General features: G+C 51.0%; 1 protein-coding gene across 6 annotated transcripts; it reads right to left on the reverse strand.

The window, feature by feature from the left end:
- Window positions 1-17,912: 17,912 nt before the first annotated feature.
- On the reverse strand, window positions 17,913-63,914 carry CMKLR1 (chemerin chemokine-like receptor 1). 6 transcript variants are annotated; one of them, XM_032398015.1, is made up of 5 exons: window positions 63,621-63,914; window positions 61,620-61,709; window positions 42,879-42,997; window positions 21,802-21,877; window positions 17,913-21,263 (listed from the first exon to the last, which is right to left on the reverse strand). In XM_032398015.1, the coding sequence occupies exon 5, from the start codon at window positions 21,258-21,260 to the stop codon at window positions 20,166-20,168; it is 1,095 nt and encodes a 364-aa protein (XP_032253906.1). In that variant the 5' UTR covers window positions 21,261-21,263; window positions 21,802-21,877; window positions 42,879-42,997; window positions 61,620-61,709; window positions 63,621-63,914; the 3' UTR covers window positions 17,913-20,165. The 6 variants fall into 6 exon arrangements, with proteins under 6 accessions (XP_032253906.1, XP_032253908.1, XP_032253907.1 ...); XM_032398017.1 differs by lacking the exon at window positions 61,620-61,709; XM_032398016.1 differs by lacking the exon at window positions 42,879-42,997.
- Window positions 63,915-112,680: the final 48,766 nt, after the last annotated feature.

The raw sequence follows: 112,680 nt of genomic DNA on the forward strand, positions 1-112,680 counted from the left end.
AAAAAAAAAAAAAATAAAATAAAATCAGGAGGATTCTCAGAGACCACATGTGTTACATTATTTAAGATTTCATTTATTAGAGGGGCGCCTGGTGGCTCAGTTGGTTAAGCGACTGCCTTCGGCTCAGGTCATAATCCTCGAGTCCCTGGATCGAGTCCCACATCGGGCTCCCTGCTTGGCAAGGAGTCTGCTTCTCCCTCTGACCCTCCGCCCTCTCATGTGCTCTCTCTCTCTCTCATTCTCTCTCTCTCTCAAATAAATAAAATCTTTTAAAAAAAAAGATATCATTTATTAGAGAGAAAGAGCAAGCAAGCAAGCAAGCTTGCAAGCAGGGGGAGGGGCAGAAGGAGAGGGAGAATCTCAAGCAGACTCCACACTGGGCACAGAGCCTGATGCAGGGCTTGATCCCAGGACCTGAGATCACGACCTGAGCCAAAATTCAAGAGTCAGGACGCTTAACTGACTAAGCTACCTAGGTGCCCCTATATTATTTTTTTAAAGCCATAGTTTTTCATCTCTCCTTATACCTGTCACCATGTGACTTTGAAGCACCCTCCCACTCTGACTCTGGGCTTAGCCACGTAATTTGCTTTGGTCAAAGAGATGTTAGTAAATATGATGTAAACCAGAGGTGGGAAATGTACTTGCATGGCTAGACTTGATCTCCCTCTTGCATGTCTGCCACCCCTGAAGGATGAGAGCAAAGCTTAGTGACCCCAACTGCCCAAGTGTAGGCCATCCCAGATCAACCAGCCATCAGCCATCCCCACGTATCTGAGTGAGCCCAACCAAGATCAGCAGAACTGCCCAGCCAACTAGCTCAGAGGAGTGAGCAACAAACCCTGATTGTTATATGCATTGAAATTTGGGGTTGTTAGACAGCATTATGGTAGCAGTAGGTAACAGATATACTACCCATTCTAAGGGTTTGAAAATAGGGTTCCTTAGAGTTCTAAAGGTCTGTGGAAGTGTCCAGAGGGAGGTGAGTATAAGGGGGTAGTACAAACCCCCAATTTAGTTTTAACTAGAATACTATTAGTTTTCTGTTTTACATATTGAAGTTTTGTGTAGGGTTTCATATGACAAAACAATTCCTTGCCCTATCAGTTTGCAATGCTTTGGACAGTAAGTACTAGACTATATCTAACTCATAGTGTGTGTGCATAGTAATATATAGCTTTATATGCATATCTGTATTATATATTATATATTTAAAAGGCAAGAAAAATCTTGTAGAGCTAACTGCCTCAAGCTGCTAACTAACTTATTTCTACGAATTTGGTGATCCTCATTGGTAATGATGCCTTTTACTATATTTGTCATTCCTCTCTTTAGCTCAGTTATCATAGAATCCTTCTGAGCTTTCCTATTTCCCATATAGTTCACTTCAAATATGCCGAGATATTTGAGGATTCACAGCAGCTCTACAAGGGAAGTGTTATTCTTATCCCATCTTACAGACTGGGAATGAAAAACCTAACGCCCAGGTGGAGGAGGGAGACTTGCCCAAAGTCACACAGCTTAGAGGTACATGGAATTCAGCCTTGTTCTGCCTGACTCCAAAGCCTAGATTTGCAGTACTTTATACAATAACTATTATCCCACTTAACAAGAGGGTTGGAGGTAGAGTGTTCCAGGCCCAATTCAATGTCTCAATAATGACACCAAGGATTTTTTTTTTTTGCCATTCTTAGTGTGTTCATCTTTTGATGAACTCATGTATGTTGCCTCATGGCCTCAAGATGGCTGCCATAGATCAAAGCATAAATGCCTGCATTTGGAGCAAGAAGAAAGTGGAGAGGGACTAGCAGCCAACTCTTCCTACTCTCATGCCTGTCCCTTTTAATTAGAAAACAAACAATCTTTTTCAGAACCACACTGCCCTGTCTCTGCAAACTTCCCCTTATCCTCTATTGGCCAGAACTAGACTCAGGTAAACCACTGCTGGCTGTGAAGGAGGCTGAAAAAAGTAAATATGTGGTATAGGAGAAGAGGAGAGGCATGAGAGTCTTAATAAAGTCAGGAAGCATCCCAGGGGCTGGTCATGTTGCTGCCCCAAACAAAACCAGAGTTCTGTCAGCAAGGAAGAGGTCAAGAACGGCCATGGGGTAGTGAGGACTCTGGAATCTGTTGCCTCCCCTTCAATATACTCTTTCAATAAAGGCCTTGACCTCAGCGGTCAGCCTCTTTAAGGACTGATTCAGCTGCAGAGAGCCACCTCGCCCAAGGCCACACATCCCCTTCCCGGGGCAGCCCACACCCAACAACTGACTGCCATAGGGTTTAAAGGCTTGAACACCTCAGCCCAACTTGGGACAACCCCCAAAGGCCATCTTATTTCTCTATGGGGTCAGCTGGCTGTCATCAAGCCTGGCATTGCAGATCGACTTCTTCCTTCCCCACCTTCCCCAAGTGCACGCCCTAAAGAATGTCCTGCACATTCAGCTCCATCTCAGAGCCTGCTTCTCTGAAAACCCGATGTGCAATGAGAGGCAACTAAAAATGTCCCCTCCATCAGCTAATAAAAGTCTGCAATGCACTGGAGGAGATCAGTAAACATTTTATGTCAACGGTCAGATAGCAAATATTTTAGGCTTTGTAGCCATAAGGTCTCTGTTGAGACTGCTCACCTCAATCTTTGTAGCAGGGAAGCTGCCAGACAGTATGTAAAGAAGGGGCGTGGTCGTGGGCCAACAAAACCGTACAGCTGACCTTGAACAACATGGATTTGAACTGCACGGGTCCACTTAGACGTAGATTTTTTTTTTTTTTTTTTTTTTTTTTACAGCACAGTACTGTAGATTTAATTTCTCTTATGATTTCCCTAGTAACATTTTCTTTTCTCTAGCTTCCTTTATTGTGAGAATACAGGGTATAATGCGTAGAACACACAAATATGTGTGAATCACTGTTTATATTATCACCAAGGGCTCCAATCCTATTAGAAGTTACTTTCTGGGGAGCCAAAAGTTACATGTGGAGTTTCGACCCTGCACCCCAAACCCCTAATGTTTTATATTTGCAAAATTTGCAAAAATAGGCTGTGTGCCAACCCTTGGACTAGATCAATGCTCCTATTTTATAGTTGAGCAAACTGAGCCCCCAGAGAGGAAAGAACTAACATTTGCTGAGTGGCAACCAGGTGCTAGACGGTGGGCTTTTTGGTATAAATTACCTTCTGCATATTGGGCTAAGCACTTCAATGAAAATCACATTTAAGGCACTTAGATACCCTGGACACAGGTATGTTCAAATTGTGATAATATGTTCAATGTGCACTTAAAATGAGCAGGTGTGTGCTCAGTCCTGGATCCCTCTTTTTCACTTAGGCCTCATAGCAGAGCCCCAATTTACAGAGAAGGTCAGAGGCACAGTGGGGCACCTGGGTGGCTCAGTCAGTTAAAGGTCCGACTTTTGATTTCGACTCAGGTCATGATGTCAGGGTCGTGAGGTCCAGTCCCCGCACTGGGCTCCGCACTGGGCATGGAGCCTGCCTAAGATTCCCTCCACCTCTCATTGCTCTCTCTCCCCCTTCTCTAAAATACAAACACATTTTCAACCAGAGGTATGTGCTGGGATTTTCCTATAGAACATCCTCCACGCCGGATTCCTGCATTAACAAAACCCACCACACGTGTCTCAGGACACACACCTCCAGGAGTTAATATAGTCAGGCTGAGACGGGGCCCAGGGCAGACTGTACCGTCCCAGGAAGAGCCAGTAAATGGGTGCCCAGCCCAGCAATCACTCATGACCACCACTCATCGGAGGAAACGAATAGGGGAGTCGCTGCTTCCTGGAGCATCCATTTTACTAGAATATAAGAAGACTCTTCAGGGAGGGGACTGTGATTTTTGGTTCTAGATAGTTTTGCCAAATGCATCTTTGCCATAAACATTTTCATTACGTATCTCCTCAGTGGTAAGGCAATTCAGCTGTAAAAAGTTTAAAAAAAAAATCTGGTTGACAGTTTGTTGATTTCATTTCTCCACCGACACAGTGCTCCCATGTGTATATTCTATAAATCTCAGCCCTCCTAATGGTCTACACACTGGTGCAGAGTTTGGAACCCACATTTCTCACGGAACTTTACAAGGTCTATCAGGGGACATGGGACAATGTGCCAAGAACAAACAACGGTCTAGATGGCTTTCACAACGCAAATGAAGCTCAGTTACAAATACGCATCCTGGTATTTGGAAGGGGATAGATACCTCTCTTAACAAAGGAAGAAATTTTAGTGAAAAAAGAAAAAGTGTGATGTGGAACGAGATGAACCAAGAAAAAAAAAAGTATAATACTATGAAAGACTTAAGTCAAGGGCTTAAGTACAGCCCCCCAAATAAAATCCACTGTTTCCATAGCATTGCCGTGAATCTACACCCACTTAAAATGCACTCACATATTTTGTTATTTCGCAATAGAGCCGTTTTAATTTTGTTATTCATTTTTTATGTTTTATGATGTCCTTCTTAATGAATGCCCTTTTATTTCTCGTGATTTTATCTTTTACGTCAAAATTGAGCTACGGCCAATTAGTTACATGGCAAAATATATATATACATGCTTGCAGTGAAAACACAGGACACGGTTCTTTTTTATATCATAAAAGGCTCGAACGCAGCGCAGAGTCAAATGCAAATCAGCCATAGAGGTTCAAGATAAAATAAAGCAATGCCAAACTACAAGCATCCCTGGCCCACCTCCCCTGCCAGACGCCCCCACATACCTGCACCCCGTCCTCCTGGTGGGCTCACGAGAAGGCAGGTTTTGAGGTCAGACTGGCCCCAGAGCTGGGCCCCATCAACCCTCTGGCCTCTTGCTATTCAAGGCGTGGTCCTCTAAACAGCCTCCTAGCATCACCTGGGAGCCGATCAGAAACGTGAACTCAGTCTCAGGCTCCACCTCCGACCCATGGAATCAGAATCTACATTCTAACAAGAAAATTGCCCGGGATTTGCACGTGCAGTCAAGTCTGAGATGCGAGACTGCAGGCGACTCCTATTCATTCCTCAAGACCCACCTGGAAGCCGTGAAAAGTGAAATAAAGTGGGGTCACTTATGTCAAGGGATTTTAAAACAGAGCTGGGAGGCCATAAGGAGGTGGGCCTCATGCACGTCCTCCCCCGGTGGAACCATGAACCAGGCCAAACCACAACACCTGCAACTTGCTACAGCTTAAGAGACTTTGCTTTAAAACCGATTATATTCAGCCAAGATGAGTTTTCCAAAACCCAAGATGACTCTTGTCAAAACCCATCATCTCCCACACCAACACCAATCAGAATTCTTTGTGAACAACATACACAAAAACCAGTGTTCTCTTTTATCTTTAAAAAGCCTTGACTTGTTCTGGAGGTGGGTGGAGAGAAACACTATTTGGGTTCCTGCCCAAATCTGCGCTCCCCGAATCCCAACTGTGAGACCCCAAATAAATGCTTTTTTGCTTCAGCTCTGTCTCTTCTCTCGGTCCACAAAGCTGTCCCCTGGATCCCCTAGGCTGGGTTAGGTGGCCCTCTATTTAGCAAGTGTCATACCCTCGGGCAGCCGCTTCTTTCCTTGGCTGGGACCCCGGTGACAGCAGGGACTGTGATCCCTCCCTCATTCTGACTCTGGTTATCAGAGGCTACCACTTTGGTGAACCTTTTCAGTAGCAGGTCATCTACCAGCGTGTAATTCTCACACTAACCCTGCAGGATAGAAACCACCACGATCCCCTCTTACAACTGAGGAAATGGGGCTGACAGGATTCAATGCATTGCTCAAGATGAACATGGAACAGGCAGGGCAGGACTTGAACTTCAGGGCGTCTGAGACCAAGCCGGAGGGTGGCGCCACCTGTCACAGGGCACACAGCAGGTGGGGAAGGATGGGTGGCGGAGGGGAGGCCCTGTGCAACGTATGGAACAAGGCATGGACGGACGCAAACACGCCAGCCCACAGTTCCTGAGAAGGAAATCAGCGCCTTGTGCAGAGTGCTCGGGAGGTCCAAGGAAGCAGAAAATCTGAAATCTGAGTCCTTTTTTCTCTAGCTCCTCCATGGTTTAGCAGTCCCCAAGCCAAGGCTTCCCTTAATCCAATTAAAACGGACTTGTTTATGCTTATCAGCTCTTTATTTGGTTTGTTAGAAACGTGCAAATTACCCAGAAGCCTCTTTGTCCCCTGAACCAAAAGGCATCAATAAAACTATTAAGTTAAATCCAATTAAATGCAGCTGCTGGAGCTGGAGCGTGGCAGAGCAGAACAGAAATGAGGGAGGGGCGGCCGGGATTTTGCTGGGAGAGAAGAACTCTTCTGGCCTCCTGGCTTATGTGGCTCCTCTCAAGCATCCCCTCAAATGTGGGCAGGGAAAGGGCAGAAAGAGCCACCACCTAACTGTGAACCTGAGAGTGGACTTGTAGCAGATCATATAATTATCCCAGTAACTCTGCAAGGTGGACCCAATGGACCCATTTTGCAGATGAACGAACTGAGGCTCAGAGAGGCAATTTGTCCGGAACGTCACACAGCTGGGAAGTGGCAGAGGCAGGATTTGAACCTTGATCTGTCTAAACCCTCTGCCTGGAATCTCGGAAAGCCAGATCTTATGGGGTCCTCAGAGGCTGTCCTGTCCGAGAGCCAGGCTCTGCAAACACACAGACCTGAGTTTCTGCACCTGTAAAATGTGCAGAACCATGCCGGCCGGCCGACCAGGGCTTTGGGAGGGGGTCTGTGAAATGTTGTGTCTTAAGCACCTTAGGCACTTAGTAGGTACTTGTTACATGCTAACTTCTGATAACCGCACTCTTGTCAAAACCCATCATCTCCCACTCTTCCAAAGGGAAGGCGGAGACCCAGAAAGGGAAGGAGACCTCAAGGTTACACAGAGACCCCGTAACAGAGCTGGGACTCAAACACGAGTCTCTTGCCCCCCGATTTGGCATCTCATTTCAGATCCTGAACTGCCTCTCCATTTTGCAGATGAGACAACTGAGGCACACAGAGCAGTGGGCACTCAGTGGCCAAGGTCACCCAGTAGGGTGCTGAGCACAGGAGCTCCACAGCCACCGGGCCCCGGACTCAGGTCTTGGCACCCACTGTTCTTCAGCATTGCTTGGGCACATACCTTGACCTCCCTGAGCCTCTGGTTCCTCCTCTTTAAAAGCGGGGCCCATCAGGCCGTCCCAGTGGACCTCCGGGGTGGTGTGAGGTCAAGAGATGGTGTGAAAGCCCCGTGGTAGACAACGCAACTGCCTGTAGGCAGCTCTGCACACGGAACGTTTAGAGGACGGCTTGCGCATCTGTTCTTGTAGCTGCAACGGCCCCGGGTGGGTTCCTCATTCCTGGCAACCCTCAGACCCAGGGGCCACAGGCCGCTCAGGAAGGGAGGGCAGACGCCCAGGATTCCAGGCAACCCTAATCTTATTACAGATACATTATGAACCTTAGGGGATCGCACGAAGCACCACCCTCCCCACGGAGCTTTTCCAACCCCGTTGCTGGCCCATCCCCAGCTTCCCAGAAGTCTGGTGAGCAACTCGACATCAGCGAGCAGGAACAGGGCACAGGAGCTGCTCACAGCCGGGCCGACGCCCCGCCGGGCTGCCACGGCACAGCCTTCGATGTGCAAAGAGAAGCCCTCTGAAGTCAAAGGTGGCTTCCACGCCCGTCTCCACCGCAGGTCCCAGCCGGGTCACCTTAGGCGGGTGACTCACCTCCTCCCCATCTGCGAGGCATGGAATCCTCATCAGTAACCACTGAAGGGTTGTTAATCCTCATCGTAATAGTATCATTCTGACTTTCTCATTCCAATTTTTTTTTTTAAAGATTTTATTTATTTATTTGACAGAGAGAGAGAGAGAGAGAGACAGCGAGAGAGGGAACACAAGCAGGGGGAGTGGGAGAGGGAGAAGCAGGCTTCCCGCTGAGCAGGGAGCCCGACGTGGGGCTCGATCCCAGGACTCCAGCTCCAGCAGCTGCATAACCTGAGCCGAAGGCAGACGCTTAACAACTGAGCCACCCAGGGGTCCCTCTCATTCCAATTTTTAAGCCCCAAAGCCTCTTGGGAACAGCAGAAGGTATCGAGAAGTAATGGTAATGGGTGGCTTTTCTGGAAATTACGAAGAAGCTGTTCTTGTTAGTGTTCTGATGAGCCCGTGTGCAGGGGAGGAGGGCAGGCTCTGTTACAGAAGAGGGAGGATGGGGGAGGGGGATGCTCTGCGCTGGGGGGCTACAAGGGGTCATGCCGCAAAGCTATGGACTGAAGTCAGGCCACTGTCTCGAGGGAGGATTTTCCAATTTCCTTTATTCCCCTTCTCTGACACACAAAAGCCGTGCCTGGAAGCCCAGCTCCCGGATTCTGCCCAGGCAAGCAGCTGACCCCCTTCCCTGTACAACTCAGAGGCTGACCACCGGATGATGGGAACGCAGAGCGCAGGCAGAGGAGAAGAAAAGCTGCTTCTTTCCCAGAACCAGGATTTGTAGAAGGGGAGAGGGATTCTGGAGAGAGGATTGGCCAGGCGTTTGCTTTGCTCCTGGTACACGGAGGATGCTCATCCCCATCCCAGCTGGGAGGATGGCAGAGCCCCGGGGCATCAGGGGTGGGGCGTTTGCATGGGCAGGGGTAGAGGGGATCCAAGGGGAAACTAGTCAGCCACGCCCAGAGCCAGATCCTCTTTCCACGAGTTTCCACCTGCATGTGCGGGACACCTTTCTGCACCAGGAGGCAGAGGACCCTGGGGACCTCTATGCTCTGCCAGGCTCCAGAGACATCAGAGCAAACCCTGCCCGCCACGTGCCCCAACAAGCCCAGGAGAAAGGCAGGCGAGGGTGGCGCCTGGGAGAGAATGACTATGTTTATCCAAGGGAGACTTCGCTCAGGAACCTGTAAAACTAACATTTGAACTAAAATGCTAAAACTGGCTATTTTCGTTTGCTAGGGCAGCTATAGCAAAGCACCACAGACCGGAGGGCACCGGAGGGCTCAAACAACAGGAACGTAAGGTCTCACAGTTCTGGAGGCTGGGAGTCCAAGGTCAAGGTGCCAGCAGGGTTGGCTCCTTCTCAGGCTCCTCTCCTTGGCTTGTCGATGGCCTTCTTCTGCCAGTATCTCTTCATATCACCTCCCTCTACGTGTCTGCACTCAAATATCCCCCTTTTCTAAGGACACCCGTCATACTGGATTAGGACCCACTCTAATGACCCGATTTTAACTCGATGACGTCTGTAAAGGGTCTGTCTCCAAAGCAGGTCACATTCTGAGGTGCTGGGAGTGAGGACATCAACACATGAATTTTAGGGGGGCCCAATTCGACCCATACCATGGGTGAAGCTTAATTTTTTGTTTTCTGGTTTTTGTTTTGTTTTCTGCCAATGTGGGGTGGGGGGTGGGAGGGGCTGGGAGAGACATCATAAGTCAGACCACGAGGGCTACAAAGAAATTACATTTTCTTCACACAGCCAAATTGTAGCAAGCATTCAATGTGCAACCCCAATATATAATTTAGGCAGATTTGCACAGTCTCCCGAATCACTGGCCTGGATTAAGCATGGCCCCCCGAGATAACAAAACAAATGCAGTCTTGTAGCCCTGGTAAGAGGGAAAACTGGAATCGAACATTACAAAAGCGAGCTCTAGCAACTTTTTAAGCACATAATATTTTCCAGGTGCCGTGATAAGCTCTTTAAATGGATTATTTTATTGAATCCTCCTGCAGCCCTACAAGGCTTTTTCTATTACACTCCTGATCTCACAGATGGGTGAACGGGGGCTCAGAGAGCAACAGTTATTTGTCCCGATCAACCTGGCCCGAGTCCAGAGCCTGTATGTGAGGTCACTGCCCACCCCGCCGACCCCTCTTTCCTGAGCCAGCTGACCGCTTCTTAAAGCCTCAAGAACTCTTCCCTCCACTCTGAGGGGAGATGAGAGTGCAGGGACCCCAGAGGCTGGGCTGGTGGGCAGAAAGCTCAGCTTAGATCTGGGGGCCACCCAGGGCTTGGGTTCTATAGTAGCTTCTCCTGGGAAAACCCATCAGGGGATGACAAAAACAACAAAAATCATACTTCTAAAAAGGAAACCACCTAAATGTCCATCAAGAGGAGGTTGGCTAAATTAACTGTGGGACTACCAGATCTGCCTGGCGACTTGAATAAGCAATGCTAGGGAACATTGGATGACCTGATTTAAAAAAAAAAAAAAGAAAAAAAAGGACAAAAATGTTATAGAAGAGAATATATATACAAATCTTTTTTTGCTAGACTGATAGATATTGTAAGATAAAGAAAAACAGACTAGACTGTAGATGCTAGTAATGATGATACCTGGGTGATCTCTGGGATCGTAAGTGATTTTCCTTTGATTTTTGCTCGTTCATATATTTTAAGTTTTTTTTGCCAAAGATTATGCTTTACTTAATATAAAGAACAGGAAGGAATCATTACTCTCAAGGGATAAAGCATGCTCTTTCCTAAGAAATAAGTTCTTAATTTCTAAGAGCTGTCCCCCCCCCCCCCCCCCCCGCCCAGGCCCCTCTGTAGTTTTAAAACGCTCCAATCTGAGAATTTCTGTTTCCCCAGGACAAGAAGGCAAATCTGCAGGCTGATCAACTTACATCTCCGGCCTCCTCTGTAGGAGACACCACGGGATGCCTGTCCCTAACCCCCACCCCTTCTTCGGGGTAGAGCCCTGGTTGTGTCTGAATGTCCACTCCTCGCGCTGGTGGTTCCTGGGTGGATCCTGATTGGTCTAAGCCATCTCCTTTGCCTGCCAGCGATTGGTTCAGCGGTAGCATGTGACCCAGTTCTGGCCAATGAGATGCGGGGGGAGCATGCTGGGGGCTCTTGCAACATTCTGAAACCATCTCTCCCTTCCGCTTGATTCACATACGTGGAAACTATCTTATGACCAGGAGGGATGCCGTCCCGGGGACAAACCCTAACCTCTGAAGATGACAGAGCAGAGAGAAGAGAACACTCTGGGCCCTTGACGTCATCACCCAGCTGCTGAATTCCCAACCTACAGGTTTTCATCGCGTGAAGGAATGCGCTTTCCTTGTTGCGTCAGACATTTTGAGTTGTGGTTTCTGTCACTTGCAGCCAAATGCATCCTGATTGCTGTAATCTTACTTCTTTCAGCCTTCACCTGGTTTATTTCACATGGTGAGTCCGAAGATGAATGCCAGCCAGCATGGATTATTAGGACTTTTATTTGTGTTATTTATATTGCCGGCCTTGGAAGATACACTGATTGTCTGTTTCTCTGCTTCTCAAGTTTACACGGATTGATGTGTCTGAACCAGACTGTGACAAAAGACCGAGCCATTGAAGGGCACCAATGATCACATGCAAGAGCTGGGAACAAGATCACTGGGCATGGGGACCTCTGGGTTCCTGTCCTGGCTCACCCTGATGGATTGTGGGACTAACCTCCCTCCCCTGGACGGGGCTCTGACTCGACTGACCATAAGGACCTGGTCATCTGACATATTAAGATTGAACAAGCCATTTCCATCGATCTATCTGCATCCTTGACGATGCTGCGGCCAGGGGATCAGGACGAGGCTTACAATCCGGGATCTAGAAAAGGTGACATTTCAGGTGAAAACCCTATTGATCCTATAGTGAGTCTGGAAGGGGACCGTGGAAGCCATTCCATTCCCAATTTCATGTTCTGTCGGTCTGCCCCAGCTCCTGCAAGTCCAGCTCAAGCATGCCATTCTCTTGGGTTAAGCGGTGCCATCTCCCTGCTGGTCTTTCAAAGGAGGGAAAGAGCTGGGGGATCAATCACTGTCCTATTCTGAGGAGTCAGGGAGTGGAGAGCAGTTGCTGACAGCGGCTTCCTGGTTCCCAGAATCGATCTCAGTTCCCAGCCAAGATGTGAGTTTTCTCTCTCTAACTCCCGAGAGGTTTGAGGCGTTGCAACAGGAAGCTTTTCTCTCCATTCCGTACCGATTCCTCTGTACCTAGGTTCTGTAACTCAAGAAGCAGCATGCCTAGTGGAGGAGTAGAAGAAGCCACAAAGCTCTCCAGACGTGGGTTCAAATCCCAGCTTTTGTACATACTAACGCGAGATTCACGAACGTTAGGGCGGTGCCTGCTGAGGTGTCCCCAGAGCCCAGCACAGTCCGGGGCACATAGTAGGTGCTCAACAAAAAATCAGTGGGTGGCTATCAGTGTGGTTCTGGGAAATGTCCTTGACCCCTTTGAACTTCAGCATCTTCATCTCTGAAGGGAAGGTGGTTTTTGCCAGCAGGTTTTTAATGAGGATGAGACGAGATGATGGATGTGGCGTTGCGTCTGGCTGCTTGTCACAGTGCCTGAAATGCCATCACAAGTCAGTCCTTCCCAGTCAAGCACTAGGGTCTCGGCCGTGGCCTGGGCATCATAGTAAGCTGCCTGCCATCAACCAGGGGCTCGCCAGCTATTACCACCCACCAGCCACAGCGGAGAGCCCCCTTTCCCACCTCCCCGTGTGTGTGTGTGTCCTTCCTCCACAGCTCCAACGTCTGGGCGCCAACCAGAAACTCAGTCAATCATCCCGATATTTGCTGCACGGGCACCAAACAGCTGCATGGTGGAAACCGGGGAAAAGAAAATCCTGGGGTCCACCTCTGGGCTCCAAGGGTCCTCGAGCATCAGGTGTCTAGCTGGACTTTCTGCTGTGGCTTCGCCCAGTGCCCACCACAGACCTGGCGCCCGGCTGATTGCTCCATCCATGATTTCTAAGTGGAAGGATAAACACAGGAAGTTTGTGGTCGCGGTTGTACCAGCCAAATCCTTAACAGAGTCCTGGTCCGGAAAAGAACTACAAAACAATGCGGGGGGCGGGGTGTGGTGGGTGGGACGGGAGGCATCTGGTTCCTTTATTCTCAGGCTGCAATTAATCAGACAAAGGGGAAAGGAAAAGGCCAGGGGAGATAAAAGCACTGAATGGAAACCTCCTCGGTTTGGGAGCGCTCCTGATGGTACAGGGGCAAGACCTCCGCGCTGTCGGTCTTCCCCAGCTCCTGCAAGTCCAGCTCAAGCATGCCATTCTCTTGGGTTAAGCGGTGCCATCTCCCTGCTGGTCTTTCAAAGGAGGGAAAGAGCTGGGGGATCAATCACTGTCCTATTCTGAGGAGTCAGGGAGTGGAGAGCAGTTGCTGACAGCGGCTTCCTGGTTCCCAGGTTGGGGCGGGGAGGGCTCAGTATCCACGTCTGTGAAATGGGCGATAGTCCCCTCCTGCAAGTTTCCTCAGGATAGGAAAAAAAAAAAAAAAAGTGAAAACACTTTGGAAACCGTGTATTGTAATAGCGATCGTCTTGAAACTCGATGATGGTGATGATTCAATCAAAGGAACGTCCGTTTATGGTTATTTCTCCATTTGTACAGCAAAGGATTGTGAGCACGTTTCCTGGGCTGAGCTCCGCTCTGGGTGCCGAGGATTCAGAGGTGCACCAGACAGACGAGGGCTCCTCCGCCCAGCAGAGGGACAGACTGAAGGCAGCTAAACACAAATACACAAACTTCTTCCAGATGGCAGGAAGTAGTGTCAGGGATGGAAAACAGGAGATCTGATAGACAGTGAATAGGGATGGGGCTGCTTTATCTGCAGGGAGGGGTCAGAGGGGTCAGGAAGGGCCTCACTCAGGAGAGGCTGGGACTGGAAAGAGGAGGGGGGCCCGGTCATGCCATCAGCGGTCTGGGAACAGCAAATACAAAGGCAGGGAGGGACGCCTGGATGGGGAGCAGCACGAGCTGAAGATGGAGGAGGCAGTGCCGATCCTCTAGGACTTCGCAAGCCCCATCCTACACATCTCAACTCAAGCGTCTCTTCCCCAAGGATGTTTCCCTGGTCTTTGGACAGGCTCAAGGGGTTTGGATTGCTGGGCTCCGTGATGGAAGCTCACTCCCGCTGCTTCATGGAGGGTGGATTGTGGGGGGCAAGGCTGGGAGCACGGAGACCAGGGAGGAGGCTGACGTACTTCCAGATGAAAGTGGGTGGTGTATGCGAGCCCGGCACCTGCTAAGTGCTTATGTGTGACATCTTGAATCCTCACGGCAACCCCGTGAGCTGCAGATTCTTCTTATACCCATTTTACAGATGAGAAAACTGAAGCTCTGGAGATGATGAACTGCTTGTCCAAGTCATAGAGCCTTAACTGAAGCCCTAACCCTAGCCGATGTCCATGGTGGAACTGGGATTCAAGCCCAAGCCTTCTGACACCTGAGCCCACATGACCCTGTCGTAGCCATCAAAGGCTACGAGGACAGGGCTGGGGTGACCCCTGGTAAGGCTCAGTCCTTCCTGAGATGCTGCCTCCCTGGATGGACCCTGCTGAGACTACGTAATCTCCCCCTGACTTGCTCTCTTGAATCTGATTCTGTTCAGAGTGCCAAAGGGAGTGGGGAGTCCCTCCTGCAAGCACCATGAATTAGTTCATAAATTTTACATTTTAAAATTTATTTTTCAAAATACTTTTATTGAGGCCTAACTTACTACAGTATAAAGTGCAATAATCATATACGTATAGACAAATGATGGATGGTTTGATGAAGATAGCCGCGTACCTACCACCTAGATCCAGATAGAGCGCATCGTCTCCCCTACGCAGGACAACTGTGAGGGATAACAAACACGGCCTGTCTCTGCCCTGTACCAGGGTTTCCCAAGGTCCCCTGCTTTCCCTTTATAGGATTCCGCTGGAAATGCCCCAATGACGACCCCCCCCCCCAGATCCCGGACAGGGGTCCTTCGGGGCAGCTCAGTACCAAAGCCCTTACTGACAAACTGGCAGCTCGGTGAACGCCCAGGTCTGTTCTAGAACAGCGATGCTCAGAAAAGTCGCTCACATGGGCATTTTCCCATGCATCTCATGTCCCAACAGTCAGGGAGGTGGGAGGTCCCATTCTGATCTGCAAAGAACCTCAGTTTCACCGTCTGTAAAAGGAGGGGGGGGATGGGAAGGGATGTGGTTTTTAAGATTCCTAGGGCTGTGAGGAAATGACAAGCCCATCCAGACACTGTTTCCTTCCTCCGAGAGGAAAAAGCAATCCGTCAGATCCCCCCCACCCCTGGTTCCCACCTCCTTAAAATCTGACACCGGACAGAGAGCGTATGCTTGCCTCTCTCCAGGGAGGAGTCTCGTTAGAGGACAGTCTGTGTTTCCAAGTTGCTTTCGAGTCAAACACACTTGGGTTGGAATCCTAGCTCTGTCACTTATTAGCTGTGTGACACCGGGCAAGACACTGAACCTCTCTGAACCTTCATTTCCTCATGGGGAATGGGGACAGGGATGGCTGCTACCACAAAGTTCGTCCTAAGGATTCAACGAGATAATGAAACCAAAGCACATGGAGGGTACCCAAGCCCCGGGCATGCTCAATTAATACCATCTACTATTATTATGGGTCGTGCTTTCTTGAGGCTTTGGGCCCAAGATAAGCGTCCAGTGCACCTGTGCTTCCTCCACCCTTGACTACCTGTCTCCTTGCCCACACCTGCCCGTTGACCAGGCCTTTGGGCAGTAACTGGCTGCCCCCCAGGGGGAGAGACTTCTGGAAGCTCCCCGGGACAGAGCTCAGGTGACCTCCAAAGTCAAACCCTAGTCCAGGCACTTAGCGTCTTGTCTGCATAAATTCCCCCCGCCGCCGCCCACAAGTGCACATTAATATGCCTCAGTTCCTCTTAGGTTAATATATGTATTATTTATAGGGCTTTATTATGTGCTCAGAGGGCTCCCCTGAGAAATGTAATTGTGCACTGGGAGGTAAATTTGAATAATATTTACAATTAATTTCCATCAATAAAGCAACGCACCGAGGCCTCTGTGCAGCTGAAATGGGCCCTGGGTTGGCTTCCCGCTAACCGCTCCCCTGAGAAAGCTTGGGTAGCTTTTAAGTATCTCTTGAATAGTCCACTTCTCTCGAGCTCTACCTCTGCTCCCATCCTCCCGGCTTCCCCTTCGGCCCTTCCCATCCTGCCCTGCCCAGAGCAGCCCCGGGCATTGGGCATCACGGCAAGATGCCGATCGGAGCGTGGCCTGCCCTGCCCATGGCCCCCCCTGCTCTCCTCTCCATCCTATCTGTTGTGGGCTCATTCTACTCCCTCGGCCGCAGCCCTCATCCCCTTCTGTCCCTCGCCATCACTCTCTCCTCCCACGCTGTTCCCACCACCTGGAGCACCCTCTCCCGCTCCCCCCCTCCCTCCTGCCACAGAATCAGCACCTACCCATCCTACACATCTCAACTCAAGCGTCTCTTCCCCGAGGAGGTTTCCCTGGTCTTTGGACAGGCTCAGATCTCTCTATAATAGGTGTGTAGCGCTTAGTGCGGCAGTTTTCTATTGAGGGTGTGGTTTTTAAAAAACTATTGGCTGTGTCTCCCAGTAACCAATGGAGGAGCTCCCGAGGACAGAGGCCGTGTATGCCCTGCTCACCCTTGCATTCCCGGCGCCGACCACAGCAGTGGCAAAGAAAAGGTAGTAAATAGATTTTTATGGAATGGATGAATGGGTGGGCATAGAAATGGTTATGTAAATGGCTGGATGGGCGGGTGGGTAGATGGATGTTGGGGTGGATGGGTGGGTTCTATCTTTTTTTTTTTAATTTTATTTATTTATTTGACAGAGACAGCAAGAGCAGGAACACAAGCAGGGGGAGTGGGAGAGGGAGAAGCAGGCTTCCCGCTGAGCAGGGAGCCCGATGTGGGACTCGATCCCAGGACTCTGAGATCATGACCTGAGCCGAAGGCAGCCGCTTAACGACTGAGCCACCCAGGCACCCAAGGGTGGGGTCTATCTTGAGTCAGTTACTAACAACCTACTGTCCTTGGCTGCTAAGAAATTGAAGTAAGTGGAGGGAGTGCTTTTCAAAATGCAGATTCTTTGAAGTCCTAAATTTGGGGACTGGTAGGGAGTTTCGGGCTTCCTCCTGCTGCTGCCTCCCAGCACTGCTGTGTGACTTTGGACAGCACACTGCACTTCTCTGAGCCTGGCCTGCTGTTCTGTGAGGTGGAGGAAGGCAAAGGGGTTTTGGGGGGCAGGAACGTCCAGCTCAGCGCCCCACTCTCACCTCAGTCTCTTTATTCAAAAGCAACTTTGTCCTTAAAGGGAGAAAGCAAGCAAGCCCCCCTCCTGAATTATTTCGTGGTTGGACAGGCGGCTTCCCGGTTCCTCCTGGTCCTGGATACCATGCCCCAGCAGCAATTTTCCAAATTCAGCGTTTGGCAACCACAAGCCCCAGGCACCCCAGCTCCCCCAGAGCACCACATGCTAGGGAGGAATAGGAGAGAGGAGGGCCAGGGAACCACGGATCACTTCCATCCAAGCAAATACCGAGTCCGTTTGCCCCGAAGGGCCGCTCTCAGCTCCCTCATCTGTAAAATGGGAATGGCCCTCATGGCTCTCACTGTTGGGTTCTCTCCTCTCCCACCCAGCCTGGCCCCTAACCCTGCCAGAGCCAACTCTGGGGGCAGGCTTAAGCCACTCCTTCCTCATTCCTCATCTGGGTCACTGTCCCCTCCTGAGCCCCTCCCCCTTGTCCCCTTGCTGCCCCCCTCCCCCTTTCCCCTACCTCTCTCTCTCTCTCCTTCCTCCCATAGGCTGAAGAAGCTAGGAGATCGGGCAGCAGACCAGGTTCAAAGCCCAGCTCCACCATTTACTGGCTGTGTGACCCAGAGCAGGTGGGGTCTGCAATCAGAACCTCCTTCATCACCCGTGCAGCTCTGATGGTCCTCTTCTCATTTTGAGGGTCTGATGGGATCGTGAGCCTGACACATAGCACTTGCTTAATAAATGCCAGACCCCTTTGCTTTATCTCTATTCTGCATTTCCTCTGTGCTTCCCTCCCCCCTCCCTCTCAAACCCCACCTTCTCTGCTTGTCCCTGGGCCCGCTTCCCCGTCCGCCCTCGGCCCACCCACCCCACCCAGGAAGCAGCACTTGGACGCCCCACCGGCCAGGTCCTGGCCCCGAAGGGGGGGGGGTGGGCCTCTCAGGCACAAAGCACATTGGCTGCCTGTGGAGTAATGCAGGTGCACACTCTTTGTGAACCACGGGAACTTTGTATGTGTGACCTGGGAGATCCTCTAAAGAAGCTGCAGGGACAAGATTCAGGAGGATGTCATGTTTGCATTTCAGTATTTAATGAGAAACTCCTGGTGGGGCAGCCAGGAAGAGGCCTGACCCTAAGGAGGAAACAGCTGGTTTGAATTTTACTCCTGTTCATCAGCTTTTCCAAGGACAAAATGATTTCCTGGCTCCCCGGCCCGACCCGGCCGGCACGCAGCCCAGGAGGAGCGAGGGCCCGAGCCCGAGCGAGCAGCACCTGGGGGTCAGAGCCCGGGTGGCTGAGGACCGTCTCTGGGGCCTGACGTCCCACGCAGTCTCGTGCCTTAGCCACTTCACCTGTGCCGCTGTGGTGGGAGGTGACAAGGCGCACTGGGCAATCTTTCAAGCTCCGTTTCTTGCTCTCCGACGGCCCAAGTTTAGATTTCCTGAAGCCACTGGACGCCCAGACTTGGGGTCAATTCCGAGCTGCCTCATCATAAGCACAATGACCCACGGAGGGAAGGAACAGTCTGTCTCTTAATGAGGTGTGATTTCCAAACAGCCCATGGCCTCGGGAACGTGCCCAGCGCTGTGTAGACATTACATCTGTTCATTGCATCTTGTCACGGAATTGGCTTCACAACAACACTTGGAAGACAAGAGAATGTGGACGCTTGGAGGCCAGAGGGCCTCGGGCCCACCAGTGACGGCCTCTGTCCCCCCACCACCTTCCCTGGAGGCCTTGGGGGGGGGGCAGCAGATGGGAAACATGGTGGGCACGAGTGGACGGGCATCAGGGGACTGGAGGCCAAGTGTACTTTCTCTGCCATGTTGGGTCATTTTGGAAAACTATTTGCAAGGCTGACTTATGGGCTAGTAAGAGGTTTATATTAATCTGCCGAGGAATCAATATTTATGGTGAAAACCCCAAGCCTCTCTCGAAACCCTGATTCTGCAGCTTTCTCTGAGCCAGGCAGACCTAGTTTCAAATCCAGGTTCTGGCAGAGGCCTGCTGGACGCCCTCAGGGAGGTTACTTAACCTCTCTGAGCTTCAGCTATCCCTCATATGTAGAAGGGCAGTACTAACTGTGCCGAACTCAGGCCTGCCAGGGGGAATACACGAGATAATACATGGGCAGTGTTTAGGGTAGGGGGTGCTAATAAATGCAGGCTATCATGAGAGTCTAGAATATTCTCAATGGATACATTCGTCATTAAAAAAACAGAGGATCTGGCGCCAGACAGAGCGGGGGTTCACATCTTAACTCTGCTTCTGGCTAGCCGCGCGGCGCTGGGTGACTTACTCCCCGCCCCACCCCCACGGAGCCCCGGCTTTGTCATCTCTAAGTGGGACAATGACACTGCAGCCCAGGAAGGTGTCAGTCCTCGTCGAGAAAAGGCAACAGGGCTGCACGTGGAGGGGCTCCACGCCTGTGGCGTCCCCACGGCCCGCATCTCAGCGGCACGCGACAAGGGCCCAGGCTGCAGGCTCTGCTGAGCTCAGTGACCGAGCCCTTGGACCTTCTCTTCAACCTGCAGGCCGCTCCCAGGTTGCTTCCTGAAGCTGATTTTGGCAAGGCTTTGAGGAAGCTGAGGAGGAGGACAGGCCCTCCTTCCCTGGCCCCCTGACCTGGCGTGCTTAATTCTGAGCACTGGCAGTCAGAGCCGGTGGACCAGGGAAGGAAGGGACAGTCCCCGGGGACGGGGTGGAGGCTGTGGGTGACGCTGCCCGCCATGACCCAGACCCCAGGCAACAAAGGCAAGGGGAGAGCGGGGGCGTGGGGCGAGGGGCTGGCACCACCCCCATCCCCCAAATAGCCGCCGCCCCCAAAGCACCGTCACCCTGGGAAGTTCGAGGGTGAGCACCTTCAGGCTGCCTCCCTTGAGGGCCTTAGCTCTCCTCCCTCCCCCGCCTCTCCCAGGCCCCAGGTCCTCACAGAGAGAGTCCAAGGTTGAGAGGACACAGCATGCCCTGTCCACCGGGCCACTCGAAGAAAGGAGTTCCAGGCCCTGGACTCCCAGCTCAAAACACGGGTCAGCCCCGGGCAGACTACAGCGGGCATCAGTGGGTCCTGAAGAGGTTTCTGCCGTGGTCTTGAGAAGGCAGAGCTCGGGGCCTCCAAGGCCGGAGTGTCTGTCCATCGGGCTTCCCAGATGAGCCTCAAAGCATGCTGGTCTCCCTCTCGTTCATCGACGACATCTTGGTAAAGCTCCTGTGGCTGGGGTAGGAGGAGTGGCCCGTGTCCTCGCTCAGAGCGTTGACCAGGCGGGAAAAGAGGGCCACCTTGAACTTTCTGAAGTCCTGGCCCATGAAGACGTACAGAATGGGGTTCATGCAGCTGTTGGCGATGGCGATGGCAGTGGCCAGGGGCAGACCCAGGCTGAAGACGGAGCCGGGCACGGCGGCGTGGTGGAGCTCCAGCAGGTAGAGCGTGTGGTAGGGGCACCAGCAGAGGAAGAAGGTGATGATGATGGTCACGATGATCTTGAAGGGCTTCTTGGTCTTGGCCAGGCGGTTGCGCCGCAGCTTGCAGACAATGGTGAAATAGCAGGCCGTGATGATGAGCACGGGGACCAGGAATCCACAGAGGAAGCGGGTGACGGTCACCACCACGTGCCGGCCGAAGCCCACGGGGTCCAGGCGGGTGTGAGCGGGCCACGGGGCAGAGGCGGCCGCGGACAGGCTGAAGTTGTTAAAGCAGGATATTTTCCCATGCACGCGGGCCGTGTCCCGGAAGACCAGGGACGGAGAGCTCAAGAAGAAAGCCAGGACCCAGATGACCACACAGGCCACGTAGGCCAGCCGCACACTGCGGTGGTTCTGCGACCAGACGGGGAGGAGCACAGAGATGCAGCGGTCGAAGCTGATGACAGTGAGCAGGAAGACGCTGGTGTACATGTTGTGGATGAGCAGGAAGTTGCTGATCTTGCACATGGCCGTCCCGAAGACCCAGTGGTAGTCCATGGCGGCGTAGGCGATGTGGATCGGGAGGAAGACGTTGAACAGGAAGTCCGCCACGGCCAGGTTGAGGAACCAGACAGTGTTCACCGTCTTCTTCATCTTGAAGGTGGCGATGATGATCACCAGCCCGTTGCCCAGGATCCCGAGGAAGCAGACGATGCTGTAGACCACCACCAGGAAGATCCTGGCCACCTTGCCTTCCAGGGGAGAAGACTCCTCCAAGACCATGATGGGGTCAAAATCATCCGAGTAGTCATCGTAGGCGAGGGAGGAGTTGTAATCCTCATCGCCCATTCTCTGCGAAGGGAGACAGGGGTCAGTAGGGGAAGCGTGAGGGGACTGGCTCTAAGAGCTTGGCCAACACCAGCAAGGCCGACAGGGTTCTGCCGGACTCTGAGCCAGGCCAGTTTGGTATCTTGATGGCTTAAGTACTTACTTAACTACAAACCCCATTTTACAGACGGGGAAGCTGAGGTGGAGAGAGCCTAAGTCACTTGCCCGAGGTTATACAACGGAGAAGAGGCGGAGCCGGGAGCCACAGCCCTCCTTCAGAGTCTGTTCTCCTGACAACCCTGTTTTGCTAACTCTCTGGGACCCCCCCCCCCTTCCCCTTATAGTCTAGTGAGGGAAACGAACATTCGTCAGATTCCTCAACTCGTGGTAAAATCGCAGTGATGCTCGGTGCAATGAAGGAGGGGTGCGGTAGTGCTGGGAACTTGGTTCCGGCCATGTTTCCCAAACCCCGTGCTGGCATTCTCCAAGTGCTCCCACCTCGTCATGGGTCCCCCACCAGTGCCCTTTGGAGACATTTGTTCAGACCACAGAAGCCCCTCACCGTTCACTGTTAGGGTGTCCAAGGCTCTCCGATGGGGGTCCTTGGCCAGTCAGTCCCTGGGCACAGCTAGAAACACCTGCAGGAAAGGATAGAGAGGTAGCGGTTGGATCCAGGGATAGAGCCAGAGATCGGATCTGTTGTCACCGCTCCCAGTTTACAGAGGAGGAAGCAGAGGCTCAGAAAGGCTCAGTGATGCCCAAGGGCGGAGGCTGGGGAGTGGTGGAGCCCCTCGAACCCAGATGAACTGCCGGCGCCTTCATCCCAACCCCCGCCCCACCCAAGCACATCCACAAAGGGCCTGCAGGGGCAGGGGCAGAGGAAGGCACAGGGGGAGGGGGGTGCGGGTGGGGGGCAGTGTGTGGATAGCTCCATGCGAGTCTGCTGCCAGGACAGCCCCAGAAAGCACCATTCCAGTTACTGGGAAGACAGAAGAGGAATGGCCCTGAACACCCACCACGCCCCTCGTTTTGTCTTCCCAGGGCCTCTTTGAGGCAGGCGTGGTGACTCCCGTTTTGGATCTGGGGAACCGAGGCCCAGAGAGAGAAGCCTCCTTCCCCCTGGGCGTTGCCCGGGCCCCGTGGGGGCTGTGGATCACATGCAGACCCGCCGGCGCGACCGCCTGGGGAGGAGACGGACACGAATACATTCACTGAGCACCTACCATGTGCCAGGCAACTTAAGTGGTACTTGGGCCAATTCCCAGAACCACCTTGTTGGGGATTTTCCCAGTCTAAGGAGGAACGCACTGAGATTCCGGGGAGTTGGCAAGCTTGGGAGGTCTTGGAGGCACGCCCGCGGGCATGGTTCAAACCCAACCTCGACCATCTGCCAGCTATATGGCTTTGGATCAATGACTCCTTCTGAGCCTTTGCTTCCTCATCAATAAAATGGGGATACTCACTCCTTCGCAGAATGGATGTAAAAATCGCAGGCCCTGACAATATGGCGCATCGGTTCCGTGCTGGCGCATAATAAATCCTCAAAAAGTATTAGTGATTCCGTTAGGGCCCGGGTTGGGGGGGGGCGGAAACCACTGAATTCCAAGATGGGATTTGAACACGGGGCTCTGACAGCCCTACGCCCAGGCACCTTCCACCACCCAAGCTCTTCCCATCCTGACACATGGGCTCCAAACCAGATGTTCAGCTCTCGAGACTGCCAATCAATGCTTCATTATAAATAACTCAACTTCCACTGTGGAAATGCACTGCTGGTCCTTAATGGGCTTGAGGTTGTATTTTATGGCAGAAAAGACATCTTTCGCTTTTATTAAATAAAAGCCTCTTGGACAAGCCCCTTGAGCATCATTCTGGGTTCAAGGGACTCAGAATTCAAGTGTCACCCCACTTGGGTATCATCCTACTTCTGCAGGCTGGGAAGATAGTCCCAACGTGCCCAGTGAGGGGTCCCCCGGGGCTTCCTGTGGCCCCTGGAATGCAGAGAGCACATGGGAACAGCATGCCCCACCCCCATAACTGGGGGGGAATATGACTGGTGGTCATGACCAGGTCTGCTGAACAAGGGCTCTCACCATCCCTACGTGCTGCCCCTGAAATCATGGTCCGATGACAGGCACCAAGCATCTCCTTGAGAACAAAATGACCATGTCCTTATTCCCTACACTGGGCCGTGCTGGCCGCAGGGATGAGGAAATGGCTTCCCTAGGGTCCCTTCCCACAGGAGCTCACAGCCAGTCACAAGGCACAGGACAGAGGTGTGCTGGGGCCGGAGCAAGGCCAGGAAGCCCGAAGCAGGCTGGAGGGGGGTGTCCCCCAGCCTGGGCATCAGTCCTACACTTCTTGGGGCAGGCAGGATAGTCTCCCTGGGCCCAGCATGCCTCCTTCATTGGCCGTCGGCGGCGGGGTGGGGGGGTGTCTGAGCCCCAAGAGGAGAGTGAAGAGGAGTGGGGATCCAGCACTTTGCACAGCGTCTGCAGAGATGCCCTGGACACAGATAACGTCACGTCTGGCTCTCTGGCTGGGCCGGGAGCAGCTCGGGGTCAGAGGCCATGTCTTCTCATCTGTGAGCAGGGTGGGGGGTGGGCAGGGTGAGGCGGCACAAGGTGGCCCTGACATCCTCTGGGCGTGTCCATCCATCCACCCCCTCAGCCGACTAGGAATCAAGTGAGTCAGTGTCCCCAGTTGGCTTGTGCCCTCCCCCTGAGCCCCTCGGCCCTCCCGGGAGAGCGTTTCATCACACGCCCGCCCTCGGCCTGTCCCGACCCACATCCCTCCCGCCTGAGCCCGTTTCTGCGCAGTACAGCGGAGGGGTAGAGGACACAGACGCTGGGGCCTGGCCAGGCTGCCAGCTCCCAAATCCTGGGTCTGCACGAACCTCCTGTGAGCACGGGCAAGTCAGTTAGCTTCTCTGCACCTCAGTTGTCTTATCTGTAAAATGGGTGTGATCCTCACAGTCTCTAACTCATGGGATGGCTGTGAGGCTTGAAAGTCACGTGTAAAGTTCTTAGAACAGGGCAAGCACTATGCTGTTCCCGTTTTTGCTATGCCCCAGGATTCTACTCTTAAGGCCCTCCTAAAATGAACTTGGGAAGGGAGGAGGGGCCGGGAAGGCCACAGGACCAGGGAGTCCTGCCCACTTATCTCCCCATTTCTGGGTTCAAGAGCGGATCAAGGGTGACACAGGCAAGGATTTTGCTTCTCTAAGCTCCTCTAATCTCTTCGCCTCTCAAATAGGGGTAAGAATGCCTCCCTCGTGTTGTTGGGAAGGTCAGGTGAAGCGACAACGAACCCTTGGCCAACTGTAAATTAAAAAGAGCTATAAAGTTCTAGTTATTTGTGTTCCTTAAACAAGTAATCAGGAAGCTCCTGAAGAAAGTGTAACTATAGATCCATTGTATGTGTATATACACATAGCCAATATTTATTTGAGCGCTCACTATATGCCCAACGCTGCTCGGCCAGGCTCCATGCAATGCTCCCGACAGCCCTGAAGGGGTAACTTTAACTTGCAGGTGCAAAAAATGGAGGTTCAGAGAGGTGAAGCAACTTGCCCAAGGCCACACAGGTGGGAAGTTCGGACCTCCAAGGACCCCAAGTGAGCAGTGTCTTGGGCTCCCCCTGCTTCCCTGAGGGATTAAGCTGTCCCCAGTCCCGCCACTCACCCCTTGGAGCTCTTTAAGCCTTAGCTTTGAAGCCTGAGAGCTCAGACCTTCGTCACATTCTTGATCCTCCTACAGAGCTGCCTTCCCTGAGCCACCTTGCCAGGTTCCCCTTCGTCTTTCCTTCAAGATGCTTAGACTCGGCTCCATGTGAAAATCATACCTGCAATGCCATGTGTATCCCGGTCCGTGAGCCATGGCCCACCCACTGCCTCTCTCGGGTGCCCTTTGTGAAGGCCCCTGCTCAGTGGGAAATGCCCAGGAGAATTCAGGGTAAAGAACAACATTGCTTCCCCTGAGGCACTGGGCTGTTTCCTCATTCTTAATAATTCAAGTTCAACAACTGATCACATTTCCCTTTTTGACGTGGCCACAAGGAAGCTCAGAGTCACATTTGCAGGTCAAAGGCAGCAACGGCGTCCACCCTGCTGCCCCCCCTCAGCCTTCTGCACTGGTTCCGGCTGCTTCTTAGGTCTGCAGCGAGTTATACTTTCCACTGGTTTCCGGGTGATAAATAATGATTGATTGGGTGCACACAAGAGCCCAAACGCTATATAAATACTTTCACTGCACTAGCTCACACGTCCCCAGGAAGCCCCGGGAGTGGTGCTGCTGTGACCGCCCCCCATGTGAAGGCGAGGGAGCGAGGCTATTGTCGAGGCTGGTGACCAATTCACACCCAGGATGATCAGACCTTGAGCCCTGCTCTTAACCACTGTGCTTTCCAGAAGGCGGAGCACCTCTTGCTACATCTGTTCTCACCCCTCCTCATGCGCTAGGGCGTCCAGCTCCATCTTCCCGGGCACCTACGCATTGCTCTCCTTTTCCTAGCCCCTCAAGGAGTCCACCTTCCCCAGTTCTCAGGACCAGTGACCCTGAGCTTACACCCATTTGGAACGGGGCCTTGAGCTGGGCTGCTCTGAGGCCGCTAGGACAGACTGCCCAGGCCACGGAGACAGCGCCCTGCCTCGGCGCCCCCTCCTCCCTGGCGTCCCCTCCCGGAGACCTAGAGGAAGCGCACGAAGGAAAGGATGGCTTTCTTTTCCTTTATGGCCTCAGCTCACCCTCCCAGCAGCCCTGAGAAGCAGGCAGGACAAGTGTTCTTATCATCCCCATTTGGCAGGTCCCAAAACAGAGGCCCAGAGAGGAGAAGCAACTTGTTCGGGTGTGGGCTTGGACCTCGCAGCCTCCAGGACTGTGAGAATGAAGGTTTGTTGCTTCAGCCCCACAGTCTCGGGCATCCTGCTACAGCAGCCTGGACGGGGGCTGAGCCCTCTCGGGGGCTCCACTGCGATCCCAGCGCAGCGGGGCCGATCCGAGGACTAACCCCCAGGCTGCTGCGAGGCTTGAGTAGGTGGGGTGTGTTTGGGGGCACTTGGGCGCTGCCTGGGGCACGAAAGCTCACCACTGTAACTAACAGAGCACCTCCCGTGTGCTGGACAGCAGGCCACACACTTCACACCCCCCCTTACGACAGCCCTCTGGGGCCGGGACATGAGTGTACCCATTTACAGATGGGGACACGGAGGCACAGGGAGGCAAAGTAAGGTCTGTGAAGCACTGTACCCACACCCTGTAGAGCCTAAGGCCACTGTAGTCTTTGTCACTGTTGCTGGTGTTTGTGGGGTGGGGGTGGGGTGGCCAGAATCAGCATCCTCTAGAGTTTTCTATCGGTACCCGCTTCTGACCCCACTGGTCCCTTCATCTCCACTCTGGCCAACGCCCAGTCCTCTCCCTGCGATGCTGACCACGTCCTACCCGCTGCCCCCCCAGCACCCCGAAAAGGCCTGCCGGACGGCAGACGCTCATTCTTCACCAGTGCCCAGCTCAGTGCCTGGCACAGCCCAAGTGCTGAAGAGGTACGTGTGGTATTCATTCCCGGCTTCGCCATTTACCGGACACTTCTGTGTGGCAGGGGCCAAGCCCGTTAGAAATGCTGTCACGGGCAACAGTCCTGCAAGGAGGCAGGTGCCCTTCTCCCCCGAGGCTTTGGGAACATGGCACGTCTTGCCTACCGTAGCAGTCAGCTCGGGCTGCTGTAACGAAGGACCCCAGGCTGGACGGTTCAAACAAGAGATGTTGATTTTCTTACAGTTCTGGGGGCCCTAAGCCCGGGATCGAGGTGTTGGCAGGATTGGTTTCTCCGAGGGTCCCTCTCCCTGGCTCATACACAGCTACCTCCTCCCTGCGTCCTGTATGGTCTTCGCTCTGTGTGGGTCTGCATCCCGATCTCTTCTTATAAGGAGCCCAGTCAGGAGGGATTGGGGTCCACCCTAATGACCTCATTTTACCCTAACCACCTCTTCAGAGGCCCTGTCTCCAAATACAGTCACATGCTGAGATATTGGAGGTTAGGACGTCAAGATACAAATTTGGTGGGGGGGATACAATTCAGTCTATAACACCTACACGTTGGCATTATTGTTATAACCTAGCGCTGCTATTTGTGGTTCCTCCAGATGGCTCACACTGAGTGTGGGGGGTCTTATCCCCAGCTCTCTGCCCCATGGCCTCACCCATGCTGGGGCCTAAGTCCCATCCTTACAATGGGTTACACACACACACACACACACACACACACACACACACACACACAGAGGCCCTGCCTCCAGGGCTGCCGGCCTCCCAGATATTTATAATCTCCAAACCCATCAACGGATTGTCATCTACAATGTACAAGAAACTCCTTCCTTCAAATCCAAAAAGAGAGCAATCCCAACAGAACAAAGGTCAAATGATATGAACAGGTAATTTACCAGAGGGAAACCTCCAAATGTCAGCATATGACAAATTCTTGCTCGAAGACATGCAAATGAGAACCACAGCCAGATAACACTTTGTGCCCACTGGACTATGGCACGAATACAAAGCTGGCATGTCTACCCCTCAGGCTGGCAGGGTGGGGGCGCACGGGCTCTCATGCCACACTGTGGGTACCCGTGAACCCCTGTGCACCTTCCAGCCCCGGGAGGCACCAAACACCAGGATGCTCATGTGCAGTATTTGTGTGTGTGTGTGGGGGGGGGCATGACTTAGCTTTAGCTCTCCAGAAGCAAACCTCAAGTGAGGATCCCTGCAAAAGTGATTTATCAAGGAAATGTTCCAGGAAAAATCAGTAAGGGAGTGGAGAAATAGGATCCGGAAGGGGAGGAGGCTGGGCAAGGGTGCAGAAGGTGCTCTTGGCTCTTGCTTGTGCTCAGGGAACAATGGAGGTCACGGTCCAGGAGGCTGAGTATTTGTATCCCTCTGCCCTGCCCATGTGCATTCCCAGGCACTCCCAGCCCCTGAGGTCAATCCTCCAACAAAGAGTGAAGGTCTGGCTGTCAGGGGCAAGAGACCACGGGGAGACTGTGTGCACAAAAACAATCAAGATTCCGGGGGGCTGGGAGGGGGGGCAAGCACACAGAGGCGTCCACTGATGGCTGGAAGCTGGAGGCCCCTGAATGTCCATTGTGGGAGAGGGAACCAGTGAATGCTGTGCAGCTGGTAAAAGCAACAGATCATCCAGTGTATACACAGCAGCGGTATTCGGAGCGTCTTAAAACCACCTAACCAAAACAGCACTTAAGTGCATTGAAAACACACACGCAAAAGCAGCGATGCACACAAAACAGTAACAAACGTTTTGCAAGAACACCGCCAAATAACAAGATGCACACTGAACAGATTACAATGGCCCCGTGGGAGCAGCGGTGGGAGGGAGAAGGACAGAAAATGCGGCTAAGAGGAAATGAGCACCGTGAAGAAAGAGAGGTCAAGTGTGGGGGCTTCCGGAGGCCGGCGATGTGAATGAGGATGGATGCAGGGGTGTCATTGTGTCAGCCCCCTCTCATCTCCTGAGGTCCAGGAAAACCCAGAGCAAACAGACAGACACCCCGAATCCTTGGCTGGTGTTCATGTTCGGGCAGGGCTCAGTCCACGCCTGCATCCCTGAATCCCCGATGAAGCCACGCTTGGCCGGCTGAGGACCAACCGAGCAGCCTTGGCCCTGCCCAGGGCCCTTTGGTGCCCCACCCCGAAGCCTCCTCTCAGACTGGGAATGAACTTGGATGCGCCACTGGAAGCCCTGGCCCAGAGTAAGCTGGCTCCGTGGCACCCGAGGCCTCGTACCTCCTTGGTGAGCCCAGCTCCTGCCCAGGACGGATGCGGGCTCAAGTTCACATCTGATTCCTCCTGCCACAGAGAGCAAAAACCTCAGGCGGATGTTACTGGCTTCATTTTTATTCAACAAACACGTATTTAGCCCTCACTACATTCTAGGCACCATTCTAGGCACTATTACGAAGAGGAAACTGAGGCCCAGAGAGGGTGAGTAACTTGCCCAAGGTCACACAGATCGCTCAGGTAAGCAAGGTAGGTCAAATCAGGCACTGTGGATGGAGGAGGAAGCTCCAGGCAGGTAGGTGTCATGTTGGGCTTCAAACTCAGCCTGCCGAACTGCCAAACCCACTCTCTTTCCTTGTCTACCACCTCGCCCGCCCAGAACATTCTGGAATTCTCTGGTCTTTGCTCCAGTGGAACCACCTAAGAGCCCCCACCAGGGTCAATCTGGCAGGGTTCATGGTGTGCATTTTATAGATGGGGCAAAACGAGGTTCCAGGTTCCCCGCGAGTTTTGTGCTGGGCCCCCCTTCCTCTAGTGAATGGTCCGAACGGGAATGTGTCATGATCCCAGGTGCTGCAGGAAAAGTCTTTTGGAGATGGGGGCGCATTCGTGCATCCATCCTGCAGGCATGCGTGGAGCCTGCTGCCCCCGGCCCGGGCTTGGAGGCTGGGATGCACCACGGGGGCCTTTCCCCACCCGGACCTCCCCCTAACACTGCGAGGGTGGCTGTCACCAATCCTGCTTTCTCAAGGGGACGGCTGAGGCCAGAGGGGGTGGGGGTGGGGTTGCTTGCCTGAAGTCACACATCTGGCGAGCAGCAGTGCAGGGATTTGAGTCTGGTCCGTCTGCGTCCAAGGCCCCACCTTCCCCAGCTACTGCCTGCTGGCCTGTGTCCCCACGGGCTCGGGACAGCAGGGCTGGGAGGCATCTGGGCAGCAGCCGTGTGCCTCCGGCTTCCCCTCTGTGTCTTTGTTCATGCCCCTCGGCTAAACGGGTGCCCTAAGGCTGCAAAGAACTCAGCTCCCTTTCCGTCTGTGTCTGTCGGTTGGGGCCTCTCCCTGCTTCTCGTCCTTCGGCCCCTCTCTCTCTTTCTCCTCAGCTCTGCGTGTGCGTCTCCGTGTCTCTCTCTCCTCTGTGTAGTCTCCCTGTCTTCTGTCTCCCCGCCCCCAGTCCCCGTCCTCCCCCATGAGAGGCTCAGCCGGCCCCTCGCCTGCCCTCACTCACCTCTGCGCCGACCCAGCCCCCTGCTACCAGTGGCCCCTCGCTCTCCCACCCCGCTGCCTCTCCAGCCACGGCCGGCCTGCCACTAACCTCCTGGCCACGGGCCCAAGGCAGTAAGCGCTTCCCTTCAAGGGGGAGGTCTGGCCTGGCTGACGTCCTCCTCTGCCACCTCCCCCACGGCCCACACTGACGGGCCAGACGGCAGCCCCGGAGGCCTCTCCTCCAGCTCCCTGCAACCTCGGGAAGGGGGATGCCTCTCCCTCAGCGGGCACCCCGTTTTGTGGCTGGAGAAACTGGGGTCCAGACGGAGCAAGTGACCCTCCCTAAGCCACAGAGAAGAAGAGGGGCTCAGTCTGTCCTGTGTGTAGTGTGTCCCCGGAGCCCAGACCTCTGCCTGGCCCGTCACACCCCCCTCCCGCCTCACCCCTCTGGAGCCTCCCTGCAGAGATCTGCGAACGGAGGCTCACTCAGAGAGGTGAAGTGGCCCAGCAGGGCTCCCGTGGCCTTTAAGCCTCAGCCTAGGATTTGAACCGAGGATGCTCTGACCCCCAAATCTGTGCTATTTCTCCTTGCCCAAGATCACAGCCTTGGCCCGCAATTGAAGTGTAAAGAGGCCTTCCACGCACCACTCCTCCTTCACAAAAGGCCCTCCTCAGCCGCATGCTCGCCTCCCACCGGCCCCGACAGCCTCTGTAGGTTCTGACGTCTGTCTGCCGCAGAGTTCCCTGGCTGCCCCCGCCTGCCAGTTGCCCACCGCCCGACAGATCGCTCTCCGAGAGACACCTTAGGGGTTACAATCCCTGGATCCCCAGCTCGGAGGGACTCAGGAACCTCGAAACCACACTGCACTGCAGATATTCCCACCGCAGGCTGGCCGCCAGCCCCGGGACAGAATTAGCTCTGTGTCGGGAGAGAATTTCCTCCCTAGTCCCACGCCCACACTTAGGAGCTCACACTGAGTCACTGCAATGAAGCTAGAAAGTGCTGGCTGCCTAACAGCCTGTCCCATTTTCTTTTGGTTTGGATGGGGCCCTGTTTGAGCTTAGGAACCTGTAGGAGCGGGCCACAGCGTGGAGCTTACAGCCCTGGACCTGGACGAGCCCCTTACTCAGAGACCAGAGGCCCCGGGAAACCTCCAACAGTGATGAGGGCCCAGAAGCAGGAGACCCCCAAAATATCCACCCCGCTGCCTGGTATCCCCCTCATTGGAGTGCCCCCCTTTCCTCCCCAGCGTGCTCTGTCTGTCCCCAGATCCACTCCCCTCCCTGCTCTGTGTCCTAGGGTCCCCCTCGACATCACAAGGCTCTTTGCCCTCGGACCTCTAGTTGAGTTTGAGCCACGAGAGACCCAGCTGGGGGAAGAGGGAAGAGAGGGGGGTCAAGCTCCCTCCCTGCAGCGTCTCCTGAGTAAGCCACAGCTATGCAACGTGGATGGAAGTACAGATCCCTCCTCTGACCCCCGGCCTGGGGTAACGAGGTCCCCTGGCAGGGCTGCACCTTGGTCTGCTGCGAGTCCCTTATACTGTCCCCCACCCCCACCCCCCGAAGCCCTCCCTGCCCAGGCTGTCCTCAGTCTCCCTGTTTGAGCTGGTCATCCGTTTCCTGCTACGACCCTAACCAGACTCTCCTCCCTGCCTGCCTCCCACGTCTGTCAGATCTTACCCATTTTGTTCCCAAACAGCTCCTGCATCTGCCCAGGGCTTCTGCCCACCAGACGCTGCCCTGGCCGGATGAAGTGTGGTCACTGCCTCAACAGCCTCCTGTCTCAGCTGTGATTTCATTTTCCACCTGGTAGCCAGAGAGAGCTCTTCAAAACTCAAACCATATCGCAACACTCTCTGCTTAAAAGCCCTCCTTAAAAGCAGCACCAAGTCCTTCCCGGAAGTCCCCCAGTCCCCTGCCTACCCTGGGACTGAGCCTGGGCTGGATCCCCAGCCCCAGATGAGAGCCTGGCTTGGTATCAGGTTCTGGGGCCCAGGGAGAGCATGGACACTTCCTTGCAAACCCAGCCCCACTCTTGTATGGCAGACCCAGCGGCGGTGCCCGGCCGCATAAGGCCCCTAGTGAGAGCGTTTGGGTGGACGTCCTTCTTTCCAAGCTCAGAAGCCACTCTGGCCCCATTAGTGTGTCCGATGCACAAACACTGCGTGTCCTCCCAAGCACTCAGCTCGTGTCCAAAGCCCCCAGGCAGATAGCCTGTGCCTCTTCCCATAAACACTGCCCCAGCCCCTGGAGGTGGCCTGTACACAAATTCTCCCCTGCTTAGGGCCCCCGAGACTCCGAGGCCCAGCACCCGACCTGCCTAATCCCCTAAAGTCAGCCTTGAGTCTGCTCACGCAAGCAATCCCCGAGTTATGTACATAGCTTATCCGGAAGGCGGCAGCTCTGGGGGCGTTGACGTGAGCTGCTCAGGATGTGGTCTGAGAGGGCTGCCAACGGTGGTCGCCGTCTCCCCAGGCCAGGCGCCGGCCGGTGACATATGCTCAGGGTCCTGCTCACAGTGTGGGCTTGGAGCCTAGACTCCCAGGGGCTCCTGGGTGCTCCTCAAGAAGTCATCGTCTCAGCCCCTGCCCCCTCAACCCCTGCCCCTAGTCCAGGCCAGCACAGCTCACCTTCAGCCCCGAGGGCCAGGCTGCATCAGCCCCAAGCATAGCTTCTCCCCTGCCTCCTTGAGACCCCTGGGAGCTGGCAGCCAAAGGAACTTTCTCCATCAGCAGGGCCCCAACCTGCTGTGGGAGAGAAGAACAAGCAAGCTGAGCCCCAGGCTCCTGCTTCTGGAGCCCTTGTTTTCAACCCCCAGGCTCTGGTCCCTCCTTCCTTCTTTATAGCTCCATTGGATGCATGAGAACTGGACCTTACCAGGCCCCTGAAACTCACACCAGAGCCCCAGGCCAGATATTTGAGACCAGCAGACCATCCTGGTAAGGAGCTCTGGAGCCCAGAACGTCAGGGCTATTATTATTATTATTTTTTTTTTAAAGATTTTTATTTATTTATTTGACAGAGACACAGCGAGAGAGGGAACACAAGCAGGGGGAGTGGGAGAGGGAGAAGCAGGCTTCCCATAGAGCAGGGAGCCTGACGTGGGGCTCGATCCCAGGACCCTGGGATCATGACCTGAGCCGAAGGCAGACGCTTAACGACTGAGCCACCCAGGTGCCCCCGTCAGGGCTATTATTAAATAGTATTAATAATCATCATCAAAACAATGATATTTTATTGAGCACCTATGTGTGCCAGGATGCTGAGAAGCACTTACGTACATCCCCTCACACAAACCCCAGGGGATGGCGGGCATTATTATGGCCATTTTAGAGTTGAAGAAGCAGAGGCCCATCGAGGTTGAGTCTTACCCAAGGTCACAGGGCTACTGAGAGGCAGAGGTCTTTATGCTTTCACAGGCTCTGCTTGGCACATGTCCTTAGATAAATCCCGGACACTTTGGGGGCCTTAGTTTCCCCGTCTGTAAAAACAAGGAGGTTGGAGTTGATGGTGTCAAAGCCTCCCTTCCAACTTAAAAAAAATGCCATAGTTGAACGGGCCATGTGTCTATTGCCAGTCTTGTACCAGCAAAAAGACAGTGTGGCTCAGCTCCATGCTGTGTGACCATGAGCAAATCGCTTTACCTCTCTGAGGAGCCGTGGTTGAGGTGCCTATGAAAGGGCAATACTAAAACCTTCCCTTCAGGAGCGCCTGGGTGGTGCAGTCGGTTAAGTGTGTGAGTTCGTTTCGGTTCAGGCCCTGATCTCAGGGTTGTGGGATCGAGCCCCGCGTCCAGCTCTGCGCTCAGCACGGAGTCTGCTTAAGACTCTCTCCCTCTCCCTCTGCCCCTCCCCACCACATTCTCTCTCTTTCTCTCTCTCAAATAAATAAATCTTAAAAACAAAAATAAAATAAAACCTTCCCTTCAGAAAATCAGGGAGTCTGGATAAAGTGATCTCTTGGGACCCCTTGCAGTTCTAAGATTTCTGGCCCAGGGATTGAAGGTTGATGTAGAGGCCTCTCACCCCACAACCCGTGAGCAAGTCTGGGGTCCTTCTTGACTGTGATAAGGTGGTCTCAGGCTTGTTGCCCCACTCCAAGCCACCCAGCGGCTAAGCCACCGGGTTCAAAGGCCCTTCCTAGTTAAGCAACCAGGAACAAATTCTCTCTTTTCCAAGGCTCAGTGTTCCCATCTGTAAAATGGGGCTGTTATTATGACCTCCCTCCTAGAGTTCTCATGAGCAGGTCACGAAGCAATGACGTGGGAGGACACAGTGCCCCCTGCACAGTAGGTGCTCAGCAAACGTTGATGGTGACTTATCTGGGAGAACCAGCAGCATCCCTGTCCCGGGTGAGGAGAAAGCTGGGTGGCATCCAGCTAGCAGATTCTGTACCAAAGCAAAGAGCCGCGCTTCCAGAAACCAACGGAACTCGAAGACGAGCCTGGAATGTGTCTGGGGGCAGAGGAGGGATGGAAGCCAGGCTGCAGCCAGGGGTTCCTCGGAGCCTCCTCCTCCCAGACCAGACGCTGCCCTGGCCACTGCCATGCCTGCCCTCAGCTCGGCCCCATCTCCCTTCCCGCATCCCCACATCCTCCGTAGGAGCCTTTGCAAAGCAGTTTTCCACTTAGTGAAATCCCTCAGCTGAACTCAGGCTGTGGTCCCGCCTCCGTCCACACAGAGCCGCACGGGGTCACCAGGAGGTGGCCCCGGCTGTGAGGGCTCGGACCCACTCCCCACATCTCTGACCCTCCATTTCTGCTTCTGGGACGTGGGGATTGCCCAGCAGGCTATGAAGATCAAGAAGGACCGACCGGATGCACCTAGCAAAACAGCCAGCCCCTCGAAGGGTCTCACACGATGCCAATTCCCCCTTATTCCCACTTGACAGATGGGAAAACTGAAATTCAAACCAGTTTCATGATCTTTCCCCAGGTTACCCCCACAAGTGAGCCAAGGGTAGAATTCGGCTTCTCTTCTGATTTTTCCCGGAACCCGGTTCCCTACCACTTAGAGCTAGGATTGAATCCCAGCTCCCACACTTGCAGGCTGTGGGACCTGGTACGGGTTACTTCACCTCTCTGAGCCTCAGGCTCCTCATCCCTAGCATCCGCCTCCAGGGGCTGTGAGCGTTCAGTGAAACACGGTTGGCGAGGCCCTGGGCAGAGTGCCTGTCCCAATCACGGCGACTTACGAATATTACCGGCAAGGGAGAGCCTAGGAAATGCATTCCCACTGCTCCCTCGGCAGAGCTACTATCTGAGGGTCCACGGAGAAGTTGGCAGGGCGCGGGCCTTCTCTGGACCCCTCAGGACAGGATCAGATGACGGGGAGTGCTGGCTACTTCGCAGGCACGGGCAGGCCGCAGCGTCGGAAGCCGGGCCCCTCTCCAGCCTGCTCCTCATGTCCTGTCTGCTTGTCCCCCTGAGCCGCACTGAGGCTCTCAGCACATCTGGCCGAGGACAGCCCTGCCCGGCCCCTCCCTGGCCGCCCAACAGCCCCGTCCGCTCCAGGCCACCTTGTTTCCGAGACTTCCTGCCTCCGGCCTGGAACGTTCTCCTCCGTGGTCCTGTCACAGGAGGAAGTGTGCTCAGCATGGGCCTGGGGTTCCAGGAGTGCGGTTTTGGCACCTTTGCCTGGGAGAGGTCAGTAGACAGAGGCCCTATTGGAGGGTGAGGGAGGGCGAGGGAGGGTGAGAGAGGCTGGGCGGGGGCCTCTCCCAGACAGGCTGACTCAAACCCTCAGGGAGGCTGAGAAACTTCCGGCAAGATGGCCTGGACATGGGGCTAACGGAAAGCCCTGAAGGCCAGGGATTCTTCCCTCCAGTTCTCCGATCCTCCCATCTCCTTTGCTCTATCCTTCCAAGAAATATTTATTACACATCTATTAGGCCCCAGGCCTGGATCTGGGAACTGAGGGGGCTGGCATTCTCCAGGGCTGGGGGGAGATAGGAACAAACAGATAAAGAAAGGCGGGACGAATAAGGCCATCACCCCTGGAGCCAGACAGCCTGAGTCTGAGTCTCTGCGCTGCCACTCACCAGCTATGTGACCTCAGGCAAGTCACCACACCTCTCTGTGCTTCAGCTTCCTCATCTGAAAACCAGCAGGGACAGGAGCTCCTCCCTCACAGGGTTGTTCGAAGGATTAAATGAGTTCACATTGCTGATGTTTTAGGAGCATGCCCGGTTCATTGGAAGCACTATGTAAATGCCGGGAAAATAGAATGATTACAGTGGCAGGTGGTGGGATGTGCTACAGATAAAATATAAAGAGGAACGGGGCATAAAGATGGGGGAGAGGGTATTAGTTTAGGTTGAGTGCTCAGAGAAGGGCTCTCTAAGAAGGTGACCTTTCAGCAGAAACTTGAATATAGGAAGAGGGAGACATGTGACTATCTGATTGAAGGCAGTATGGACAGCAAGTGCAAAGGCCCTGTGGCAGGAGCATGTTTGACAGGTTCAGGAAACAGCACAGATCTGTGCATTCAAACATCTATTCAGAACGCTGCTAGCAAACACCTTCTAAGTGCCACACTCCCTGCTAGAAGCTGTGGGTGTGAGATGGCCCAGTCTCTGCCCTCATGTAGGGGAGGTGGGTGCAGGGGCACCCAGGAGGGGCACCTCCTCAGAGCACCTAAAGTCCAGACTTCCAGCGAACCAGCCATATTGGCCTGCATTACAAACAGGATGGGGTTATCTGCCGTCTCCACCTCTCCCTAATACTCCCTTGACTGTGGGGCCATGAGTCAGTGGCAGTTCACCACAGAACGTGCCCTGGGTCCTGCTGGTGTAGAAATCAGAGCGATCTGGTAAGAAAGATGGGCCAAGTCATTCTCACTTTTAGCTGTAATGAGAGAGTGCAGATCTCTTTGCAGAAGTGACGACATAATCCCTACATTACTCACTGTGTCCCCTTCCTGGTCACTGGCAGCCGAGTTTGTGACCCTGGCTCTGTACAAAGCAAAGAGAAGCTGGTTGGCGATATCAGGGGAAACTTCTTGGTGGAGGTGACATTTGGGCTGAGCCTTGGAGGGTGCAAAGCCTTTGCTAAGTGGAGCCATGGAAGGAGGAGGCATCCATGCAGAGAGAACTGTGTGCAAAGGCACAGAGCTTGATCAAGTGTGGTGAGAGAGTGTGTGGAATGGGATGGCAGGAGACAGGGCTGTTAAGAAGACCCCTGCAAGGTACCGACTTTCCTCTGGGGGCAATAGGGAGCCATGGATGGTTTTTGAGCAGAGGGGTGTCCATCTTTCTGAAATGACCCCAGTTCTAACTCATACGACTGAGAGAGAGAGGGGCAATGCCAAGTGGCAGCCAGAACCAGCAACTTATAAAATATGCACATCCTAGGACAGGTGTGCGAGGCAGTTAAGTCTGAAGACCCCCAGGAGATGAGCAGGGATGCAGCTCAAGGAGCAGCCTCTGGGTCTGATTTTTGGATTCCAGAAAGGCATCCCCTACCTCCCCAAACTGATGCCTGGTAAACCCTGCTGCTATGCCTTGAATTCCACCATAAGAGTTCTACTTTCTATCCCCTTCCCCCAATTAATTGCAGTAAAAGTAGTAATGATAACGAGTGGCGCAAACTGTGTCCCCCCTCAAATTCATATGTTGGAGCCTCATTCCTAATGTGAGTGTATGAGAAAGCAGGGCCTTTGGGAAGTGATTAGGTCTTGAGGGTGGAGCCCCATGAATGGGATGAGTACTTTCATAAGAGACCCCACAGAGAGATCCCCAGCTCCACCGTCTGCAGAAACATGACGAGAAGACAGCCGTCGGTGAACCAGGCAGCAGGCCCTCACCAGCACATCTGCCAGCACCCTGATCTTGGACTTCCCAGCCTCCAGAACTGCGAGAAGTCCATTTCTGTTGTTTATAAGCCACCCAGTTTATATTTTTGTTAGAGCTACCAGGACAGACTAAAACAATGACTAACATTCACTGGAAGTTTACAATGCACCAGACGTTGTTCGAAATACTTCAACCCATTAGCTCATATAATCTAGACCGTAACAGCACAGTGGGTATTACTGCTCCCATTTTAAGATGAAGAAGCTGAGGCACAGAGAGGTCAAGCAAGCTGCCTGAGGCCATGTAGTTAGGAAGGGGCGGAACAGGATTGGAATGTGGGCATCCACTCTCTTCCTCCTTGCTTACCTCTCTGGAGTTTCCTTCCAAAACCCATGCTTGCTTTTGGCGTTATGAAGCACACAGAGCTTAGTCCAGTGTGTGGCACAGAATAGGGGCCCAGCAACGTCTGTTCCCTTCTTCCTTCCGGGTGTATGATCCCAGAAAGGAATCCAAATATAAATCACTCCCTTAACAACAGAAATGCTGGCCTTCTCTCCAGAAGCACCCCTTCCTGGTAGCCTTCCGCAAACCCCAAGCTTTCCATGAGCAGCCCCTGGAATCCAGAGACACCTTCTGGACTTCCACTTGCTCCCAGGTGGGGCGCGTTCATGTGTCCCTCTGAGGAGTGGCCTGAACATCTCTTCTTTGTGGAAAGCCAACCCTCCCCACCCTCGTCAGGCTGCGGGGCTTAGAAGGAGATGACCTCGCCCCTGCTCTGAGCCTGGCCAATGAAAATACCCCATCCCCCTGGCCACCAATGACCGCTTCAGGAATTGGGCACAGGGGCCTGAAGTGGGCCAATGAGAGCCTTCCCTGAGACTCTTGCCACCACTTGGGCAGATTCTAACAGAGAACGAGACCAACAGGAAGGCAGCAGACCTCAAAGATGGAGCGAGACCAACCATGCCTGAAACCCTTGCTGGACAGATGAGTCCCCCCCAGCCAATGAATTTCCTTTCCTGCTTTAGCCAGTTTGAGTAGGGATCCTGTCCCCTGCAACCGAGGGAACCCTGCCTCACACGCAGCTGTTCCAGCTCTGATATCCCAACGTTGAGGAGGGACCTCACTGCAACAGTGCTCGGGGCCATCCAAACTGGCAGCAGCTTGGGGGAGAGAGAGGGAGGCTGAGGCCTCACAGACTTGCTTGCCTGACCCTACAAGGTCCACTGCTGAAGGAAGGGGCTCCCTCAGGTGCAATAAACTCTCCAGGGAAATCAGGAACGCCAAGGGAATCCCCAAATCGGAGAGCTGCCCTTCCCTTCACCAGCAAGACCAGGCCCTGAGCTGGGTGCGTGACGCGCAGAGAATTAGACACCATCCCCATCCTTGCGGGGAGGTGGGCAAAGCAGTCATGCAAATAGATCCCTAAATCAGAGCTGACATTTACCGAGGGCGGAGGCTGTGGCCTGTTCTGGTCACTGCTGCACCCCAACCCCTTGAATCGTGTGCGACACATGGTGGGCGCTCCATAAAAATTTTGTTCAATAAATTTGAAGGCTTCTTAACGTGTGTGGCATTTACCTGTTCCTAGCTCAGTCTCCACATCAGTCTCGGGAGGTTAGAACTATGATTAGCCCCATTTACAGATGAAGAAGGAGAAGCTCAGTGAGGTTAAGTGACTTGCCTGAGGCTGCCCAGCCAGGAAGCTGCAGAAGTGGGATTAGAATGGGGGCAGTTTGGACCTTACAGGGCTTGCGGCAGACATCTGTAAGGGGCACTTCCAGCGGAGGGGGAAATCACAGAAGGCTGTCCAGGGGACAGCAGGAGGGAAGGCAGGGAGGCGGGACCCAGGGAGACGTGGGAGCTCCGCCGGCAGGGAGTGCCGACCTTACAAAGCTCCAGGGAGGGGCTGCCGAGGGGGCCTGGCAGCACAGGACCGGAGACGAGGTGCAGCAAAGCCACAAAGAGAGGAAGAGAGGGCCCCTGAATGTGAGACTGGCATCTGTTCCCCTTGGCCAGCCTGGGCAATGTCAGCAACCTAGGGTCACTGACCCAGGACAGGGCTGCAGGGCCCAGGGTCAAGGAGGGCTACCGGGGGAGCGGGGAGGGATCGCGGAGCCCAAGTCCTTCCAAACCCACCCGCTCCCTTGTACACCAGGAGCCCAGTGCCCCCTGGCATGGTGTTCAAGGCCTCTGGGGCCCTTACCCAGGCGGATCCCTCTGCCTGGGGTGGCCCTGTCTCGTTCCCTCTGCTCCTCCCAGCCCCACTGGGCACTCTGTAGGAATCCGGGCAGAACAGCCAGCAGTGATAACGAGAAGAGAAGAAAGAGAACACTCATGCTGGGACAGCCAGGCGTCTGGCTGGGCCTGGCCTTCCTTATCTCCCCGTCTCCATACAAGGCCCCCGGGGTGGGGGTGGGGGCGCGGGGATTACTATCCCCACTTAACAGGTGTTGAAACTGGGACTCTGAAAGGAACCGGATCAGGATCACCAGCCGCACCTGAAACTCGGGTCTGTTCTAACGGACCCCGGCAGCAATCCACAAGGCTGGTTAACATGTCCCTCTGTCCTGTCACAGCATGTCCAAGCATCCGGAGGGGCAGACGGCCCTTCCACTGCAGGGCTTCCTGTCCATCCGACTTCCCTCACATCTCACTAGCAAGCTTCTCCGCGGGGACTCAGAAGCCCTCTCCTGTCTCCGGGTCTCGGGGCGCAGCCCTGGGCCAAGAGTAACAGAAACCGAGAGGATGGCGTGACATCATTAACTCCCACGTCTCAGGTGCCGACCGGGTACCCAGTACCTCCACTCAGAACAACCCGTCCAGGTGGGCTTTTTCATTCCCATCTTGCAGATACGGAAAACTGAGGTAATAAGAAGCAAGACCACTCGCCCAAGATCCCATAGCGAGGAAGGGACAGAGATGGGATTTGAACTTGGGCTGCCCTGACACGAGGCTCACATTTTGGGTCCCTGTGACTGTCCCTGCCGTTGTATGACTTGCCTGTTGGAGACTCCTCTGGGCACAGAACCCTGTGTTCTTATGCCTGCTGACCGCCCCCCCCCCCGACCCCGGGCCCAGGGCTGGCAGGGTCACCGCATCTCACACGTCCCCAATCCCACCTCCAAGAGCCCTCGGTGACAGGACTCACCCACCTCTGGACAACAGTTGCCACTCACCAGGTTCCTGGGCAGGCAGGGGCTGAAGAGGCCCGTCCAGCCGGGTGGCGCCCTGCGAGATCCCGGAGCCCTGAGCCGCCCAGTGGCACCCTGCCCAGGCTGCCAGCCCCGGACACAGGGGCCCTGGGGCATCTAGGCAGGTTCTGGCCCCTTGGAATTCCCTGGCTCCAGCCCAGGCATGGCTGCCAGCGGCCAGGACGGTGGAGTATGAGATCCCACCCTGTTCCCAGGCGTGGGGGGAGGAGGAACGGGCTGCCCTCCCCCTCGACCCCGTCACTGCGCTGTCACCTTTCCCAAGGCAAAGCTCAAGCCTTGCCCTAAGGAAGGGTCTTGCTGGGAAAACTGCCCCTCCACCCTCAACGGAAAAAACAGCTGGTTGAAGCCCAGAGGAAATTCCAGGCTCTCCAAAGCCGTTGCTGGAGAGGCTTTAGGATGGAGGGGTCTGCCACCCTCAGGTTATGGCTTAAGCCCCACCGGGGGGCAGCAAAGCCAGATGCCCAGGCCAGCCTGGCCCCGCGCCTGCCCTGCAACCTTGGGCCATGGAGCCATCTCCTCATCTGCAAGGTCTGTCGATGTAAAAACTACGTGGGATCTCCAGTGCAGGGTGTAGAGGGGACTTCCAAAACATTCCAGGCAAATCGGGATGGGTCGGTCCGCCTCCGTAGGTAGAGATCCTCGCTCCAACACACGTGCCCCTGGGCTGTTCTGTTTACAGAGAGCTACTTCTGGAGGCAGATAATACTGAGTTGGAATTCTAGCCCCACCACCAGAAGCTGTTTTCTTCATTCGATTACTGTGACAAATCTGCGGTGTGCCGGGCGCCGGGCTAGGTGTGGGAATGGCGCAGAGAGCAAGGGGCGCAAAGACTCGTGTCTGGCAGAGCTCACCTCGCGGGGCGACAAGAGGGGCAGAAGGAACCAGCACGCAGGCAACGTCGTGAAGGGGTGCCCTGCGGCCGGTCACATTGCCTAAGTCTTAGCATTGCCCAGAAATGGGGAGAGCCTGCCCCTGAGACCTCCCCTCAGGCATCCCCTGGGCCCTCAGGTCCACGCTCAGGAATAAAAGAATCAGAAATAAACCCGCCCTGGGTTCTGCCATGTTCCAGAGCTGGTCACTCCTCTTTCTCCTCCCCACCCCCACCCCCACCCCCTGGCAGACCTTCTAGAAAAACCCATCAAGTCATTAGAAAACTCTGCCTTTTTTGACTAAACTGAACTCTGAACAACCTGCCATATTCACCTCAAGCCTGGTTCAGCCCCCCAGGGTCACACAGGATAAGCTGGCCACCTCCTTCCCACCACTTCCCCAACAAGGGCCACTTCCTCACTTATAATGTGGGCCAGTACTTCCTCTGCATCGTTCTTAACCCCTTGCCTTCTGGCCCCCGCCAGCTGGGACCGTTCTCTCTCCAGGCAGAAGGAGGAGTGCCGCAGGATGTTTTCGCTCGCAGGTTTGTCTGTTTGTTTGCTTATATTTTGACTTGGTCCAGAAGGGAGGGAAAAAAAAACATCTCAGAAGACTCACGTATACAGGGGAACATAAATTAAAAGTGAGAGTGTAAGGAGGAAGGGAACGTGGGTGGAGACAGAAAGCAGAGCCAGGGCTGAGGGGAAAAATGCAGACGATAAGTAATGTCCTACATGCTTAGCTTGGGTGGGCCATACCGCGGGCTCCCAGACTTACAGTCTCGGAAAGGAAAACCGGTCCCAGCGGTCACGTGCGCCTGGCTAAAAACAAATCCACTCCAGGGGATGGCAAGCCTTCCTGCGGCCAGGGGGCAGAAGGACTTTCTCCAGAGGTACCTGCAGAGAGGACAAGGTGTGATATGGTGATCACTGTCCTCATGGACACCCTGACCGTGGACACAGCCTCGAGGTTCTGCGCATTTTAGGATAGGCATCCAAATGCTTACGGCCTGAATACGGCGCCCTCCCTCTAAGCTGGTGGCCCTGCCCCAAAGTGCAGTTCGGTAAGAGCCCCTTTCCCCGGCCGGGCCTGGGAAGGAGTGTCTAGACATCCAGGTTTACGCATTGCTGGCTTCCTCTGAAGACATTTCTAGAATATTTGGGAGGAGGCCTGACCTCTGTGGCCTTCAAGGCATCCTCCCTGATCCTGTTTCTCCCAGGGAGAAAATGCTAGACCCCAGCCATGCTCCCTACCAGCTGGAGGCAGGCCCGGGGTGTGATTCTGCTCACTCCCCGATGCTTGCTTGCCTGTTACCATGCCCAGGATGCTGACAAAGACACTCGCGAAGCCTACGTAGTGTCCCTACATCCTGGCTTGTGCCTCTTATCTCAACAGGCTTATTAAGAGTGCTACTTTTACTCTCAAAGTGTCCCAGTTTGGACAATGTGGATTTCCTACTCACAAATCACCCCCCGCCCCAGAGAGAGGAGGACCAGAAGCTTCTGAATGCTGACCTTGCCCGCCCACCTGTGCTGGGCCCTGTGCACTTACCTGGGTCCTCACATTCCCATGATCCCCACTTGGCAGAGGAGAAAACAGAGGTTCGAAGAGGCTGGGGCTACCATGTAAAAAGGTACGTGCCAGGCACCTGTATCCAGAATATTCCGGGGTTTAGGTACCCATTGGCTCTGCACAGGGACGGCTACTCACACCACCTCCACAGATGTAGAGACTGAGGCTTGGCTCAGAGACAGAAGGGGGCCTGCCGGGGGCCCTGCAGTCTCAGCCTGAAAGCCTGGATTTGACAGGCAGCTCTCTTCAGTGCAGGCTCTCAAGCTGTGGGCCCCGGGGCAAGGAACTTGGCCTCTCTGAGCCCTGGCTTATCTCCTCTGCAAAATGGAAATGAATCTGGCAACTACCTTCCATTGTTGCAGGGCAACCGCTTGAGGGGAGCGCCTTGGAAGCTGTGGGCACATCTGGGTGTGGTTACTAGCGGGCAGATAAGGAGCAGCGGCGCCACGCCCAGAAACTGGACCCTCCCAGGAAGGCCACGCCCCTCAGCACAGGCCAGGTACCTTGCGGGGGCCCTGTGCAAAGTGAGCACACAGGCCCCTTATTCAGAAAGGACTAAGGATTTTAAGATGGCAACTTCGGGGTGTTAAACCAAGCTCAGGCCCTTCTGAGGCCTCTGTGGCTGCCCTGGTGGCCCACCCATGAAGCTGGCCCTGCCCTTCTGCTCTGGGGGCAGGGGTGCGAGAAGAGTCCTCTCCACTGCAGGCCCAGCAGGGCAGGGGTTTGGTGGGGTGGGCAATCTCAGTGGGGAGGAGGGAGCAGGGGATGATACGTCGTGGACACAGAAGGAGATGGGAGGAGGGCAGGGCAGCCAAGTATACCCAGAGGGAAGAGGACACAGAGGAACAGGGAGGCGGCAGACAGGGAGAGACAGGAATGGGGAGACAGAGAATTGACAGAGAGGGTAATGGAAGCAGCTAAAAGGTGAGAGCAGGGAGAAAGACTAAGACAGAGCAAATACAGAGATTCAGAGTCAGACAGAAGGGGAATAGGCTGAAAGCCACCTCTCTGCCCAACTTCTGAGAAGGTCCAGGAAGGCCCTACAGGCAGCCCCCCCCCGACCCAGAGTGGGCCGAGGAGGGGTCCCACGAACAGCCATCCTTCTGGGGGGTGGTCCAAAGCAGCTTGGAGAGTAGAGGGCATGCGGGTGTTTTCTGTTGTATTTAGGCACCTGCTTAAGAGTATAATAAGGGCAGCCTTGGGCTATTTCCAAAATTCCCAAAGATCGGAGAGCTAGGAGCAAGGTGTTAGCCCCATAGAAACATGAGGGGCCTCTGCTCTGGGATGGAAAGCTGGAGCCACTTGGCAACTGGGGACCACATGCTGATCAGAATATGCAATGGGAGCTCGTCCGTGTCTTTGGCCAATTTTACCAGGAAACAGCAAGTATCATTTAACACACAGGCTGTTTGGTGGTGGGGTGGGAGCGGTGTTTGGGGAGGTCCTGGCAGAGAAAAGACTGGCTAAAAGCCCTATCAGGTTGTTTTCTCAACTGAGTATAGGGGTTTTCAGTCATTATCTTCTCTAGAGAGTCTCTCTGTCCATTGGATATTAGCATCAGGGAGAGCCCACAAGGACACATTTTTTCCTATAAACATTTCACCAAGGGTTTTAAGAGTTCAAGGGTTCTCTTGGCATGAGACAAGCAAGTCTCCTGACTCGACCACCCACGGCCACAGGGGGCCACCAAGATGACGTGGATGTTAGAGGGAAGGGTGGGCCCTGCATAAAACCCAAATAGGACCCTCTCAGGCTAGGTTCAAAGTGAGCCAGAAGAACCCTCTCCCTGTGACACTGAGGAAGCTGGAGTCCGTAAAGCTAGGTTTAAAACCCCAAATGTGTTCATATGATGGTCAAGGGGATAATGGTGGTAAAGAGTCACCAGCATTACAGTTTAAATAATACTTCATAATAACTCATTATTAGTCTAATGGGCATTTGTGCACGATTCCCACTGGATTTTGTAACTTAAATTTTTGACTTGTCAACACAACTCCCATCTAATTGGTGACATTCAAAACCATCTAAAATTATTAAAAAGTTAGGATGCAAATCCTTGCTCCCACCCTGCCACCATCTGCCCAGTCCCCTCTGTACCTATCAGCTTTTCTTTGTTTCTCATATCCCCTTCCAGGGTTTCTTTGGGTAAATACGAACGTATATTCTAATTTCTCTCCCGTTTTGCATAAAAGGTAGTAAACTACACACACTACTTTGCAATTTGTCTTTCTTACCTGACAATACGCCTTGGAGATCATTTCACATCAGTATGTAGAAAAAGCACCTATCCTTTTTGATGGCTGCGTAGTATTCCATTTTGGGATATATATATATATATATATATATATATGTGTGTGTGTGTGTGTGTGTGTGTGTATATATATATATATATATTTTTTTTTTTTTTTTTTTTTTACCATCATTTACTGATCCAGTCTCCCGGGCTTGAGCATTTGACTTGTTTCTAGTCTCTTACTACTATAGTTCATTATTGTATACATGTTATAATATTATAATCAATCACGTTGTGTGTGTATCATTTCCTACTTATTCCTAATACTGTCTGGGGCTCTCCAGCCCTTGTCTTTTATGATGAGCAAACAAGTCTTCAGCCCTCCCTTTGCACTGGCTGGGCTGTGTTTTAATCCATCAGGAAAATGCTTCAGAGCCACTTAGACTGTCAGTCTGCAGAGAGCCCAAGCCATGTCTGCGGTATGAGGTGTCACAGGAAGTCGGGAAGTCTTGGTTTTTATCCCAACCGTCCCAGCTGTTCCAGCTTCTGGTCCTCAGTTTCCAGATATATCAGAGGGAGAGAGCAATCATGCACAGGGCCATCATAGGGGTCAGGGGTCGGGAACGGTTCTGCAGATGTATGAAACTCTCCATGGTATGAGAGAGACAGATGTGTGCCCAAAGCCCCCTTGCCAACTCCAGAGGGTAGATCTGGACCCTGTGGGTTCCCAGAGAAGGAGCCAGTCAGGCTGGAGGAGGCAGGTTCCACAGAGAACCGGGCAGTGACAAGCCAACTGGCACTTTTTCCAGAGCTGTCTCCATCTCAGAGACTAGAGCCTGAGCTCCTGAGGAGTCATGTTCTGGACCTGGCTGGGCAGCCATGAGCAGCCCCAAGCCACAATCTACTGAAAGTGGTTTTCTGTTTTTATTCCATTTTAAAATAAATCAGTGATCACATTCCTGGGGTGTGGAGAAACCTCTCCCCTCCATGGACTGGCCCTAGCCTTCCTGTCCCCTCAGGAAAGAATCCAAGGTAATTTTCCACCCATTGCTCATGAAGAACAAACCCTGGCAGGCAACATGGTACCCGTCCCACTTACAGGCTGGAGTCCTCATCTCCCTCTGTGGAGCTCTCACTTCTTCCCAACTTACCTCCCAGAGGGAGGGCCCCAAGTGGCTGACAGAGGGGTCTTGGTCTCCCTGCTCCTTGCTTCCTCACCCGTCGACCAAGAACCCTGGCAACGTCTCCACCAGTGCCGGTTTCCAAGGGCCCCGCAGTGCATAGCCACAAGCAAGCCGTGGGAACCACCAGTCAGCCCTCAGGATCCTTCCCATCCTTTCCTTTGTTCCCGCCTTCCAACGGCCCTGATTCCCACCCCCATCTCACAGCTGAGGGAACAGAAGCTCAGAGGGGCCAAGCAACTTGCCTAAGGTCACACAGCTACAATATGGAGGAGCCAGGACTTGAACCCAAACCCATGCTCCACACGCCATGGGGAAGGGAGCAGGCTCTGGAGTTCAAATTCCAGCTCTGCCACTCACCACACATGAGAACTCTTCGTGGCTTAAATGGCCCGTGCCTCACTTTCCCTACCTGTAAAATGGAGCAGTAATAGTACATACCTCATAGTGGCGGTATGAGGATTAAATAAGAGAAGGAGTATGTTATTGAATAGGATTATGATCTTATGATTACATGACATATGATTATACTGCCCCAGATCTGAACGTGGTATAGTCATAAGGGAGTCTGATGATAAAAAAACAAAACAAAACAAAACTCCTCCCAGAGCTTCTTTCACGCTAAGGTATAAATATCGAGGACAGATGACACATTTCTCTTTTATACATTCAGTAAACCTTACTGAGCACGCTTGATCTGCCAGGCACCAGGCAAAGAGCTGGGGATACAAAGATACAGTTCCCACTCCTAAGAAACCCCGAGCAGCCAGGCAGGGGAGGCACACAGTGAGGAAAGCACAAGGCAGCGAGCCCCGCGTGCTGGGAGAACACGCGGGCATGTTTCCCACTGCAGCTGCCAAGTCAGGCAAGGCTACCTGGGAGAAGAGAACCTGGAAGGATGAGTGAGGTTGGCCGGAGCAGAGCAGATGTCAAGGCTCAGCGGGACAGAGTTCTGCACGTTCAAGGAACACAGCTGGAGTAGGCGGGTGCAGATTGAGTTCAGATTTAAAACTTTGACGGTGTACATGCAGGCCTTGTGTGCAGCAGAAGCCGAATTTGAGCAAGAACATATGGACCCTGGTGTCACCTTAAAATCCCAAAGGGAAGGTGTGGTCAGGGAGCCAACCCCGTGCCTCTCGCCCTGAGCCCTGGGATGCATGTCACACTTGGTTGGTGGTACTTTCTCCTGAGTTCCACCAAGAAGCCCAGCCATCTCCAGGGCCCTGGGACTCAGGACTAAATATCCCAGGCCTCAAGAGCTTACCATGCCTTCAGCTTTCCAGTTTAGGAAGAGCCAGGCCACCTCCCAGGACCGTCACTACATGCCTGGCTATCCGGGGGCAAAGCCCTCTCCTTCCTCCTTTCTTCTTCCTCCTCCCTCTGCTTTTCCTTCCTTGGCCAGAATCACAGAGACTTAACCCACTTGGCCTTTCCTGTCCCCTGCTCCCACCCTCCCAGGAAAGGAGCCAGCAGCTGAGATGGGCCATGCCCACATCCACACCAGCTCCACCCACCTTCCCATCCCCAACCCAGGACACACTCCCTGCTCCAGAGCATTCACACATTCATCCAGTCTATAACAGGAATAGAACTGGGTCCTGGAAGCTTCAGCATACTCATAGCCAAAGAAACACAGTCCAACAGCCAAAAGCACTTATAAATGATTCAATTTTTTTACTGCCATCCCTCAAAGAAAAACAGAGTATTGTGGTGGATGTTGGTGCCCAGCTCAGATCCCCTTTCCTGGCTGAGGGCACCCGTCCCACAGCTACAGAGAATACCAGATGCTCACAGCTCACAGCTCACAGCTGGTCCTTTCTGAGAACTGCCCCGAGCTAAGCAGGGGCTGCCTCTCCCCAGCTGACATGGAGTACAGTTCAGGCTCCAGAGTCCCCCATGGGACCAGGCTGAAACTAGTCTCCACCTGAGACCACCTCCTTGCTGAGTTCCTCCCCTGCTCTGTCCTTGAATGCAAATTTAAGATTGTGCTCCCAAATTCACTAATCAAAATAAATAATATTTTAGTTCCATATTTTAAAAATTTATTTGTTTGTTTGTTTGTTTTAGAGGGAGAGAGAGAGTGCATGCAAGTGGTGGGGGGCGGGCAAAGGGAGAGGAGAGAGAAAATCCCAAGCAGGCTCCACGCCCAGATCAGCTCAGAGCCCGACGCAGGGCTCCATCTCACAATCCCAAGATCATGACCTGAGCCAAAACCAAAGGTCAGACGCTTAACAGACTGAGCCACCCAGGCGTGCCTAATTCCATATTTTTTTAAAAATTGAAACTAATGCATAAAATGCATGATGAACAAAATATCACAATTTCAAACAAAGATGGACCCCAACTTTGAACTTGCATGACCTGCCTCACTCACCTCCCCCTAATCTCAACCCTGCCTGAGAGAACTTACTCAGTACCTCACATTTACCTAAATCCTTGCCTCAGGCTCTGCTTTGGGGAAACAGATATCCAACTCAGAACCCAGTCTTCTCTCTCCCCTCCCGCTGCCCTGACTCTGAGTTGTGTGCTGAGTAATCATGGGCAACTACAATGTGCCAGGTACATTCCCTGCTCTGCAGTCCCGCTCTGGCTCTAGCTGCTGGAACTTTCCCCTCCATGCCCAGGGCCCAGTGTTTTCCAACCGTGTGACCTCCTCAGCCCCACCTGTGCCTACCTCTCTCTCTCAAATAAATCTTTAAAAACAAAAACAAAAACAAAAATCTTGACCACATACAGGTTCCAGGGGGCTAGGGTTGTCAATCTCTCTGTTGGACATCAGGGGAAACTGAGACCTTTCAAAGAGCCGCTCTGTCCTTCCCGTCCAAACCCTGAGCCTTGAATGTTGCCTTGGGGAAACTGAGGAATGAACAAGGTGCTGGGGGAGGTAGGCGACATGGCTTCCAGACCCACTCTGCTCCTAAATTTCTGAGAACCTACACAAATCTCTTTCTCTCTCCGAGCCACGAGCATGTGGATCTTCCAGGCGACCCTGAGCTAGAAGGCACCCTCTGGCCCAGCCGGGAAGACTCAGCCCAAGCTGGGTTCAGGGCATAGGTCCTGCCTGAGCAAATGAGCCAACACGGCTGGAGAAACAGGACCGGACACCAGGCTTCTTTCTCTGACACCATGTTTGGGCCTCAGTTTCCTCTTCTGGAAATGAGTTCTCAGATCCTTGCCAACTCACAGTTGGCTCACAGAGAGGGGCACCAGAGCCAAGGGCTGGACACTTGGCAAAAGCCAAACCACCTGGAGAGAGAGGCTGGCCAAGTGCCTCAGACGAAAGGCACACAGGCTATTTCCTCTAGAGGGACCCAGCCCAGGCCAGAGGTCCAGGACTCCAGCTGGGGAATCCTAAAGTTTGCATCTTTGTGCAAAACCTTCCCTGTGCCCGGTGGGAGGGTCCTCGCGGCCCAGGTGCTAGCTGGGTTCTTAGTGGTTCTTCCGTCTGGGAGCTTAGTGTGACCAGAGGTGAGCTTAGTGTGACCAGAGGTGATGCCCTGGAAGGAAGTGGGTCTCAGTTGTCCAGGAAACTGCCCCAGCTGCCCAGCCCCAGCTGCAGCAGGGTAGAGGGGAACAGGACTCACCCAAGTGGCATCTTTGCAAGTGTTGCAGTTAAAGCTGTATGGCTTCTGGCTTCGAACTCCAGCTCTGCTGCTTACCAGCTGTGTGACTCTGAGCAGGTCACTTAACCTCTCTGTGCCTTTTTCTTCAATACACAGGGGAGAGATGGGGGGGTGGGGAAGAAGACTCAATTGTCTGTCAGTGTCCCCCTCAAACCTGACAGTCCATGCATTTCCTACCCCAAATTTCTCTGAATGAGCCACAGAGACAGAAAACCAGAGCACAGATTGAAGGTCCCCTCCGCGGAACTGACCCAAAGATTTCTGAGGGCCGCAATTTCTGTCTTTAAATGCAGGGGAATATTACGGCACTGAATGCAAAAATTCCCATGCTTTTTTTCTTTTTTAAACAAAGCATACGCCCTCAAAATAATTTTACGTTTTAAAAATAGGCACACAACCTCAAAATAACTTCAGTGAGGGTTCAGTTTTCCCTAAGGGAAGGAAGGGGTCTTCAGGACATGCTCCAGATCCTGGTCCTCAGAGTGTGCGGGCGTGCCCCTCTGCTCTTGGGGCTCGCCTGGGCATCCCCTCACTAACAGCTGTGGGGTGCCCACGATGTGCAGGGTGCAGGGCTGCGGGGTGCCCGGGGCAGGTTTCCTGGACAACTGAGGCCCACACCTTTTTTTCATGGCATCTTATCTCAGCCAACTCCCAGAGAGAAGAAGCCACCGAGAGCCCAGCGGGCACCCGGAACCTCGGGGACCCTCCCTCACCTCGAGGTAAGTGCTTGCTTTTGCTCAAAGATGCTCCACTCAACCTCTGGAAGACTTAGAACACCGGCTACAGAAGAAAGGAGAGAGGAGAGGGGAGGAGGGGGGAGGAGGGGAAGGGGAGGGGAGGAGGGGAGGAAGAAGGGAAGAGGGCAGGGGGAGGGGAAGAGAAGAGGGGAGGAGGGAGAGCGAGAAGGAATGTACACTGAGAAGACAGGAGCCAGCCAGACTTTGACCCAGCTCCTTACAGTAGCCTGGCTCTGCACCGCACGTCTGGGGACAGAGCCCAGAACCCCAAGAGTTTCAGAGCCCCCTCAGGAACTTGAATGTCCCGAGATGCCTGCAGCATTTCCATATGACATCGAGGGGAGAAAGTAGCCGGCCCCCACCACCCCGGAGGAGCCAGATGATGCCCAGAGAGATGGTTTCAGATGGTTCCAGAAGCATATCGCTGCCCTGGAGCCAGGAGCTCTTTCGACTTCACCCCTGCACCCTCGCAACGCCCCTTGCAACGCACCCCGAGTTTTTGAGAACATGGCTTTCAACGAGGTGAAGCAACTTGCCCAAAGCCCCTCCGCAAGAAAGCAGAAAGGGGCAGAGCTTCTTACCAAAGCCCCCCATCACTAGGGACACAGACTGGACCGGACCGGATCGCTAGTGGCAAAATTGCAAATACTATGCATGTAATGAGCACCGGGCCCCAGAGCTGCGTGCACCCAGTGTGTGGACGCCCCATTCCAGATTCTTGCCTTTAAACAGCTGACTGTGGCAAATAGCAAAAAAAAAAAAAAAAAAAAAAGATAAAACACAAAAGTGTCCTCCCCTACATCCATCTCCCCACCCCAAAAACCCTATGAGGCAGTGTCATCCTCGCCCCCATTTTACAGATAAGGAAAGGATTCCAGAAATGCCACCGGCCAGGCCCCTCTGCCTCTCCAGACACACGTGGACCACACGGGCTTCGCCCTACACCGGCCCAGCCGGCACCACCCGGCCTCTCCCCGCTCCCCACCAATGCCCGCACAGGGGAAGACAGTTTTCCTAGTTCAGTGAAGGGTGACAGGGACACCAGGCTCCTCATCCAGGACCCAGGACACGGCCGTGGCAAGCACCTCTGCCCCCAGGCTCTGGTAGATACGGGGTGTGCCAAGATTGCGACGCTTGTCCCCACGGCTCCCAGGCCGGTCCTGTTTCTCCAAGCTATGCTAAAGTGCAGCGTCGTCACATTAAAAGAAAAAAAAAAAATCAACTCAATTCCAACCACTCCATCTACAAGAAAAAGAAGAACGGAGAAGCCCTCTCTGGTGGAGGTGTGAGGAAGTTGGAAATACACACTTCTATGGAATTGACTCTAACCGCCTGTCCTCGGGTCTCTGGAGCAGGACGGGCCCGCCGCTGGCTTGCCTCCGGGAAAACCCCTGGCCGAGAAGCTCCCCTCACCTGGTGTGCACAGCGCCTGGGTGTCCAGCAGCACAGACATTCTCTGCTGATTTAAGCCATCGTGCTCACAAAGCCCCACTCCCGCCAGCTGTCATCAGTTGCAAATATCTCAGTGTGAAAGAGTTGATTGCTTTGGTTTTCAACTGGGCATCTGGACGAAAACCGGCTTCTGATGGAACAGGGCATTTGATTTAAAAAAAAAAAAAAAAGGAAGAAGAGAGAAGAGACAGGCCTAATTGGAATAGGGAGGGTCTGCGGCAGAGGTAAGGCAGAAAGGCCTAGAAATCACAGACGAGGAGGGTATGTAGACTGGACAAAGGGGCCAGGAAAATAGGAAGAGCCATGTGGGGTGCAGTCACGGGTACAGGCAGGCAGAGGAGGTGGCGTCAGGGGCCCGTCTCCCTTGGCTAGCAGCTCTGTGACCTCAGGCAGCCGACCAACCTCACTGAGCCTCACCCTGGACGGGAAAGTATGGCTGCAAACAGGCTGGGGGTTGCCTACTGGCCCCAGAAGACACTCTGAAAGACAGGAAGTGGGACAGGGCAGAAGCCCAGCAGGGACTCAGCCAGTGGAAGCCACCTGTCCCCTAGGGCAGGGGACACAGCCCAGGAAACTCTTAGAAGGAGGAACTTTGGGTGATGTTGGCTTCCCCAGAAATGGGAGATGCCGGCTCTGGGAGAGGGCCGAGAATGTGGAGCGAACAGAGAGCGTGGAGCCGGGGCCGGCCGGGCTGGACGGGGAGGAGGCCCAGGGCCCCAGCCGTGCGGCGGCCTCACCACCAGGCCCGCCAGGAATCGTTGAGGGCGAGGTGAGGGGCATCGCCCAGCCAGGCTCCGGGCAGCCGCACTGCCCTTCCCCAGAGCCCTGTTCCTGATTTCCTTCATGGCTGAGGTTTTTCACAGGTGGGGGAGGGGGAACCAGAAAAAGAAAGGCCCATTGAGGCCAGACAGGCCCCACATCCCCCGGGAGAAGAGAGGCTGACGATTCAAGGTCCCCACCCAGTGTTGCCATGTTTTCGGGCCAAGGCAGGAAGCGGAGGGGAAAGTGTGGGGCAAAGCATGACCCTGGCACAGTCCGCACCGGCCCCTCCTGGCTCGGGACTTCCGGTCCCCCCCACCCCACACCATTCTGCGCCACTGGAGCCAGGCCCCCTCACGCAGAGGCCACAGTGCTTTTCAGCCCCACCTCTGGGCCACACATGATCTCACGTAAGCCGCATAACACCCCGGTGATCCCCAATTTACAGTGGGGGAAACTGAGGCACGGAGCAGTTAAGTGATCTTTTCTGGGTTTCATGGCCAACGAGCAGCAGAAATGGGTTTCAAAACAGGTCTGTGAGCGGGCAGAGTTCCTGCTTCTACCCATCAGGTGGCCATCCCATTCTGACTCAAGGGACGCCCTTTTTCTTCATGACCCAAATCCCTGACAGTTGGAGAAGCCCCCTGTGAGTCAATTCTGCCATAAAAGAGACTGCAAATTGCCGGCACTCCCCGAAGACTCTCTCTTGACGCCAGTCAGCTCCACCTCCCCTGCCACTGGGAGGCCCGTGGACCCTTCAGTGCCCAGCCCGGCTCAGTCTGGCTCCAACAGGGCATTGGCAAAGTCTCCCTGCGGTAAACAAGTCCCAGGCTGACCACAGGTGCCAGGCTAAATCAACTTTCTTCAGCCCTGGAGGAAACACCTCGTTTTCCCCCAAGCTCCGTGCCTACATCTGTCAGCAAGTCCTAGGCACGGGAGGAGAGGGGACCCATCATTCAGTCACAAAAGCTACCAGTGCAAAGAAATATTCTCTTCTCCGAGCTGGTTTCTGGATCAGACAACCCAGGAGATTAGAGCCACAAACCGACAGGCCCTCTGCCAAGTTGGAATCTCAAACTCAATTAGTTTGGGATTGTCTGGAATTTTCAATTGTTCTAACGTTTGAGCTTAAAGCAACTGAGTTTGGAGAGAGTGAGCCTCAGGACAACAGGATGCTGCTCTGGTGAAATAGGGCAGCCTTGGACCACCCAGAAAATTGGGTGGGATCTTCAAGACCCTGCAGAGCGTCCAGACTACCTCCGGCCACTCCCTGCTTCTGCCCACCACACCAGACACCCCTGGCTCATCAAGCCTCCAAATCTCTGCTCATGCTGCTCTCCCCACCTGAAATATCTTTTATTTCTGGCCAACTTCTGCTCCAGCCAACTAGAGGCCTCGTCCAAAGCCAACTCATCCTTGGAGCCAGCTCAAATCCGCACTTCTTCTCGAGGTGCTATTTCCGGACTTCCCCAGCAAAGATACCCCCAGCAAAGCTCTTTGCCCCTGTAGTACTTTGCACACTGAATGTATTTAACGATACACTTTCAGGGCGCCTGGGTGGCTCAGTTGGTTGAGTGCTCAACTCTTGGTATCGGCTCAGGTTGTGGGATCGAGCCCCAAGTCAGGCTCCGTGCTCAGCACAGAATCTGCTTGTCCCTCTCCCTCTGTTCCTCTCCCCGTTAGTGCTCTCTCTCAAAAAGATACATAAAATTTGTAAAAACACAAAAAACAGAAAACCCCCGACAATATGCTTTCAATCAAATGGCCAGGGTTCACCTACTGTATTGAACGGATGATGGAGGAAAATGTCATGGGTGATCATGACCCAGAAGCAATTGGCCCCGTGTGTCCGGCCATTAAAGCCAACCTTCCAGCTAGAGGGACCCCACTCTGTTGACATACTTGTCTTCCCGCGTGACTGGGAGCTCCCTGAGGGCAGGGCTGGTCTCTCCCTGGATCCCACGCTCCTGGCACACAGTAGGTGCTCAGTAAATCCTGGTGGGGGGGGCACGGAGGCTCTGTCTTGACTCTTTCACTACCTTCATGGGCTCCTTTAGACAAGTCCCTCTCCTTTTCTCAAGCTTGTTTCTCTATCTGAGAAGTGAAAGGGTGGACTAACCCATACTCAGGGCTATGGTCTGAATGTTTGTGCCCCCCGCACACCCCAATTCATATGTTGATGTCCTAACCCCCAATGTGACAGTGTTGGGAGGCAGGGTCTTTGGGAGGTGAGGTCATGAGGGTGGAGCCTTCACGAGTGGGATTAGTGCTCTTATAAAAGAGATCCCAGAGAGCTCCCTAACCTCTTCTACTGTTGTGAAGACACAGCGAGAGGTCAGCCATCTGCAGCCTGGAAGAACCTGACCATGTCTGCACCCTGACCCTGGACTTCCAGCCTCCAGAACTATGAATGATGAGTTTCTGCCGTTTACAAGCCACCCAGTCTCTGGTAGTTTGTGAGAGCAGCCCCAACAGACTAAGACACTCAGGAATGACACATGATTATCTCAGATGACCATTGTCATCCATCGAACTTTAAGGTCAAATGTGGTTGATAGCTTGTCATCACCGATGGGCCCTAATATCACCCCCTTCCCACAGATGCATGTCACTCCCCCCATCAAGAGGTGGACTCTCTTGCTTTTCCCTTTGAGTCTGGGCCGGGCTGGTGACGTGCTGTGACCAACGGGATGTGGCAGAAGTGATGCTTGCTAACCCCAGGCCTAGATCTCAAGAGGCCTGGTCACTCTCCCAGAGCCCTGGGCCTCCAGGTAGAGAAGTCCAGGGAGTGCTGCCATGCGGGGAGAGGCAGCATGCGTCCCAGCAGGACATGAGGCCATCTTAACTGGCCCCGCCCTGGTCAAGCTCCCTGCTGAATGCAGCCCACGAGGGATCCGACGGATACCATGTGGAACAAACATGGACCATCCCTGCAGAACTCTGCCCAGCTACAGAAATGTGAACAAAGAAGTCATTTCAAGCCACCACATTTTGGAGTGGTTTGAACCACAGAGATAAATATTTGAAACAGATTCCTGTCTGCCGTGGCTTGTGAGTGAGAAGTGTAGAGCTCCATCCCTGGACTAGACAATGTCAAGTTCAATGTCAATTCGATTCAATGTCAATTCAAGATTTTTCTTGGGTCTACTGGATAGGAAGGTACCAGACTGAGAGGGGATTAATCTATCAGAAGAAAGCAGAACCCCACTAGGACTAAATGAATCCAGTGGGCCCACTTGGGCTGTTTCAAAAGACAATTCAGAGAGGGTGGAGCAATCAGGAGCAGAGCTAGAAAAAGAAACTCAGAAAGAGACAGAATTGGAGGGAACAGCCCCATGGGTAGAACAACAGAACAGGGAGCTGCAGGGTCTTGCAGTGAGGGGATGAGATAGCCCCTCCCTGGAGCCATCTCAGAGCCTGAGAACCTTCTAGTTGAACACAAGCCTGGCTGGTCATCTGGTACCACCCTCCCACAACTCAAGTGTGAGTTGGCACACACATTCCCAACAATGAACCCCCTTTCTTTGAGGGTACCCACAGCCCATGAGCCAGGCTAGCACTTCTCCCCAGCACGGGGCAGAAACAGAAGGGTTCTCCTGTCTAGAAATCACCAGGGCCTGATGTAGAGGCCCAATCACCAGGAAGATCACTACTAGTTCATGTTGAGTCCTTTACCAGGTTCTAGACACCATGCTCTACACTCAACTTGGGCACCTTCATTTCTTCCTAACCACCACCCTTATCAAAGGCAGAGTGCCATCCCATTTCACAGATGAGAAGACTCACTTGCTCAGAGCCACAGGGTTTGTAGGTAGTGGAGCAGGAATTTGAATGCAGCCCGAATGACGCCAAAGCCCGGAGACTCGGTCAGGCTTGATGGTCACCCATATACCCCAGGACATCCTCGTGAGCGGCTCACGCTCATATTGGTTCTGACTGGTCAGTGCCCTGCTGAGCCAGCTGTCACTACAACGGCGGCCATCTCAACTCTCAATTTTCAAATTCAGGAAACAGACATAGATCAGTGTTCGAGATGTCCCCTACTGTGGTAGGCAGAATAATGCCTGCCCATGTCCTAACCCCCAGAACCTGAGAATACGTTACCTGACATGGCAAAAGGGACTCTGCAGCTGGGATTGAGTCAAGGGTCTTGAGATGGGGGATATTATTGCAGATTATCCAGGTGGGCCCAGCGTCCTCACATGGGTCCTTGTCAATGAAAGAGGAAGCCAGGAAAAGTCAGAGCGATCCCATGTGAGAAGGACTCATCACACTGCTGCTGGCTTTGGAGATGGAGAAAGGGACCGTGGATCCAGCAGTGTGAACAGCCTTTTTTTTTTTTTAAAGATTTTATTTATTTATTTGACAGAGAGAGACACAGCGAGAGAGGGAACACAAGCAGGGGGAGTGGGAGAGGGAGAAGCAGGCTTCCTGTTGAGCAGGGAGCCCGATGCGGGGCTCGATCCCAGGACCCTGGGATTATGACCTGAGCCGAAGGCAGACACTTAACGACTGAGCCACCCAGGTGCCCCTGAACAGCCTTTTGAAGCTGGAAAAGGCGAGGGGGTGGATTCTCCCCTGGAGCCTCTGAAAGGAGGCTCATACTCAAGAATTCATAGATTCTGACAACCGTTCAAACAAATCCAGATAACAAGGGATGGGTGTGTGTTGAACGTTCCCCCGCCCTTCATCGTCACCCCTGATCATTTCCTGAGCGCTGCAGATGGGCTCTCCACAACGCTGAGACAGGGAGCAACTGAGGCTCAAGAGGTATGGGCTGACCTGAGCTCACCCAGGTGGCTGGCGCCAAACCCAGCTCTCTTGTCTTCCGGCCCCAGGCTCCCAGAGGGAAAACCTGAACATGCTAGCCATGGTCTCTTGCCCCAATTGCCCTGCCCAACCATCTCCTTGCATAAGAGCCGCCTTCAGGGCTAGGATCAGAGGACCCGAGTCATGAACCTCAAGAAAGCAGAACTGATTCTGACATGCTGCTTGCATAGCCACTAACCCCCCTGCTGAGTCAGCTGCTGGTACTTCCAAGCTTGCAGAGTGGCCATGAGGGATGGGACAAGGCCTGAGCCTCCCCCACCACCCCCAGCCCAGGACTCTCCATGGGGCAAAGCATGAAGCCAAGAGACGCGCCAAAATGACCTTTCCCCGCCTGGGGACCCCAAAATCATGAGGTGCCAGACTGCCATAGGGACCCAGATGTGCAAAGGCAGACTTCCATGCCTGCTTTCCTAAGAATAAAAATAGAAATGTCTTCACTGAGCTGACCACGTGCCGTGCCATGCTTTATGTATATTAACTCATGTTATTCCCTAATGATGCCGTGAAGGAGGCATTAAGAGTACACCCACCTTACAGAAGAGGACACGAGGTGACAGGAGATTAGGGGGCAGAGATGGGCTCTAAACTCTAGAGCAACTGGCTGTGGAGTCTGTGACCACGTATTCTTTCCTTCTTGGACAGCACTGGGTAGAATTACCACCTCTCCATTCCACCCAGCAGGGCAAGAAATTCTACTTTCTCAATCCTGTTGTGCCCATCACTGCAAAACTCCAGAAGTTCCAAAAGAGAAGTAAATTAACGGGTTTCCTAATTTTGCCGGAAACCAGCCTGTCCTGATGTCCACAGGCAGCACAAAGTGACTGCCAACCCAGAGGGCGCCTTCCCTGCATCCCAGACCTGGCCCAGGGGAACAAGGATGAGTTCTGGACTGAGAACTAGGAGCCCAGGTCCTACTCCCCTTCCCTTTTTTCTGGTCAGTGGCTGTCATACTTAGATATACTGAGCTCCCCCAGGCTAGGACAACCACCCAGCTGCCTTATGACCGGCAAGCTCGGCCCATGCTAAGGGTATGGACAATGATTCCTGCACCTCTACTTCCTCATGCCCAGCCCTGGGGGAATACAGCCCAAGGAAATCCCCTACCCTAACCACACACATGCACACGCATACACGCATGCACGCATGCACACACATGCACACATATGGGCTTGCACACACACATCCAACGTGCGATGCCACCCTAGGACAGGAGTAGGATTTTCTGAGTTCAAATCCCAGCTCTTTTGCTTATGAGATATGTGACCTTGGGCAAGTCCCTTTACCTCTCTGATCCTCATTCTCTTCACCTATGAAATGGGGATGATAATCATGGAGCCTTTCTAGGTAGGGCTGTAGGGCTGTAGGGCGATACTGGATATGAAAGCCTTGGGCTCCAGGAAGTGTGCCGTGCTCAATAAAATTGTTATGCTTGTTCCAGGAGGGAAAGAGAATGGCAGTTGCCTAAGTTCCAGGGAAACCCACGGTGATGGGTCTGGAGCATGGGCATTTACTCAGTATATCTGATGGGAATTATCTTGAGGATAGGAAAGTATTTGTGGATCCAACATCACCTTGTTAACACCATGTTAATGAAAATTTAGACTTAAAATCAAGAGAAGGGGAGAGACCCAAGAGGATACCAAATTTGTGGCAGAGACAACTAGCTGTCCACAAAAATCCATTCTCCCCTTCCACAGCATATAGCAGACATTGGGAAAGAGCCACCCGGCCAAGAACTCCATTTCCCAGCCTCCTTTGTGACTAGCCTGGCCACAGGACTAGTTCTCCCATGTGGCAGAGGGCAGTGAAGAAGCAAACGTGCCACACTTCCATTCTTTCTTTCATTAGGAGCGATGTCCAAGGGGACAGTAGGGACACGCATGGAAGAGGACCTCCCCCCATGCAGAAACACCTGCCTTCCCCTAAACGTCTGTTTTGTTTGAGCCATTATACATGTTTGGGGCTATTTGTTACTGCAGCTACTACCCTGACTAATACAACCTTCAATCTCCTTGTTCACAAATGAGATGTTTATGGCCACAGAGTGAGAACACCTTGCCTAAGCTCACGTAGCAAACTCCACAAAGCTCCAAAAGTTTGGTCTCTTATCAGTCTGGAGTAGATCTGCCATTTTCAACTTGCCCCACCGAGCTCTAAGAGTGACGTTCCATGAACGGCGGCCCAGAGTCCTCCACCTCTGTTTCAACTAGAATAACATGCCTTATATCCGTTTTCCAATCACCATTCTCCCTATATTTTCATTGGACAAAAGAGTTCTGCTTCTTAAAATAATTCCAAAGCCCACACACTGGGTGACGGCTAGCGCACTCTGACTTTCTGTGGTGCTACAAGATAAAGTTTCACTTCTGCACCAGACCTCCTGGCCTCAACTGCTGACACAGGACATGCAGACTGACAGAAGTACATAGATATTTGCTTAGAAAGGAAAAAAATCAACCTCTGTGTGCAATAAGCAACCCAGAAACCTGGACAAAAGGCAAACAGAAAAGATGTTCACATCCTCTAGCTCAGCGGCCCTCAAGTTTTGGGGTGCATCCGAATCATCTGGGGAGCTGGCGCCACATGCAGACTCGCACACCTCGCCCTCAGGGATTCTCATGGCACAAACTGAAGCCTTAGGAAATACTCATGATTATTCGGCATGAATGATATTATTCATGATCGTTCCGATGCCAGCATTCCCACGATCGCACTTTGAGAAGCCCCAAGTCTACTCTGCAGCCTTGAAACTGGCAGGGATTACTGGCAGTGATAACCACGCTCATGCAGTGTAGCTCAAAGCGAGTGAGACAGGCGCTGAGGGTTTTTTTGTACCCTGATGGGAACCTGAGCATTAATAACCCACTGGTAAAGAAATTAATAATAATTTCTATTTGGCTCGGATGGGTGTCAATGGTATAGATGGCAGGTGGTATAGAAATGATCATAGAATCACAGCTAATGTTTCTGGAGCTCCTTACGACATGACAGGCCCTCTGCTAAGTGTTCCACGTGCGAGATCTCATTTAGTCTTTATGATATTCCCATTTTACAGATGAGGAAACTGGAGCATACAGATACCTTGTTCCATGTCACTCAGCTGGCAGGGGGCAGACCGGGTTCAAACTTACCTAAACGAACTCACTCTGCAGCCACGATGGTCTAGTGCCTCTTGTGGACGTCTAACTTCAGAACCCCTCCCCGGGCCTCAGTCTCCTCATCTGTAAAATGGGCATGTTAATAATATCTTTATCATGCAGCCATGGTGAGGATTCAAGAAAATCATGGCAGTAAAGTGGTTTGCCAACTGAGAGGAGTTAATTAAGGAAACATCGAAGGGATGAGACTTTGCCCGACTCACCCATCCCATTTTACAGATGGCAAAACCGAGGCCTGATTATTTATTCAATGAATATTTACCGAGCACCCACTGAGGATACAGAGAGGAGAGTAAGTACCCCAAGTCTAGCCTCAAGGAGCTCCCAGGCCAGCAGGAGAGACAGACGAGACTGGGCACGGAGACAGGGACCTCTCAGAAGGGGTCAAGCCAGAGAGGGGAGTGACTTGCCCAAAGTCAACTTTACCTATTCCCTGAAGTTTTGGCAGAGTCCAGAGAAGGTCCCTGGGTACCAAGAAAGAACTCTTCCCGTGGGCTTCTCAGTGCCTGACACCCCACCGCCTGAGCATCCCTGGTTTAAGTTAAGCCTTCTTTCTTGAGAAAATGCCAAGTAGCCCTCCTCCCACCACCGGAGTTTGGAGGAAGGAAGAGAGACAGCAAGAACCACAGGGAAGATCGCTCTTCGAAAGGAAGCAGGGGCTGCCAATAGGGAGGCTGGGGATCAGGCCTCTTACTGGAAAAAGAAGACAGACCCCAAACCTGGCCACCTCCTCACTGGCCTATCTGAACCACAGGCTGGTCTGAGTGATCAGACTTATCTCAAGCAGCAGTTACTGGATTATGATGTGCTGTGTATAACTTCGCTCAAGGCTAGCCTTTACGGTGTACTCATTTAAACCGTAGCACAGCGCCCAGGTGCTAGCCGGAAGCAGAGGGGAGCGCGGGGTAGGTTCAACAGCTAGCACTGCCAAAGGGTTCCCATCCTTCCTATATAAAGAACTCTTAAAAATCAACAAAAGATAAACATGCCGACAGAAAAAACGTGGGAGTGGATTTGAACAGTAGAATCATAAAAGAAAAACGAACAACGAGCTTGCAAGGGATGATCAGCATTAATAAAGAAATGCAGAGGGAAGCAGCCAGAAGCCTCACAAACCTTAAGAACAGGCACACTTTTGACCCCGCGATTTGGCCTTTGGAAAAGTATCCATAGGTCGGACATGTGAAGATAATGTACAAGAGTGGGTCATCACAGCACATTTGTAATCATGGGGGAGAAAAGAAGAAGAGGAAGAAGGAAGCAACCACAATGAGGAATGGTTACATAAATCCCAAGATGGCCTTTCCATGCAGCCATTAAAATGTATCCTGGAGGAACATAGATGGGAGTTCACAGTCTGCAGTGCAAGACAAGGGAGGCTGCCAAACAAGATGCTGGAAGCGTGAGTCCACACCTACATACTTAGATGTGTCTTCTCCATCTGTAGGCACTCAAGAAACATCAGAGATAAACTGGTGGGCGAGCAAGTGTGGGGGCGATGGAGAGAGCCCCCCGAAAGGCCACCTCTGGGTGAGGACCTCCTCCTGAGTCTCTGTACAGAGATACAGCCCAGGGGCCAAAGCAGTGGGCTGTGGGCTTCGTTCCAATCTCAGCCTCCCCTCACCGCCCCCCCCAACCCCCGGCTCACTGTCTCTGCAGCTCTGAGCACTGCCTTCCCCTCTCTGAGCCCTGGTTCACTCCCCTGTAAAACGAGGACACCTGTGAGAGGGCAACACCTGCCTCGTAGCTGTGAGCGCGGGTGGAGTCATGAAGGAAAACACGGAGCTCGCTGCTTTTTAAAAATAGGGTGACCCTGCTGTTTTTTACAATTAGCATGCATTACTTCGGAAATCTGAAAAATCATGTTTTCATTATGACCAACATTAAATGTTACGCAGAACCACAGGCCTCCTCTCTCTACGAGTATCCCCCTTTCCTGGCCCCTCCAGACGATGTCAAAGCCAAGCGTGATACCTTGTGGCTGGTCTCCGCCTGGGTCTTCCCAAGGGTTCCCCTGGACTTCAGGCCACTGGAGGCTGTGCAGGGGACCCGTGTGGCCCCGCTTCTTTCTCTCGGCCACACTGTGCTCTGGCTGTGTGCCCAGAAGGCAGTCTGTCCATTCGTTCAAGATGCTCCGGAACCCCCCGGATTGCAGCCTCCCCCGCAGAACAGCCTCAGCCCTCAGGAGGCTCTCCGGGAGACCTCGTGCTGTCCTGAGCTCCTCGCTCGCTGGGGCTGCTGTCCTGAATGGGACAGAACTCTGCCAGAGAAACAGCTGGAGGGAGGAGAGAGCATGAGGGAGGAGAGAGAGAGAGAGGGCGGGGGGGAGGGAGGGGCAGGAAACTGGGCTGGCCAAGGGCGGGGGCGGCCAGCTGCGTGGAGTGGGGGCCGCCAGAGGAGGCTGCCCCTGCCTGCCAGCCGGGGACCCGGCTTGTGGGTGGTGGCTGGTGGCAAGGCCCGCCGGGGACGACCCGCCCCTCTGGCAGCCAGAGCCCAGCTGGGAGCTGTGCCCACCCTCTGAGCGCAAACCAGGAGCACGTGCGAGCCCCAGGCAGCTGTGGCAAGGGCGGCCGCTCCCTGCAAGGGCCTCAGGAGCTGCCGGGTATCCCACCAGCCTGGGCCACCTCTCTCCACCGGGGTGCCCTTCCTGGCCCCCTAGTTGTGCTCCCTTTTCCTGATTTTATCTTATTTTTTTGCAAATTAAAACAGCAATGAGATTTTTTTAATAAAGTATCAAATGAACAAAGATGAAAATGTTTCATAATGTTTGGTTTTAGTAAATGTCACCGGGAAGCAAAAATCTTCTGCATAATTGGAATATACATTGATAGACCATTTCTGGAGAGCTGACAAAATACATCAAAACCTTTAACTACATTCAGGCCCTGTGTTGTTTAAATATAAATCCTGCTTTCATCCCAAACCCTGCTCCCCAGAGAGAAATATCATTAACACTTTGGTATGAACATACACACACATATATATTCTATATCTAGATGGAAAATGGCTCAGTCATACTCCGCACGCGTCCCATACTGTAACCTGCTTTTTCATTCAGTGATAGGTGTGTGTGTGTGTGTGTGTGTGTGTGTATACACACACCCTACCCTGTTTTAACAGCTGCTCATTATTTCATTGAATTGATGCAGTGGTTTGTTTGTTTATTTATTTATTGAACTTTTGTTTCCCTAATGGATGCAGTTTATTACTTACATAGGCAGCAAGGACTGGTTTATTGAATCGACACTTTCTGGGTGACTTGTTGGGTTCTTTTCAAATTTTTGACTATAATAAACACCCCATTTCACGCTCGTCCAATTATTTTTTTTTTCTGTCCAACTATTTTCTTATACAAAATTCCTATGAACATATGTTTTATTATTCAGAGGGTCGCCTGCTCCCTTTTCAAGTCTCAGCTTGGGGACCACCTCTCCAGAAGCCTTCCCCCCCCGCCCCGCCGCTGGAGGGGGGACTGCTCTCGGATCGCCCCAGGGTTCCCCTACCATCATAGCGGCAGGGGCGTCCCTTCCTGTTAAGAGTCTCTCTCTCTCCCTTACCCTGGAAACTCAGCTGGGGAAGGGACTGTATTCTGTCCCCTGCTCTGGCCCCGGGGCGAAGCACGGTGCCTGGCTCGTCCGCGCGATTGCATCACCGGCAGAATAAACACAAAAGCAGACACCCAGACAGGGTGCCAGCCGGCCACTCGCTCCTTCACCCTCAGGAGGTACAATTTCTGCGAAGTCAGTACTATTTCTGCCCTCATTGTACCAATAAGGAAATTGGGACCCAGAAAGGTCAAGTCACTTGCCGTGGGCCACACAGCCCATAGGCAGGAGGGCTGGGATTCCACCCAGACTATCTGGCTCCAGAGCCCAGCCCTCGGCCTCCAGACAGAAGAACTAACAGAAGGGCCCACTGTGTGCATCGCCCTGTGCCCGGGGTGGGGGGGCTTCCCACGGAATGAGTCACGTGACCCTCCCCCCACACCGGAGGAGGTGTCCTTCACCTGTTCTACAGATGAGGGGAGAAGTTCTTTTGCCGAGGGCACCCAGATGGGGCCGACAGAGGCCTGACTGAACCCACGTCTGGCTCATTCCAAAGCTAAGGCTGCCAACACTAACTTGTGTAGAAAGGAAGAAGGGGGGATGAAGAAGGTGAGAGCAAGAGAGAGGAGAGAGGGAGGGAGGGGGAGAGAGGGGATAGGAAAGAGAGAGAGAGAGAGAGAGAGAGACGAGGGTGGGCAAAGAAGGGAGAAGGGCAAATGGTGAGGGAATGGGAGGGAGGGTCACTTGCTCTTCTTTAGACCTAAGGGCTTGGGTGGGTGTGGGAACATGTCCTTCACCATCTGACCAGCCTTAGAGCCTCTCCTTCTTTTCCCCACCATCCTCAACTCTTAGTCCAGTGAGATGGACACTTAGAAACTATCATCTCTTTCATTTCCTAGATACTAACTGGAAGCACAGAGAGGTTAAGTCACTGTCCAAGGTCACACAGCTCCCTAGAGTCAGAAGTCAGACCAGCCTGACTCTAAACCCCTCTCCTCCCCGCTCTGGCAGGCTTGCCCAGGGGACCAAGAGCATCTCATCCATGCCCTTACTGTACAGACGGGAACACTGGACCCAGAGAAGGCAAGGGACATCCCAGGGTACCGTTAGCAGCCGGGCAGCAGCCCCAGAGCATCCTGGTCCAAAGGTGAGGATATTTCCACAATGCGATAGAAACCCTGTGCATCATGAACATCACCATCTAGATGTCTGTCATTAATTGAGACTAGTGGTTCTCAAAGTGCGGGTTCTGGACCAGCCGCTGACATCTTGCTGGGGAGCTTGTTAGAAATTCAAGCTCTTAAGCCAGGTCCGTCTGCAGACCTTGGGAACCAGACCTCTGTAGGCGGGGCCCAGTGAGCTGTGTGTTCAAAAGTCGCCAGGGGATTCTGATGCTCGCTCAAGTTTGAAAACCACAGATACAGACATTTCCATTAGGAATAAATCCTGGATCCTGGAACAAGTTACCTTGTCAGTCCACGGAATAGTGGTCAAGAGCTGGGGGCTCTGACATCAGACAGAGTAGATTTGACTGAATCCCTGTTTCCCCTACTGTGAGCTGTGTGACTGAGCAAGTCCTCTCACCTCTCTGAGCCAGTTTCCTTATCTGCTGGAGACTGAGGGGGACTGTAGTGGGGAGGGGAAAGAGAAGAGGGAGGGAGGAGGGGGGAGGGGATGAGGGGGAAGGAAGAGGAGGGGAGGAGGGGGGAAGGAGAACGAGATGGAGGGGGAGGGGAAGAGGAGGAGGTGGGAGAGGAGACAAGAGAGGTAAGCTCTGAGGAAGATCTTGCACACTCAGGATATCCTGCAAGGGGAGCCTAGCAGGGTAAATCCAGCGTCTAGATGGATTTATGGAAATTTCCTCTTCCTCCTTCATTGACTGTTGGATACCATTAATGCAGGTCTCCTGGAGGCCCCCCACCCCACTCCCAGCCTCCAAAGCCAACCCAAGACTGTAATGATTGTTGGGTTTTATCGGCTAGGAGATCTGACAGAGTGAGGACTCCAGGCCCAGGCCAGCAGGGCCCCTGGATGCCCAAGGTAGAGGTCAGAGCACACAACCCCACCTGGACCCCCAGTGAGGAAGAGCAAGAATCCGGCTGCCCTGGCCAATCAAAAGCCAGAGGTCTTTGGTCACCATTCTGAACATGGCTGAGAAGTTTGGCTTTTTCTTCCTTGGAATAAAAAGGGTTGCAGGTGGGGTGGGGGAGTTGTTTGTTGTTGTTTTCAAATAGGATTCTGAAACCCGAGGCCTAACATTGGGGTATTGGGACCCGCAAGAGAGGTGGTGGCAAAGAAGACTCTGTTTATTCCCTCGAGAATGCTATGTAGTTTCAAGATGGCGGATCAAGCTTTCTCTTATACCCAAATCTAGTTGGTTGGCTCTGGAACCCTGGAGCTCTGTGTTAAAGGAAATCTGAGGCCACATCCAGGTCAGGCTGGAAAGAGCACAGTGACCCATGAGCAATGCCTGCCTTGGACCTAAAGGAGGAGCCTTGCCTCTCTCATCCCACTCTGTCCTCCAACAAAAGTCCAACCCATTGGCCTAGGAGGCTGGGGGGCCGGCTCTGCTTCATCCTGTCCCATGGATTGGCCAACCCTAGTGTAGATAAACTTATATCTTAACTCCCACACCCCTTGGTATATGTCTGGATATATATGGTATATGTATATTAGTGTTCATGGATCCCCAACACTCTAGTTAAAGCAAATGGTTTCCTCGTTCTCCCTGATTATCAGTTGCGAAACTAGGTTCACCAGAGAGGCTCTCAAACCACAGGAAGCCTGGGAAGATACTTTCTGTGACATGAAGGATTCCCTATAAATCCAAACTGCGCCCACTTCGGACTTTGTTTAAGATGTGGACAGACCGCACTGGAATGAGAGCTTCATGTCAGCCGCTGACTGGCTGTGTGGCCTTGGCAAGTCATTTCTCATCTCTGGTTCATTTGATGCTCGTGTGATTAAGTTATGGATGTGATGAAATTGTGCCTCTTGAGATGGGGAAATTATCCCGGATTATCCAGGTGAGCCCAGGGTAATCCAAGGGTCCTCAGAAGGGGAAGGCAAGGACTCGGGGGCGTTGTGGGGAGAAGGCAGTAGGATGAGGAAGGAAGCAGACATTTGTGATGTGGCCACAAGTCAAGGAAGACAAACAGCCCCCACCCTTGGAAAGTGCAAGGAGTGGATTCTCCCTGAAGCCTCCAACAGGAACCAGCCCTGCCGACGACATCCTGATGTTAGCCCCTTCAGACTCATTTTGGACTTCTCAGCTCCAGAACTGTAGGACTGTAAGTATGTATTGTTTTAAGCCACAATATTTGTGATTTGTAGAGCAGAAGTAGGAAATTAACACAAGGGCTGTTCTAGAGACCAGAACACTGACCTTGGTGGCGGACACATCTGGGTTTGAGTCCCTGCTTCCCCTGCTAGCTGTGTGACCTTGCACAATTTCCTAACCTCTCTGAGTCTCAGAGAGGGAGACTTTCTTTCTCCTCCACACACAGCAGTAATAAAAGACCTACCTCAGACCGTTGGAAAGATGAAAGAAGTTGATACCCACGACGTGCTCAGAACAGAGTCTGACACACTGCACTCAATGAATGTTGGATCACTTTCCTGTCCTGTTGGGCATTAGAAGGTTGGCATTCCCCAATGCAGGCCCTCTAACCATCCCCGGGGCATTACTTGAGGCACCTTCCTGATGTTCCATTTTGTTCAAGGTCACACCACTGCTCAACAACATTCCATGGCTCCCTAGTACATAACCTCATCTCCCAGGAAGGAAAAAATTAAAGGGATGGCAAAGCTGAAAGAGGGCTGGAGGACCCAAACCTTCCCAGGTTGATTGAAATGTCACTCTCTTTGCACTCCCAAGCTAGGTCAGTGCCCCTGTCATTCATCCCCATGGCACCCCTTCCTGCGCTACAGCACCGACCTCAATTGTAATGCAATGATCATTCGTATTGTGAATATACCATCCATTCCGTATCCACAGATAAAGCTCCCTGGGGGTTGGAACTGCTGCTAGGCCCATAGTACCTGTTCCATAAATATTTGTTAAATGAATGAACAGATGGATGACCAACCTCCTCGGACCAGCTGGGCCATGTTCCCAAAGACTTCTTCCTGACGGCCAAGTTCTCGCTCTTCACCACGGAGAGGCCTGCGGGGTTACCAAGATGGGAGAATGGAACACTGTGCCAAGCGTCATCAGACATTTGTAACTCCTGCAGCCAAAAATGTTATTGGAAACGATGTGTGTCTGTGCAGTATGTGTTCAGGTAGCGGGGGGACTTAATTCCACCCCCCCACCATCCTGCAGACCAGGCTCAGGGAGGGAGGGGAAGGAGGATTCCTTGTGCTCCTGGAGGTCCAAGGTGGAGGGAAGGAGTACAGAGGTGAGAAGTCAACTTTTGGGGACTGAGAAGGAAGAGGTAGGAGGTAGGAGGGTGCTGACAGCCCAGTCAATTTTGTCTGCTTGGCAAGAATCCAGGCCCCTGGCCTCTGGTCCCGGCTGGGAAGGGTTAACAGCACTGAGAGGGAGTGTTGGGAGGGTGCGACCAGGAGTGAGGAAGCCCAAACAGGGGATGGGGCTTCCTGGTGGGGGTGGATGAGGCCCATTGATTACCACCCCCTCCCGTGAGCAGGACCCTGCCCATCCAGCCCAGCTCCTCCCACTGGAACAGAGATTTGCAGGGGTAGGGGGAGACCACCCTGGATGCCTGAGAGGAGTGGGGGGTACCAGCAGGGTTGTTCCAGCCCATTGTTCCAGGATGGGGATGGGAGGAGCTTGGAGCATGTTTGAGACCCCTTCTCAAACCCAAGCTAGCTGTTCCTGGGTCTGGGAAAGCTTCCATGTTCCAGAACAGAGGCCCAGAGAGGGTTAGCAGCTGCTCAAAGCCACACAGCAAGTCCTGAGCAGCCAATCCTTCCAGTTCTCAGAGAACTCCTCCACTCCTGCTACACACACACACACACACACACACACAGATGTATTCAGTGGCCTTGCCCTGCCCATCTCTCCAGCTACATGGCCCACCCCTTCCCCTCCTTCTACTCTGACCCCATCATGTGGTTTCAAATCTCTGCGCCTTTGCTCGAGCTGCCCTCTCTGCCAGGAATACCCTGTCTCGCCACCGTGCATCCAGCCACAGTAACCTGGTCATCTTTCAAATGCAGACGTCCTCTCCTCCAGTCAGTCTCCCAGGGCTGCCCGTCCTCTTCCCACCTTCCTGGGAAGGTTGATCTGCCTGGGGTGGGGGTCTGTACTTGGCCAACACATTCATCCTTTCTCAAATCACACTGCCTCTTCATTTTGTCACGCACACATCTGTCTCCACCCCTGGACTGCTGTTGTACCAGTTACCAGCACTGGACCTGCCCCATACTGGAAAAGTTGGACGAACTGAGCCAGGCTTCATGCCTGCATCTCCCTTCCCAGGGCCAACTGTTACTGTGAACTCCTGGAAACAGATCAGAAGCACCAAAGCCATTGCATTTTAGGGCAGTGTAGCCTAATGGTCAAGAACACAGATGTTTACATCTGCCTTTGGCTCAGGTCATGATCCCTGGGTCCTGGGATCGAGCCCCGCATTGGGCTCCCTGCTCAGCGGGGAGTCTGCTTCTCCCTCTCCCTCTGCCCATTTTTCCTGGCTCGTGTGTGCTCTCTCTCTCTCTCTCTCTCTCTCTCTCTCAAATAAATAAATAAAATCTTAAAACAACAACAACAACAACACAGACTTTCAAGGTCAGAAAAACCTGGGTTTGAATCCCAGCCCTGCCACTTCCTTGCTGTGTGACCTTGAGTAAGATACTTGCCCTCTCTGGGCTTCCCTTACCCTTTCTGCAAAATGGAGATGCTAATTTCAACCTTGCAGAGCTGCTTTGCAGGATTCTCTGAGATGATGCATGTGGGGTGTATGACACAAGGCTCAGAGTAAGTGCTTTATATACGGTGTTGCCCTAACTCTGTGAGTCATTTCTGAAAGCCCATCGCTCCCCACCCTGCCTCCTGGCTCTGGCCCTGCATCATTCACCGAAGTCCCTGTTCTGGCTGCGTTGTTAACACGGAGTAAGTTAAGCCCCACTAACCAGGTGCCCAGATGGGCATCCCAGCTCTGCCACCGCGCTGGCTGTGTGACCTCGAGAAAGCGACTTCACTTCTCTGAGTTTCCGTTTCTTCCTCTGTAGCATGCCGATAGCAACAGCACCTGCCCGGCAGGGTATCATAGAATTAGCGTTCGTGCTTGTAAAGCTCCGAGGGCAGCAGGGGGCAAATGCTGAGTGCTGGCTTGCAAGGTGCTCATCGGAAGACTCGAATTCGCCATCTGGGCCACTTCTTCCTCCGCCCTCTTTCTCCTCCCACTGCCCCACCCACCAATTTACAACCAGGGACTTGGCCTCTTTTGCCTTCGCTGTTAGAAAAACCCAAGGCCTCCAAGATCAATGGACTCAGAGTCTTCAGATTCCATGGCCACAGGTCTTTAGCTTCCTTTTTAGAAGCCCCCTTTCTTCCAGAAGGATCTGTAGGGATCCCCCAAATATAAAGGCATATGAAAAAGCACCTGCTCATCTAGAGAGGACAAGGGAACACGGTGCCACACCCCTTAAGCCCCTGGTGCCCCTGCTGCCCCTCCCAGGCTCGGCAAACTTCCCATTAATCCACTGACCCCTCACCCACCACCACTACCTTAGATGGAGGGAGAACGTTTTCTTTTTTCATTTTGATATCATTTTAAACTCACAGAAAGGTAGCAACCATAGGACAAGGAACTTCTTAAACCTTCGCCCAAAGTCACTGATTATTGCTATTTTGTCCCATTTGCTCTATCATCCTCTTCCTCTCCGCCCCTCCCCTTTCTGCACGCCTCTTCCTAAACCGCTCCCATTTTGCATACAGGAAAACTGAGGCCCAGAACCTGTAGTCCACAAGTTCGTCAAAGGCCTCTGGAGATATTTGGAACCTGAAATCGCAAGCAAACCGACCCCAGAACATGGAAAGGCAGCTGAAAACTCAAAATAAATAAATGTCTGATGAACTGTCTACAGTACACTGGTGAGTCAGCTGCTAGTCCACAGTGCTCGTGTGTTTAGAAATAGAAAAGCCCAAATCACAAGAACACGCTGAATAATTTATTCTTCAAAAAAAAAAAAAAACCCTGGTTGTATGAATTCTTTTAAAACCTTTTCAGATATTTTTATAAGAAATGCATATATGTAATGGGATCTGTAGGGACATTTTGAGGTTTGCCACGATGTGGGGTGGGGTCCCCCAAATGTCAGAGATCCCGGAGCCTTCAAAGGCTTTACGACAAGCTCTCTTGGCCCCAAAGCCCCTTGAATCTCACTCAGATCAGGCATAAGATGGAGATTTTTCCATGTATTTTTATAAGGAGGCTGTATGTACCTTTTTATGTGGGTCATAAAAAAAATGTAAAAAAATTTCAAAAACACGGAGCAACACAAGAAATTCGTCATAGCAACAGAGCTGCCTCTCCTATTTTTGAAAAGTGAGCTGGTCTCTCCTCATCTTAGTACAGAAAGTTTATTTTCCTGCTGGGGCCTCTGACTCAGAGGCGAGCCCAGAACTCAGTCAGCCGCCCCTGAGGAGAGACAGGAGGCATGGGGGTCATGGCCCCAGATGAGGGCAGGTGATGCCCAAGGGCCCCAAGCTTCTGATTCCCCTCAACTGAAATGTCCTCCAGGCACCCTGGTGCCCCTGGCGTTTCTGGTCACCACGCGGGCCACCCACTCTGTGCTCACCCACATATTCCCACCCGACGTGCCTCTGCAGAACAGCCCCACCTTATAGGGGCCCCGCTGGGGCACTCAGACCAGCTCTGTAAATATCTAACCAGCTGGTAAACCCCAGCTAAACAAGACTCTCTCCTAGGACCATGCCATGATCCAGGGGCTAATGGAGTAACAACCGACAAGTAGGGGGCCCAGGAGTCTGACTCAGGACTGCTTCCTAATCGGGGACGTCCTGTCAGATGGTAAAGGGGATGTTACCGCAGCCCGTGGGCTTCAACATAGCAGCTGGAGGTGGCTGTGGTGGGGGTGGTTTTGAGAGCACAGTGTGGGTTCGAATCCTGCCCCACCACTTACCAGCTGTATGACCTAAGGCAAGCGCCTTAACCTCTCTGTGCCTCAGCTCCCTCTCATAAGTATTATTAGTAACCATGAGTTGTGGTGGGCATGACGAGTGTTAACCCATATGAGGCACTTCTGATAGCCCCTGGCCCAGAGCAGAATCTCAATAAAGGTTTATTTATTTATTTATTTATTTATTTATTTATTTATTTATTTTTAAAGATTTTATTTATTAATTTGAAACAGAGAGATACAGAGAGAGAGCGAGAGCATGAGCAGGGGAGAGGCAGAGGGCGAGGGAGAAGCAGGCTCCCCGCCGAGTCAGGAGCCAGATGTGAAGCTCGATCCCGGGACCCTGGGATCATGACCTGAGCCGAAGGCAGATGCTTAACCATCTGAGCCACCCAGGCGCCCCTCAATAAAGGTTTATCATCATCTCCTATCTCCAATCCTTCGTAACACTTTTGGTGACCATCTTATGCAATCAAAACAATGAAATCAGAATCCAGGTTCCATCAATTACCAGCTGAGTGACCTTGGGCAAGTTACAAAACGTCCCTCATGCTGATTTCTCATCTGTAAAATGAGGATAATAATACAAACACATAGCTCAGCTCAGGGCTCGTGGTAAGTGTTCCTAAACACTGACTGTTATTATTACCAGGGGTCGGAAAACGATAGCCCATGAGCCAAATCTGGCCCACTGCTTGTTTTTGTAAATAAAGTTTTATTGGAACACAGCCATGCCCATTCATTTACGTATTGGCCATGACTGCTTTCTTGCAACAACAGCAGGGCTGAGGAGTTTTGATGAGTCACTGTGTGGCGCGCAAAGCCTAAAATATTGACTATCTGGCCTTTGAAGAGAAAGTTTGCCTGGTTTTTATCATTTTGACCTTTAATGGCAATAATTGCAGTACAGGGACATTTCATCTCCCTCAGGAGACCACACAAGTTAAGATTTGCTTTCCAGGAAGCCCTAGCAACCCACAGTTGAGCTCCAATGGTCCCAAAGCTTCCTCAAATGATTCACAACAGTAGTGTGCGGAGAGGGGGTCTGTAGCCTTCCTTGGCTTCCCAGAGGCACCCGTGACCCACGAGAAGTCCACAAGCGCAGGAGCATAAACCCTGGAGGAGCAGGCCTGCATCCAAATCAGTGCCCTCCACCGTTTTCCTGGGCTTGCTGGTTCTCTCAGACAGTCGCACTCCAGGGCCCCCAGACACCGAGGGGTCATTGATGAGCTTTCTCTCCGTGCTGCTTTAGCACCCACGCCCAGCACCTGGCTGCCTCCTGGTGCGGGACGCTTCACATTCTTTTTGTGTGATGTTGGGGCAAGAGAAAGGCCATGGGCGTGGGGGTGTGCCCAAGAGCTTATCGGGAATTCAGCAAAGGAAACCTGTGAATTATCCACCCCAGAAAGATGTCTTCCCATCTGGTTCTCTCCCTCCTTCGGCAGGAGAATCTGCCCTGGCTTATTGGCCTAATGGGATTTGGGTTGTGGGGATGCAACACAGCACAAAAAGGTATTTGTGGACCTCCCAGATCCTAAGGATCCTGGTGGCCATGCTCCTTGGCTTTGTCCCATGGTTTCCACTATTCCAGGAGTATTGGTTCCCAAAACCCGAATTGGGTCTTGACGTCCCCTGAAAGACCAGGCTGGACTCAGCCACCCGCAGTCCCTGTCTTGACTGGTGACGTCCAGGGACCCTGACATCACCACCGCCTGCCCTGTCTCTTCAGTTCTTTCACTCTTGTTTCTTCCCGACACGCCGTCAGGGAGATCCAGGCCGGATCAGGTGAGAACAGCAGTTCCTCCCTGGATTGCGAGCTCCGTGAGGGCTGAGACCAGGCCTGTCAGGGTCTCTGCTGAAGCTGCAAATCTCCAAACAGCCCACACATAGGAAGTGATGCGCAAACGTCTAAGTCTACAAATGCGGCTGTGGGAGGAAGGAAATCCTGTTAGGAGTCGAGCTCCAAGGTGTTATGCAATTGTAATGACGCGAACATGAGGATGGCATCTTTCTTTCATTTGTTAGAATATGCAATGATTCTGAGCCCCCCGCCCCCGGGAAATCCACTGATGGTTTGTGAGGAGGCTATAAACACAGGACATTATAGATGTGAGCGCACAAGGTTTTCTGGGGAGGGGGTCCAACATTTTCATCAGATGACCTCCAGAACCGCAAATGGTTTATAAACATGAGACCCCAAATCTGAACCCTATCTGCGTCCCCAATGCCTAATACAATGGTGGGTGCGTGAGAGGTTCTCAAGAAAGGTTTGCTGGATGAATCGATCACTGAATTTGAAGCTACAAACCACCAAGCTGCCTGATGATCAGCTTTCCTGGACGGCTGAAACGCACTCATCTGGAATTTGGGGATAACGTGAATGGATTCTTTTTTTTTTGTCAGCAGGAAGGGAGTGGTACATGAATGGTACAAACAAGAATGAGCGGCCGCCGGCCGTGGAGGGTGTCCACACTGGCCAGCAGTGGCCTTTCCTGCTGTGGGCACTGAAGCAGCCTCCCCAAGGAACCGCACAGAGGAGAGGTTTTCTTCTCCCATACCGCTGTTGTCTGTACCCAAAAGGACTGAAACTGCTTTTCCTGGAAGATATTCTGGGATTCCTTCTACCTGGACTTCCTGCTCACAGACCTTAAAATGCTCTCCCCAGACAAGCATAGCAGAGCCCAGACCAGCTAGAAAACACACACATCTCACAATTCAGTGACATTCGTTGACTTCAGTAAAGGAGTTTTCCTTCGTAAATAATAGCACCAGAGGACACAGTGAACAGGCACTTAAATGCACTATAGGGGAGGGTAGTGGGGAGAGGAGGGCACGAGGGGGCAGGAGTTTTTGGAAAGCAAACTGCCCAAGAGTCATAAAAGCACTCACTTGTGCAGAGTAGTTACACTTCTAGAAGTCTGTTCTAAGGAGACCATAAGAATTATGCACAAAGATTTATTCCTACAGATATATAGCTTCACATGATGGATAATAGCAAAGAAGCTGAAAACATTTCGAGGGTTCAACAACAGGTATTAGGTAAGAAATTCATGGCACACCCATATGAAACATTAAATCATACCATAAAATCATTCCTTGAAGATAGTCTTCATAAAAAAAAAAAGACTTCATAAACATTTAAAAACGTTTGTGCTTCAAAGGGTATCATCAAGAAAGTGAAAAGACACCCATAGAATGGGAGAAAAGATTTGCAAGTCACATATCTGATGAGGGGCTTGTATCTAGAATATAAAAAGAACTTTTGTAACTCAATATAAAAAAAGCAATTCAATAACTCATTTAAAAGTAGGCAAATGACAAAAAAAAAAAAAGTGGGCAAATGAGGGGCACCTCGGTGGCTCAGTTGGTTAAGCATCTGACTCGATTTCAGCTCAGGTCATGATCTCAGAGTCCTGGGATCGAGCCCCATGTTGGGCTCCATGCTCAATGGGGAGTCTGCTTGAGTATTCTCTCTCTCCCTCTCCCTCTCCCTCTCCCTCTGCCCCTCCCCCTGCTCATGCTCTCTTTCTCTCTCTCTCAAATAAATAAATAAATCTTTAAAAAAATTAAAAAAAATTTTTTAAAGCAGGCAAATGATCTAAACAGACATTTCTCCAAAGAAGATATACACATGGCCAATAAGCACATGAAAAGATGCTCAACATCATTTGTCATTAGGGAAATGCAAATCAAAACCACAGTGAAATACACTTCACACCTACTAGGACAGCTGTAATAGCAAGTGTCGGAGAGAATGTGGAGCAATAAGAGCCCTTATACACTGCTGGCGGGAATGTAAAATGACGCAGTCACTCTGGAAAAACAGTCTGGCAGTTCCTCAAAAGAAGCAAACAGAGTTACCATATGACCCAGCATTCCACTCTGAGTACACACCCGAGAGAAATGAAAATACACGTCCACGCAAAAACGTATACGCCAATGTTCACAGCACCATTACTCATAATGGCCGAGAAGTAGAATAAACAAAATTTGGTACAGTCATGTAACAGATTATTTGGCTATAGAAAAGAAAAGAAGGGCGCCTGGGTGGCTCAGTCAGTTAAGCATTTGCCTTCGGCTCAGGTCATGATCTCGGGGTCGTGGAATCGAGCCCCGCATCAGGCTCCCTGCTCAGTGGGAAGCCTGCTTCTCCCTCTCCCTCCGCCTCTCCCCCAGCTTGTGCTCTCTCTCTCTCTCGCTCTCTCACTCTCTCTCAAATAAATACATAAAATCTTAAAAAAAAAAAAAGAAAAGAAGTACTGACACAAACTACAAGGATGAACCTTGAAAACATGATGCTAAGTGAGAGAAGCCAGACACAAAAGACCACATATTGTGTAATTCTATTTATATGGAAGATCAAGAAGCAGCAAATCTACAGAGACAGAAAATAGATTCGTGCTTGTCCGGGGTTGGAAGGAAACAAAGAGTGGCTGCTGATGCATACAGGATTTATTTTTGAGGCAAAGAAAATGCTCTAAAATTGGTTGTGCTGATAGTTGCACACTTTTGAGAACATACTAAAAGCCAGGGAAATGTACACTTTAAATAGGTGAATTGTATGGTGTAAATTATATGTCAATAAAGCTATTATATATATATTATTATAAAACAGATGTTACATATTAAGTATATTATATATAAATACATTATATAATATAAATATATGTATATATTAAGTATAGATATATGTAACATGTTATATACATTATGTATATATACTATCATATATGTTATATAGAATAGATCTATATAATAAATGATGCCCAATGAGTATTATATTTTAAAAATCTCTCAAAACAGACTAATACTTCTCATACCTACCCACTAAATGGTAAAGAATGAATGCGTAACTCTGAGGGTCTGGGATGGAGCCTAAATCATGAGCAACATTTTTCTTTGAAGCTTCATGCTTTAGTTATAAAACTCAGGCACATTTTGCCTTCCATTTCAAAATACGGCCATGTTAATTTTAATATAAAAAAATTTATTTTCTCCAAATCCATGAATTAAATTGATACTCTAAGAAAAAAGAAGAAAAAAGAAAAAAAATATTTACTAACTAGGGGAAATGGCCATAACATAATAGTAAGTGGATATAACATAATGATAAGCAGTATAAAGCTCTGTTTGCAGGATGTGAGTCTACCAGGGGGTGGGTGGGGGCAAGGAAAGGAAATTACATATATACCCAGAGCAAAAAGACTAAAGAGATATATGCCAAGAGATTATCAATAGTTATCTTTAGGTTGTGGGATTGTGATTTTTTTTTAATTTCTGATGCTTTTTTTCCTTTTCCATATTTTTAAAGAATGTTGCATAATATTAAAGAATAAACATTTTTTGGTCCAAAAGAGGAGAGCCAGGAGGGAAGACATCGGGCAATGTTTTTCTGGAGATGACTTAGCGCGGCCCTCCCTGTGGTGTGAGCATGCTCACGCCCCTGGGATCACAGCTGGGCCCTAAGTGGAAGGACATGTGTGCACACGGAGGCTCCCAGCATCCCCTGCTTTCTGTGGGTGCTGGTGGAGAATGTAGATTTATCCCCAGAGGGGCGATGAGGCCAGAGGCTTTGCAAAGTTGCAGGAAGAAAGACAAGCAGATCATCACTATATGACAACAGCGAATAAGGGCTGGATATGACATGGGGGATAGGGCTCTGGACTGGGTGGGCATCAGGAGACGTGGGCTCAAGCCTCTGCTTTGCTCCCAGCCAGCAGGATGACCTTAGTCAAATCACACCCTTTCTCAGGCCTTAGTTTCCCCCTCCGAAATGAGGGCACTCGGTCCTTCTATTTCTGATGGTTTTTGATTCTGTGATCTCACATCTGCTGCTTTTGTTTCCACCATCCATGTAACAGTTTGTAGCTCTTCATACTGACCGCCAACACAGCCCCGGCCCCCAGAATCTCAAGAGCCATTCTGCCCAAAAGTAATGTCTAAATTGACATGTGACACTTTTCGACCCACCTAATCAGAGAAGACTTTCTGAAGAAGGCAGCGTGAGCAAACAGCATTCCCCAACCTCTGCACCCCTGAACCTGGTTGAGCGTGAGGATATTTACTGAGCATTGACCAGGGACCAGCCACTCATATTGTGGTACAAGTAAGACACCGTCTTGCTTTCTCGGAGCTTACGGGATCAACAATAACTACTAATACAGACCACCTGTCCTGTTTGACAGGGGGAATTCACATACACTACTTTTTAAAAAAAAAAGATTTTGTTTATTTGAGAGAGAGAGAGAGAGAGAGCACGCACGAGTGGGGGTATGTGGCAGTGGGAGAGGGAGAAGCAGGCTCCCCACTGAGTAGGGAGCCTGACACGGGGCTTGATCCCAGGACCCTGGGATCATGACCTGAGCCGAACGAAGGCAGATGCTTAACCGACTGAGCCACCCAGGCGCCCCTACGTTACTTTTTTATAAGCCACACATCAGTACTTTAAGGCTGATGCCATTATTCACATTTTACAGCTGAGAAATTGTAGACTAAGAGAAGTAGGTACCCAAGGTCACAGAGCAAACAAGTGGTAAAATCGGGATTCCAGACCTCATCAGTGACTCTTCCAAGTCACCTGTGATTTGTCAGTGGTTCTTAACTTTACAGTTTAGACATAACAAAAGACCTCAAGATCCACCCAATTTCTACCCTTTTTGATTTGTCTGTAAGAAAGAACTGTAGAAAAACAAAATTAAGTTGTTGTAAACTTGATACTGAAACATCAAACTTGACATTGACTTTATAAGAGCAAACTATGAGCTCATACAAATGAATTTATATGATAAAACAATACCCTTTAATATGGACAAGACACTATTATGTAATGAGTCATAACATGAGAAAATTATTCTCTTTTCAATTTTTTTCCCAATCCTTATAATTACACCCAAGAAAAGGTCTTGATTTGGTGCTAACAGATCTTTACCACGTTCTCCAATACTTGCAGATCTTCCTTTATAACAAAGAAAGAGCAAGCATCAGGCTCAGAGCCTTGGTATCTAGCTAACAGCATCCGGCTAATATTTAGTAACATTGTTTATTTTCATTGTTTATTGAGAGTGGTGTTTGGTGGGTATATTCTATTTGAGGAAAGTGAAAATTGATTTCCTATTTACTGTGGTCATGTAGATTTCCCTTCTGAGCTACATTTACTGATATTTAAGGAGTACATTTACTGACACTTTTAATGAGTAGATTTCAAGAAAAATGTTAAATTCATGACACCATAGAGGTGGTATATAAGCAGGGCAAAAAAAAAAAAAAAAAGTGGCGCTGGAATGACCAAGCCTTGAGAAATGCTGCCCGATGAAATTAAAAATAACCCAGCCATGTAATTATATTGTCCTGGAAGTATATTGCAAGTTACCTAAATAGCACACATTCACAGTAGACCATCGCTATTAAAGCACATTTTTGAGGGTTTACGTATGCAGTTACTTTAGCAACAGAGATATAACTGAATCATATTTGAACCGCAAGACATACGTGCCTGAAGATCTAATTATTGGAAAATTACAGACCTAAGAAATACAGCTATGCTTCACTGCGCACTATAGGGCTGACAGAACACCTCACGGTAATTGGATAAACCACGTCTACACAGAAGACGTGTGGAAAGGAAGAACCTTTCCCCACCTGTGGCACCCTCAACCACATGTGAATGCAGAATTGCATATATTCATCCGTTCACTCATTCAATCATTCCTCACGATGTTTATTTTATTGAGCACGGTCACGTGCACTGGAAATACAATGGACTCCGGCGGGCCTCCAGTCCAGAAGGGGGCGCCAGACATCATGCCCAACCTCATGGCCAATTGCCTGCCAACTGGGCTCTGGAAAGAGCACCATTCTTTGAAAACTCCTAACAAAGCAACCTGCCTACCTGGGGGTGGTCAGAGAAAGCTTCCCGGAGGAAGTGACCATCAAGTTTGAGAGCTAAAGAAATAAAAGGAATTAAGCAGAGGAGGTGGGAGAGGAGGAAGTAAAAAGGCAGGGACATCCACCTAGGTAGATGGGCTCTCATGTCTCGTGCACCTCTCATAAAGTGAGCCACCCTGGTGCCATCCCCCAAGTGTGATCTTTGCATTCAAAACTACGTATTTCATATGTCTTGGTCCCTAAATGCAAGCCAGCACGGGTATCCATTCTTCAATGGGTATATAGCTATCCAATCCCAACACTGAGGGAAAACAGATGGTGGGGGGTCTCCAACATCAGCCTCCCGTGGGATTTGAAAGACTGATTTTGACCATTAGCTTTTGTCATAGGCACCAACGTAGAGGTCCTCAGCCAGGGACCACACTTAGGACTCTGGGGAGCTTTCGAGCCTCAGTGTCCAGGCTGCACCAAGACCACAACCAACCATTAAGTTAGGCTCTCTGGAGGTGGGGCCGGTGACTAGTAATGTTTAAAGCTCCTCAGAGGAGTGCAATGTATGGCCAAGGCTGGGAACTACATAGGGACTCTAACCTTGATGGTAGAGTCAAGTCTACAAAAACTTACTGAGCACCTACTCTGTGCCAGGCAGCAGGCTGGGGGCAGGGGTGGTGAGCATAAGATCCCACCATCATTTAAGAATCACTGCAGAAGGCTGCACCTGCTCTCAGTGAATGTATTGGAGCCCAGGTAAAGATGAAAAGTGCTTCGGTCCCATGAATTGCCTGGGGGATCTCAGCAGGTCTGCATGGATACTAAAGAGTCTGCATTTCTAACAAGCTCCCAGTGTCAATGCAGGGCCAAGATTTGCATGGGATGGCAAGGTTCTGCAGGAAACCTCTCAGACCAGGGCTGCTTCTTCCCACCATTTCCCCACCCCTCTGACAGTCCCGAGCATCGCCTGGACGTGATAACAAAGTGTAAGGAAAGAACAAAATGCACCCTGGCAGCCAGCCAGGTGTGCACCTGTGTTTCCTCCAGGCTCCAAAGCCCCAGGGCAGCGCTCCGTTCCCACCCTACACACACCCATAGAGCATGGAGCAGATCTCAGGAAGAAAGCGAAGGGGCTGGGATGGAAGATGGGGTGCTGAGTAGGTGGTTGTCATAAATAGCAAACCATCTGCACGCCCCCGCTGCCTAAGGAGTCCCCCATCTGGGGCCAGAACAAAGGCAGCAAAATTCAAGAGGCATCAGAGATCAAAAAGGCCTCTGAGGCTCTCCTGCAGCGAGTCTTCACTTCTAATTAATCACTCATCCTTGGCAAATCAATTGCGCCTGTGTTAAAATCTGTGCTCCCAGGGCAAGGGATAGGGTGGCAGCTGGAAGCAAGAAAGTCTTTGGAGCTGACGCTCAGGGCGGTGAATTCTTGGGGAGGGGACGCTTAGGTCAGCCCTGACCTGTTCAGCAGGGTCAGGAAGAGAACAGATCAGGAGACACGAACGCTTGCAGAGGCCAGGCTGCTCACAGGAACTGATGAGCGGGGTGGGGGTTAGCAGAGGAAGCCCGGGGGACTGGGGCCAAACGGAGACTGTGTGCTCTGACCCCACAGGGTGGCGACTGGTCACTCCTACTCCCTCACTGCCCAGCAGAAATGCAGACCCGTTTCTGCATTTCTGGAAGATTTGCCAGATCTTCCTTTTTGTTTTGCCTGAAAAGGGGGTGCCTCGATGGCACAGTTGGTTGGGCATCCAAATCTTGGTTTCGGCTCAGGTGGTGATCTTGGGATAGTGACCTCAGGGTGGTGAGATTGAGCTCTATGCTCAGCAGAGAGTCCGCTTGAGATTCTCTCCCCATCTCCCTCTGCCCCTCCAACTTGTGCTCTAAACAAACAAACAAAGCTTGGAAATGCCTGCAGATATGAGTTCTTTAAATATGAAATCTCCTGGCTTACAGAAGTCAGCTCAAATTGTTTTGAAACGCCATGCCATCCATTAAAATCTGTCTGAGAACCACGTATGCAGCACAGGCTGCCAATCTGTGAGGTCTGAAATAGAGACTGGACTGGAGGAATGACCTGGAAAATTAAATGGCCTGTGGGCAGGGACTTCCTCAGGGGCCTAGAGGAGGAGAACATGGGTAGACAACTTCCTGAACACAAGGGAGGTGTCCCTGAAGCCCTCTGGAAATCCCAGGGGAAGATATTAAAAGGGGAGTAGGTCCTACAAGTAGGGGCTGACAGCCTTTGTAATTAGGGCAAGAGCGTGTCCCTGCAGCCCCATTTATATAATGCCAGAGGCATTCACTCCCATTACATCTTAATAGCACTTACTGAGCATGTATTATATGCTGGTACTGTGCTAAGTGCTTTATGTGTATTAACTCATTTCATCCTTGCAACAACCCTGTGGGGTGTTACTATTACCCTGTTACCCCAGCTTTACAGATGAGGAAACTGACCTGGGCAGTCTGGCTCCAGAACCCATTCTCTTCATTGCATGCAGCCCTGCCTCTCTTAATTCCCACAATGCCTTTCACAGAGCTCGGCACAGAGCAGGTGCTCTGGAAATGTCTGCTATGTTGAAACAAAGCCTCTGTGAATTAGATCCACCAGAATCTGATGCTATGATTTCAACCGATTTGGGGTGCTCTTTCAAGAACTGACTCATGGTTTCTGCTGGGGCTGCGTCCTCACCCAGGTAATGTCCTCATCATCGTGTTCAACGCTAAATCACCCAGGCACTGTCTACAAAGAGGAGGAGCCCCCAGCCCCTGCTCCCCTTCCTCCCGGGACTCTGCAGCTTCCGGCTTTTGTCTGTCTGGTTGCCTTCCGTCCTCGCCCAGCTCTCCGGCTCATGCGTCCCTCCTGGGACCTATTTCAGAACCTGTCTTAGTGTTACAGTCCTCAGAGGACCATCTCATGCAATGCGGTGCACCTGGAAGGGGAGGACAGGGTTATCCCCCCAAAGCTAAGCCCTGTGGGGGACTGTTTAACCTTTCCCTGTCCTGGGACTTGTAAAGCCCCTAGAAGAAAATTCCCACTGTCTGGAAGGCAGAACTCGTTACCCTGTGGGAATTCCAGTTCCCACCAGCTCCTTGTTACCCTGTGGGAAGCTCACGAAACGGGACAGGCTCAGCAGACAGATCTGGTAACAGCGGACACTGGCAGCTGAGCCGAATGCCGGCTTGAAGTCACCTGGTTTAAGTTCCGGATCTGCTGATAAACATTCATTCATTCATTCGACAAATATGTATTGCATGTGTTATGTTCTCAACATTGACGTGGGTGCTAGAGAATCAGCGCAAAGCTGAGGGGTCCCTGTGAAATCCCTGTGAGACCGTCAGGAGGTCAGGTGTCCTCTCTGAACCTCAACCTCTTTCTCTTGTATGAAGATGCAAGATCTCCTGCAAAGTCCTAATCCCCACCTCTAGCTGAAAGGCATCCTGGATGGGGCTCCTGGGTGGCTCAGTTGGTTAAGCGTCTGCCTTCAGCTCAGGTCTTGATCCCAGAGTCCTGGGATCGAGCCCCGCGTCAGGTTCCCTGCTCAGCGGAGAGTCTGCTTCTCCCTCTCCTTCTGCTCCTCCCCCTCTTTGTGCTCTCTCCCCCCCCGGCCCCACTCTCTCTCTCAAATAAATAAATAAAATCTTAAAAAAAAAAGAGAGAGAGAGAAAGAAAGGCATCCTGGAGCCACAAAATGAGCACTGGAAAGAGAGTCAGGATGTGGCCTTGGGCTGAGTGCCCCTGATGAGGTCATTTCTCTGGGCCTAATTTCTCGGTCGGGAGGTTGAGAGGGCTGCTCTGCAGGATTTCAAGAACCCGTCTAACTCTGTGACTCTCCAGTTCACATATTCTATGATTCCAGCATGAGAATAGCCTGTGACTCCAGGAATGGACATCCTCCCGTTCCGGGGGCAAATCTCCTCATTCTGGGATGCTTTCCATGGCGCAAAGCAGCAGAGAGGAGCTCGCTTCTTGCCAGGTGAGAGCATGGAAGGGTATGGGGCACCTCCCGGGAGCTGCTCCCCCAGGATTTCCAGAATCACTCCATTTACCTTCCCCATCATGCTCTTAATCTCTGCAAATTTAGTGGCATGACCAGAAGCTGCCTAGAGAACATAGCTGACCCATCACCAATAAATCAGAAGCTCTCAGTGATGCTTCTGAATAAATGGTAGTCCCTCAGATCGGTGGGCAGGCGGGCTGAGGATGTTTAAGGTGTCTTGGGAGAGATTTAAACCCACATCCTGCTTGGGTGGGGAGACATTGCAGAGAAGACAGGGAGCGTGGTGAGATCAAGAAGCCCCCAGAGTCACCCCTGGGTGTTTGGGCAGAACCAGACCTTAGCCATTCCAGTCAGGGCTGGCTCTGTCTTGCCTGAAAGGAAAATGTCCTCCAGAGAGAGGGGAGAAAAGATGTCCCAGGGTTAAAGAGATGCCAAACCTCAATTAGAATCCCTGCTCTTTTAGGGGCTCCTGGGTGACTCTGTGGTTAAGCATCTGCCTTTGGCTCAGGTCATGATCCCGGGGTCCTGGGATCGAGCCCCACATCGGTCTCTCTGTGGGCTCTCTGCTTGGCAGGAAGCCTGCTTCTCCCTCTCCCTCTGTTTATGTTCCCTCTCTCACTGTGTCTCTCTCTCTGTGTCAAGTAGAAAAAAAAAAAATCTTTAAAAAAGAATCCCTGCTCTTTTGAAAATCCCCTGCTTGGCCAGTTTTCCCATCTATAAAATGGGGATCCCAGTAAATCGGGACATGTCCTACTCCTTTTTTTTTTTTTTTTTAAGTAAGCTCTATGTCCAGCGTGGAGCTCAGTAATGCAGGGCTTGAACTCATGACCCTGAGATCAAGACCTGAGCTGAGGTCAAGAGTCAGACACTTAACCAACGGGGCCAGCCAGGTGCCCCAACATGTCCTACTCTTGACCTTGCACTTTTTGGACCCTATTTCCTTTTCTGGCCCCATTTCATACAGAAAAGGAAATAGGCTCAAAACAGTGAAGTGACTTGCCTGAGAGGTCTTGTAGAGAATAGGGGTTCAGTCCAAGGCCTCACCCCCCAACTCTGGGCCTTCTTTCCTGCAGTGGGAACCCTGGGTCCTATCTGGCTGCCTTTCCACTTTGGGGAGCTGAAACCCACAAGGAGAGCCCAGCTGCACCCTGCATCCGGGTGCCTCTGAGAGCCAGCGGCAGTGGGACGGTGTGAGGCCCGTGGTCTTCCTACACACCCCCAGGCTCTGCATTCCATCCCCTTTGGCAACTCCGAGAAACAGGCAGGTGGGCAGCCCCAGGCCAGGCTGAAAATCCTTTGGAGTCAGTTTCTAGTGGGTACCATATCCAAGGACAACCCACGCCCTGCCAGGAGCTGTTGGGAAATTCTAGCCGACCCTGGGTCATGGGAAGCAGGCTCTGCTTGGACAGAGGTGAGGAATTGCAGTTAGGGACTACTTATACTAGGCCTTTCACTGACGTGGGGTCTCTGAGAGCTTCTAAGCATATTAGGCTCCCGACCGCTCTGCCTCAGAAGTCAGGGGTCCCATGTCCTAGGAGACACAGATAGCCACCTCTGAGCTTTCACAACACTCTGCCCAGAGCCCAGGGTCTCCTTCATGCCTCCCATAAGGGCAAAATCATTGGTCCTTAGAGCTAAAAAGATGACCCAGTGTGATGGATTTTCAATATTTAAAAATGGTTTTTAAGACATCAAAGCCTTTCTTCAAACAAAATCTTACTCAAATTCCCAATTATGCAGAATAGATAAAGGGAGAACACAGTTGATGACTATCCCAGTCCCCACCCACCTGTCTCCCTCCTGCCTCCCAAGGCAGCCCCAGGGCCTGCCACAGAACCCTGGGCCTCAAGGAACCCAGTTTGTAAACCACTGCTTAGTCAGATGGGGAAATGGGCCCAGAAGGGAAAATGCATGGCCAGGGTTACACAAGGACATAGTGCAAGGGTGAGGCCCTTCCAGGAGGGCTGCTGAAAGCCCAAACAGGAGGCAGACAGCCCTTTCCCTCAGCCAAGTCAGAATCTGCTTCTGTGGATTTGCCCCCAAACCAGTATATTTCGGTTGCTTTGTTAGTTCGTGGTTATTTGATTGGTTAGTTGGTCTGTGTTTTGGTTGGGTGATTTATTAGTTGCTCACTGAATGGTTGAGTAGTTATTTGGCTGGTTGACTGGGTAGTAGATTAGCTGGCTAGTTGGATTATTAGTTGGTTAGTCGGTTGGTTCATGGTTAGTTGGTATTCAGTTACTTGATTGAGCGGTTAGTTGGCTAGTTGGATGGTCAGTTCACTGACTGGCTAGCTAGTCAATTACATGGTTCATTGTTTCTTAACTGTCTGGTTGAACAAATGAGTGAGTGGTTGCATTAGTGATCGCCTACAGTAGTGTTTTGGAGAAGGCTCTGAGACATGAGGCGCATATCTGATGGAAAAGGCACCAAGCAGATGGCGAGACATGGAGGGAAGAGTGAGATGCACTCACAGACCTCAGTAAAAGTAGCGAAGTTGCTGTCTCCAGAGCTGGTTTGTCCACTTCTTGACCTGGGAGGTGATCGGCTGAGCCAATGAATATGAGTGCCCTATATAAACTGTAAAGCCCAGTACACAGGTCAGCGGGCCCCTTCCACTCTCTCAGGGCTCCCAGGGCCCCCCGGTTTCCTCCACCCCCTCCACCTCTTTACCCCCAAGCAACCCTGCTCTTCAATCCTTTACTACCCTGTGGGGTCGGTGATGGGTAACAGCTCAGTGTGTTTGAATATATATATTTTTGAGAGAAGGAGCATTCATGGGAGTATTTCAGCCATCCTACAGCAGATGGCATTGGGATTGGAAGGAAAGATTCTTCTAGGACTCGGTGGTCACATCTCATGAACAGCACTTACTCAGATGAAAGATAATGGTATAGGTCATGTAACCCTCATGGTAAACTTCCATACTAAGCATCACTATAATCTCCATTTCAAAGATGAAGAACCTGAGACTCAGAGAGGGGCAGTGACCTAAGTTCCAACAGGTGGACAGTGGGGGGCCCAGACTTGAACCCTGCCTCCCAAGGACAAGCACCACACTCTTTCACAGCCCCAAGATCGCCTGGGTATTGGAACCATAATGGGTCCTCCACAGCCTGCCCTTCTCCACCCCCACGGCTCCTTCTCCCTCCCCTTGGGGTTCTGGATGCCCATCCAGGTGCCAGTGGGGAGCCCCGAGCATCCCCCATCATCAGGCCAGGCGCAGCAGGCTACACGTGCCACAAGATGACCACCACCACAAAACCAGCACAGTGGGTCCATGGCTCCCAGCCCTGTCTAATGAGCTCTCAACTCAGTTCTGAGGCCTCTATCACTTAATAGGAAAACTCCCAGCTGGGGCCACTCTGTGCATTTATTTGCAAGATTAATGGCAAATACAAAATTGCTTCTTCACTTTGGGACAGTCAGGGAAATCTGGAGACACCTGTGTGACAGTCCTATAAATATTCCTCGAGGTCACTCCTGCCTTGTGCTACACCTTTTGTGATCAGAATGCATTATTTTCCTGCCCGTGCTTTGCAAGGCTAAGGGGAACAGGCCAGTGGATAGGCCCGATTGTATAGTTAAGAGGAATTTCAGTCTCCTCCCTCCTCCCCTCTCCATTTGTCCTTCCCAGGGATGTGGGAAGAGAAGATACTTCAGGGGGGCCACAGGTCAATTTCTTCTGATACCAGCTTTAAAGATTTAATAAATTAATAATAATAATACATTAAGTCACCTATATTGGGGGCTCCCTAAGAGCCAAGCCCTTCATTCATCTCACTTCATCTTGGCATCAGCCCTATGAGAATGAAACGGTTATTATCCCCATTTTGCAGATGAGAAAGCTGAGGCACAAGATCCCATAGCAATTTAGTGGAGGAGCCTGGACTTGAACCAGCACTGTCTGACACCAGAGCCTGAACTCTTCACCACAGTCCCCATAATAGGTGCTCCACGAACCTGACTGACCCTTCCTTAGGGGAGGTACAAGATGTTCTGTGGTCAGGACTAAATGAGGGAAGTAAGCCTTGGTAGTCTCCAGGGCCTGAACCCTTTGAAACATACCCTGCCTTTGGGGCTCCCCATTCCCATTTGAGCCCCTGTCTCAGCTGCCCGGTGGTGGAGAGCTCAAACTCCGGGTCAGGCAGGAGGTTTCAGCCTCAGGCCCCCCCAGTTTCCAGCACTATGACCTTGGAACTTCTCTGAGCCTGTTCTCCTCTATAAAAATGTCAAGCAAGGTGTGCTTGTTTTCATGTTCTGCTAAGTCATAAATGCTCATGATTTAAAAAAAAAAAAAAGTTCCAAACATACAGAAGAGGAAAGCCTTTCTCAAACCCCTGTCCTCACCATCTTCCACATTCTCCTCCCCAGATGTAACCACCCTTACCAGTTTCTTATGCATCCCTCTCCAGCAGCCCAAATGGAACTTCCCAGTGATGGAGACGTTCCACACCTGTGATCTCCAAAACCCTGGCTACTGAGCATTTGAAATGTGGTTAATGGGATGAAGAACTAAATTCTGGGTTTTGCTGGATTTGAGTTCATTTACATTTACATAGTGGCACGTGGCTAGTTGGCTGCCACATTGGAGATCACAAGTCTAGAGACCCTGATAACTAACGTTCATGGAGCAACGACTATGTGGCAGACCCTATCCTAAGCACATCCATGTATTGTTAACTCCTAGTTTTGTGTAAGAACCCCATGAGTAGGTACTATATCACCTTTTTTCTCTCTGGAGACACTGAGGCACAACGAGATTAAGTTCTCAAGAGGTCACTCTCCCAGGACTTGGAAGAGCTAGGATCTGAGCCCAGGCTGTCTGACTCCAGAGCCGAGGATCTTAGCTACGGTGACTCGGGAGCCGTTACAACCACATGAGCAGCTTAAATGAGACTGTGTGCAACCTGCTTACCACATTGCCAGGCACAGAACAGGTCTTAGGAACCTACCCCAGCCTACCCTAAATCAGGTTCATTTTCTCCCTGCTCTCTGTTTAGGCCCGACTCCCCCCCACCCCTGGGCCCTCGCTCATGCTGTGCCCCCTTTCTAGAATGCTCCCTTCAATCTTTCCACTTAGCCAAATCCCGCCCAGTGATCAGGCACCAAGGATGGAATAAACGGAATCAGAGGCGTGAGTTGGCCTGGGCAAGACCTGAAGAAGTCGGGGGTGTGGGGGAACTGGTCACAGAACTCAGAGCGGACTGTGGAACAGCCCTGCTGCTGGCCAAGCCACCACCCAGCAGAACAGCAAGCAGACAGACATCAGTAGGGTGTAAGCTGCATCTTGGAGAGCAGTGGGAAAGGAGATTAGGTGAGCAGGGCTGGGACAGGACGTAAGAGTTTTGACTACCAAATATTAATTTAGATCTGATTTAATAAGTGGTAAGAGGCTGATGTTGATATAGTCATGCGTTTAACAAACATTTGTTAAGTACCTACTTAATTGGTCAATAATCACTGGGGGCCACCCATGGGACTGTCCTAAAGACAAACTGGACTTTCTGGTCCACCTCCTCAGTGTCGCCTTTTCTGAGCAGGAGAACACACAAGGGGCAAATCTTTAAGTTTTTTACCTTTGTCCTGTTAACAGGTTCTTTGTACATGAATCTACTCAACACCCCATAAAAAAAGTTAAAAAACAGTATCAGAATCCCATTTCACAGATGGCCAAGCAGAGGCTGGGGACATGGAGACAATTTGTCCAAGGCCACTTGACCTGTTAGTGGATGCACTGGAATGAGCACGCAGGCCCCAGTCTGGATCTCTTTATCCTGTGTTAACTGTTCCCTTGCAGGGCACAGAGGTCTGTAAATTCCATCTGCCAGGAGGGGGCTTGCCAGCCAGAGGCATCTGGCATCTCTGGCACCAGCTCAAAGGGCTGCCTTCCCACTATGGTGGGAAGGAATCCTTTTGCTTGGCATTCCACCTGCCATTTTCCACCTGGGTGGGTTTTAATCTTGCAGACAACAGATATCTAAGCATCCCACCACCCTGGGGAAAACAAAAGCTCAAAGTGGCCCAGGAAGAAGGGGCTGAGGGCTATGCTCTGTGCCTGGGCACAAAGGGGCTGTCATGCTCAGGATCCAAGTGACTGAGAGACAGAGCATCCCACACAGAGCCTCTGGGGGGTGGGGAGAAGCAGAAGCAGAGAGGGCAGTTCCTGGATCCCGTCTGTCTGCCCACTGGAGGAGGAGGGTGGGTCATCCCTAGGTACCTGGGAAGAACCTCCTGCTGTCTTGCTTCCCACTGGGCCTGTCTGTCCTCATAACAGTGCCTCTTCCTTCCCTGCCTCAGCTCTGCGCCTCAGGGGCTATGTTTCCCAGGCTTCTGGGTCAGCTGGATTCTGTCTGGATTCCACCAATGAGAGCTTGGGCAGGAGATTTGCAGATGTGGGGGAAAGGGAGGAGCCAGGGCATTTCTCCCCGGTCCTCTGATCTGGGTGTGAGTTTGACAGTGTTGGACTCCTTGGTGGCATCAGTTTCTCCTGGATAAGCCCACTGTAATTCCAACTTCTGCCAGGTGCCCCCAGGCCCCAGGGTGCTCGTAACACCACACCCTCCCTTGTTTCTCCAGCCCCAGGGGGGGAGATAGCAGCTTCCTGCTCTTGCTAATCTCTGGGGTGTCTCCTGTCTTTGTTTGGGTTACCCTCAAGGCAGATCCTGAAACAAAGACTGGGGTGTATGCAGTTTATTTGGGAGGTGGTTCCGGAAAACAAGTAGGGGAGGGAGTGGGGAAGTGAGATGGGGAAGGGATACAAGCTAAGAAAGGGTGTGTGAGTGACCTTGACGGGCAACTAGGCTCAGTCCCACTGGAGCTTTTCTGAGAATCCTTGGGAAACTTACCTCAGCGTCAACGCACTGGAGGAATGAATAAGAAGCTATGTCATTTATCTACTCAATTCCATCTCCCTTGTTTGAGGGGTGCCCCTGGGGTGTTAACTCTCTCACACCTCCAGACTGCACCTGCAAGCTCCCAAGTCTGGGAGGAAGATCTCACTCAGGAGAGCAGAGTTGCATGGGCTGCAGGTGGAATGGAAAAGATACCACAAAAGAGGATAGACAAAGGGCCAACGAACACGTGAAAGATGCTCAACAGCATTAGCCACACACCAATAAAACCACAATGAGAGAACACGGCCTACCCGCCAGAATGGCTAAAGCGAAGCAGGCTGATAATGCCAAGTGTTAGTGAGGACGTGGGATGACTGGAACTCTTATCCACTCCTGCTGGGAGTTGTGAGAATGGTACAACCACTTTGCGAAAATATCGGTCTGTTTCTTATCAAACTAATCAAGCAGTTCCTCTAAGGTGCAGCCGTCGCTCTCTTAGGTATATACTCAAGAAATATAAAAACACGTCCACACGAAGACTGGTACGCAAACGTTTGTTGCGGCTCTGTTTATACTAGACAGAGACTGGAGACATCCCAGATGTCCCTCAGCAGGGGAATGGATAAAGAAATGGTGGCATATTCATATTCAACGGGACACTACTCAACCATAAAAATGAACAAATGATTAACACATGCGACAACGCGGATGAATCTCAAAAAACGAAGAATGCTCCTGGAAGAAGCCAGACACCAACTGGATGATTCCATCTATGGGAAACTCTGGGGAAGACACAACTAATCCACGATGCTGGAGGTCAGGATAGGCATTGACTGGGAGCAGAGATGGTACTGGCTGGAAAGGGAAATGAAGGGGAAAACTTCCAGATTAGGAATGTTTCATATCTTGATCTGAGTGATTGGTCACACCATGCTCACAAAGGTAAAAATTCATACACTTAAGATTTTGTGCCTTTTATGTAAAGTACACACCTTCTAAAAATATAAAATAATACGAATGAGGAGCTCGATTCTTAAAAGCTCTGCTTCAAGCCCTGAGCTGGCCGCCAAGGATGACTGCAGCTGGGGTCTCCGGCCTCATTAGGGGAAGGGGAGGGAAGGCTCAGGCCGGGCTGAGCCTCTGGAGTGCCAGTGCAGAAAAAAACACTCGCTCCCGTCAGTGACTTATGATTAAGAATTTTCCTCCTGGCCTCTGAGTGTTTTACTGGCTCATCCATCAATCTGTCAGGGCGGCCGTCAAGGCAAGAACAGCAGAAAACTAATAGCTCACACCCAAACAGCCTGAATAATTCAACGCCTCTGGACACTGGGAGCGTGAAGCTAAATTTTTTTATTTCTCAGGCTCTGCAGTTTATTTTCATGCTCCTGGAGGCTCAGAGAGTGGGCATGGGACTTCCGTGGATCAAGAGAGGATGGGCCAAAGCCATAGAGCTGGGGTATCCCACCCTGATGTCTGGGGCAGGACAATAGACCCAAAGCAGGGGTGAGGCCAAGTGGGGGGCCTCTAAACAGTGGGGAGAAAGAGTGGGCACTGGAGTCGCAAGGCTTAAGATCTGGGTGAGCCACTTCTCAGCTGGGTGGTCCTGAGCAAGTCATTCACGTCTGTGAGCCTCAGTTTCTCTGGCTACAAGATGTCATGAGGATAGGACATTTACATGGTACTTACTTTGTGCCCAGTCCTGTCCTGATCACTTACATATATTAACTCATTTAATACTCAAACATCCCTATGTAGTACGACATCGCCCCCATCATACAGATGAAAGAACTGAGGCCCAGAGCTTTTCCCAAGAAATCAAAGCACCTATCTCATAGGATGAGGATTTGAGGAGATAGATCTCACAGATCCCTGGCATGCAGGAGGTGCTCAGGAAAACATATCTTCTGCTATTGTTATTATTAAAATATCTCTCAGGGTCATTATCTGATTTGAGTAAGACAACAAACACATGGGGTTGATGGCACTGTGTAATCATAGTTGAGGAGACTGAGGCACAGACAGGTAAAGTGGCTTGCCCAAGGCCATACACATTAACCCGAAAGACACTGCTCAGGGGGCGTCTGGGTGGCTCAGCTGGGTCAACACCCGACTCTGAGTTCAGGTCATGATCTTAAGGTCATGCGATCGAGCCCCACATTGGGCTCTGTGCTCAACGGGGAGTCTGTTTAAGATTCTCTCTCCCTCTGCCCCTCCCCACCCCGCTCTCTCTCTCTCTTTTTCAGATAAATAAATTAATTCATTAATATCTTAAAAAAAAAAAAAGACACTAGGGCGCCTGGGTGGTTCAGTTGATTAATCGTCTGTCTTTGGCTCAGGTCATGATCCCAGGGCCCTGGGATCGAGCCCCATGTCAGGCTCCCTGCTCAGCGGCGAGCCTGCTACTCCTTCTCCCTCTGTCCCTGCTCATGCTCTCTCTCTCAAATAAATAAATAAAATCTTTAAAATAAATAAATAAAAATAATAAATAAATAAATTTTAAAAAATAAAAAGGAGATTAAAAAAAAGACACTGCTCTGTCCTCAGACCCACCTCTGCTCCCTTTATGAAGCTGTTGAGACTGAGTCCCATAGCCTATAGGCCAAACAGAACCCCCAAATACAGACTTTCCTTTCAAAAGAATGACCTGGATTCAAATCCCCCATCTGCCACTCCCCAGTTGTGTGACTGGAACAGGGTCCTTCACCTCAGCTTTCTGGGCTGTGAAATAGGATGAAATGATCAATTACATGGGGATCAAGAGCAAATTTGGGTGACAGAGAGTGACCCTAGACTGCCACTTACCAGCTGCAGAACCTTGGACATGCTGACTTCTCTGAGCCTCAGTTTCCCCATCTGTAAAATGGGGGACTCATAGTCCCAACCTCATAGGGTGGTGCTGAGGATCCCATGAGGTAATATAGGAAAGGGCCTGAGCCCAGGGCCAGGCACCTGAATAAGGGCTGCCATTAGCATCACTCCCAGAAATTCCTGTCTGCCACCATCATGTTTGCAAAGGATCTTGGAAGATGAAGAGCTGGCCTGAGAAATAGGGAGGTCCGCCCAGCTCCCTTCTCCCCAACCTAGAAAAGATTTGTGACCTCCAGGAAGGGGTGAGCTACCAACACCAACCCTCTGGGCTCTTTGCAGGTGGAAAACAGTAGGGAACTTCTTGATTTATGCAACACTGCAAGGGCCTGAGGGATGCTCACCCAGTCCTGGCAATGGGTCACATGAGTGGATAATGCACTGGGTGGCACTTTCAGGATTTCTGAGTCAGAAGCTATTCTGATAGGGGACAAATATCCTTGTGGTTGCAGCCCCCTGAGCCCCCAGGGCTGGTCTATTCCCCCTGTATCCATTAGCTACTTATTGAACATTGAGGGTGAGCCAGACCCAGGACAAGTTAGACAAGGAAGTTCCCAGCCACCACGGGGCTCAGGCATGGGTTTCTTTTGTTCAGAAGCTAATCACTTTGGGGTGCCTGAGTGGCTCAGAAGGTTAAGTGTCTGACTTGATTTTGGCTCAGGTCATGATCCATGATCTCAGGGTCCTGGGAATGAGCCCCGTATTGGGCTCTGCGCTCAGCGAGAAGTCTGCTTGTCCCTCTCCTTCTGCTCCTCCCCACCCCCTGCTCATGCTCTCTCTCTAAAATAAATAAAGTAAATCTTTAAAAAAAGAAGAAGCTAATCACTTTGGGGAAACCAAGGCAGCTCAGTGACTCTAAGGCTTCTCTCTCAGGACAAGGTGGAGAAAGCTAAGACTCCCAATGATCTCCTGGGAAGAAAGAGTCCAGAATGATCAAACCCTCCCTCCTCGGGAAATACCAGATAATTCCTCATTACTAGCTCCTCCTCTCCCTAGCAGAAAGTTCTGGTGAGGAGTAAAAGGAAGGAAGCTCTAGATCAATGGTTCTCAAACTTAAATAAACATCAGAATCGCATGGAGGGCTTTGTAAAACACAGATTGCTGGGTCCACCTCAGAGTTTCTGATTCAATAAGTGTGGGGAAGTACCTGAAAATGTGCATTTCCAACAAGTTCCTAGTCATGTTGCTGCTCTGGTGACCCCACTTTGAGAACAACAAATGTGGATGAAAGACAAGAAAAACGGAGTTAAAATTATAGCCTTGCCATTTCCTGGCAGTGTGACCCCACACGATCTCCTGGGCCTCTCTGAGACCCAGTTTCTTCATTTTAAAATGGGGTAAATAATGTCCACTTGGCAGAGTTAAGATCAGGGGCAATAAACACTGATACTTAGTAGGCCCTCAATAGAAGGACACCCCAGGTGACAGTTTCCTCAAGATAGATTTTTTTTTTTTAGAGAGAGCACGAATCGGGGGTGGGGGGAGGGGTAGAGGGAGAGAGAGAATCTTAAGCAGATTTCACACTCCAGCGCAGAGCCGGACACGGGGTTCAATCTCACAACCCTGAGAGCATGACCCGCGCTGAAATCAAGAGTTGGACGTTCAATCGACTGAGCCACCCAGGCGCCCCCTCCAAGATAGATTAAAAATAATGCTTTCAATGAAGACCACCACCAACAAAATACCCTCCTGGAATCCATTTTTCTGAACCAATGGTTTCACAGAGCAATGTTCCATGAAGTCAGAAGTGAGAGCCAGGGACTGCAGAACTCACAGGAAACTCTCCGACATCACACTAAGCAGAACGGATGCCCAGATTTGTCTGTGCACACAAAATAGTGTTAACCTAAAGAATCAATTAACTCCCTGGCAGACAGGCCGTCTAACCCCAGGGCACCCAGCGAGGGCCTGCCCACCCCAATTGCCCTGAGCGCCGTGGGAGCAAATCTTCTAAGTCCTTCTCTTTCTAGTGCCGGCGTGATTAAGGACAAGATGCGTCACAGAGCTTCTCAATCAGGGGGCAACTCCATTAACAATCCTCAGATGGCAAAACGTCATTGGCCATGTTTTCCTGGGCAGGGAGGGCCCCAGGTAAATAACACCTGCACCTCATAAGTTGCAGGTAAATGATGTTCTGTTGCAAGGTCATCTTTTATTACAACGGCAAACCTGAGCTCTGGGCCTCAGTTTGATCTTCCCACTCTGATGTTGTATAATGCTAATTACAACAGTCTGAGGTGAAATCAGGAACAGGGCTCAAAATGGGATCAAGAAAGGCTGGAATTTGGACAAGCTGTAGGACCGAGCTAGGAGGGCAGGTCCACTTCAGCACCACAGACAGCGCCAAGCAGCAGTGCTTCTCTGGGGTAAAATTATTTGAATCTGTGTGAGGACCAAGGTATATATAATAGTAACATTCACATTGTAGTCTAAGTCAGGCTTCCCCAACCTTGGCACTATTGACATTTTGGGCCAGATAATTGTGGAGGGCTGTCCTGCACAATGTAGGGTGTTTAGAAGCATCCCTGGGCTCTACCCACTCCACCCCCAAGTTGTGACAATAAAAAATATCACCAGCCATTGCCTGATGTCCGCAAGGGGACAAACTCATCCCTTCTTGAGAACCACTGATCTAAGTGAATAGCACTCCCTGGAGTTGTACAGTGTACATCCATGTACATCTGAGACTACACTCATAGTCCCAATCCTCAAACTGCCTCAAACAGGACTTAAAGAGCCCTCTTCTCTCTTCTGGTAGGAAGCGGTAAATGGGTTAAAAAACAGGTAAGCGAGTAAAATAAGTAAATAAAATAAAGACTGTAATAAGTGCCATGAAAAAAAAAAAAAACAGGGGGATGTGATCAAAAGATAATGAGAGAACATGTGCATTAGACAAGGGAAGCCTCTTACACTGTCGGTGGGAAAGCAACCTGGTGCAGCCACTGCGGAAAACAGTCTGGAGGTTCCTCAAAAAAATTAAAAAGAGCTACCATATGACCCAGCAATTCCACTTCTGGGTATTTATCCGAAGAAAGTGAAAACACTAACTTGAAAAGATATACACACCCCCATGTTCATTGCAGCATTATTTACAAGAGCCAAGACATGGAAATAACCTAAGGGTCCATCAATGGATGAATAGATAATAAAGTGTGGATAAGAAAATTTTTTATGTATAAATAAAATAAATTATTATTCAGCCATTAAAAGAATGAAATCTTGCCATTTGCGACAGCATGATGGACCTTGGGGGTATAATACTAAGTGAGGGTATAATACTAAGAGACACAGAATGACAAACATTGTGTGGTCTCACTTATATATGGAGTCTAAAAACAAAATAAAAAATAAGTTCATGGATACAGAGAAAGATGGGTGATTGCCAGAGATGGGGGGTGGAGGGTGGTAGGAGAAATGAGTGAATACAGGGGGTCAAAATGTACAAACTCCCAGTCATGAAATAAAGTCATGGGGATGTAATATACAGCATAGTGACTATAGTTAATAAAACTGTATTGTGTGTTCAAAAGTTGCTAAGAGAGTAGATCCTTAAAGTTATCATGAGAAAGAAAAAGATAATGGGAGAACATGTATCACTTTATTTATTTTTTTTTTAAAGATTTTATTTATTTATTTGAGAGACAGAGAACGAGAGACAGAGAGCATGAGAGGGAGGAGGGTCAGAGGGAGAAGCAGACTCCCCGCCGAGCAGGGAGCCCGATGTGGGACTCGATCCCGGGACTCCAGGACCATGACCTGAGCCGAAGGCAGTCGCTTAACCAACTGAGCCACCCAGGCGCCCCACATGTATCACTTTAAATAAGGTGGTTGGGAGGGGCTTCTCTGAGGAGGTGACACCTGAACTGACATCTGAAGGATGAGAAGGAACCACCTGTAGGACTATGTGGAGAAGTGCATTCCAGGCAGAGGAAACAGAAAAACCAACAGCTCAGATGTTGGAAAGAGCCTACCCTGTTTGAGAAATTGTAAGGAGGCCAGTGTGGTTGGAGCAGTGTGAGGTGAGGGGAATAGGAGGTAATGAGGCATGAGCAGGAGACAAGGATCTGACCATTCAGAGTCTTGGCAAGCAGGTTGTATTTTAAACTAAATCCTTGGGAAAAACCCTAAGTTTCTAATGAAAGGCTCCCCCACCTGCCCCTGTGTCCTAAAACTCATAGACATAAACCTCAGGCTTTCTCCACTGTGGACAGCCACAAGAGCTGTAGGCCCAGCCCACATTTGCAGCTGAAGGTGAGGCCGATATCTGTTGGACTGCTCTTCAGGCTTTTATTCCCCCTCTTCTCTTCCGAAAACTAGCAGTGTTTCTTTTTTTCTTTTAAAAGATTTTATTTATTTATTTGACAGAGAGAGAGAGAACACAAGCAGGGGGAGCAGGAAAGGGAGAAGCAGACTCCCCACTGAGCAGGGAGCCTGACACAGGGCTTGATCCCAGGACCCTGAGATCATGACCTGAGCCGAAAGCAGACATTTAACTGACTGAGCCACCCAGATGCCCCACTAGTAGTGTTTCTACCACTTATGAAAGGTCCCCATATTTCTAGATCAAGGAGATGCAGCACATTCCACAACATCCGGGGAACAAGGTTTGCCCACCCTTAAGCATATATCTTGCCGTAGATCCTAAGTTGTTAGTAAGCGTTTGAGAGCATCTTGTAACTTAGTAAGATGGTAGGGTGTGGGGAAGGAAAGGCAAAATAATAATTTCCTGAGGATTTATGACCACATAATTTAGTTTTCCTGCCTGGATCTTTGTCTCTTCCCCCAGTGGCAAACTGTGCTAGCCACTCTCCAAGATGGCTCTTGTGTAGTCCTCTCCTGTGCTGAATAGGGCTGACCTGTGTAACCACCAGGATACTGCAGAAATGACAATGTGTGAGTTCTAAGGTTAGGCCATTTTAAAAAATGCAGTTTCCACCTTGCTCTCTCCTAGATCACTCTTGGGGGAAGGCAAGCTATTCTGTGGTAAGGGTCCTGAGGCAATCCTGTGGAGAAGTACAGATGGCAAGGAGCTGAGGTCTTCTGCAAACTGCCAACACCAACTTGCCAGGGACATGAATGAGCCATTTTGGAACTAAACCCTCCTGCCCCAGTCAAGCCTTCAGATGACTGCCAGCCCCAGCTGACATCATGACTGCAACTTCATGAGAGACCCCAATCCAGAACCACCCAGCTAAACTGCTCCTAAATTTCCAACCCACAGAAGCTGCAAGATAATAAATGTTTATCATCATTTTTTAAAAGATTTTATTTATTTTTTTGAGTGAGAGAGCATGAGTGGGGGAGGGGCAGAGGGAGAGGGAGACAAGCAGATTCCCCACTAAGCAGGGAGTCCAACATGGGGCTCAATCTCAGGACCCTGAGATCATGACCTGAGCCAAAGTCAGACACTTAACCTACTGACCCACCCAGGTGCCCCAATGTTTATCATCATTTTAAGGCTAAGTTTTGGGATAATTTATGGAGTGACAATAGAGAACTAATACAAATTTCCCAAAGCATGTAACTCATTTCTTGGAACAAACTGAGGCTTAATAAAATAAATACCCAATGTTATTATTACTAGAAAGGAGCTTTGCCCTCGAACAATACAAGACGAATCATTCTCCTCTTGCACATCACTATAAGCGTCAAGAAGAAATAGATGTCATCTGCAACATTCTGCCTGGAAATCTCCTTATCTAGATCACCCAGTAGATTACATACATTATCCAATTTCTGTGTTACCCCAGGGGAAAGCATCATACTAAACTCTCTGCTACTATATAAGAAGCACCCCCTTCCCTCTGACTTATCATTTATTCTTGCATGCACTCACTCATCAAATCATTAACACTGTTCCTGGCAGAGGGAACAGCATGTGCAAAAACCTTGAGGTGACAGTGGGCAAAGCTTAGTGAAAGTGAAGACACTCTGCCTGAATCAGAGAGCATAAGGGGCTGCACAGAGGTGGAGAGAGGAGGAGCCAGATCCTGAAGGGCCTCGTAGACCTTTAGCAGAAGTCTGGGCTTTATCCAGGGCAGTGGGGAGCCATGGAAAAGACTAAACAGAGGAGAGATAGATGCGCATCTAGGGAAGGCCACACTGGTGGCAGTGTGGAGCATGGTTGGGGGCGGGGGAGAACAGTATAGACCCAGCATGACCAGGTAAATGTGGTCAGCTTGGAAGGGTGAATGGCTGGAATGGTATGGCAAGGTGGACAGAGGATCCTGCCTTCAACAGCCATAGAGGGAGAATCAATTAAATTCTTGGCTGTAGGGGCACCTGGGTGGCTCAGTCATTAAGCATCTGCCTTCAGCTCAGGTCATGATCCCAGGGTCCTGGGATCGAGCCCCGCATCAGGCTCCCTGCTCCGCGGGAAGCCTGCTTCTCCCTCTACCACTCCCCCTGCTTGTGTTCCCTCTCTGGTTGTCTTTCTCTCTGTCAAATAAATAAAACCTTTAAAAAAAAAAATTCTTCACTGTAATTGTTTTTATAAATGAAAGCATAAGTAAAGGGGAGGTTGGAATTGGGGACTTTGGCCTTATGTCGATTTTCTTGTGTTCCCCCTCCTCCCAGGGCTCTACCTGGAGAGGCCCAGGGGACAGGCTGGCCTGGGTCACCCAACTCTCTCCAGCCACATGGCCAGGAAATAATTGCATTCATTTGCTCCCCAAGGCAGCCGACCCAGATGAGGAAGACCCAGAGGCGGGGCAGCCCCAGCGGCTGGAGGTGCTCCTGAGTTAATTGAGAGCACATGGGATGAGCTGCTGCTCTGTTTTCATCTCGATGGATCTAATTAGACAAGCAGCAATTGTGCTAAATGGACTGGCCCGGCAGACCGAGGCCACAGCTGGATGCCTGGGTACCCAAGCACGAGGCAGACCAACCTCTGCCAAGATAATTGTCTTTCTTGAAAGAGGCAGGGGTAGGGTGGCTGGGGTTTGTTGGGCACATGCAACAGAGAGAAATCAGATTTCCACGGACTCAGTTACAAAGTCATACCATAGTTCACCAAGATCTACGGAGTCTTTCCAGAGCTCCCACTAGGGGCCAGGCACTATGCCTGGCCCTGGGGACACAGCTGTAAGACAGACTTGTCTCTGCCCTCCTGGAGATTACATTCTAGCAGAGTGACAGACGTCACAGCCAAAGGATCACACACGAGATGAAATAATCATGGCCAAGCGGCAAGGGAGATTTCCCAGGGCCGTGAGGAGGAGACCGAGTGCCTAGTATGCACACATTTTAACTCATTTAATCATTACAACAACCCCATGTGGCAGGTTTTATTATTGGCAGTTCCATTTTGCAGATGAGGAAATTGAGGCCCAGAGAGAGGAAGTGACTTCCTCAAGGTCACCTAGCAGGGAAGTGGCAGAGCTAGGATTTGAAGCCGATGCTCCGGCTCTAGTATCCAGATGCCTAGTCACCACCTGGCAGAGGGCTGTACAAAGGCCCTACGGTGGGAAGGAGGGTGAGTGGTAGAAGAACTGCCAGGAGGCAGGGGACTGGAGGGCAGAGATGGGGGGAGGGGCAGGATACAAGCTGATGCTAGGAGGAGAGCTGGTGGAAGTTGGGGCCAGACCACTCAGGATGTGTGGGTTGTGTCAGGGACATATGTCTTTATTTTGAGAGCAATAGGGAGCCACAGAAGGGTTTTCAGCAAGGGAGGGATGTAACCAACTTTGATTCTTACCCAACCCAGCAGAAACAGAAGGTCCGGAGCAGGACACACATTTGACAGATGAGGAACCTGAGGCCAAAGAGATAGGCTGACTCAGGATGGGAGGATTTGGAGGGGCCACACCAACTGGGTGGCCTTGGGCAAGCTCCTTGACCCCTCTGGGCCTCCACTTCCCTATCTGTAAAATGCGGACATAGGGTGATCATCAAAGACCATTTTAGCTCTGACCTGCTAAAATCACTTGGCTTCTTTCTTTTTCTTTGTGTTCTTCCTTCCATCTAATGGCATACAAAATCCCCACTAAGCGCTAGGCACTGTGCCGATTCCAGCCCCATCACTGGAGGAAGATCACTGAACATCACCTGCTTCTTTCATGTCCCTGCATTGTGCCCCGAATACAGGGGGTACCCTGCACCTGCCAAACTCACCCAGGACTCCCACCTAATGCCAGCCCCGTGCCACCCGCTCCAACAGCTGTGGCCACAGCAGGCCTTCCGTCTCCACTCTGGGATCATTTTTCCCTCTGATGAAAACAGATGGAGAGACTTGGAAGGAAACATAGCCCAGCCCCCACCCTGGAGCTCATGGCTCTGGGATGGGAGGAGAGCCAGAGCTAATTCCAACACCAGCTGCCTCACTTGGGCTCCAGGTTCCAAGGCCAGCTCCCTGGAGACTTTTCCTGCCTCTCTGCAGGCCATGGGAGCTCAGATTTCATTTCCTTGAGCTCTGATTGCTCCAAGCCCGGCTCCTCCTTTTGCTGGCACAGCACCATCTCCCTGGCAGGTGCACGGAGAAGCCTCGACTCAGCTCTTTCTCCAAGGACTTCAGGATGTGGACAAGGCCCCGCTGCCCTCCCCCCACCCTACCCCGCAGACCTCCATCCGCCCCAAGATCCAGGAACCACAGCCGCCACTTCCTCTGCAGACCTAGTTCAGAACTAATGCTGCTCAGAGGACAATTTGGGACAGGAATTGAGAAACAATTATAAACGGTTTAGAAATGTGCAAGCTCCTCATCCCAGGAACATCTTTTCCAGAAATGTCTCTCACAGAAATATTTGCCCTTGTACAATCATGTATCTGTAACTCAAAAATCCAAGAGGCTTTGAAAACTGAACGTGTTTCCAAAAGTTTGGAGCCAACACTTGCTTGACAGCGAAATAGGCCCTGAACTAACGGGAGGCCATCTACGGTGCTCACTGTGTCCCACTTAGTGGGGATATTTATGGGTTTCACTGAAGAATTTATTAGTGTGTTTGATTTTAAGGTGCTGCCCCGAGCCCTGCTAGTGGTATCACGTAGTGTGTGTGCTATATGTACCCTGTAATTTGTCTGAAATCCAAAACTCCTGAGTCCCAAAGCACGGGTAGCCCCGGAGGGTTTGGATAAGGGATTTGGACCTGTACTGGCAAAGAGTGGAGACAATCTAGAAATCCGCCCACGGGGGACAAACAAACACCTTGGTGTCTGAACAATGGAATAGCAGTAACAACAGCAAGATCACAGCAAAACTTTCAGACAGGACCTGTCATTATCCCCATTTTGCAGATGAGAATACCGAGGCTCAGTGAGGATAGGTCACTTTCTCAAGGAAGAGGACTCTGCTGTAGAAAGAACAAGGTGGTGCTGGTGTGGAAAGAATGAGGAGATACGGCCAAACCGCGTTGTTGATTTTTTTTTTATGAAGGCAAGTTGTCTGACAATACAGTAAATCCATTACATATGTGTGTGCACATAATCTATACATATACAATATTGTGATATACAAGAGCAGTTTTCTGGGTCAGTTTGGCCAGGCTACACTACCTTGTTATTCAAAACCAAACCTGGCAGCAATCTAGGTGCTCTTGTGAAGGCATTTGCTTGTTTGATTTTTCTCCTTACTCTATTTATCCATAACAAAATAAGGGCTCTGAGAATAAAATTTTTTCTTTTAGCAGCAGAACTCTTTTTTATTTGTTTGTTGCTCCAAATTTAATCTTATGTGGAACCCCAAGTCAGCCTTTGTTTTTCAAAATGGTTCTCCCCATTTTGGATCCTGTGGGGAGCATGTCAATTAAGAGACCTTCCCCTCCCTAGGCTCCAGGGTGGCAGGTGTCCCAAGCTCAGCCTGTTGCTAGGAAGGTATTTTGTAGATGTCACTGAAGTTCATAGTCAGTTGATTTTAAGTAAAGGGGATTAGCCTACATAGTCTAGGTGGGCCTGATTGAATGAACTGAAAGGTTTTCAGAGGAAAACTGAGGTTTCCCAGAAGAAGAAATTCTACCCCTGGATGGCAGCTTCAGCTCTTTCTGGAGGGTTCCAGCCTGCTCTTCCCAATGGCCTGCTCTATGGAGTTCAGACTCACCTAGCCAGTCCCCACAATCACATGACCAATTCGTTGCAATAAAGCCCTTGTTGGAGATCTCCCACTGGCTGTTTCCCTGGTTGAACCCTGACAGATACTCTGTGTGACTGAATATTTGCCTCTGCGTCTCAACTCCTCCCACCTGTGGAGTATATCCTGCCCCTTGGAAAATACTTGAGAGGGTGGGCCCCCATCTGAATGTTATAAGTGGGCAGTCTGTGCAGGGCCCTGTGCCAAGGGTTGTCTCAGTCCCTTCTGACTACCACTCTGTGAGGTGGGTACTATGATTAGTCCTACTTTACAGAGGAGGAAGCTGAGTCTGAGATGAGAAGCAATTTCCCCAAGCACACACAGAGACACCTATGACTCTATTCTGCCTGACTTCAACACATGTGCTCTTTAACTGCCAATTCACCAGCTCAGAAGCATCTCCCTAGACAAAATAGGGAGGGCAGAGGCGGGGTTTTGACTACCCCCCTCCAACTAGGTGATTTGTAGACAAGCTGAGAACAAGGCAGATGACCAGGGCTTGTATTTCAAGGTAGGGGCAGTAGTTACATTCATCAACTAGCTTTGTCTCCTGCCTGCCCTGTCCCTCAGCCTCCAAAGAGGGCCATGCTAGTGGCCATGTGTCCAGAATCCTGAAACTGACCCCTCTCCCCAGACAGCCAGCAGCAATGACAACACAAATGAATTGGCAATGCTCCATACAGCACCAGCCTCCGATGGATTAATGAAGGGTCAGGAGCCCTTGTATGGGAGAAAGAAAGCTGGACGAGGACCCAGGACACCTGGCTTCTAGCCTGATTCCACCCCAAAAGAGTTGTGTGACCTTGGTCATGTCACCGGACCTCTCAGAGGCCAAGACTGGGAGAAAGCAAGAAGCAAGCACTTTTATACTACTGTGTCTTAAGACTCTACCATCTCCATCTCACAAATGAGGAATTGGGCTGCGAGGTCCCATGACTTGTTCTCCTCACACAGCCAGTAATTGGCAAAGCTGAAATGCTAACCTCAAGTCACTGACTCCAGAGCCCAAGGTTACAGGGCCCCTGTGCAATTCCATGGGCCCCAGAGGAAGTTCAAGGCAGCAGGAATTCTGGGCATATGTGAGTCAGCTTGGCTCATTTCCCTCTGAGTGGAGGGTTTATTGATCTCATTGCAGCTACAGAATGGTCCACAGTTGGAGAATTACTAAACAAGAAAGCACAGCAGCCTCTGATTTATGAGATGCATGGAACCATACCAGGCAAGCCAATCAACTGGCAGACATTTGCATATTAATAAAACCTCATAAATAATGCAGAAGATGACAAGCAGAGTTGATGCTTGCCACCAGGCAGCAAACAAGTCCTGGCCCTTGGAGCAGGGGTTCTCAAACTTGAGTGTGGGAATCGCCTGTAGAACTTCTTATGATGACACCTTCAGGGTGTCCATTCAGGAAGTCTGGGGTGACACTCAAAAAGTCACAGTTCTAACCAGTTCCCAGGTGGTGTTGATACTGCTGCTGGTCCAGGAACCACATTTTGGGAACCACTATTCTAACGTACTGCTGCTGACCCCTCCTTCCCTCCCCATCAGGAAGGGACTGACCCCCACCCCCAAACCCTGCGATGCCAGGTGGAATCCTAGATCTGCTGCCCACAAGCTGAGTGACTCCAGGCAAGTTCTTGAAGTCTTTGGTCCTTAGTCTTTTTGTCTGTGAAATGGGACAATAGTGCCCACTCCAAGGAGCTTCTGTGAGAACAGAAGGAGAAGAGGTACAGAAAGTGCTAGCCCAGGGCCTGGAATGTAATAAGAATAAAAAAAAAGAAAACAGCTTTTACAAAGGAAATGTCCAGCTATGACTCACAGTTTTTTGACTATTATATTACTGTTTTAAGTTTAGAAAAATAATAATTCCAGACATACATAACAATTGCAAAAATAGCACCTAGCACTTCTGTGTACTTTGCAGACACCAAGTGCTCAACATTAATTTAGGGACAAGTCAGCATCATGTATGTCCTGATACGATGTACTGAGAAGGATACAATGTCATTCTATGATATTTTCCCCCAAAATGTACAACTTGAATCTAATCACAAGGAAACAACAGACAAATCCACCCGGAGGGACATTTTGCAAAGTAATTGGCCTGAAATCTTCCAAAATGTCAAGGTCATGAAAGACAGTGAAAGACTGAGAAACCGCACCAGACTGAAGGAGCCCAAAGAAGCATCAGGAAAGTAATATTGTACATAGGGGCACCTGCGTGGCTCGCTTGGTTAAGTGTCTGACTCTTGATCTCAGCTCAGGTCTTGATCTCATGGTCATGAGTTCAGGCCCTGCGTTGGGGCCTTTAAAAAAAAAGTAAAGTAATACTGTACATATGTGTATATTTACATATACATGTATACCTTTAGAGAGAGAGTGATAAAGCTAGTATGGGAAAATATTAACATTTGGGGAGAGCATGTGGAATTTGTCACAAAACACAGTGATGACAAGTTGCCATGGACCTGGAGTTACTATAGAATGAATCCCGAGGTCAAGCAAAGCCAGATGCATGGGAGCCCATGGGTAATGCTCAGTGCTGCTCTGTCTTTACGGTTCTTTTTAAATTTTTTTTTTTAAGATTGATTGATTTTAGAGAGAGCAAGGGGGAGGGGCAGAGGGAGAGGGAGAGAGACAATTCAAGCAGACTCCCTGCTGAGCGTGGAGCCCAACACGGGGCTTGATCTCATAACCCTGAGATCATGACCTGAGCGGAAATCAAGAGTCAGATGCTTCACCGACTAAGCCACCCAGGCACCCATCACATCTTTACAGTTCTTATACATGGGCTATTGCCTCATGGTATTGTCAGCTCAGACACGGCCGTGACGGCATCTATGCATCTAACACAGCCCCAGGTAGGCAGCAAATACTCACTGAAGTCAATTCAGTTAAACTGGTATTTAGGGAGCAGGTACTGTCCTGGGTGCTGGGTGAACAACGGTGATGAGGACAGACACAGCACCTCTGTGCACAGCCCATGAGCTAGAGAGGAGCGTCTTCAGTTGATAACCTATCTCTGATCACTCTGTTTAGACTGTGCTCACTCCAGTAACCAGCAAGTTGGAGGGTGGAGTATGTCACTGTTTTCTAAGATTTAAAGGTCTTTTGGATGGGGGGGGGGGCACAACACACTGACGGTCGGATAGATGAAAGGCAGAAGTCTTTGTTACTACGTCTCCAAATGGGGAGAAGCTGTCACATAGGGCTACGTGGGGAGTTGCACCCAGAGGCAGGGTAACAGTAGGCTGGAGCTATAGGAGCGTATGTGTAGCAAGGAGGGTTGAAGGTAGCTAGTTTCCAGGCTCCCTGTGGGTTGTCTGATTTGAGTAATTTTGTGGGCTCTGGGGCATAGAGGTGGTCCCTAGTTGTCTGGTACCTGGCCCTGGCATGATCAGTGCAGGTGCATGGTAACCCCAGGGCATGAAGCCCAATAAGGGAACTGGTTGGAGTGTGAACTTAATTATCTGCTCACAAGGTGAGCTCTTACTCTGAGAGTATCATAGGGCCTGAAGGAACAGCCATGCCCTATCTCCATCCCTTCCTCACCATGGAGCATTTGCTCTGTGAGTGGATTTCGATTTCTTTCTCTGTCTCTATGTCTGTCTCCCTCTCTCCCTCATCTCCTTCTCTCCCTCCCTTCCTTTCTCCCTCCTCACCCCAATCCACACGTAATGAGCACGTGCCATCCAGGCGTCTAGGCACTATTCCTGTTTGAGGAAACACCAAGAAGCGGTGGCTGAGCCATACCTCCCACTATAAAAACTTACAGATGGAGGACAGTTCCCCTCCCACCAGCACACACCTAGAGCATAGCCTCAGGACACCTAGAGCATGGCCTCGGGACTTGACTTGACGGATCATCTGGCCTTGCCTCGGCTTTGAATCTTGGGAGAGAGGCACAACTGTCCCAAGGGGCAGTTGGGTCAAGAGCCCATTGGTTGGCATCGTGTATCCATGGTATTTGTGCCACGTGTGGGCACCCCCAAACAGGTCATCTCAGTAGCTGATCTTTGGCTGTCCACTGTCTCTCTTCTCGTCTGGACCTGCAACCTTCCCACCAATTCAGGGAGCAGCCCAATGCCCTTCCAATAAATTTATTTTCTGTTTAAGGTAACAAACATCAACTTCTGTCTCCCGTAATCAAGATGCCTAGCCTGTCCATATGAAGAGTTGAATTTCTGAAGGTTAAATATATGGGGTGACTCCAGTAAAAGTCATGGAGGAACACCTCCCTCAGGGTGTTGGGAAGTGTGGGGTGAGGTTTTCTCCACTTTGCCATTTCTCTTCCCACGGAGACACTCGTTCATGAGCCCCATGAGCCATCTACTTTCCAGCTGTTAATAATTATAAGAAACCTTTATTGAGTACTTAATTATGCCAAGCACTATCATAGTGGATCCTCATTATTCATAGATTCTGTATTTGAGAATTTGCCTACTTGCTAAAATGTATTTGTAGCCCTAAAATCAATATTTGCAGTGCTTCTGTGGGCATGCAGAGTAGCAAAAAAATTGAGTCACCCAACATGCATGCATGTCGCCAGCTGAGTTGAACAAGGCGACACTCTGCCTTCTTGTTTCAGGTCTTGTGTTGCAAACAAGTATCCTTTTCACAGTCTGTTTACTGCGACATTTTTGCATTGTGCTTTTTGTTGGTGATTTTGCTGTTCCGAATGGCCCTCAAGTGTAGTGTTGAAGTGCTGGGCAGCATGCCTCAGCGCAAGAAGGTGTGATGTGCCCCAGGAAGAAACACACGTGTTAGATGAGCTTCGCTCAGGTGTGAGTTATAGTGTTGTTGGTCATGAGTTCAATGTGAATGAATTAACAACATATATTAAATGAGGTATCATTAAACAGAAATACACATAAGAGAAGGTTATGTACTAACTGATTAATGAAAATTTTGTGACCAGGGGCTTGCAGGAACCTAATCCTGTATTTCCTCCAGGAGCGATGGTTCAGTGTCTGAGTGTTCGTAATGACTTACAGAACATAACTACTGTGAATAATGGGAAGTAAGTTCACGAGAGCATATGTTTGAGAAAACCTGAAATGCACAATTCTGACCTCTGGAAGAGATTGAGAAATCTGCACACAATTTAGCGCTTTGTAAGACACCAAGGGAAATAAGTGAGGAGGAAGCCCCAGACTATAGACCACCACCCTCAATAAGGAGACTAAGAAGAACTAAGACCCCTTGAGTCCATGGGGTATCTGAGTCCCCAAGGAAAGCTCCATCTAGAGGATACATTTGCCACACACATGAACACAAGGAGCCACTGACATTAGGGGTCTTGGTCTGTTTTAACAGCAGTCTCCAGACCAAATGTCCATCTGTTCTCTGTGGTCCGAATGATCCCTAGCACTATCCATACGGCCAGGTCTGTGTCCTGGAGCCTTCTAGGGGGAAGATCATTTCCAGGTTTCTCCAGATGCTCCTGACTTTTTCCTCAGCTGCTGGAAACCACTCAGATGCCCATTTCCTACCCTTTGCTAGGTCATTTGCTCTAAAACCCATAGCAATGGAGTCTTCCTGCCAACAGCAAGAATTAGTTCTGACCCTCACCCAAACCACCACATCTTCTTCTAAGCTCTGATTCATCCAATTTATGTTGGTTGGATCAGGACCTGGATTGAACATCTGGCTCTACCCATCAATGGCTGTGTGATCTGAATGAAGACATTTACCTTCTCTTGGCCTCCATGCCTCATCTACAAATGAGATGGGGTTGGAGCAGATACTTTCTAAAGTCATTGCCAGGCCAGTTCTACAACTTGTCTTTTTCCATAAATTCTAGAAGTTACTTAAATACCAATGCAGATGGCCTGTAAATATTGCCCTTCTGTTGAGGAAAGAAACTTCGAGTAGGGCTGGAGAAAAGAGATAACATGGCTGCTGACATATATTTCATGCCCTCTAAACATTCTTTGGCTGATGGATTGGCCCACTACACAGAAAACTGCGAACAACAAGCCCTCTTTACGGCTGACAGTCAGGATGTGGAATGCAAAAGAAGAGGGGGATCATCTAGAATACAAAAGTCCTCTTAGATTGGAAGGCAGGGGTCATGTTAGAGTTTCTTGAAATGATGAGAATGCAGCTTAATTCAGTTCAATTAGTGCTTAATGTTCTATTTTGTGAGTGAGTCACTTGCATCAACTAATAAATGAAGTAGATCTCCAACTCAAGGTTTTCAAGATCCCAGGACTGATATTGCCTTATGCCTGTTTTTGTGACTCAAAAATACCAAATGCCAATAATCCAGGACCAAGCAAAGATTGATGAGTGAATGAGATCAGTCTCATTCCAATTTTGCGATGGGTCATCTGTCTCCCAGTGCATGACCAGAGACAGTAACTTATAGCCTCCTTGTTGCCTCTTTGATCTCTCAATTCCCACCACACTTCAAAGTGGTATGAAGCCCACCTGTATCCAGGGAGGAGAAGGTTTACAACATTGTGGGTAAGCTCTGGAGTCAGACTCCTGACGGGTTTGAGTCCCATCTCTCCTCACTCACTCTGTGGCCTTAGCCATTTTAAGAAACTTTCTTAAGCCTCAGTTTCCTCATCCATAAAATGAGAATAAGAGAGAGAAGTACCTTCCTCTCTGGGGGTATAGAGTGGTATTTCTCAACTGCACCTGAATCATTTGGGGACCTTGTTAAATGAAGATTCTAATTCAATAAGCCCAGAGCTCTATTTCTGGTGTGGCAGAGCTAGATCTAACCATGCCACAAACAACAACTATAAACTCTGAACCAAATACAAAAAGCAATTACCTTAGGTCTCTGGAGAGTAGGGGGAAAACAGGTAGATTTCAAAGGGAAGTCAAATCCTGGGGAAAAAAGGGACTAGCATTGGATGAGTTTCTCATTTTTGCTATTCTTGTCTGAAGGCAGGCCACAGCTGTGGTCCACTGCAGGGGAGCTAAAACTCTCATAGAAATCTTGCCAATTTTCTGACCTGAGGAACTGGCAGATGCAGGACAAAGCAGCCATAGTCATAATGAGGGACAATGCTAGAAAGGAGAAAGCAGAGAAGGGGGACCCCAAGTTCTGAGTATAGGCTCAGTCCAAATCTCTAGCAGACCCCCAGACTATGCATGCACAAGAGAGACTGATAGCAGCTTATAGCTAAAGATTAAAGACCTCAACTAAGATTTTAACTGCTGCCCACACAGGTGAGATAGTTTGCTGCGTAACACACTTAATTACCTGCTAAAACAAAAACAGCAACACTCTTTGGAGCAATATAACAGAATCCATAATCTCACAACAAAATATTCACAACATGCAGGGTAAAATCCAAAATGATTCGACGTGCAGAGAACCAAGAAGATGTGACCCATTTTCAAGGAAAGAGATAATCAATAAAAACCAGCCCTGAGATGACCCAAATATTGGAATGATGTGACAAGGAGTTAAAGCAATTATTATAACTAGGTACTCTCATGTAAAGAAAAATATGCTCATAATGAATGAAAAGTTGGGGGATCTCAGTGGAGAAGTAGAAAATATGAGAAAGAACCAAAAGGAAATGTAAAAACTGGAATACACAAAAAAGAGGCAGTGAATTTGAAGATAGATAAACAGAAATTATCCATCTTAAGAAGAGGAAAAAAAGATAGAAAGAAAATGAACAGCCCTCAGGGGCCAGTAGAACAAAATGAAAAGATTTAAAATAAGGGTAATTGGAATCCCAGGAGGAAAAGAAAGAGAAATTAAGGCAGGAA

The sequence above is a fragment of the Phoca vitulina genome, unplaced genomic scaffold (genome assembly GCF_004348235.1).
Source record: "Phoca vitulina isolate PV1807 unplaced genomic scaffold, GSC_HSeal_1.0 scaffold108, whole genome shotgun sequence".
In the NCBI taxonomy this organism is placed as follows: domain Eukaryota; kingdom Metazoa; phylum Chordata; class Mammalia; order Carnivora; family Phocidae; genus Phoca; species Phoca vitulina.

Excerpts from the sequence above, each read along its gene's own strand:
- CMKLR1 (XM_032398018.1), bottom strand. The coding sequence starts at position 21,260 with ATGGGCGATGAGGATTACAACTCCTCCCTCGCCTACGATGACTACTCG.